Genomic DNA, 144179 nt, shown 5'->3' on the forward strand with positions numbered 1-144179 from the left:
TAACTTGATTTAGTTTATACTAATTTGTTTTAGCTCGATTGTGATAAAAGCTCCAAGCTTATTTTAACCGTACTCGAGTCCGATTTCTGTACTGGTGTCAATATTGCTATTTCTTTAAAATTCGTTTTTAGAATTGCTTATCGTCATCCCAAGTGTGTTTTATAAACAATTGTTATTCTTATTTTTTACTGCTTTTTTTAGTTTAACCGCGATTATTTAAAAACTGAAATTGTAACTTTCACAAAAACACAAATAAAATATCTATCAAATCCTGACATGTATTCTAAGTATTTTTCAATTTTACCAAGGACGTTATTTACCTCTTCAATCTTAGTTTTGTATGGCGTTATAGTTCAAGGTTAAATTATGCCAAATGTTAATCTAAAATGCCACATTGTTTTTCCTTTTTCCTTTCACGCCGTGAGTTTCACGCCTCTTTGTCGAACATTCATCATATCCAGTCAGACTATCTGTTTGCGTAGGGTCTACAACAAAAACACCAGCATCGTTATATCATCTCCTATTCTATCAGTACTACATACACTGCTTTGTTCGGCGCGAAGTTTCCTTTGGCTGCATCTTGCAGCAACTTCCTTTTAATGTCATATTAGAATATTACTACTATTTTGCAGTTATACAAGGCGATAATTTAATCTGACAAACCTCCATAAGTAGCCAACAATTTCCCCTCATGGAACAGAAGTGAAGCAAGAAATCTTGTAAGTTTTACAATTTTGATTTAATTTATGAAACAAGTACTTCCTCGTTAAAGGGAAAACAGTAAACTGAACCCGGAACAAAAATGCTATAGGTTTATCGTAACCAACATAGGCAGGTTGTTTAATCAGTGGACTGTCATATTTGTTTTCAAATGTGCGAATCAGGAAGCAACAGAACATGACAGGATTTATTAAGTATTTTGGCCTGGGTGCCATACTTTCTGCAGTACAAGGTACATATTTTGCATCCTTGTTTTTGATACATAGCTTGAACGACATTATAAATCATCTATAATGTGTACATGCATGGGCGTCTTTGTGTGTGTGGTATTTATCGTCGATATTTGTTTTCCGACTCGGAGCTATTAAGGTCATGTTTAGGTACAACTCTAAAATATTTTAGCAGTTACGTAATAATTTTCCCAAGGGTTAGCAACAATCAAAGGAAATATTTCACTTGTCTGCCTTTGAAACGGTTCAAACATTGTCTGATACATACAGATACAGATAGATTTAAAGTCCATGAAAGTCGGTAGTACATAAATAGATAACATTAGCTATCGACATAAATAACAAAAGTTCATGTATAACATAATAAAAGTGTGCCTGATATTAACTCCTTGTTCCTTTATTAACTTCTGATATGTGGCTATTAATCAGTCCATAACAAAGCTGATTTGATGTGGAAGATGTCTTAAACCATTTTCTAAAATGTATAAAACCACAACAAAAGTACAAAAACAATTATCTTTACTTTCAGTTTCTTTTGTTTCTCGATATCTGTTTTAGTCCACCCACCCTATCACTCTCAACTCCGAAATCAATTGCTGATAATTCCTGTTTAATACCCGTTTTTACTACCCTGGCACATTCTGTTTTAGATCGGGTTTGTTATTCCTTTTAGATGAAGTTCTTGTTTTCTTTTCTTTTAAGCATAAAACGTTATTTAACATAAATCAGTACAATACGAGATATTTTTGTAATCATATCCAGTTATATTCGACTAACGGGTCTATCGGCTCGTCAACTGATTTTTCAGTTGAACACTCGCCAAGACATATCTACGTTATTGAACGGAACAAGACTGAATAACCTTTTAACCTTCCCGCTCTGTTACACATGAAAGAATATTTCGAAATGTGTATGATAAGCCTTAAACGTTTAACTGTGTTATTTTAATGATAATATAATAAAGCTTTGATTTAAAATTTGTTATTATACTAGAAATGTCATGTAAGTAATTGCAATTTACAGAATTCTTTGTAAAATAATTATGTGATATATGAACGCTATCTTGAAATGTGTGCCTGGTTCGGAAGCACATTGCATATTAGCAGATTTAAGGTTATTGCTAACCAACAACTGTTGAAACTTGTTATGATTAAGGGATCAAATGTTTCGTCTTTCAATTAATGTGCCAGCAAATATGTCCATAATAATGTCAGAATTTTTAAAATGCATTGTCAGTGCTTGAGACATTAAAGAAACAATCACCTGGAATGAATTCAAGAATATGAGCCATTTACATGTACATATTTGGAATGTTCTGGCTACTCAAGAACAATAAACTGAACTGAAATGCAATCATAAAAACACATATAGCTCTACATATTCAAATAAAACTATCTAAATTGAAGATGACTAAAAAAAATTTCTGCTACTTACATTTTTAATACAAAATGTCAAATTTTAAGCTGACTGACGCTAGCATACAAGCAATGCTAGCTTTGCGCTCTAAAATAAAGCTTAACATAAATCCCTTGACTTCTATTCTTCTCATGAACCAGATTGTGACCAATCACCAGACGTTTTCTGTAGCATTCTTACACGGACCTCATTCAAGTTTTTTTTAAATGTGACACTGGAATTAAATTGGAGTCGTTCAGGAATTGGCGTTTTTACATAGCATGATATCAGGAAAACTTTAAACAATCATCTTCTCCACGCGTGTAAGAAATGATATAATTTTTAAAAATCGCAGACTAGTGACCCCTAATTTAGAGCGCCAACAGGGTCAGTGTTATACATAAAAACATTACACATGGACAACTTTAAAAAATCGTCTCCTCCAAAACTTCTAGGCTTAGTAGTAAGATATTTTACATGAAGTATTGACTAGTGACTCCTTTCTAGGGTTTTACATAATTATGTGATAGAATTACATGACTGAGAGGTAAGATTTGTACACAAAGAGGTTCTGAATATTGTATCCAAGATCAAATAAGGGACGCCTCAGCGGTGGTTTCTTTTGCATAAAATTACCTCTGAAAAACCTTTATGCTCAAGTGCAAGAGTTGGTACCTTACACTTTTATTAAGAATACATATACTGGAATAATGTGCGAGTGCCGATAAGTAATTTTTTTATATGAAACATATCAAATGCTAGGCAATAGATATTTCATCAAATGAGTCTGCTATATCCGGCTGTTTATTTGAATCTTGCTAGCTTCAGGGATGTGTTTGATAAAAATCAAAGTGATATCTAGATAACGGGGCATCATTTAGCTACCCACGTTCTTAACATTTAAAACATCATTGAAATATTGGAATATTGCGATTGTGTAGTGTGAACAATATAAAATTAGTATTTGTTACAATTTATCATTAGGTTTTTTTATCATATTGTCAGTTAATAGTAGTTTTAATACATCCAACAGGCATACTTTAATACCATTGTTTTGCTTATTTTCAGTTACGGGGATAGATTTCACTATTTCAAGGGATAAAGTTGTGGTTGGAAGTACTGGAACGTTAACAATGAGATGTGATGTCACTGAAAACGATGTTGGCACCATTTACATTATTCAGATACGACGAGAAATTACGCTGGGATCAAATAGTTTTGAACCATTAGTGCAAATGGAACTGGGAGATGCAACAACCGAAACTCCTACATTACAAGTAACAAACAACAAAGATTTCGTTGCTGGAGGCACTTTTGATGGCAGTAACACAGACCTGTCTGTGAGCATGAATATATCTAAGTTGCAGTGCAACGATTCCAGGGCTTACAAATGTGTTTTGTCATATAAAAGTTCCACAACAGATTCTATAGTGTCAGTGACAAAGAATGGTACTTTTTCAGCCTATGGTAAGTATATCATTCTCTTACGGCTATGTAGAAGTAAGCACTAAAGTGAAACATACAGCAATGAGAATTAAAATCTTTTGAGGCTATGAAGATGAAGTAAATCACAATCGCTACACGTTGGCATCATGTAGACCCCTTGTTCCTTCTCTCAGCAAATTATATCTTATTATCTTGTGATTATTCACGGTGTCAGTCCGTAAAGGATGCCTCGTAGCGCATTTTACCATGCCAAGTACATCGGAGCGCAGGTCACGGGAGTATCGCAACTGAAAACAAACTGGAATCATGTAGTCCACTTGAAACATGTTTTATAAAACAATGGTAAAAATTCGTGAGTATGACTTATTAAGACTTTCAAGGACATTCTGATACATTTATTCCCGTACATTTATACACAATTAAGGCAATGAAGTGTGAGGTAACGCTCGTATTGAAAATAAATCTCCCAGATCACGATGTATTATAAAACGTGACAAATATTTGGAGAAAAGAATACTAGTTGCAATATAGATAGCTCTTTATACCGTGCGAATGTTAAAAAACTAGTTCCACGCACAGTCTGTCCGTTTAAAACATTGTTCAATAAAACAAGATAACGGCGTATTTTAAAGGCACGTATACATATGTCATTAGCACGGGAGTTCTTTCGGCAAATGTAAATTAACCAAAATATTTGGCCCCGGACACCTTTGTGCTTTATTAGACCCTTTCAGCGTAAATGTACGTAAATGTAAACGTATTTCTATTTCAAGGAGTTTTCTCAAAACACTGGAGACAATATATTTTGAATAGCAATAATATTAAGGAATAACATACATACAAAGGCGAAACAGGAACGTGCGTTAAAAAGTCTAAGTTTTATTTGAATTGAATGAGAATTGTAAAAAGGAGCTGAAAAGAAAGTTATATTGAGGACGGACGGATGGACAGACGCCGGATATCACATTTCTACGAGTCATTGACACCCAGGGAATAAAAACACTGTTGGCAGTAGTTTTATTTAGATTCAACAATTAGGGGGCAGCCACGAGAAATTTAGAGGATCTTTTTGCTCAGTCTCATTTCTCATAGAAAACTTGGTTCGAATTATCCATTTACATAGATTATTACTGTGCAGACGGTCAGGCAAAAAAAGTAAAAAAATTGACATGCCATTTTAAATACATATATGTATAGATTTAATGGTCAACATAATTACTACACGGAAAGCAAGACATATGTGACTGAAGGTTCTAGGATATCCTTGCTTATATTAAAGCCAATTACATCAATACTGCCTGTCTTTCAAACTGATTAGCATATGGAACAGAACAGAAAACTAAGTTATTAAGAGCGAAGCGAACGTATACTTGTTGAATATTCTAGGATATCCTTTTAATAATTGAAGTCATGCCCCGTGTTCACAAAACATTTTTCGGACTCAGCTGAGTTTGAGTTTGAGTTTGAAATTTTAAAATCAGTTTTACTAAAACTTCAAGATAAAATTCCAACTAAGGCTGACCATCATTACTGAATATTCACTTGAAATTAGTTAACATTAGTTGAAACCTTTAGCAGCCAAACGTACGGAAACATTGTAACAGCTTCGCAAGGTTGATCTTCACGAAACTTGATAGATCTCTAGCATTATTGTAGAGTCTCCTCTCATTTTTTCTTCTTTTTTTTTCAAATTGGACATGTAGCCCCATTTTGAGCCATTAGAACTAAATATAGAAATACTCTAAAACAACTTATGAAGTGCTTGATCTTGGTCTGGAGCATCGGTTAGAATTCCTTGAATGGCGGCCCTTTCCCCTATTAGTGGATACCTTAGATAAAAGTAGAAGTATCTTACTTGTCTGTAGCATCCTAGTAAGGACCTCTCATAATTGTCCAAATGGGGATGCTAGACCTGTTTTATGTTTTTATTGTAAACAAAATTGTTACTATTCATGATTGATAGTGTCATACATTTATTCTAGGTTAGATAGTCAGTTTCAGTTGAGTGATGGGACTTTTCTTGTTAACATTTGAAAGCATTCTCCAATTACGTATAACTTTCCAAACAATTTCAAATTTCATATCATAATGTATAATTATGATTGATGGATTTTCTTTTATGTTTCACAACTTACTGAAAAAAAAAAGATGTTGTGTTCGCTCACAATTTTCTGTAAAAAAATTCCCTGGGTGGGGGATGTTGGGTTACGATTTCTTGTTTCAAAATCAGTCTCTAATTACAGAAAGTTCCTTTGGCAATCCTGTGCAGGAAATGTTCACGCCATGAATGAAAATGACTTTTTATTTAATTATAGATAGAGGAAACTGCAAACTCCCGAAACCAGTGACCTGATTTAAATACAATTCAACACAACTGAGTATCTGGCAATCATTTATCAAAATTATGCAGGCCTCATTGATTGATTTTGTTGGAAATATAACCACTAAATTGGTTTGAGGTTGGTTCCTCAAAGGTCAAAGTCACAGTGACCTAAAGCTGAAAATCAGTTTCCGATCAATAACTGACATATAGTCATCAAATTTTATTAGATAACTGATCGCCAGTAGATGATCCCAATTGTTGTATGGGTTAGCGGGTCAAATGTCATGTTCACGGTGACATTGTGATGAAAGGCTGTTTTCCATTAATTACTGAAGAATGCTTTGGCCTAAAGTCGCCAAATTTCATAGGATGATTGCCACTTATCAGTAGATGACCCTTGTTTTGGGGACCAGCAAGTCAAAGTCAAGGTCACATTGACATTGATACTGAAAACTTTTCCATTCAAACTAAAGAGCACTTTGGTCTACAGTCCGGAATCTTCAAATGATGATTGCCTTTGGGTGGGCAGTAAATGGCTTTTATTGTTTTGTCAGTAGGTAAAATAGCAAGGTCAAGTGACTCAGGACTTAAAATGGGACATACCATCAAGGGTGAAATTCATGTTTTACGAACAGCTTGGGTTTATTTTATTTTTATTTCGAATGATTTATTATCACATCTTTGCAATATAATATGTACTTGATTATTTCAGTGACTTAGATAATGAATGTTTTCGCCAATTTAGGAATCCTGGAACAATGTCGTTTCAGTCATACATCCTGCGAAATAGCCTGGAGAACCTATTAAAGGCAAAGGTTGCCCTGATAGTTTCGCGTCCCCAAAATCTCTTTTAGTTATTTTATTTACTATGAGACTTAGTTTTTATCCGTTTTTGGTCAACTTTTAATACTTCCACTGTTTTAGTTTACCCTCAAATGATGCAATTAGAAGGGAGGAAGAATGACGTTATAGTACACCAGAGATCGTCGTCTACAGATCAAGCACCATTTAATGTCGGTGATGTTTTGGAACTTTCTTGCACCGCTAATATTGGAAGTTTACCAGCAACTACAATCAGATGGCGAAAGACTTCTGAAATGGGAACAACGGATGAGTTTATAGGGTATCAACCACCAGCAGGATCATTTGATGAAGGCATTGCAATAAGTGACAATCAGTGTGGTTTTACCCGAGTAGCAACAATTACATATAACACTACAGCTTGTGATGCAATCAGGGATAACAACCTAGCATTTGAGTGCTATGTTTCTGTTAGTGGAATTCCTTATGGAACAACTTATACAACACAGGACAATTCTCGATTTTATGTGGATGTCAGTAAGTACATCTTACTTTAGTAGCGTGGCAAAATGTTCTTTGCTACATGTGCATATTTACTAGCTAAAACACTTTTTAGAGTCGCGCGAACTTTATTTTACGAATTTTCTCTTTTATTGAAACGTTGGATTTCGTTGTTCTGAAAAGTAAAAGTGGTTTGTTTTGTTCATTTTTGAGGGGTTTGGTGTGAGGTTTAATATCGAGACTTAATAATCAATCGTGCAAATTGTACTATATCATTCGATGTAATTCAACTTTCTGTAATCTTTCAATGACAATTTGAGCGGATAAAATAAACCAAGGACTTAAAATTATGGCGTATTCATTTGCGGATGCTAATTTAGTCCTAAGTGGACCTAGCTTTAAGTGAACATGTCATTTTCACAGGGAGGGAAATAATGGTAGCGGTATAAAACTACCAACGATACAGATGGCACTCATCTTCTAGCTATAGTAAGAAAAAGCGCAGTCGACGCTATCATTTGTAGGAACTTTATATATAGCGATTCAAGAATTAGCAAATATGTTTTCAATACCAGATTTCACGACCCGAAGAGGCTAAATTTCAGGGCAGACAAATTCAAATCAGATCTTGGATTAGAATTTACTGTAGTCGTGTTAAAATAGCAGTATGTTTATTTCTGGCGGCGGTGATCAGGCAAACGGAGGTAAATATCAGTACAGAACTTTGAACTCCAAATTAAACCGTTTGACTTTACTGGACTGAACTGTTTTGATAGCTGTCTTCTGGCCTGTTTCGTCGGGCCCTTAAGGGTGTTTCTTTTGTTGCTCTGTCTTCTGCAAACAGTACAAACGTCTACGGTTCTTGGGGTTTGCTTTTTATTTTTTTGAACAGGAGCAATTTTTGTGTTTTACATGCAATGCCTTTTTGATTCCATCACGTGTTATATTACTGCCGGTGATTACTTTTATTTACACTGGCCTGTGTCTAATTGGAACATGGTGGAGGTAAAAGTCAGGTTGAGTGCGCACCATAAACCGATTTAAGCTCCCCAGTGGTGTTTTTGCCACTTACCATTCCTAGGTGGTGCCCCACTGTGTTCCTTTATTGTGTGTGTGTGTGTGTGCGCGCGCGCGCGCGCGTGTGTGTGTGTGTGTGTGTGTGTGTGCGTGTGTGAGTGTGTGTGTGTGTGCACGTGCGTGTGTGCGTGTGTGTGTGTGTCGTTTTAGGGAGGCTACGTTTTTGGAACATGGCAGTCCCTGTTTGACATTTGTCCTTGTATTTTAACAGAAGAAATAACGTTTACCCTCCGCAAAATTCTGTAGTCACAAATGTTCCATAAGAATACAGAACGAAAATGCCAATACTAACTAACTCCATCTTAAACAATGTTGCGAAAACGGTCAAAACAGCAACTTACCCAAATACAAATTGTAATGTAAACACAATATTTGTTGGCTCAGATTAATACATTTCTCCTCATTTTGAAAATATTGAAAGAAAAGAACTATTTTGCACAGAATTCGACTCGAACATAATTATCAAGCCAAGGTCATTTGCATTAATTTGTACAAACAAAAATCATGACCCTTAGATAAAAAGAAATGGCGCCATCGTTACTAAAGATAGAAAAATTGTTCACTTAAATGTAGTTTGGATTGTTTTGTGAAAATGAAACTTGGCCTATATCTTGACTATATATAATTCAAGGTTGGATACTTTATTGGATCAAGATCAAGGTCACCCTTTACTAAATAATGCGATTTATTTACTCATTTATGTCAAACTTTTGACATCTTTTTGAAAATGTGGGCGCGTGTGCCAGGTGTTTTACATGAGGAAATATACACATCTTCTCTAAAACCACAATTACTTAAGCTTAGGTAATCAGTATTTAATCATCATTGAATAGACATTATCAAACCTATGAAAATGAGTAACTTGTTAAATATAGACTTTATAGGTAACATTTTAAACAGATCTTTTTTTCTGAAACCACAATAATTGCAGTTTAGATATTTGGTATGTAACATCATATTATATGGACTTGTATTAAACTGATCGCGACCCTACGTTGATATGACAAAATGCATTTTAACAATACTTTTTTGTATAAATGTAGGGGATGAGTTTTAACATAACTTCAAATTAGTCTTCTTCTATGTACCATCGTTGTTATAAACTAGGTAGGATCTTTGAGACTGTTTACTGTATGCAACAACCCCTAGTCAGTGTTTTAATAGAAAATACTACAGAATTAATTTATGCATTCGATTAAAAAATATAAAATTAAAGAATTTTCATAAAACTTGCCTTTTTATCTAGTTAATAATAGTGCTAGATATGTTGTGCATTGTGTAATTATTTTGCAGGGGACGAGGGAATATCTGACGACAAGGGAATATCTGAAAACAAAGTGACTAAACGGGATTTAACAGCAGGAGCAATTAGTGGTGTGATTGTTGCTGTGGTCATTCTAGGAGTCGGCATTATTGTTGTCATTGTACGAAGACAGTTAACCACAAACGGTAATTGTTAGTAAAACTTGAATCATATGTACAGCGGCTGTACGAGTGTAAACAAATGAAAGGCATCTTTAGCGAGCCTTCTTATTTTTTTTCGTCACGCCTTAATATTTTATAATACATTACGCTTACTTTTCTGCCAATAAAATCAAACTTAAACAATCCGCGAACAATAACGTCCAGTCCTACTTTTTAGCATCACCTTAATATGTCTGTTGGTCGTTACCCTTACCAAAATGAAAAGTTTGCGGTAAATTTGCCGCAAACATTTTAGTTCACCAGAACAGAGTAATAAATGTTTGCAGGAGTTCGCCGGTAGCGGCGACCTTTCGGCAAACGTTTCGGTGACTTTGCTGCAAACTCACCACAGACTTTACTGAATTAAGAGTTTGCCACAACATCGCCAGAAACTTTATCACATGATTTTGTTCACCAAAACGTCACCAGAACCTTTTATCTATATTTTCTTCTCCAAAATATTCGCCGTATGATCTTTTAATTATCTGACCAGATGTGAAAGTTCGCAAGAGGTTTGCCAGAACAGTATCACGTGACTTCTTCTTTGTTTTTATTGGCTGCATAGAGTTTGGCTCCATTTTCAAACTGCCAAACAGTAGTTGAACATCGATGTATTAACATGAATTATTTATGTTTCTTTACTAAACAAAAACTTCCACAAATTGATGGATAAATCACCGAAGTATAGTGTGTTTAATTCCTAGGATAAATGTTGCGATGTAAGGTTAGTTTTCACATTATTACGCATGCAAAAGCAGAATGATTTTTATACGGTTAGCCTTTGTTTATTTCAGACACGTGTCACCTAAAGACCATCAGATACAATAGATTGCAATAAATAATTTAGTGAATCTGCAAATTTATCAAGACATTTGCACACAGAGGATTTTTTTGCATATCAGTTATCAGCTTTCATAACGGTTCCTTTCAAATATTTAAAGAGTTTCAAACCCATGTAAGCATAATAATATATTTACTAACGACATACTTTATCATAATGATCTCGTGCATTTGTATTTTTTCTTTATAATTATTTAGAAAAGATAAATCATTATTAACAAATGATATTTTGCTAATTATATTAATAGACCTTTCTTACTTTTCTTGAAAATATAGCTTTCGTTCTTCAAAAACAAAAGGTCTGTTACTTTAGCGCCAAAAGTTTGCAGCAAATTTGCGGCAAACAAATTTGCATAATTGTTTGCTGCAAAGTCGCCGCAAACTAATTTGCATAAATAGTTTGCCAAAAGTTCGCCAGAACATTGCCAGAAGTTCGCCAGAAAGGTTTTGGCGAATTTGCGGCAAATTTTTACCATGCAAATTAGGTTTGCCGCAAATTTGCTGCAAACTTCATTTGCATATTCATTTGCATAAATTTGCCGCAAACTTAATTTGCATGGTAAAAGTTTACCAAAAGAATGTTTGCGGCAAATTCACCGAAACGTTTGCGGCAAATTTGCCGCAACGTTCGCCGGAAGCCTGATATTTTGGTAAGGGTAACCATTTATAAGATTTATATATAACGTTATATCTCTTACGCGATAATTCACACATTAGCAAATGTTTCGTGTAAAAGAAGGCCAAAAATGTTAACAAGAACTATATATTGTGCTTAGTATATCTTCAAGAAGTATAGTTTCATATTTAGTGTTCTTCATCGCGCTTGTTTTTTTATTATTATACAAACGTTTCAGGATTATGTACTAAAGGGAGATAATTAAAAAAAACTTACAAGATAGCGTTATGCTTCTTCTACGCTGCACTTCTTCTCAATATCCTTGTATGACGTTTTAAAACAGTTCCTTTATTATCTTGTCGTTATACTCTAGACAAAGTGATATGAGTAACTTTAATTAAGAGGGAAATAATTTTAACAAAAGTACCCAGCGTGTCCTCAAGTGGTATCTAATTTGCCCATTGATCAGTTTATCATTAAATATATTTACAACCTTATCAAATAATTAAAATGTATGTCTAAGTCAAAATAAAGTAATTGTTCTGTTCTATTTAATCACCTGTGTCTTATCTTTGATTTCAGAAGCACCCAGAACTAGATTTCAAGCGGAAAATAGGTAACATATATTACATTTTACATACCAAAAACAGTAGGAGTATAACCGTATTAAATGTATTTTATAAAATGCCCGCCAATAGTTCACTGGCTACTTGATATATTTGATTGAAAGCGTTAGAGGTAAGTTTTAAAAGAATCTATTTAAAATTATCTCTGGAAAATACAACAGTGTGTTCAGTCACTATAAGTTGTCGATGTTTATTTTTCAAAATACAGTTCCAATGGGAACAACCAAATCCAGTCACGAACTCAACCAGAAATGGGAATGAGTGGTCAGTCTTCCATGCCGTAAGTTATCAAAATGTAATCGAATAATTTACTATAAATATATTTTGATGTTAGATAATTCTAAGCATAATTATCTGTACGAAAATCTATCGTAATATTTTGAATAGAAGACATACATTTTATTTCGTATCTATTGATTATTAATGAACTTGTGTTTCATTCTGTTATCCAACCCATCGGACAATACTAGGAAAATCCGTTTTTATTGGGTTTTATTGGGAAATACTTGGCAACAAATATTTTTATATGTTTAAACAATTTTACTACTCTCAGCGACCACAGCTGGCAAATTTCACATTTACCAGTTGATTGTTAAGTAATTAACCGTGGAAATAGCACTGCATTATTGCGCAAGGCTAACGACATTTTTAATCGGTCAACGTGGCCCAGTGGTTAAGGCGTCCGCCTCGGGATCGGGAGGTCGAAAGTTCGAGCCCCATGGGGAGCGATCGTCCGGGGGATGTTTGTCATGGGACTCGTTCCGAAAAGGCCGGTTCGTGAGCCGCGAGCTAGTTAAATGAATGGTTACCGACTTCTATCCGCCTGGCGCCTGGCATAGTGGTAGGAGTTGGGAGGTAATTGGTACGCACAATAAAGGTGTCTCATAAGCCAAATTGGCTGGCCCTTTCAATAGAGGTGACACTATAATAAACAAGACCTTTACCTTTTTAACATTTAAAAGTGAAAATTATTTCCCGTCAGTGTTTTTTACACCCGTTAATCTTCAACAACAATTTTGGTCATTTTTGTTTGCAATAATCGTATACTGAAAATATTAATATTTACCCGATCTATCCAGGTGGCCAACCTGTGTCATGTTACCTGGATCGGTGATTTTTCCATGTGTATGATATCGAAATGCAACGTGGGTTATCTACCCTGATTATATAGTCAAACGATGACATGGCGTAGTCGTAAGATATGTGTTTTCTACGCAGGTTACTGTATGTTCTAATTCAGTTAAGAACAATTTGTTTCTCGACTTTTCGAAGAAAAAGGAAAGCTGCTGCACTCGCCCTGGCGTCGGTGTCGGCGTTGGCACCAGCATCTGCACTGGCTAAAGTTTGTTTTTATAAAGTTTAATAGTTTCATCATTATTCAATATATTCAGCTGAAACTCGCTGTACATAATCATAGTGACAAAGTGTGGACAAGTTATGTAACTCTTCCAGCAATTACCTAAAGCTATGCTCCTTTTTAACTTAAAAATGTTGTTTATATACTTTTAGCATGTGTAAATGTTGAGTTCTGCTCAACCCGGGGCTAGAGGGCGTGGACGGTAGCATGCATTTCCACTACCGTCCATGAACAAGCTCAATCAAACCGAGCCTGCAACATTTTCGTTTTTGTCGTGTTGAGCGACCTGTGAAGTTTCCACTTTTCTCTATTTTATTATCACAGCAGCGTTGTTTGTGCCGTGTGGCGGCCGTAAAAAGTCTCCCCGTACATTCAATCAGGGCTGTTATATTTCGATCTTCTCAGATCGTTCAGTCGTGTTATTGGTACTGTTTAGTTTCTCAACATGACCATTTCGGCCTGGGTGGTCCAATACTCCCGCTTTCATAGCCTTGGGTATTGTATAATCACCCCTTGGATATGGTGTCTGCTTTTTAATTTTGTCTTTTGACAGTTCCTGTGATACGCAGGCTCCATAACCTCAGATCCCCTTCCTAAATTCCAGTTTGTTTAGTTCTGCCCATTGTTTTCTCGTTTGGGGCAAACCCATTACTTTATCTGGGGACCAAACGCCGCTCTTCATGGAATTACACGCCTCAACACGTGTATCATTGAAGGTTCCATGTTCACCGCCGTTTGAATACATCTGCGGATGTCTCTAAATTGCTTTTTGTACTTTTAGCATGTGTAAATGTTGAGTTCTGCTCAACCCGGGGCTAGAGGGCGTGGACGGTAGAATGCATTTCCACTACCGTCCATGAACAGGCTCAATCAAATCGAGCCTGCACCATTTTCGTTTTTGTCGTGTTGAGCGACCTGTGAAGTTTCCACTTTTCTCTATTTTATTATCACAGCAGCGTTGTTTGTGCCGTGTGGCGGCCGTAAAACGTCTCCCCGTACATTCAATCAGGGCTGTTATATTTCGATCTTCTCAGATCGTTCAGCACGACTTTTATGTCGTGTTATTGGTACTGTTTAGTTTCTCAACATGACCATTTCGGCCTGGGTGGTTCCAATACTCCCGCTTTCATAGCCTTGGGTATTGTATAATCACCCCTTGGATATGGTGTTTGCTTTTTAATTTTGTCTTTTGACAGTTCCTGTGATACGCAGGCTCCATAACCTCAGATCCCCTTCCTAAATTCCAGTTTGTTTAGTTCTGCCCATTGTTTTCTCGTTTGGGGCAAACCCATTATTTTATCTGGGGACCAAACGCCGCTCATCATGGAATTACACGCCTCAACACGTGTATCATTGAAGGTTCCATGTTTACCGCCGTTTGAATACATCTGCGGATGTCTCTAAATTGCTTTTTGTACATTTAGCTTTTGTAAATGTTGAGTTCTGCTCAACCCGGGGCTAGAGGGCGTGGACGGTAGCATGCATTTCCACTAACGTCCATGAACAGGCTCAATCAAACCGAGCCTGCACCATTTTCGTTTTTGTCGTGTTGAGCGACCTGTGAAGTTTCCACTATTCTCTATATTGTTTATTATAGTGTCAACCCTATTGAAAGGGCCAGCCAATTTGGCTTATGAGACACCTTTATTGGGCGTACCAATTACCTTCAAACTCCGACCACTATGCCAGGTGCCAGGTGGATAGAAGTCGGTAACCATTCATTTAACTAGCTTGCTGCTCACGAACCGGCCTTTTCGGAACGAGTCCCATGACAAACGACCCCCGGAGGAACGCTCCCCATGGGGCTCGAACCTTCGACCTTCCGATATCGAGGCGGACGCCTTAACCACTGGGCCACGGTGACAAAGTGCAATATCTTCAGTACATCATATGTTCAATTAAAACTTGCTGCAGACGTCTACCTGCAGTATTTCCAGAGTTATACTCCTTTTAAACTATTTCGGTGAAAGTCTTCAAAGAATACAATACTGTGTTTTATTTTATGCTTATTGGTAAAATACAGGAAAATATCAGTGAGATATAAATCGATATCACTCACAGTGCCGAACTTCTTTTTTTCCAGATAAATTATCTCCCCCTTGAAATATATTCTTTAATTACCTCCCTTTGCTGCCTTTAAAATTACTGGATTATACTAATACTCAAGCCATACACGAGTCATGAACTGCTAGACAATCCTATATAGAACAAGCTAGCTATATAATTAAATTTGCAAAAGAAATAATGTTACCTTTGTCAACTTGGTTGCTATGCCTTGCCATTCATGTAGCTACAGATATGGTATATGTGTGTTTCCTCTACTTTTTCCATTGGTTCACTATCGTGTGGTAGATTTTACTGGCGACAGCACATTTAGTTGGTTGTTGTCTTAGTTAATTATCACAAGACATCAACTCAACCTTACGTAATATGCCAGCATTTTCGTCGAAGTATTCCCACTCCAGGACCCAACTACAACTGGCTGGGCTTGGAGTCCAAGCCCAGCCAGTTGTGTTCCAACTTCCATCCATTTTGTTATGCTATGCAGCTCCTAGATCAATACTTCCTAGCTATTTCTATTGCATCCATGATGATATTTAATTCTTCAGCTTGATTTTCCAAGGACTTACGCATATTCTACAGTCGTTTAGATTTTTTCATGTTTTTTCTTTCAATGTGTTTTGGTAAACAAAGCAAGCTTCCGGTTATTCAACGAACTGACGGATTGACCCGAAAAGTTTTAAATATGCTTCTACTTAACTACCGGCATTTGTCAATGTCTCTGTTAGCCGCAGACTGTGTATTTTTACACAAAATATTTAAATGCAGTTTTTGTTTTTAAAAACAAAATGGCGTCGTGTTGATTTAATGAACCTAATCACCAATATTCGTTATTAATGTGCCTAAGTGTCCATGGTAATATAGCGGATGTATCATATGTAACACGGTAGCTTAAATAAATCCGAATTTCGTCATGAAATATTGGATTTATATGAACATTTATGCACGTAGTAAACAGAAAATTCGTTGATCTTCACAAAAAAATGGCATGAAAATATTCAATTGTCTCCCTTATCGGTGATGATATATTTCGATATCTCACTGCAAACAAACAAATATCCTCTATTTAACCATTAAAGTTAATATGCTAAATCTACTGATATTTACATGTCATTCCTAGTTACGCTTCACTTTGTTGTTTTTCATTGATGACCCATTGTTAACTGTAAAACCTGTGTTAGTTTTGAGACAGCATGTATGTCAACAAGTTATTTATATTCTATAGTATTCCAGAAGGTCCCATCACAGATGCTGATAAACAGGGTGATAGTATTATTTTAAATTCTAAGTTCTCTGCGTTTTCCCAGAATATTCATTGTTATTCTTGGTGTTACATAAATTTGCGAGAATTTCCAATGATGGTTTAAATAGGAAGCGGTCTGAGGAAAAAAGGAAAAAAGGAACTTAAGCAAGATCTTATTGAACAACTTCCCTGTATTGTTTAACAACAAAATGTTACTAGTTTGGACAATTAAACATTTATCTTTAAAGAGAGGGTCTATATTCTTTGGATACACGAAATTGTGTTGGATTATGTGTGCAATTGAAAATGTATACTGATAGGATTTAGATTTGACTAGGTCAAGATTTGGACTATTCTTGCATATTATGATTGGACATTACAGCTTGTTAATATTTTCAAGGTATTTGAATTGCTACTTTTCAAAACGAACTTTGTTAATGTTAAAAGTTCCTGCTTTGTTTTTCTTTTACCTTTAGTATTTTAAGTAACAAGCAATTATAGAAATCTCTAAAACTAATGCAAATCTTAGTTGAAGCATCCTACGGCTGTTGGGTAAAATTGAAAAGGATTACAGCATCAAGTTCCCTAACTTTTACATGAATTTCAACAATAAACCTATAATTAAACAGAAAATCTCTTTGTGGTTTTCCGCAGATCCTCAATGCCTCCGTACGGTTTCTGGCGGATTGAGGTATCTGTCGGCCAAGTTGCAGCTCGCTCCTGGTCATGCCTTTTACACCTCTGAAGTATATGCTCCGTAGTCTGATCTTTCTCATCACACGGACAAGTTGGTGATGGTGCCAGTCTGTATTTCTTGTACATGTGAGCATTGAGCTTTTCTGCCCTGAGCGAAGCCTGACCAGAATCACTTGTTCAGACCGATCAAGGAGATGAAAAGCATCTTCCTCAATCCTTGGTCTCGTTAGTACCTTGATGATGGTGACTTTCTCTTTGTAGCTCACAGGAATTGTTGGTTGTTCTGACTGAGCTCCTCTCAGACGAGATGTCATTAGACATCTTTTGTTAGTCCCCTACCGGTTCACCGGAGGGGACTAGGAATGCCGTGTGTCCGTCCGCAAATTTGGATCCTGTAATTACTCGAAAAGTAATCAAGCGAGGTTCATTACACTTGGTACGTGTATAGAGGGCAATATATAGATATGCACACACATGTCTTATACTTGTAGGCCAAGGTCACAATTGAAGGTCAAGTATTTTTTTTTCGCTCCATAGCTTTTGTATGCATTAATGGATTATCTTAGCGATACACGCAAACGTTCCCCATTTTCTGACAATGCTTCAACACATGATCTAAGCTTGTCAGTTAAAGGTCACTGTTTAAAGTGAAGTGAAAATTTGCTTCTGCCTCATACCATTTAATTACAATGAATGGTTTGCATTACTATGCAGAAAATGTTCACCACTTTTTGTCTTGGACATGAGCAATGGTTGTCGGTCAAAAGTCAAGGTCACTATTGAAGATCAAGAAAAATTTGTTTCCGCTCCGTAACTTTTATGAGCATTGATGGATTATCTTTGTACAATGGTTCCCCATGATGAAACAATTTGTCGTGTACATGATCTATATTTGTAGGTCAAGGTCACTATTGAACTTTCAGTACAATTAGTTTTAGTTTCTTAGCTCCTAAATGCCTTGAAACATTTTAGTCTTGCATTTTCCATTACTGCTCATGAACAGACTCAATCAAACCGAGTCTGCAATTTTCACTGTTTGCCTTGTTCTCGGTGCTTCTGAGGGATCTACTTTCCAGGTTTTATTAACACTTTTGCCAGCCACCACAATGAATGAACACTATCAACGTTTTATACTTGTATGGGATTTTTGTATTGTCATTGCAATACTCGGTCATTTGTTTAATTTGTAAGCGTAACTTTAACGATATTGATTCTGTTTTATTTCATGTAACATAGGACACACTTTTATTAATTTTTAATTGTTTTGTTATAATATTTATCTTAATAACTCTGACCATTTTTATAACATCCTGCTTATGTATTTTAAACAATCCAAAATTATTTAACTTTTTCAACACCGGATGTTGAATGCAAGCATGTTCTCCAATAAATTGACCGTCAAAAATCATTATAAGCTTGGCATTTGTTTACCTATAAATTTTGCACATGAAAGTCATAGATATGATAGGGTCAGACACAGGATTTGAACCCATTACACTAAGACTGACAGTTGCTCGCCATGCCCATATATCGCACTATTCAGCCAAAACCAAAATTTTGACCCACTTACAATTAGAAAAATCTTAAACATGTGAATGTTAAATAACAGTTCTTAACTTGTATTATTCAAAAGTCCAACATCTTCTTGTTGTCTCTGAAAAATTTCTACCACAACATTGATAGCGTTAAAACAACATCGAATATTGATACATATGTGTATTTACTCATGTTACGGAGGGTAGATTTTAGTGACCATCTATATTTTTGGACATTAAGAAATTAAACATTAACGCAGTTACTTATTCAAAAGAAACTCTTTAATGCAACATAACTGAAAAACACGCCCGATACACAATCCAATCAATATGACATTTTCTACCATCAATACCGAGAGAGAATTAAGGTATATGACTGACAATTTTAAGCTGCATTTTTAAAACAAAAAAATTGAATATTTACACTTGTTATAATTATTAAATTGAACATTGTATAGAAGAAAAATGGCATCCCTCTTTCAATTTAAAATGTACTTAACACCACACAAAAAGTTGCGGATGTGCTACATATAGCACAGTGCTGGAATGGTGATTCTAAAAACATACAACTCCGTTACGGAAGTAATAAAATTTACAACGAAATGAAAACATAAGCCTAAAGAATATATTGTTGTTGTTTTTTCTACCATGGGAACATGGTTTTGGAACTTTATCAAATGTTTTAAAACATTGATTAAAAAAAACAACACAATTAGTTAATATATTACAGTACTGGAAGTGCTAAATTATTGTGTGTGTGTGTGTTCGGGTTTAACGTCTTTTTCAACAATTTTTCAGTCATATAAACGACGGTCCTACTTGTAGCAGTGAGCACAATGCCCAACTTTATAGTGCTGCCTCACTGGAATATCACGCCGTAGACACGTGGCATGATACCCCACCCAGTCACATTATACTGACACCGGGCTGACCAGTCCTAGCACTATCCCCTTAATGCTGAGCGCCAAGCGAGGAAGGCTAAAGTATTAGAAACCTGTCACCTGACATAAATTCAAAAACAATACATTTCTTTAAAGAGACAGCCCTTGAAACAGTACATTTTCAAACAATTACCTGCATAAGACTAAACAGCAAGTAAACTAAACTACCATGTGTGGCATTTATACAAAATCAGTATATACAGCAAATATTGGAGCATCTAGTAACGGAAATGATAATGCGTTACGGAAATTGTGTTACATATATAGTTAAGTCTATATTCAAACTGCTGTGTGTAATAGATTAATGAGAATAATATAAAATGTCAGGGCTCTTTAGAAACAGTTCAAATGATAAAGCCTCTCATGATGCAGGCTTTCTATCCATCTACGATCTCCGTCAAAGAACATCGAACATTTCTTGATTTTCCTGTCTTTTCTAATAATCAACTATTTTGTATACATCTGATTTCTTTTATTCTTTTTACATCTTGGACGAATGGTACTTTGCATTTTTTGCTATATTTCCAAGATTCAGTAAGAAAATTAATCAAACTTTATCATGAGCCATGTCTTAAATTACGCAGCCATCCAGATGACTCTCCTTGCACACAAATTTCTGTGATTTGTCAGCAACAGTTGAATTTGCATTTTTCGGTTACTTTTCTGATATTAGTGTATTTGTCAACCATTCTCTGAACAATTCCAACTCAATTAATAATGTTAATAAACGTTTCCTTACTAACATTTTTATTCTGTCACATCGATGTTTCGGACGTTCAACGTACTAATAATATCTGTCATGTGTTTACGAATCGGATAGAATATCCGTCCCGAGGGCACCTGCGCACTAAATGCGTGTGGACATGCAAAAAAGTGAGTAATTTTGCCATGCGCTCCGATGGATAATAATTCCGTGCATGCGCAGAACGGCTGCACCAACTCTGCAATGAGAAACATTCTTTCCGGCATGGGTAAAATCACCGGAAACGCCAGTCCGGTGTGCAAGAAAACAGTTTCTATTGGATAATTAATTCTGTAAAGATCCTTTGAAAGCAAAGAATGCAGTCAACTAAAATAATAGCAGACTCGGTTTGATTAAGTCCGTTCAAATCATTGTAAGTCATATGTGCCACTTTATCTTTTTTATACTTGGAAGAAAAAATGTCAAATTTGTCAAAAAAGGAAATTTAGGGAAACCTAATTACAATAAAACAAGTCTAAGAATACCTTATTTCAACTACATAAATAACAAAATTTCTGTATAACCTCGTAACATAATATCTTCTCGGTAACAGAATAAAACATGTGGTCGCCGAAGGCACATTTCTTTTTTTAAAAAATTAGTAAGGTTTTAAATATTACATAATGACGAGAACATTACTGAAACCAGATCATATTGGGTGCGGTGACTACACAAGGACAAGTTCAATGCAGTAAGACAAACTATCTCACTCCATAACGGTAATGTGTATAATAATTGGAAGAGCTATAGGACACCAGTTATGCAAGAAGAAACCACAGAAATATGTTGAATATGGCCAATAATATCACTAACATCACATCATTTTTTTTCGCTTACTTAATGAACATTGATCTTTCTGTTTTCAAATTTGTGTAGAAACAAGCAATTGTTTAGTAATACAGCTAGATCTTCTAATTTACAGAGGCATGTATGAACATCTGCAAAATACCGTAGAAATGAAAAATAAGTATGTGTATGATTCCCTGAAAGGTAAGTTAGTTTCTATTGTTAAATTATTAGAATTTGTAGTAGGCGCTAAATCACTATACAGTTTCTGTGCAATAAATTAAAATCAAAGTTGGTATACATCATAACATAAAGACTTTCACATATTGTCAAAACCCTTTTCTCAAATTTAATTTTCATGTGTCAACATGACTTAATAACTTTACACCTGCATATGGTCCTTGTGTTTTCAACTCCTCCTAGATATTTTCTTTTCTTCTATCAGTTTAAATGTTTAACCAATCTATTTTTAGCAAATTAGCCCAATATTCCGCTATTATTGCAAGATATTTAGCCAAGGTAAATGCACCTCTCAATACTTTCTGTTAAAGGATGTTAAACAAGGTAAACGTTTTCTCGGAACCATAGAAATGGTATATAGCAATGAAGTAACAGCTACTACTCTTAACAGGCAACTTTTCCGGGATAATCAAAACCTTTAATGGGCTTTTTACAGTGCACGTGCATTTTACTTTTGGTGTTTAAATCTTAAAGTCATGGTATCTGGTTAGCATCGCACCAATATAGCCGTTCAGACAGTACTGAAGCTTCAAAGAAGTAGTTTGCAAGAAGAGTAGTAGAGCATGTCATTGTCAAGTTTTGTTGTTGTTGTTGTTGTTGTTGTTGTTGTTGTTGTGTGTGTGTGTGTGTGTGTGTGTGTGTGTGTGTGTGTGTGTGTGTGTGTGTGCACGCGTGTACGTGTGAGTGTGCGTTTTACCCCTCTGAAGATTTATTAAATCAGGAAACATTGTGTGCGCTGCATCTTGGAATGATTGATTTAATGTCTATTTTAGTATATCACCTCCTTGTTCCTTTGGAATGACTACTCGTGCGTTATTTACCTTCAATTAAGAAAATTGCAAACGCATCTCACCATAGTATGATGAAACCACACAACCATGACGAATATAAAGTTTATTTTTGAGAATATTTTTATAAAGTCTTTTGACAGCGCTTTTCCCTCTGAACGTTTGGTTTCATTTTGATAAAACTTTACTACAATGATTATAGGTATAAGGCGAAAAAAAACAAGGAAGAATATCCAACAGGGAAAGCCACGTTCTTAAAACGCAGCCTCTCATAACGCAAACCCAGCACGCGGACGCGCACACGATCAACACACACGCACACACCACACACAAAAAGCAGACACGCAAGGACAAAACAAACAAATAAAGGAACACAGTGGGACACCGCCTTGGAACGGTCAGTGGAAAATCCACCATTGGGTAGCTAAAACCGGATTATGGTGCACCTAACCTCACTCCTATCCCCACCATGTTCCAAAGTCACTGGACAGTGCAAAAAAATTATCCCCGTGAAGTTGTGCATAGAATCCAAACGATCCTGTCCAATTTAAATTTCATGAAACCTTATTTTATTCTTCAAATCTTTCGAAATTTGAAAGGCTTGCGAACTCATCCATCTCATAAACGAGTATCTGAATTTGATGAAACTTTACCGCTAGCAACTGTTGATATAATAATGTACGAGCTGTTGTGAATATTGCCTTCATGTTCTACCGAGAAGTATTGGCTTTTGATGTTTTTTAATTAGGAGGCCTTATCAGTGCATTTTGTCATTAAAAGCTTATCTGATTTTGACGAGTTTTACCGTAATTATAAGTATAAAGAGTAGTTTGCCATATACAGTACACCTGGTTAGTGCAAATATTACCTTGAATAAATATCCTGAAACTCTTGAAATAACAAATATACATCTAAATGGATTATAGTATATACTATGCCAAGGATTTACAGACCTCATTACAAATACTATTCAAATGTTTTCGCATCACCTCCCCACTCAACCACTTCAGCCTCCAACTCAAAGTTGCTTCGAACGACATACGACAGGTCCAAACCACAATGCCAATTTCAACTAAACTTTACGGATTACTAGTTGGGTAGTCCCTTTTTAAAGTTGTTTAAAGACTTCTATTCTATACGGGACTGTAAATTTTATGACACCGGAAAAAAGATCCAAGTGGTTCTTGGACTACCATCTACAACAAATTATTTTGCCGTATGTACGCATTAAAAATTTAAAAACCTAATTTAAGAGAAAAGTTCCCTGGTTATTACGCAAAAACTCTTATTTTACATATTTAACATGTTTAACACAGACGAGATTAAAACGTCTAGATGCTGTATTGGCTTACTTAGGGTTCATATAGGCTATAAATGTATGCTTTTAATATTACTTTAGAAAGATGTTTGTAAACGTCAAATGATGTTCTTATTTGAAGTTTTATTGATTTTGATCAAACAATTCGGTAAAATAAGTCAAACATAGAATTAAAGGATATGTGTGTTTTATCACATCTGATAATATTAGTTTCGATTGTTTTCTTTCATCAAATCACATTGCAATTGTATCTAAAATCATTTATTTTTTCCATGTATGATTAATGATAAAAAGAAACCAGTCATAAAACATATAGTGTGTATTGTCAATAATTTTCAAAATTTACCGAACTTGAGAACCATTTGTTGAAACTTCTTGGGATGTTTGGATGCTCCTATTGCATTTCAGTCACTAAGCTGACCATCAGAGTCTCTTTGATTTTTGCTCTTGTCCCCTATTGACTTCTTTGCATATTAAAATTATTCTTTTGGAGAGACATGTGCTTTTTTTTAAAAGCATTCTCAAGTTAGAAATTAATGTGACTGTACGTACGCTTTTCAGAGAGATAGATTTGTTGTTTATATATCGGTTATGTTAGATATGCTACCTTAAATTCACGAGACCACAACCGGTGTTCATGAACACAAAACTTAAATAAATTGACATCGTACTAAAAAGACCCTTGTACAATCTGATTTTAATTATAAATCCAGTTAAATAAAGTGGTTATAAATAAATATTTCGTTGTATGTTTCAGCTAACTCCGAAGGCTCAACCGACAGGTTTGTAGTGTTATATTATTACAAGTACATCAAAATGAGGCCTACCTTTTTTGTAAACATAATCAAATTTATACGCTAGCAGCTAAATTGTACCATATCACGTGTACATTAAAATATTGATTAAACAGATTCTGCCAGCCATTTCCTAAGACAAGCAAAAGCCTGTCTTATCAAAGCCTTATCAAAGTAACCGAAGGAGTATTCATTCAGTTCTGTGGTATATAGCATAATAAATACCTACTCACTTACTTCTTGCTTAAAAGTCATTTATTAATTCTATGCCGTGTGGTGCTATATATAAAACAATGTGACATAATAAAATGCACCTTGATTTACATTTATTTTGACAAATTGACCGACATTGACTTAACTTAAAATATCCTAACAATAACTAAGTTTAAATGCATTTCTTTAAATAAACATATCCTTGCAACATTGCTTACATGACAATCTCCGCTTGCTTTTTCACTAAAATTTGAGTGCATAATTTTGTTAGTATAAATTGATGTACATGGAAGCCCTGGGGGGCCATTTAAAATTAATACTTAAAATTTACAACTTCAAAGTAAATTATTAATATTAAATAATTAAAACTTAATTTTAATATTGAATACTAAGTAGAATAAACACAAGAAGCGGGCACATGCATCTGGTGACAGTTTTTAAATGGTACGTTCATGGCTAAAAGAATAATACTGACCAGGTAAATTGATTTTGTAATATTGTTCAACGCTACGATTGGTTGTATAGATGAGAATTAAATAATATTACCAAAATATCCCAAGTGTGTAGCACTTACTTCTCGGTATATAGTTTCAAAAACTGCTATTACCATTGACGTAAGAGTGGTCCGTTAAACTGTATATGTTGTTTGAAAACCTTATAATTACAAACATTTAAATGCGCACGAATTTCTTTGATCTATATGTGGTTTCATACGCTACAAATCGCCACCTTTGTAAATACCAGTAGATCATGCCTGAATAATATCTATAACTGTGTAATATGCATAATTCATTATTACAGAAGAACATTAATTTTGAAGACCGAGAGGAGTTTTGTGAAGGCATACAGACAGAACAGAAGGCAAAAATGAGTAGGAAAAACAATGGTAACTTTATGATGACAATTGATAATATCTGCTCTGTTGACTCTAACTGCCAAACCCCTCTGACAAAATTGAAGAGATATAGTAATCGTGTAGTCCGTCCGTTTGTGCATCCGTCCGGAGTTTATACAGTTCACTGTCCAACACAAAATCGCTCAAAGTTTTATGATAAACAGTTTAAACACTGATCGAGTTGCTCGTAAGCTAGGGTCTTGCACTTTTACTTAAGGACACTTTTCCACAGTTAACAAAAATAAAAATGACAAGAGACGAGAACCAATATAACCAATTTTGAGATACCATATTCTTAACTTTTAACGCACTTTATCCAAATAATTTTATAAGCACATTTTCAACATCACTATCCCCCCCCTCCCCCCACCACACACAGTTTTATACGATCATAAACAATGACAGCTAATATTTTGTGTATAAGATTCGGGTCAACAAGAGCTATCTGTAGCTGAAATTGCATAACACCAATACTTCATCAGTTGACAATTGTATGCTTTGTCACATTGATGAAACGTAAATAAATAAATAAATATTCTAATATTTAAGAATAAAATTTTAATATTTAAGAATTAAATTTAAGTTTTTAACATTTTGGTATTAAATCTTAATATTTAAGATTAAAATTTTAAGATTTTAATTTTAATATTTAATATCTAAATTTTAAGAGTTCATTATTAAATTTTGATATTTAAGATTTAAATTTGACGATCTAAAAGACTTTACAATAAAGTTAATATATTCATTACGGGGCAATCCTGCAGATGGTAAATGCAGAAAAAACACACAAGGAAACATGGTTTAAAACCGTTGTATAGCGTTATAGCTCAACTGAGCACCTCAAGTCCTCCGGTTGTGCTTTTAGGTAATTACTTATTGTCGTTATTCAAAGTCAGTCAGTTGGTTCGTGAACTTTTTCTTCGAACATTTTTTTCTCCTCAATGCTTTGTCAGGTTTAAATATTATGTATTAACACATATTGATCAATATACAAGTACAGGTTTTAAAAGCAGAGGATTACTTGTCTGATCTTCGTGAATTGGAGATAAATGATTTATATTTGACTTTGCAAATATATTACAGGCAAATGCAGTGCAACAAGAAAGGGGCCAGAAAAAGAAGTATAAGACACAAATTGAATGATTGAATTACAGAGATGGAAAGTAAAATACCGTGTAGGTACAAAGGCAATGGAGGAGGAAGTGGGGTGATTCCGTAATTAGAATGTAGAGAGTAAAAAGACTCAAACTATTGCTTACTGTTTCCAGAAGACAAACATTATCAGTGGATGTAAAGATGACATATGCTTGACTTTAGACTGAAACATGTTTTAATATCTATAACGTGCCAAGGGAACCATCTGAACATGGGCTCTATTGATTCTTCGTCTTCTTTTTCAATTCTTCCAAATACATGTATTCAGTTTAGTTCAGTATGCCTTTACGTTCATTCGTAATTTAGGGTGAAAATCGAAATGATTTGTCTTTTCATGATTCTTTATTGTTATGATATTGATTTGTTTCCACTTTTGAGAAGTTATTTCCTCAGCTTTTATGTTGGACGCTGCTACAACATTATATTTCAACTGACCGTGTTAACGTAGTTTGACTGTATAAACATTTTTTGAAATAACATTACACAGATGAGCAAAAGGCCTTTTTGGCCCACATTTTGTTTCTTATCAAAACTTGATTGTTGATATACTTTTTCAAATAAATATAATAGCTGATATACTTGTGCTAGTCCTTGGTCCATTTTATATTGCATTAATATAAGTATGTGACGCGGCGGGTAAAAAGGACAATAGGGGCATAATTACAAAATAGATATTTCTATTTATGTATTAAGACAAAGTTCTATTTGAAATGTATACATTGTTATGCTTACGTCTTCAATGATTTAGTCATTCAACCTGACCATTAAAAAATGCAACGTTGTTAACTCATTAAAGTTATTGCCCTTTAGTACCATTTTTATACACGTCGCGTCAGGTATATTTAATTATGATCCTTTCCGCTGTCCATCCCTCACCACACATCCATCCGATTGAAGATTGGGTATTAAACAACGAAGCGCAAAAGAAACAGTGGTGGGTTTCCTTTATACATTGGAGTGGGTTATTTGGTTGTCAGAAGACAAAAAAGTATCCGAAAAATTACTGGAGAATGATTGAGCCTCAGGTCCTTTAAGCTAGTAGGGAGTTGGTCATGACTAATAGATGACGCGTATTAATAACGACATTAAAACGTCAAGGTCACTGTCAAAACTGACTGATCAGCAAAACTTTCTCTTACTAGTTAGAGTATCATGACTTAGTCTAGAGTCCTTAGACTTGGGAGGTGGTTGGCCGTGACCAGTAGATGGTACATACTAATTTTTGGTATAGAAGGTCAAAGACCAAAGTCTCCTAGACCATGAACAACATTTTCTTGTCCGAACATTTACAAGAGAACGAGTAAGCCTTAAGCCCATAGTCCTCAAATTTGGTATGGATGTGCTTCATGACTAGTAAATCGTTCATCTTTAGTTTTGGGTTAGGAGATAAATAGTCATTATGAAGAAAATCCTTGCCTATCCAATTACCAGACCAGTGCTTAAAACTAGAGTCCTCGAACTTGGTACGGATGTAGGTGAATAGCAATACAGGATCTCTATCTATTTTGGTAGAGAAAGGTCACTGGAAACATCAAATTGTCTGACAAAATACTAGACATGGTTAGCCCTAAAACATTCAAACTTTTAGAGACATTCGTCATAATCATATGCTGTATATGATTGGGTATAAGATTAATAGTCAAGGTCACTGTGGATCTTGTCCGACAAATTTCTTGAGACCGGTTAGCTTTAAGCCATTATACTTCGTGAATAAGCTCCTCATGGGTTCATTACAAGCTAACCCCTAAATATTTCTTGTTTGAAAGATCATAGGTCAACGTCAAGTTGATCTTGAACAGCAAAACCTCATTCCAGCAATCACAGTGACTGTAGAACTATTAATCCCAGAGTCTTTTGAGATGTTTGAAGATTTTTTTATTTATTTTGTTGGGTTTAACGTCGCACTGACACAATTATAGGTCATATGGCGACTTTTCAGCTTTGATGGTGGAGGAAGACCCAGGTGTCCCTCCGTGCATTATATCGTCACTAGCGGGCACCTGGGTAGAACCACCGACCTTCCTTAAGCCAGCTGGATGGCTTCCTCACATGAAGAATTCAACGCCCCGAGTGAGGCTTGAACCCACATCGATGAAAAACCACTCGGCCAGGGAGGCCCCCAGATATTTGAAAGGGTTCGCCATGACCATTAAATGATCCTTATTAATTATGGGGTTTAAGGAGGGAGAATATTCAGTTCAAAAATAAATTTCACTTAAAATAAGACCATTTGATCTATTTCCAGTTGACCTAATATCACCAAAAAGCCATACGTCTGAACAAAGTTATTTCAGCACTGAAAACGGTAAAATGTAATCAAACACGTTTGGTGTTACCAATAATTGTGTCATTACTGTTAAAATGTGCATGTTTGGAAAACATGTTCTCTAAGACAACTTAAATATGTGTATAGGTGATTTTCGTTTTAAATAACACTATTAACTTTGCATATTTTTTGTATAAGTATAATGCAGAAACACAGAACATAATACCGTAAAACTTGTACTTTCCAAACATTCTTGCTCACAATATTTTTGGTATTTTTCCAAATTTTCTATCCCCACATCATAAAACAAAAACTTTTAAGTCTATCAGATTACACACTATATTAATATTGGCTATATTATGTTATTGCATATATCATACGAATACTATTTATTGTTTGATTTTGTGTAAATTTAGGCGCCTGAAAAATCATACGAATCGTACCTAACTTTAGCTACTAAATATTTAATTTTCGGCAATTGATAACAAAACTGATCGTCTAGATTATCAATTGAGCAAGTTATAGATTATTGCAAATCAAACATACAGATCTTATTCATAGACTGTCATTAATATTTCATCTAATTCTAATGGTTTAGCAGTACGAGGCATTTGGAATGTTAGCCAAATCGTGTCTGCATATTAGTTGTGGTATGGTGTAAACGTCTTTGCAAGTTTTAACATCTTGCAAATTGGCCTTTATTTTCGTTTATCACCAGTACCTAATTGTTCTGTGACATAGGCATTTCTGTTTAAAGTACAAGCTTCTATATATTTCTGTGGTCGTACATTGTGTGAGTTCTAGTGAAAATCAATGCGGTAAAGTTCTGATTGAATCATATCTGTTACACAAAACCGCATGCATTTCACATGGAGCGGATTTAAAATATTAAGTTGTCCTCGAGCACACAAATACTTCAATGTGTTTATCAACCAACTCATCCCAGTTGCTTCCAGTCCAGTATCCTCACCAACGTTATATCCGCTGGTTTTATGGTACTTTTTCCATACACGAAACTGTCCAAACCAACCATGATTATGCCTGAAAATTGTTCAAGAATGTATGTGTTTACATTTTCTCTTCCGCGGTCTGTGCGCCATACTCGGGTGACAAACAGGTGACTTGAAATCCTGTCAAAGTATTACTTAGTATCGTCTTCGGATTATTTTAGTAGAACCAACAACATTTTAATATTAAGATGATAAGAAAATATATTTTCTTCTTGTAAGCTTATACGCTTTTCTAAATACTTTCTGGGTCAAGCTTTTTCAGCTACTTCATACTTCAAGCTATCTTTCTGTTCACTTTGAAATAATAATGTGATAGACGCTGCCACATGCGTTGGTATCCTAAGACTTCTATGATTAACTGTTATTCTTTCTCTGTGGTGTTTTCCGCATGTTCTAATGTAGTATATGTGACTAAGCTTTGACTGAAGTTGTTATCTCTCGGTATATGCTTAACTAACCTCTTTCTGTATATTTCAAACCTTCATGAAAGTAACCTATGATCAGTTCCAGTCTTGTGTTTCCGTTCTCTTGCTGAACTGGCGATAGCACAACTCCTAACAAGAGAGTCACTTTTACTGGATGACCCATGTCGATGGTAGTCAACTTCTAGATAAACTAGTTCGTTAATATCCCTTACAGTTGTCCCTAAAGCGCCAATTCATGCAATTGCCTTTTGAAAACCGTCGCCGAATGCATGTGTCGTGTTCTCTTTTGAATTTTAAGTATTAATTTCAAATGGCCCTCCGGGGCTTCCATATTATGTATGTACATCTTGCTTTTTTTATTAATTATTAATCAATGAGAAACTACTCATTGTAAAATTTTGATTGTAAAACAAGTTCCTATGCATCTTAGCAGGTGTTAGCATCCATATACTGCTATCTGTTCTATTCAGGAATTGGACTTTTTCTTAAGTTAAAGTAATTGTAACTACAGATTCCCTCTAAAGCCATTTTCCTGATATAGTACTAAAATTGCATATATTCAAACCGTTCTGTCAATAATAGGCTTCCAAAGAATTTCGGCATAAAATGATTTAATACATTTAGTTTTTTTTTTGGATTGTCAGTATGAAAAATCATAAATCAAAAATTTAAATTAAGGCGCAAATTCAGGAAGACAAATATTTAAAGGACTGCGTAATGGTAAGTAATCAGAAATATCGTATTCATGATAATTTCGTAATTGAATTACAGCGATAATTATGTTATCATACGCAATTCTAAAATTCTAAATTTAATTGAATTTGTAAATGGACAAAACTACCAATCCAGGTTAGATTTTTGAATTAATACACTTCCGATGGAAATACAATACCTGAATTGAATTTAAAATATTACAGCTGGAAATACATCTAAGAAGTTGAGAAGTCGGGTAGTGATTGGGCTATTTTTGTACGTTCTTTTTGCGATTGTCGCAATTATGGGGGAATTGACGCCTTTTATATTATTAAACAGTTTTCCCCTATTTCTCTCTGCAATATATAAGTAAATATCTAAGAATTAAATGTCATCTCATGCTTTTGGACGGGTATAAACCTAATAGGGACTTCTCGCAAATCCATGAATCGCATCATATGAAATAATATAATGTTATTAGTAAGGTGATTTGTGACATAGTTTCGCTGAAGACTGCTGTATTAGCAGAGTAGCATCGTATTTCAAAAAATATTATTAAATATTTGTTTCTATAAGAAAATACCCTACGTATAATTTCTAATTTATTGTATATCACCAAAACAGTTTTCAAAATGTTTGAAGTGTGTTTTATTTTTTTCGGCAGGGCCCAGTACGAAAAGCTCCAACAGGCAGTTTGTACACCTCCTACTTACACTTCACTTCTATCAGGTATCTACAGTACTGTTTCAATTTAGTATGTAATAAAAAAACGGAATATTGAAAATGAATCATAAATTCAGATACTATATAGTTCGTCTAATGTAAACGAAAGATTTAATTTCCATGGAGTATAATTTATTATATAAAATAGAAATTAATGTCTTTGTTTTTATACAAGAAATGATTTCCTCACAGCTAGTGCAAAAATGAACGGTATCCCATTATAAGTTTGTCGACCATATACTGTCGTTCATTACGCATGAACTCCGAAAAAAATAAATCGGTCAAATTAAACCAATTTCTTAAATGAATCCTGTGACCCTACTTACACTTCGCTTACAACAGGTATTTAAAGTAGTCTTTAATAAAAAGTCGGAATATCAAAAATGAATCATAGATTTAGATACTAAGTAGTTTAACGTTAACGAAAGATTTCATTCACATTGTATATATATTATTGAACCCTTACCCTGCTAAATTTCTAAAATGGACTGGTTCATCATTCATTTTGGGAAGCTTAACTTATTATTTAAAGGGATGTTTACGGAACATTTACTAACTGAATAGCGAACAGTGTAAACCATGATCAGCCTGCAGGAACGTTTAAGCGGATATTGGTCTGCACTGGTCGCAAAGGCAAAATAACTTGCCGCTAGTAGGCTAAGGGTTAAAATTTATTTTTTACCATTGTTTAACTTAAAGTTGCTGCGTTGAAGACGGGTTGACAGGCGTTTGGATGTCAGCTCCTTTGCAGGCATGCTCAGAAAATTACGTACATTTTTGTATTTGCACTTAAAATCAACAGAGAGTTCGTTACATTATGGTTAATGCTTAGTTCACGATATGTCTTATACTAGCTTTATTTTTAATTTTTAGCAGCAACACTGAATAACAACAGTGATCGGGCTTACGCAAATTTTCGAGTGGAAAAGAGTACTGACGAAGAACAAGTCTTTCAGGAGAACGAAACTGGATAGATTTTGTTATATCATTGAAACTTTTCACTCGTGTTTTCGTTTCTTCGAATTTATATCTACTATTTATATCTACAAAATGTTTGTAATTACTGAACATATTCACTACGGCAAATGTTTAGGGAAATCCTAAGTTTAAATGATTTTTCTCTACATTTCTTAAGTGTAACCATGCTATGCTGAATACCAAAATTAAGAAAAACAATTGAGAATTGTCATAATACTATTATCATACGATTATATTTTTCATGTTTTTAGATGATATTATATGTAAGACTCTGTTGTTGTCTTCAGATACAATATAGATTCAACTAATTCGCCAATACTTTAAGGAACCATCTGTGTGTACAATATGGAGTTCAATGAAGTTAATAATTGCTTGAAATTGCAGAAAAAGTCAATTTCAATTCAGGGTAGCATTTATTTCCCTGCTGAATTGAAATCTTTATAATTCAAGAATAGGTCTATTTATTAGGAAGAGTTGATGTACAGACCACTCTTAAAAAATCGGTAATCATGAATAAAGGAATTAAATCACATCAAATAAGTCATCAAGTTGCAAATCTTCACGTATTATAAGAACTGTATACTTTGCTCCCTCCATTAAAGGCTAGATTGCCTCAAGTTTTCAACTAACAAACCAGATAACTTCATACTACCAATTCATGTATAAATTGGTTGACAGTTTATTATCTATTCACACACATATACAGAGAAATACGCCTAAATGTATGCTACGAACTATATCCGATGCTCCCTACATTAAAGGTTGGACTACTTCAAGTTTTCTACTAACAAACCAGAGATGTTCATTTTACAAATTCATTTATTAAGTGGTAGAGTACCAATTGTTCGTTGACACTAACTCAAGAAGATTTGTTTCATGGAAAACATCCATGTGACTAATGTTACAATTTTCATTACAGATTCCTCTCGAACCTTGAATAATCGAATTATCATCACACACTCAAAATTAATGTATAAATCATTTTGTCTCATATTTCTGTAAAGAAAGGCATACATAATTTATATTATCTAAATGGTATACTGTCCATTGATGTTGTACATATGAAGAGATATAAATAAAACTATTTAACCTGACCTGACTTGATTTGATTTGACTCATTATATGGTCAGAGAAATCCCCTGAATTTATAACAAGAATGTTGTCGTCAAATCGGTGTTGTGGAAAACGCAAGTCAACTGTTTACTATTTATCCTGAAAATCTGAAACTTCATCAAATACGAGATTAATGTGCAATTTGATGACGTCTGCTAAATTTATTTAATATAAAAATAGAAAATGTCCTAAAATGCCGATATCCTTAAGTCATCCGGCAGACACTTAAATAAACAAACTACCTTTAATAAAACTATCGAAGAATTTCATTTTTGTTCATTGCAAATAACAGATACATGGAAAAGGAAAATTGATAATAGGTATTTCGTAGGCGCTATATAGATCTCTGGGTCTACGTAAAGCCTTTGATGTAACGGAACACAACGTATAAATATGTAATGTGAAATTGTATCACTTTTCTTAAAATGCTGCTAAATCATCTGAGGAATATTTTTCAAACATCCGACTTCGTGACTGACAAAACGACCACGCGACAGAACAACAACGCTTTTGTCGTGTCCATGTGCTGTTGCGGAGCGCCCGCCAGCACGAGCACAAGAATTTTTTTCAGTATCATTTTAACAGAAGGCATAAATTAACTTTTCTATAATGTCTACATGTCAACCTTTGAGTACTTCTGAATGATGTATTGGGCATGTACACAAAAACTGATATTTCTAAAAATTTATATATAACTACCAGAAGGCAAAGAAACACCTTATTGGTAAACTTGTTCGAGCTCCCAAAGACTTACCTTTAAAATACATTGCTGATATGAATATGCTGCGTTTGTAAACCTTCAGTAAAATGTCAGATTTCAGCTTCAATGAACATATTCAAATTAAACACATCTATTCATCACGCTTCAGAAATTATTTTATGCAAAAAGAATAGCATGACAATTCATCTGCTGTTGTTTTTGTTTCCAACATAAGAAAAAACTGAGGCACTAAATATTGAAAATAACGAGCTGAGATCTTATTTCTGTAAATAACGTAGTTTCTACAGTTTATTACGCTACAGTATATTTATCGCACAGGCTACGCAACCGTTTGCTTTATGTCGGTTGGTAGAAAATGCAGAATCGATGTCACCCTGCCCGATTGATTTTAATGGAGTCAAAGTAGATTTCGCGTAAGGGGACGACCTGATTCTCGAGGAGGCAGAAACAGTAAATAAATATCATGGCCCGCCGTTTCAGTAATGTATAGAGGGTGTAATACAGAAATACAAACTACGAACCCGTTAGCTTTACCATTTTTGTCTTCGGAGAAAGTCGATTGATTGAGGGTGTAGAATCGGCAGATTCCTCCCTGTCCGATTGATTTTGATGCAGTCACAGTAGATTTTGCATAAGGGGACGACCTGATTTTCGAGGAGGCAGAGAAAGTAATAAATATTGTGGCTTCGCCGTTAAAGTAATATGTAGATAGTCTAGCCTCAGTAAAAGTAAAAGTTTCGAGAAATGATCCCATAGAACGTTCCAAAATTATTTAGCTGTTTCAATAATTCTCATATCGTACAGATTCCTAACCAAAGTCAGTTTGAATGATGAAAGTATAATCTGGTTTCAGTTCAAAGACATCATAGACTATTCAATTTATTGCTCACTACGCTCGAAGTACCTATTTAATTCTCCTCTATATTTTACAAATTTTAATCAGAACAGAAAAAAATAATTTTAATGACTTTGATTCCAGCAAGGATACTCAATCTCCACCCTAATAAGTTCTTGTGTACACAGGTGCTTGAAATATTTTTATTTGTATAATGTGATAATTTGAAAGTGGTCTCAAAATTGCTGCTTTTGGGAGTGTAAACTGTTCATATACATGTAGATTATCTATCATTATTTAATAATCTGGCTCTACTTCAAATTAAACAATTCAATTCCAATCCAAGTTGCTTTGTAAATAAATAATAGAACTTGCTAAAAAACTGCAAGACCATCCAAGCTCTGATTTTCTAATCAGTGTCCCATATTCATAATTCTCGTTCACCAACTTGTTGCCACTTTATTATGACAAATTAATTCTGTTTTTTTTTTTAATTGTGAAGGCCTTTACTCTGCTCTGTGTTATGTGTATAATTGCCATCTTGCAAGAATCAAAGATAAATTATCATTCTCAAGATCGCTGGAAAATTGTGGTAAATGTATGAATTTATTAGTGTTTAAAAATATGTTTAACCATTTGTTTTTGCTACGAAAAAGGGAAAACCTCTTCTTGAGAACAGAACGTTTTACAGTAATACCTACTTAGAAGTTCTTTAAGATAAATAAAATATGTCTTTGCTTACCTTTATGCTAACTGTAGATCATTCTTACTACAGTACACATACTCCTTAAATGTTAGCATATATATGTTATGATTTTAATCAGATTTACTATAGATAATTAGATAATTTGAGAGTTTCTTTTTTTGTTCATCCAACCTCATTTTTGCGGAGGTGTGGGCACTCAGAGTTGCCCTTGCCGTCCGTCTTACATGTGCGTACCTAGGTGTCTATAGGAACAATAGGTAACTGTATTATTTCTTTGGTGTCATTCATTCCGTAAGCTTTTATGTGGCTATTTTCATTTTACGTGGCTAAAGGAACAATTGAAAGAACAGAGTAGTCATATAAATACCCATATATAGGAACGTCCGTAGTTGTGCACCTGGGTTTTTCTTAAATATCACTCAGCCAGACCAGAAGTATTGCCCTTTGATTAAGAATATGCATAAAAAGGCATAAATGTTGTAACGCACATATCTAAAATAGCAATTGACATACGGTCATGAAACATCATAGAATATCATTAAACATGTGTAGTTGTGCATCTGGGACTTTTTTCCGGATGTCTGTCTGTCGGACCAAAGTAATGGCCATTGTTTGTCAAAAATGCATAGACAGGTTAAAGTTTGTTTCGTATGTATCTTAAAAAGTATTTCACTTGGCTTCTTATAACTTTAGGTGAGTGTTATATAGCATATGAAGTTGAGCACCTTATGTTCTGAGTGGGATTTAACTCCAGCAGACTTGAGTTATGGCCTTTGACTAAGTGAAAAATACACAAAGTGCTTAAAAATTTGTGTTCCATATATGTTAAACTCCGAGTCATGAAACCATGTAGGAATATTATCCAGCATGTGAATTTATGCACCTGAATTTTGATATCTCATTTTGCAAGACCAGAGTTATAGCCCTTGATTTAGTCGAAACATAAAAGTTTGTGCCTCATGTTTCTCAATGTACTTTGCCATTTGCATGTGGTGGTGTGGAGTAATGTCATCCGAGATGACGGATCTTAATGCTGACGAAATGTAGGTGTGTCCCGGTTTTTATACTTATTCTTCACAATCTTAATTTTGAAAAGACTGAAACAATGATGATTTCGAACATAATAATTCATAGGGACAGCTTTCTATTCTGCCTTTGTAACATCTTGCATTCTAAAGCGTTTTCAGTGGCTTCTGCATGACAACACCTTCAAAGCTTTATCACTTTCGCAGATTTGATAACGTGACGTCAGAGATTTCTGATATATATTTGGTGCAGGATTTTGATTGCTTGACTTTTGTCACAGTGAAAGAAACATCTTAAACGATGTTTAATATTGCACAGTGCATTCAGAAAATCAAGAACAAATATTTGACAATAACTTGAATAACTTGAATAATTTGTTGCTATTACAAGACACCCTTCTTCCAGTTCAATGGACCATGCATTTGATTAGAGATAAAAGACGAAAAGGCAGAGGAAGCGTAGAAAACCTGTCAGACGTTTCACTTCCTTGAGCATCAGACTCAAAGATATTACCTCATGTTAGAAAATGCTGAATTGTAAAGACCTTTTCACAACATGTTATTTAATATCTACGGTTAATATCTACGATGTGCTGACAAAACAATATCTGCAAAAATATATCATAATTTTGTCTCTCTTCATGTGACAATTTAGCGCTGATATCACCGCATACCTGGCTACGTAGATTCTGCGGTTTTCAATGACAGTTAGCTTTTTATTCGAATTGTTTAGTTCTTCTAACAGTGTGACTCTGCTGTCAGATGAGGTCAATTTATAATTCAAACTTTTAACTGGCTTTTGGGGAAATTGATACTGCTGCCCCAAGTTACCTACTTTCTTCATTTACATCACAGGTGTATAAAACAACGGATCGACGTTTCTTGATGTTTCTGTGGGTTTGAATTTTTTACAATTTGTCCATGTTCGTAAAAGATAATTATTCCAGCTCATCTCGAAGGGTCGGTATTACAAAATGATTTTTGTTTGAAAAAAAAAAAAGATTCAAAAAAGACTGAAGCCATCGAATCCAATTGAGACTTTTTTACCTTTTTGTCTGTACGAGCAATTGTAATTGCATTGGTAAGCCGAGAACCTGTGTCATTGAGCTGCCGGAAGGCAATTTCATCTTTAGGACGTCCTTCGTTTATTGACTTGTAAATAATATTATGTTTTATAGTTTGTCGACTTGATTTTCATTTTCATCACAAATGTCGTACATTTTAACAATTAGGAAACTGAAAACGTCCAACATGTTTCCGAAAATCCACTCAAATTTCTACATGATTTCAGTGAACTATAAATACAAAATGTAACTTGACGGAAAAAGATTCTGTATTTAGAAGGCTTATATTTTGTCGTGATCTGACCAAAGAAAAATACAATATCAACGAATCTGTCTAGATTAAAACAGGAATTACAGAAATAAACCTATCAAAACCCAATACATAGTGACCAAAGATATAAACTAAATAAAACCTTTGCCAGTCTGTGGGGACGAAACAGGGCACGGGGAACATGTTTCCTTTTATGAAGAAATCATGAAACCTTGTATATAACTACTTTGAAGTATGCAGAATCCAAAAAGGAGGTGACACTCGTTGGCTGATTTTAATTAGCCTAAAACGAGGCACCAAAATGAAACCAATATTTTATTCATTGTAATGTTAGTGTTTCACTTGTAGCGGGGAAAACTTTTATTTACACTGTCCTGTGACTTTTGAACATGGTGGGGGTAAGAGTGAGGTTAGGTGCACAATAACATAAACCGGTTTAAGCTCCCCAGTGGTGGTTTCGCCATTGACCGCTCCAAAGCTGTGCCCCACTGTGTTTCTTTATTTGTTTGTTTTGTCCTTGTGTGTTTACTTGGTGTGCGCGTGTGTGTGTATTGGTCGTGTGCTCGTCCGCGTGCCGGGTTAACGTTTGGGGAGGCTGTGTTTTTAGATCGTGCCTTTCCCTGTCGGATATTCATCCTTGCTTTTAAATAGATATATAGAACATTTTGAAAACAATTTAGAAAAAGTTCATTTATGACCCTAATCAGTACTGATTTCGATATAATATTTATTCAGTTACATTGTATGCACATTTCATATAAAAGATTAAGAAAAATGACATAGATGAGGTCCAAAAATGGGAATTGTCAATAACTCTCATTAATAGGATCAATTTATTTCAATTTTGAGTATCATATCACTTTGGTATATAAAAAAAAACTAATTTTAATGTGTTCTAACATTTAATGATATCAGAACATTAATTAGTTACTCTTTATACTTTGAGCCTCATTAAGTGTAATTTATGAGGCAAGTTGACATTATTATCAGTCTTAAGTGTTTTCAAATAATAAGATGGATTCCTGTGTCATACTATTTTCAGTCTGACATAAACTTTTTTGCAGTAATAATACTTACTTGGGTGTACTTATAGCTACATTTTAACTACGAATATATTAAATTCAAAAGAGAGGCTCCATAAGGGTTATATTTGTGTGTTTACATCTAATCATAATCCCTGCAAAAAAAACAACTAATTAGTAAATCTTCGGAACGACCTCATCAGAAAGTTCATTTTCGAGAAAAAAGAGAAAAATTACAGAAAAAATTACAGAAAGAAAGTTTGTTTTCAACTAGACGGCCGAGCACAAACTGCAAAATGTTCAGTAAACAAGTTTTAAACACTAATTTTACTTAAAATCTGTCCATGATCTCTTAAAAAACGGACTCTTCTGTGGTCAGAGCTATTTCTGTTCTTTGGAAAGTGAACGGAATATTAGATTTCAAAGTAATTCACCTATAGAATTTGAAATTAATAAGGACCAGTAGTTTGATGTTATCATAATTTTACTGAAATGAACTTTATTTCTGAGCTTGCCACTTGAAAAAGGGGTATTTAATACAGACTGCAACTGTAACACTGGACAATGCCAAGACTTTGCACGGTCAAGTGATTAGAGTAGTTGACTTTAAGTCACTCTTCCATTCACTTGTGGATTCTTAATATGATTGCTCTGTTGATATAACTGCAAGTGTTTTGAAAAATGTATCATAAAAGGTATCAGCAGAACTTAATGAAAATATGTGTAAGGGAAAAAAATAAGTGCACCTGGATATTCAGCCAAAGATTCCATCTGTTGATGAAACTATAATCTACAGATTGTTTCTCTATAATAAGGAATACTGAAGAAATGTGACCGGTACACAATGGAAGATAAATTACCATTTGTTCAATATCCATAGTACACATTTACCGAACTGCACGTTTTAGGTGAGAAATACGCGATTGAAATGGGTTAGTGTATTTTCCCGTTCATGACCATGGTTCTTATAGTATACCTGGGGGTGGGGTATAACATATACAGAGGCATTTTCTTTCTGTTCTGGTGCCAGTGGTTGGAACACTATGTTGTGATTTAATTATAATCAAATAAACTGTACAGTCAAAACACATGGAGTTGTATAGTAGTTTATATAATATAAGTTGTGCGCCAGCAGATTTGGCATCGGATTTAAGCAGTAAATGCAGAATCATTGATCCTGCATTTGACAAAATGTCCTTTTTGATTGCAACATGTTTGTAATAAAACATAATACAGTGGAACCTGTCTAATCCGAACATACTCGGACCAGAAAAAAGTTCGGATTAGAGGGGTTTTCGGATTAGAAAGGTTTTTATTTTAGAATGAAACATTATGCTGCTTGTCACACATGAAGTGTAAATTTATCTTTTTTTGCACATACTAATAAAAATTATCAAATTAATAAGGATCTATACGTTGGCAGTACTTATTGCACGTATGTCTATTCCTACAAATTTCTATTCAAACAAACTATCTGAACTTGCTTCTTTCACATTTGTGCTTATTGCATGGATCCACAAAACAAAACTCTGACAATGATATGACTTTTGATTACCAGTGTTGGGGCGTATGACCCTTGACTCAACCGCCCCTCCAAGGGAGTAAAGTTTTTTTGTATCTTGTTTTTCTTAATATTATCCCAAACCCTCCCTAAGTACGCACACACGCACGCACGCACGCACATTCCGAGGTCTTACAATTTTACTATTTAGTTTCTTACTTCACCACCCTAGTAACGTCTGACCATAAGATAAGTTGCCATGAGGTTGTCCGGTTAATTACCCGTTCCACGCATACGTTCGCATAACTTGATGGTGGAATTTGGTTTTTACGGGTCAGAATTAATTTTTCATTATTTTGAAGTTTTATACCACAGTTGTAACGTTGAATGAATATCATTAATAGTTGTAAAGGCCTCTTTTGATTAAATTCTACTTAAATATGTTAAAGATGAGTTTGTCTTGATCACGAGAATCAGAAAATCCATTTACGCGTTTTATATCTGGGGTAGGAGTAGAGAAATGTAATTCAGCGCAAAGGGTAACGGGGTGTTGATTTTGTCGCATTCTTATATAACAAATATAATATAAACATTAAAATCTGAGTTCTACACAGAAATAATTTCGCGAATGTACCAGAGTTTTAAAGGCTATTTTGATTTAATTTTACTAGGAAAAAATAAAAAAGTAGAGTTTATCCTAAAAGGAGGAGATACATGAAAAAATACTCAATTGCGCTATCTTGTGATTTGGGGGGTAGGGGTAGCGTAACGTAATTTTACGCGAAAATGAATTCGGTGACCCCATAATTTTATTCCTTCAATCGTCAGAAAATAAAGTTTTCATGATCATGTTAGTTCAATCGTTTGGGTTTTACATGAGACAAGATTAACGCAAACTTTTTATTCAAAACTAAACGTCATATTTGTCGCTCTGACATCACTTGTAAATATCGACTTTAACGTTAAAATGATCTCCACAAATCATACACCATTTCAAAGACATTTTTAAATGAAAATATGATGAGAAACAAGCAAATCGATACTTGTTGACTGAACAGAACGATTTAAGAAAACAGTCTGACGGACGTGAAATCATGGTTCATCAAAAATGGACGTCAATGGTCGTGTTTGAAGGTTTGTAGGGAAAAAAGTTACAGAAATATCAAAAAAAGTAAAATACGCATTCTATGAGAAATATGCTGAATTTTATATTAAACAAAATTTCGAAACGGAACCGAAGAACTTCAAATTAGGCGCATTCCACCTTAATTGTTTAATGGCTTTTCATGATTTAAAATTTTAGGTATGTTCTCTACAAAACTACTGTTTGTGCTGTGGAACGGATAGGTGGCGGTTCAAATCCCACCGAGATCCTACTTTTTTATTTTGATGAAAAGTTCATTTCAAAGCCATTTGATCAAGCTCAACGTCATTGTTACTAAATATAGATTTTTTCTTAATGTGATCATAATAAAGGTGGTTTCCGGTTTATAATTTTAGTTTAGACTTACTTACTGCCACCAAACTTGTTGTACAGCAAGTAGCTTGGTCACTTTTACTAAAATATAAAAAAAATGGTTAATGCTTAGTATCTTTAGTTTGGGTCAGTGAATGGTGTGTAGATAGCTTTATCAAACACAAATGTTGGGAATGTATTTAGCGGGTTCACTTGGGTTAGGGTCAATGTTACTGTAACTAAAAATAGAAAAATGGTTCCTCTATCAGTGTGTCCAGAGTGTTGGGCTGAAGAGATCGTTTCTGCTGTGGACCAGTGGAACAGATGGGTCACGGTTAAAATCCCTCTGAGCGCCCAATTTTTTTTATATATATAAAAAGTCATTATAATGTCATTGTGTCAAGGTCAAGGTTATAGTTAGTTAGTCACTTTGATCACCAAAAGGGTGGTTTCCAGTTTATAACGTTATTAAGGCTTGACTGACTGTTTTCAAACATGTATAGTAAGCATATATTAAGAACTTACTTTTGATTGTATTTTGGTTCACTGTTACTAAACATAAAAATATGGTTTATGCTCCCTATCTTTAGTTTTTGGTACACCTATATCAGAAAACTTTGTGTTTAGGTAGTTTTTATCAAAGAATCATAAATTGTATGGCAATGACACATCAAAGTTTCCTATATCTATACATTTTCTTTTTTTAAACTAAGATTTACAAATTTGACGTCATTTTTCACTCCACGAGGTAAGCTCTTGCCTTGTCACGCTTAGTTACCGTATCCACAGATGAAAGTATTTGTAATGCTATGGCATATCCATACATTTAAGTCTGTAAACGTGCTTTATGTATATACTGTACATAAATAATACGACGCTTATCAAATGATCATGAATAAATTTTAATAACAGGCAAGTGATAAAGTACTTGAGAGAATGTCTAGACCAGTTTAAATGTAAAATGCTAAGTTGCAATATTATTTTCTGGTAAAGATCTCTTGTTCTGTGGCCTTGAGAATTACAGTTAAGGTAGTTCGACGCGTTTTATAACTGGAGGTAATGGCGTTATGTCATTTACCCGGATAACGTAGAATAAAGCCTGGGCTCTGTATACGGAAACAAAAATCGTTTAATGAATAAATGGCAACCTGTGAGTTTTTATATAAAGAGGTGCTTATTGATGTCAGAATGTATTTATATAAATTATTTTATTCGATCTTCTGATAAAAAATGATTATACGATCTCTTCAATAAGTTTTGAGCAGTTTTATTTGTTCATTTAGTGTAATGTTGTAATATTACTACTGTTATGCAGTTATACAACGGCGATCATTTAACCTGACAAATCTCCATAAGCAGCCAACAATTTCTCCACATGAAACAGAAAGTAAGCAAGAAAAAGTTTATAAGCACTCTTATAAATCTTGATTTTATTGTTGAAACAAGTACTTTGTCGTGAGATGGGAAAATTGTAAACACTACTCCAACATGAACCCGGAACAAAAAGAGCTTTAGTTTTTCCCCTCAACATAGTAAGGTCGGTTTACTAAATCAGTGTACCGCCATAACTGTTTTCACATGTGCAAATCAGGAAGCAACAGAAAATGACAGGATTTTTTAAACATTTTGGCCTGTGTGCCATACTTTCTTCAGTACAAGGTACATATTTTACTTCTTTGTTTGCTACACAGCTTTAACGGCATTAATTTGTAGCTTGGTATGCATGGAATCCCATTGCGACATGCTTTTTGCTTTTTGCGTTTTGCTATTTGCGTTTTGCTTTTTGCACCGGGATACACATTATGCAGTTATGTACATGTTAGAAAATACTACACCCAAAACACAAAAAAGCAACACGCAAAAAGCAAAAACCATGAAGCAAAAAACAAATCACAAACAGCAAAAAGCAAGAATCAAGAGGCAAAAATACCAATAATCAAAACGCTAAAAGAATAAAACATATTGTATAGGGATTTTGTATAATGCAGCCGATCTCACTGCTATAGAAATTCAAATTACTACCAATTATATATTTTTAAAGATGCTTTACGTTGATGTCTTGTGTTGTTATAGTTTCTGGTCCTTTTTGATCATGGAGTCCATTCAATATATGTGTAATAGATCTAGAGGTCCTCTTAACCCGGTGCTAGGGGGCGTGGGAGGTGTTGCATGTTTCATTACATCTCATGAACAGACTCAATCAAATCGAGTCTGCTATTATCATTCTTGGTTGCATTCTTTGCTTACAAATTATCTTTTAAGATTTTATTATCTATAGCTATAGGCATATATTAAAAAAAGCAAACTAGCAAAAGACAAATAGCAAAACGCAAGAGGTAAAACATAAATGCAAAAAGCAAAACGAAGAAAGCAAAAAGCAAACAGCAAAAAGCATGTCGCACCGAGATTCCATAGGGCATGTATTAAATTTTGTATGTGGTTTATATTTATTCGCTGTTTGTTTTCCGACTCTGACCATTTTAACTCGCGTTTCAGTCCTTGCACGCGAAATGTAGGAACTGGGTAAAACTCTCTAATATTTTAGCTGTTATGTGATAATTTTCCCAAGGGTCAACAATGATAACTTAGCAGTAATCACATGAAATACTACACTTGCATGTACTTGAAATAATTTGAAATTCTCAAACATAGACTTTTTGCGGAACAGGGTGTGTATGACGAAGTGGTGACTTTGTGCTGACTTATGTCATCCTTACATTTATTAGTAACCACTAATAAATAATTTGACGGAGACCCCGTAGCCGTGAGCAGTACGTATTACTTAAATTATTTATTAGTGGGTTCTTGTATTTTGGATTGAACTAATTTAAGTGAAGTCAAGACAGCTGCAACAAAGTGTTATCAAAGATAATTTATTTTGCGTATCAATATACGTCCTTATGGAAAGATAACTATATGGCAAGTGCCATGATACATCAAATAACAAAACAAATAGAATGATAATATACAATGGAATAATGATTACTTAAAATATACAGCTGTTAAAATATCAATTACAATAACATCTAACTGAGGAAGACCCAAGTTGAGAATAATATACAATTACTAACCTGCAAAAAAAGTATGTTCAAAGATAATTTATTTTGCGTATACATATATGTCCTTATTATTATTATTATTATTATACCAGATTTATATAGCGCCCTTTTCATGATAAACACGTTCAAAGGCGCTTTACATATAGCAAACGAAGCCACACAGGGCGCGAAATTCATCCTCTACTAGTACAGACACAGAGCGATCTGACCAGAGGGACAGAGTGAGATAAAGCCCAAAGAACAAATAGATAAAAATCATTTAGATACAGACCTGTCCAACTAACTTAGCCTAGCTCTTTGCGAATAGACAGTCTGGTTCTTTAACGTGTCCGGTGTATAGCACCGGTACAAGCCTCTTAGTTAGGTGAGAGACACTCAAGAGCATCTCAGAAATTTCAAGTTCCTGGACCGGGAATGATAATCATATGGCAAGTGCAATGATGCATTGCACTTGTCTAGATCATCGATTCTTAAGGGCATAGATGCACGGTTAGCATGGATAAGTAAAGGGGAATAAAATAGAAATAACGGGACTATTGTAAGGGTGATATAAAGGCTAAATGAAGTAATAAAAGTGCTGTATGAAGGACTATATAATATAGAGACTTACCCTAAGCCCTCTTTAAACAAGGGAAACAATCTGTTTGTAGAGTGAAATTGTTGAGTGAACACCGTTTGACAAGCATAATCCTGTGCATGTTATACCAGTGCAATAGAAAAGTAAGCTATCTGTGTTACCTGCTATATATAGTCATGCATCTAGCAGTCCTGAAATTGTTTTATTTGATTTTCTCATATTTCTAGATATTTTACCCATACTTTGACGCATATATATGGGTAGCAGAGATCATTCTCTTTCCAGCAATAGATTTCTCAACAAACTTTACCTTGCGAAATTCTGTAGGTTTTAAAATTAAAAACAAAAATCTTCTGTTTGTTGACAAATTTCACCATAAAAATTCCACACTTTCCCCCAGGGCATTAAATGATTTGATTTGTACATATTTTTTTTTCAAAGTGCTGGGGCCGTATTCATAAAACATCTCAAGTATAAGTATAAGAAATGGATTATTTACTTAAGTATTACTTAGGTAAGAAATTTATTTTACTTAAGTGTATTTGTTATTCATAAAACAACTTAATAAGTAATTCTTGGCTTTTATTGTGGACGAAAACATTAAAAAAAACACATTAATTTCAGACCGATACAACATGCACAATTATGTTTAAAGTGCTTTTATCTGAAAAACAACACTTTAATCGTACTCACGACGCTATTTTGTTTTCTGACTTAAGTTTATGCTGTTTTATGAATAGGACTTAAGTTTTTACTTAGACTTAAGCTGAAATCACCACAAACTTAAGTAAAATCTTCAACTTAAGTCAAAACTTATACTTAAGATGCTTTATGAATACGGCCACTGATCTTTACAGTAACTGCTACTAATTATGTGCATGATTTTTTCGTGTCTAGAGGTAAAAAGTGCATGCTTTACATGAAATACTATGTACATAGCCACCTAAGCCTACAATAAAGTTTTAGCGGAGTTGTCTCCATTTTTTCCAGATATTTTACCCAGGATCATTTTTTTCAGCTCAAATAACTCTTTTTCAGAAAATGATACATGTATCTTAAATATTTTTTTCAGACTGCGTAATTTGATGAAGCTAGCTACATATAAAAATAGAAAGTGCCTACTTGAAGTTTGTAATTTTAGTTACAATGCCTACTTAATATCTTAAAGCTACCATTTCACGACATAAAAATAATCGGCGTAGAGGTAATGAATGATGTGATGATTGCCGTATGTAAAATCAGAATTAAACAGAAAGTAAAGACAAAAACAAGACTAAATATCCAGCAGAGAAAGCTACGTTCCAAGAATGCAGCCTCCCCAAAACCAGTTATTTCACTTACGTTTACTTACAGACAGAAAAGATGTGGATATACATTATGAAGCATCTCCTCTGAAATGACGGTAACCATAATTTGGAAATATTTCACTATTTCATTCTAAACTATTTGATTTAAACTGTGGTTTCAAGAAGATTGGTGAAAACTCTGAACTAACAATACTGTTATAAAACATGGCAACTTATACTTAGAGATACTACCAAGTATTAATGTAATATTTTGGCATTATGGAACCTCATCTTCTTGTAAGGTAATAAAAAACATAAATTGTGATATTATATATTTTATTTATAACTAGGCATGGTACTAGAAAATAACTAATGACGCAATGATAATCATAACCGGTATCAATCTATGCACCTGTATGACACCAGTTAAAAGCAGCAATGAACTTTTTATGGTGATAAGTCTATTTTCTCAGTAAATATTGATAACCGAAGAGTGTTTTTTTTTTTTTTTTTTTTTTTTCATCGAATGCCGTCTAAGAACGAATTCGCAACCTAGACTGGCCCATACCACGTAAATGATGTTTGCAAGTCAGACTACGTGATAATGCATTATAGATTATTTATCAAAATGAAAGATTTATACAACACTCTGTCTAATTGGACGAGGGTGTCTTTTCTTTTTCACTCTGCTGATTGTGCAACGCTGAGTGAAATGTCAGACGAAGCGTTTGTCCTTAATGACACTGTTTATAGTTTTAAAGCTACGTTTCGCTCAGTATATTTAGAAGAATATTGATATATCTAAAAATGATTAGTAAGTTTAATAAATATAATGAAAACCTGTCCAAATACCAACATTTATCAATTTACAGAAAATGCTAAATACGATCTGCGTATCACATTAAAAAGGATGTGATTAGCCAATCGATTAAGGTCTTCTAGGTGGAGAAGTATTTTCCAGAACACTGCTGTAATTATTCGTCGTAGGATAAACGAAACAAAATTGCACCCCTACAAAACCTTTGTGAAAAATTAAAAGAGAACCTTTAAATTGTTAGAGTGTGATGTTTAGTTTTGCTATTTGAAAAATGTTAGATACTAGTAGATGTTAGAATAACACATATGATAAGAAAACCTCACAAACTTCTTGTGTTATTACAACTCGCCGACCATCGTTTTCAAAGATATTTCTTGCTATATATGACGAGTACTATATTCCACATAACATTATATCAAAATGTCAGCTTTAATTGTAGATCTGAATACATCTTATTAGACTTTAAAACCTTGTCCGATGTCGTACAATATGCATGTATTTGACAACTACTTCAGTCAGACAAGTTTCTCTTTTATAACTGAAAGTAGCAAAAAGGAAATTAATACACTAACATTTTGATTGACATAAAGCTCCAACAAACGTATTGAAGTTGTAATCTTAACCTTGGGTCAGCACAGTTTAAACATGGTTTTAAGTGTGATTTTAATATTACGTGAATGTTAACCGATTTTTTTATAATAACATTCAAGAAACTGACAATAACTGCAATATTCTCCTGTAACTCGTATATATATAGAAATATGTTATACATGATATCTACATGATCTATTTACTGTTAAAATCTAGAACAGTATAAAAGCAACAAAACTTAATATGAAAAAAGAGTAGGTAAGAATCAAAGAAAATAAATGTATAAGTAGATATTTTGCATGCTGAAATATTTGTGAAAGTATGATTTTCAGAAGTACTGTAAGCACTCTGTGATAAAGCAAATAACTAAATGAATTAGACATTACTCTTGAAACTAAATGTGTCTCTATAGGACACAGGTGCCCCCCCCCCCCACCCTCCACCACACACACACGCGCACACGCACACGCACACGAACACACACACCTATCACTGGTTTCATGACTCAAGGTTAAACATTTTTTAAAGACGTTTGCAACTCTTAAGATTTTTATGTGTACATATAATCCCAAAGAGAACACCTGGCGCAGAACTTCATAGGCTATAAATCTATCCTCTTATGTTTTATGACTCTAGGTCAAGCAAATCTTGACATACATGTAGTAAAAGCTTTTATTTTTTTGACTAGATCAAGGGCCATAACTTTGTCTTGCAAAGTGAAAAAAAAACCCAAAAAACTCAGGTGCATATATTCACATGCTGGATAATATTCCTACATGATTTTATGACTCTATGTGAATTTTTTAAAGATATATGCAACAAAAGCACTTTATGTGTATCTTTCACTAAGTCAAGGACCATATTTCCAATATGGCCGAGTGAAATCTCAAACAGAACACCAGGTGTGCAACTTCACATACTATATAACAATCCGCTAACGTTTTATGACTCAAATCAAATACTTCTTGAGATACATGTGACACAAATTTGTATCCCATTTATGCATATTTATTTGATAATCAAGGGCCATAACTCTGGTCTGACTGATCAAAATCCAGAATAAAATCCCATGTGCACAACTTCACATGCTGAATAATATTCCTATGATGTTTCATGACCGTATGTCATATACATTTTGAAATATGTGTGACACAACTTTTATGCCTTTTTATGCCTACTTTTTTTTACTAAGTCAAGGGTCATAACTCTGGTCTGACTAAGTGATACTTATGTATCTCTAACAAAAACTCAGATGCACAACTTCACATGCTGAACACGATTCCTGTAATGTTCAATAATACTGGGTCAAATACTTTTTGAGATATATGCGACACAAACTTATGCCCTTTTTATGCCTATTTTGACTAAGTCAAGGGCCATAATTCTGGTCTGACCGTGTGAGATCCAAATTAAAATCCCTGGTGTACTGCTTCCCGTGCTGAATAACAATCCTGTGAGGTTTGATAACTGGGTCAAATACTTTTTGAGATATGAACAACACAAATTCAGACGGACGGACAAGGGCAACTCTGAACACGATTCCTGTAATGTTTCATAATACTGGGTCAAATACTTTTTGAGATATATGCGACACAAACTTATGCCCTTTTTATGCCTATTTTGAGTAAGTCAAGGGCCATAATTCTGGTCTGACCTAGTGATACCCAAATTAAAATCCCTGGGGGGGGGGGGGGGGGGTGGAGAGAGAGAAGGCAAAAGAAGTGAACGTCGCCTCATTCCGCTTCATTTAAATGACAGGATAAATTGTTTTGCATTATCTGGACATAACACAAAGACATGTTTTGAAAGAATGACAAGCATATATGTCAAGCAGTATAATGTTTTAGATACAAGTTAATTCTTCGGGAAAATAGACAAGGAAAATCGTTAAAACTAAATAGGATATTGTTTGCAACCATAACTAATCAACAAAAGCAAAACAAGAGGGCCAAGATGGAGCTCTATCCCTTGCCTGAGTTTCACAGCTTGCTTGAACAATTTTAGTAGAGGGTCACAAAAGGAAAATATCTGTGATATTATTTGAAAATGGGCCAACGTTTTCTGACAAGAATTTGTTTTCATTTTCACTACATACATTTCACAACGCTTACGTCTAAAAATTCACTACCTATACAGTATTAATCAGCATACTTCTAATGACCAGATTTACCTGAACATTTTAGCTCTACAAGAGGAAGACCACAATGGTCCTATATAAAAAAGTAATGTTAACTGTCTGGTGTATTTAAAGAAAAATATTTTACAATGGAGGTAAAAATTTACTTAAATTCAATTGTTAAAAAATCATTATAAAAAGAAACATGGCACTGATGCACATGAAGATTTTTGACACACATATTATACAAAGAAATATTAAAGGAATTTGTACAACATGTGTATGAGGTTTAAAAGCATGCAACCAAGCTGATGCTTAGAAGCCTGCTTACATGCAAACTATCACTAAAATTTCAAAGCTAAGGGGCATAATTTTGACAAAATGTAAATTAGTTATATTAGCTTACCTGTGAGGTCATTTCACGACGCCAGATACTAATATAACAAGTGCTCGTAGAACACGAAATGCCCCCTTGATGCACAATGAACTTATTATTATTATTAGAAATTATTTGGTGACTGTGCACTGGGCGTTTGACGTACTGACCTCAAATCAATAAGTATGGGTCATTTACCAGTCATAAGTGACCTCCGTATCAAATGTGATCTTAGACCAAAGCATTCTCTAGTTATTTGGAAAAAAAAAGTTCTTCTGTTCTGGATCAATGTAACCTTGACCTTTAACCTACTGACCTCAAAATCAGTAGGGTTATCTGCTGGTCATGATCAACCTCCCTATTAAGTTTTGTGATCCTAGGCTCAAGTTTCGCAAGTTATTATTCGGAAACTGTTTAATTGTTGCGGGGCACTGTGACCTTGACTTTTGACCTTCTGATCTCAAAATCAAAAGTGGTCATCTGCTGGTTATGACCAACCACCCTATCAACGTTAATGATCCTAGACGCAAGTGTTTTTAAGTTATCATCCGGAAACCGATAGGTTTACGTACCGACCGGCCGACAGACCGAACGACTGACCGACAGACATCTGCAAAACAATATACCCCTCCTTCTTCGAAGAGGGGCAGCATTTGGTCCAGTAGTGACTGAGAAATACTACCTACATGCAAAACTTTCATCCAAATTTTAAGCAAAAAGGGGCACAATTTTAACAAGATGCAAGTCAAGAGATATGTGACTTGGCATCTGATGTAAAACACATGTATGAAGTTTGAAAGCATTCCGTATAGTAGTTATTGAGAAACCTACTTAAATGCAAAACTTTTACTAAAGTTTCTAAGCACCAATTTGATGAAGCCAAACATATTTCTGAAGTTTGAATGCATTCCAAAATGTAGTTACTGAAAAAGCTGCTTACATATAAAACTAATGACAAAATGTATTATTAAAGGAATATGTACAACTTACAGAAATTATAACAAAACAATATTTCCAACAGCATTCAGCATTATTGCAAGTAAACCATGCAGGTACAAATAATCTGTCAAATAATTAGTGTATATGAACACAATACTAAAACTGTGTGCCTCTGTATTGTTTTCTTACTTTACAGTGAAATCAGGCAAATATATCCAGACAAATTAGGTAGAGTGTAACCAAACTGAAAATTGTAAATTTCATAAAAATACATAAATATAACATGGTCATCTTACAAACAACAGCATCATAAGTTGGGCAATATACATTATGTCGGAAGGTTGTTTTATATATGAAGCATTCATGCCACTGTGGTCAACATTTACAAAGATGCCTTAAAAGAATGAACAAGTTATTAGTAGAAATAAAGGCAAACAGTAACATTGGATTTGCGTGTGTAACCTTGACCATAGAGGCACGGACGGACGTGTTGCACCAGACACATCATGTGTGTGTGATGTTAACATTTATGCAAAGTTATTACAGAATTTCTGTAGTGGAGTGGAAACAAAATGATTAATGGTGACATTGGAATTTTCAATTTGACTAGGGACCTGTGTCTTGGTTGTGACATACTGTGTAAATGTGGTTAATATTTGTCCCAAGTTATTTGAAAAATCTTACTCCGGATGTGAAAGACTATTTGATGGATAACCTACACCACATAGTTGAACAATATTTACATTGGTATTCAACATCATGCAAGAGAAATACAAAACGTACATATACACTATCAGAATACAACAAATCTTAACTACCATTTAAAGCCGTGACTTCTATTCCCGTTTTCGCAGGGTCTAAGCTTTGTGTATCTGATTTTAATATGTCCGCTACTATGTTAATGACATTTTTGTGTAACAGAAAAAAAAACAGATATAAAACGATCAGCAAAACTTTCTCTAAAATTTACGAAACAGTGAAACCAGAACATTTCATAAGAAAATGGCAGAAAAGAATCTCCTACAAAATGTATATCTAATGTTAAGGCACATTAATACAACTGCAGAAATTCAAGTAAATATATCTGCATGGCAAATACATACAAGTACAAACAAGCTTAGTTCTTAATATCAACACTTCAATTCAATTATGTTTATGCTAGAAGTATTCATTTCTAAAAACAGCAAATGTATTTCAACAACATATCATACTGACATTTTTTTTGTTACTGTGTGCAACTAAATATGAAGACTTGTGGAGATATTTAAGGAAAATGTATCAACATACACATTATTAATGTACATTTACTGTATATATATATGGCTTGTAAGCAATTTATACTGTGGCCAAGCTTTCAACATCTCACTTGAAACTGCATCAGTGCTAGAATTTAACTTTTTTTGCACTTGAACGCAAAATATCAACTTTACTACCAATTTTGATCAACAATTACTTTAAGAAATTTTAAATACATGCATATTACCTTGTTATTTTTTTCGCCGGTAATTTCCCAAGTCACGGTAAATATTGGACTGTGTATCAAAATATGAAGATAAGGTATTTCCATTTGATAAAAATTGGCAAATCAGTCTACCGAGTATGCGCACTGTGCAAAAAACGTCACATTAAACTGTGTGTCCTTTGTAAATACATCATCGACTGATGTATGTTTACGGCAGATCGAAACTGAAAGTTGAAGAAATGAAACCACTGTCATTTCCATTTCATTTTTTAATTTGCCCAAAGTGTGGAAAAACTACTCTCATTTTTAGCTCTACTGTTCGAAGAACATGGGCAGCCGGCGACGGCGTTTTTTTTTTAAGTTTTTATGAAATGGTAATATCTTGTATACCATCAAAGATATTTACTTCAAACTTGGAACACTTGTTTATTATATTAGTCTCTACCTGTAGGCAAGAATAAATAACTCTGTCAATTATTTTGGCTGAACTATGGCTTCATTTGGACTTGGAAAATTGGTTCAAATTTCGTACAAGTTCATGTTTTGTAATAACTATTTGACATATAACTTTGAAACTTTGAACACTAGCTTGTTTCTCATCATGATGTCCAGGGAGGGTGTGGGGGGGGGGGGGGGGGGGCTTGGGTCCATCTGTAGGCAATAATACATAACTCTTTTAACTATTTTGTCTGAATTAATGCCCTTTTATGACTTGGAAATTGGTTCAGTTTTCGTACAAGTCAACGTGTTGTCAAAACTATTTGACATGTTGCTTTGAAACTTTGAACACTTGTTTATCGTCATGATCTCCATATGAAGGCAAGAGTACAAAAGTTTTGCCTAACCTGTTTGTCATATTTCTTTGAAACTTTGACCACTAGTTTACCATCATAGTCTACATATGTAGGCAAGACTATATAACCAAGACAAGGACTTTAGCTCAGTTATGGCTCTTTATGATATAGAAATTAGTTAAGTTTTGAATACTATTCCGTATTTTGTCTACACTGTCTGATCTATGGCTATGAAACTTTAAACACTTGCTTTCCATCATGATCACACATTGCCATATAATGCAAGATGTCACAAATTGACATACGGGCCTTATTTTATCTGTAGTGTAAATGCAGGTATTGCATCATCTTTTTGTAAATTTTTGAGTTATTGAGGTAAATGTTAGATTTCACGCATAAAATACCTCTAATGTTTTTCTGTATTTCATAACTTAAATGTCCATGTAAATTTCATTAAATTCGGTTCAGTAATAAGAAAGTTGATATTTTATAAACTTCAGTAATTCATGTTTTTATCCCTAAAACCACTATAACGGGCCTCAAATTGTCAATTTCAATCCGCGCCAAAGTAGTTAGATTTCCCGGCTATATCGTGAATCCCGTGGAAATACAAATAGTCATAGCACACGAATAAGCCGTGAGTCCCATGAAATTTAGTATTTGACGGGACATTACCCTTTATATAGACTGGACTCGATATGCCTTGCGCACACCACCTACCGACATTATAGACGAATCTATGTCTGACTAATTTTTCTTGCTAGAAATTTATGCTCGATCGAGGTAAGAAATTTATTTGTTAGATTTTTGTATGATTTTTGAATTACGATTTTTATTTGGTAAATTTTTGTGCATTCTACAGAATTCTGTAACATTTACTTTTCGGCATGTGATTTTAGCTAGTTTCGGTATGTCAGGATAATTTATTAAATTTTTCAGACTTTTGTAAATTATTTGGAAAGAGGAGTCTAAAATGTTTCGTATATATAAGATGTAAATTGAAATTTGTAACATGATATTTATAAAGTACTCTGTTTCAAAAACATATGTCAAACATTTCGTTGTTATGGAACGCCATTACTGCATTGTATTTTTATGTATAAATCTATGTGGCAAGTCTAGTACCATGTATGTAATATATTATTGTAATTTGTAATTGTGTGCCAGTCTATTGCATATACATACAATGTCCGTTTTGTTGTATGACATTAGACATTATATTGATACAAATTATTGTATAACGTTTGATTTACATTGAATTTTGTTAATTTGTAGTTATAAATAATAGCTGCAGTTTATCATTTCCATTACTATATTTTTCATCATAAACTTTTCATATCTTTGTCATACTTTAACTTTAGTCTTTTAAGTAAGTAAGTTTTGTAATAATGGAAGTAATAAGTGACGTATTTTAATCCCGTGACGTCTGAACTTAGTAGCACATATATTTTGTATAAGTAGAACGTATTATTTATGGGAGCCTACGGAGGTATGGTGTACCCAAAGGAGCAGTTTTATGCCCTGACTTATTTGTTTTACTATTGTGCTTACCATATGTTATATATTTTAGCTTCTTCCGCCAGACGATTTTACCTGGTGACGTCATAACCCGGAAGTACAATGCCCGAGGTTCACTTGTCTTCACTCGCCTGGATGTGATATTCCCAGCGCAGAGCTTTCGTCCCATGGTGTGCCGTAGACCGCAAAGACGCTGATTTTTGTTATCCTCTGAAGTCAGCTCAGGGATGCAATCACCTACCACCACAGGGAGCCAAAACGGAATCAACGTATTCACGGTTTAAAGGGACTTGATCTGAAGATATGTTACTTTTTTTTTTGGTGCTACTTAAAGTTCGCAATGAAATGAAAGAACTGTGCCACGTCACATTACAATGGAAGTGTCGGACTTTGTATCTAGAGATACTGAACTTTGATTTTTTTCTTCTTTCTTTCTTATAATCAGTTTGTTTTTTGGGTTTTTTTTTTTTTTTTTTTTTTTTTTTTTTTTTTTCATATCATCTATTCATTGTTAATAATCATCTTATGTAAATAAATTTGTAAATATTGTAAAGGGTGTTGATTTGTTCTGATGGTTACTGTCGCCGGTACGGCCTTTCCTGTCACACAAGAATCATCCAAGTTCACAAATGCAGGTACATTGTTTGTCTTATCTATTTTTTTCTTTTGTCTAAGAAATCTCTTGTAATAGTTTGACCCCATACTTTCATCAATTTTTCGAACAGGCGAGCGCGCTGTCATCAGACAGCTCTTGTTCACTTTTATCTTGCTTTTTGAAGGTTTATGAGTGTTAAATTTTAGCCCTGTGCATTACAATAAGGATTACAATAAGGGTCTAAAGTTTCTCAACACTGATGCAATGACGTTAAACACTGATGCAGTAATTAACGTAATGTTTTATTCTTGAAGTGAATAATGCAATGTTAGATCTTGTTAAAATGGCCTGCTTACATGACATACCTGCATAAAGTAAATCACCGTTCAAACTTTAAAGGTATTTGATTATAATTGATTTTACATAAAACAATAAAACTACCGCACGAATCTATTAGAAAGATATAGTTCGTTATACGTCATTTACAGTACGAGAGTCATATTACACCCGGGGGTTAAGATGGAGATTTGCAGCACCAGTGAAAACATCGGAATCTCCCGTACGTTATGCTAGAAATACATATAGTTAACATTCTTTAAAAAAATTCAAATTAGTTGTTTTATAGCAATAAAATATCTCTTGTGAATGATGTAGGCAGTAAGAATAGACATATTTGTGGTGTACCTAGTCACTTCTAGTTTTGTCTGATTACGGAAACCTGGGCATCCTTGCAGGCATATTATACAGCTTGAGTATGTACTTGAGCTGAACCATAATTCTGTCTCTGTTTAAAGTCTCTTTTTTTTAAATAAATCATGAAATAAAAAGAAATTGGAACGTTTATTTCTGCTTCAGGAAAACTGAAAAGGAAAAACAATATAATAATTTACGTACTTACCTACCTACCTACCTGCCTACCTATCCCATGCTACAAAGAGGTGTAGGTAAAGGGCAAACACAATTTTAATACCATTCTGACATTGCATTGTTGCATAATTGTTTTTATGTTGATTACAGCCAGAAAATTTTAAGTCATCTGAATGTTTTTGATGTTAGGACATTTACCAGAGGTTTAACCGACAAAATATCTCTATAAGCAGGACGTTAAGCTATGACAGGAAAGAAAAATTAAATCTTTCCAGGGCCAATGGGTGTAGTGGTTGCAAAAGTTTAGTGCATCATTTGAAAGTTTTGAAGGTTTAACAGTAAATAAATGTTACCTAACCTGAATGGTTGTCTTTTGGTTACCCCTAAGTTGTTCATCAGTTGTTTTTCAACACAACAGCATTGTTTATTTTTATGCATTCCTCAACTGAGATGGGTTCATGTGCCATTTTTCTCCAAAAAGAAAATGATATGCAGGCTGTTTCATCTCCACACACATCATTGTGTACATCAGTCTCTCCACCATATGATGTTGGCACTGTCTAGACATCTTCAACCTATAGTATAGGTTATTACATGTTATAGAATTAGTCTTGCATAGGATTTAGTTGGCACAGAATAATCGTAAAAAGTGTTATAGTGTGCATAATTAATTGTAAATTAACAATAACACACTATCACAGTCACAAATACTTAGACGGACATTACAATTCGGAACAATGCTGTGATTAAAACATTTTTGTTTTACAGGTACATTTTTCAACTAGAATGTGTCTGTAGGACACAGGGTGTGCCCACACTGGTACATTTGTCACAAATAAGGGGCAATAATTCAAATGTTTGCAATTTTAAGGGCGTATAGCCTCAACAAACATCATATATAAAGGACTCATTATTCTAGGCCAATGGCATACACTTTTTAAGCTATGAGCAACATAGACAAAAAATCCACTATTTTGGCTATTTCAAGGGCCATAACTCTGTATTTAGAGCTAAAATCTCAAGAAGAATGCCAAGTGTGCAAGGTCACATCATGGTAAAGGCTCATGCAAGGTTTCATGAATTTACATCAAATACATTTTGATCTAGGCGCGTCACAAGGTGAAAATGTGCATTATTGACTATTTCAGGGGCAATAACTTTGGAAATAGGGAGTGGAACCAGACGAAAAATAGGAGGTGCGCAAGTTCATATCATGATAAAGACTCATGCAAGGTTTCATCAACTGATTTCAAATACTTTTTGGCCAAAATGCTTGTCATCAAAACTCTCTAAAATATAGACAAATGTAAAGTCTCTTATTTAATATATTTTTTGTAGGTATACAATACTTTTCGTTTTCGATTTTTAGTTCTCTGTTTTCCCTTTCAAAAAGACAAACACAGGTATTTATCTATAGCACACAATCACGCCCGGTAATCTCCAGAATCATAACCTTTCGGTTATGTATGGAAATGCTTCTGTTGTGATTTCCGGTTATGTGGTTTTCACGTAAACAGTGGCACAGGTAAGGAATTCTTACATTTTCTTTCAACATTTCCGTCGTAAACAACGCTCTCACACGTTTTTGTGGGGATAAATTGAAACGTTTGTGTATCATTGACCGATTGATGCCGACTATTTGCCGCAAGAAAACGTATGTGTTCGAAAACAATAGCAGAAAGCTTTATGGGTGGCACAGAAACGCTGAAATGTCATCATGTGTACAACTTCTAAAGTTGACAGGAAGCAAATAGTTGGTCCCTGCACGGAAAATTTTGTATGTATGTAATCACTGTTCAATCGTCCATCAAATAGCATTCGCTGATTATTCATTTATAGAAGTATTAGAAATAAAACGTAAGAATTCCTTACCTATGCCACTATTTGTACGTGAAAACCATCATAACCGGAAATCACAACATAAGCATTTCCATACATAACCGAAAGGTTATGATTCTGGAAATTACCGGGTGTGCAATACTGATACTTTGTGATGACGTCTTTAGTATGTAATTTTTTTCGGAAAGACAAGGATATCTATTATTATTTGACATATTAGGACTTTTATCCTAAATTGAACCTACCTTTTTCGTTCCTACTTTTCTGGTAAGGAATAAAAATAAGGATAGAAGAGAAAAGAAAAAGAACGTTACAGTAGCGGTTTATTTTGAAACATGAAAATACTGCAATATTACAAAATATTGTAAAACACTGAAAAGTAAAGTCATGTAATAAAATAACCAAGAACAAACAAAAATATATTGATTAAATACCGAAACGAACATAAGCCTTGGTACATATCGGTCAAACATGAATAATTTTAGCTTACAACATACTTTTGATCATATTTAGCATTACGTTTTCTGTAACAAAAGTAAAAGTCACGAACGCACATGTGTGTATATGTATGTATGTATATATATATATATATGTATATGTATGTGTATGTATGTACTTGCTGCATGTCTATTGCAACAAGATACAAATGAACAAAAATGAATAAGTTAATGTGTTTACTTTTTTTTTTACGTTTTGTATCCATCTGTCGTATTTCTAAATAGAGACTTGTATTATAATACATTAGTATTAAGTTGTGTAGTCTAAATAAGGGATAGGAAACAATACTAAAGGTAAACAGTTATTCCAGTGGCTAAAGCAGCAAACGTCTGATATATATCTTTTGCAAGAAACTTACTTAAATAGAGATAAACGTAGTACTTGGCAATCAGACTGCGGAAAGGGTTCATATTTTAGTGGGGAAAAAGTAACAGTGCAGGTACATGTATTTTGTTAAACAACCATTTTGCATACGAAAACATTAGATTTACAGAAAACGTCAGAGGTCATTTAATAGCGACTGAACTAGACCTTGAGAAATCTTTAGTGATGGACCGAATAATGATGACATTTCAGTTTTCAGTAAATTAAAGGAATTTCTTACAGAGTATGAAGGCAAAAACGTACTATTAGGAGGCGATGTAAATACAGTTTAGATCCAGAATTAGACAAAAAGAACGGGAATTCAAATACACATAAAAATGCAGAAAATTATTAAAAGAAATAATGAAAATATTTGGTATGTATTTGCGACATATGGAGAATAAAAAATCCCCAAAAAATCACAATTTACTTAGCACTCTAGCGATAAACCGCCTTTTTCTGTAGACTAAAATATTTTCTGGTATTTCAAAGTCTTGTCAATAATACAAATTCATGCCAAATAGATGCAGGATATAAGTCAGATCATTCAAGAATAGGTTTAGCACTGAATATACAAAATCAACCGAATGGAAAAGGATATTTTAAACTGAATAACAGTCTCTTATTAAAAGAAATAAAGGAAATGATCAAGAAAAACAGCTAGCTTTAAAGAACATGCAAATCCAAATACTCTTTGGGAAGTTATCAAGGGAAATATAAGGAATGAAACGATAAAATATGCCACAAAAGTAAAAAAAGGAAGAGGAAAATAAGGAAAAAATACAGTTAATAATAAAAGACATAGAAAAACAAATTTCACATGTCGGTGATGAGGTTAAATGTGTGAAGAAAAGCGTGTTGATTTTTTCTTCGCTAAAAAATTTACGAAGAAAGACAAACAGAATTTGGAAAAAAAGCACGCTTTTTTTTAAGGTTTTGGCTGAAAAAGAGGAATCTCGATATAAAATCCTCTTTTAAAATACAACAAGTTAATTGACAAGAACAAAAACAACATTGAAAACCTAACCGAGGAATATGATAAGTATATAACAGAATTAAATGAGTTAAACGAGAAAAAGTTACCAGGAATAATTATGAGGTCAAAAGCTCAGAAAGTCGAATATAATGACAAAAATAGTAAGATCTTCTCAAACTTAGAAATACAGAACTATGAGAAAAAATATATGAAACAGATTCGTTTAAACGGAATAATTATAACCGACCAAAAACAAATTATAAAAGAGCATATACGTTCTTATCAAAGTCTAAGTGAAATAGAAAATAAAACAATAAGTGAAGAATTAACACAACATGAATTCAGCATTGCCTTGAAAAGTATGAAAGACAATAAAAGTCCAGGATCTGATGGTTTAACAACAGAGTTTTACAAAATATTTTGGAAATGATTTAAAACAACACTATATAAAATTATAAGTATTCCTTTGAAACTAACTCTTTAACAGAGCTGCAAAGACAAAGTATAATAACACTTTTACCGAAACCAAACAAGGATACAACATATATCGAGAACTGGCGACCCATTAGCCTGCTGAATACGGATTATAAAATAATGGCTAAAGTAATAGATAAAATAATAAAGAATGTTTTACCATCGATTATAAACAACGGTCAATCAGGCTTTATGAAAGGACGGCATAAATGAGACAACATTCGAATCATTTTTGAAGTTCTTGAACAAATGGAAAACTCAGAACAGGAAGCAGTTTTATTTTTCTCTGATTTCAAGAAGGCATTTGACAGCCTTAATCACAACTTTATGTTTCAAACAAAATGCAATTGACTTTTTTATTTTGGTAATTATATATTAAAATGGATTAAACTGTTTTACAGAGAAGCAGACAATTGCACTATAAATAACGGTCATATGAAAGTTGTTGGAGTCGAAAGAGGTGTACGACAAGGATGCCGCCTTTCCCCTTACCTGTTTATTATTTGTATAGAGTTATTATCAAATTGTATTTTAAAAAACAATGATGTAAAAAGAATATATATCAATAATATTGAAGTTAAAACTGTATTATTTGCTGATGATGCCACTTTTATAACTGATGGATCAAGAAAGTCTTTTTAAAAGTTAATAAGTATATTAGACAATTTTAGAAATATTTCCAGTCTAAAACTAAACGAAAAAAGTGTCAAGTATTAAAAGCTGGTTCAATACGCAATACAAATTTTAGATACTGTACAAACAAGAAATTTAGATGGACATCAGATTCTGCGCAATCTCTTGGAATTACCTTTTATACAAATACACATAAGTCACAATAAAAAAATTTAGGAACAAAAATTGAATCCTTTAAGAATTGCCTTAAACAGTGGCAGCATAGGAAACTGACGACTGGGAAAAGTCACAAGTATAAAAAGTTTTGCTCTACCAAAATTGATTTACTATTTATCTGTATTACAAACCCCACCAAAACAAACAATAAACCAATTAGAAAAAAAATTGTTCGAATTCTTATGGGATAACTAACCGGGCAAATAAAAAGAGAAACAATAAAGAAAAACTATTTAAATGGAGGTACAAAAATGATAGACCTTTTTAAGTTTAAAATAGCATTAAATGCCTGCTGGGTTAAAAAGTTATTGGATAATAATAACAAATCAATTTTAAAGGCGCTTGCGATAGTTAGTCCGGACGGGTCGATATTTACCCCAACTCCGTGCCAATTTTGTTGTTTTTAATCGATGTAGCTCATTACAGAGTTGGAGCGGTCTTCTGTGCATGCTCGTAGGTGATTATCTAATGTCGCGTACGGCAAAAATGCGCAAATTAATGCATGTTCGCACACATTTAGTGTATAATATGTATGATATACTGACTAGAGGTTAGGGTTAGTATCACCATGGTTACAAAATATATACATTTAAAGTACTTTTAGTTCAAATTGCTTCAATCCGGCATATACCCGAATCTGTAATTTATACCGGCGCTCTAACTCTGTATTGAGTCACAGCCGTTTCTAATCCCGTACCGTACCTATACCTTACATCCGTATTCGTAAACTATAGGTTTTGTTCGGAGAAAGGCGGAAGCTTACATCGTTCTATGACATCAAAATACTTCAGAAACACGTTAAAATCCGCTTATTAAGAAATATGCCGTTTGATAATTTGATATATCTCTGAGTCATTTGCTCAAACACTGAAAGAGTTTCCGTGGCATTTGTCGAGAAGCCTTTAACCTGTACTCTTTAAACTAAGTGGGATGATTGGCTAAATGGATTATTGCTTTTAAGATCAATATGTTAAAGGTAAAGGATGCGGCAGCCGAAATGATGAAATGATTTCTTCCTACAGAAATCCAGGAAAAAAAGTTTCTACAATCACACTTTCAGCGAGTTTATTCCAAATGTTCCTAAGGTGAGCGACCGTGGACCCTCTTGTTAAATATCTCTGCCTTAAGCTGTGGGCAAATACAGAATACTGTCAAGAGTTTGGAACAAAGCCGGTGACCTAGTACTTTTATTTCATTTTTCAATACATCATAACATGATCTTTTTTACAGATTTTGTTTTTTACTTACAACAAGGAAATAAAAGTAAACGATAAAACATTTTTCTATAGAACATGGTTTGATAAAGGTGTGTTATTTCTCGAACACTTGTATGATATGGGAGAATATTACTAATTTAGTATGGAAATCAATATATAGGAATATCTTTACAGCAACGATAGATAGTACATTTAGAAACTTCTAGTATAAATTTATACACAGAATAATAGCGACAAATAAACTTCTATTAAAGCAAGGCCTTATCGAATCGAACCTTTGAGATTTCTGTCAGATGCATGTTAAATCCATTGAAGATCATTTTTGGGACTGTCCACATTTTGCAGAGATTTTGATAAAATTTCTTGAACAAAATAACGTACATTTAGAACTCACATTCGAGATAATGCCTTTTTAAATTACGGAACCAGTTCTACAAAGTGAAACTAAAATGGTATCATATTTTTTTTACAAAAAATAAAAAAATAAATAAAACTGTCCCAAATTTAGAACATTTTTTAAATTACTTGAAGATAAGATTACAAACGGAAAAGTTAATAGCGTTACAACATGACAAATTAAATGAATATTGCAATAAATGGAATGCATTCTCTCTACAAATAACTACGTAATATAAAACTCCTCCTAAAACCTTTACAGATAGATACAAAAAGTAGATATAAATCACTATGTCTCATGATATCACATATGTATACGTGGGTATGTGTGAATGCGTGTTTGATTGTGTGGGAAGTTGTCTGTATGAGTATGTGTATTTGAGAGGTTAGTGTGAGATTGATGTGAGATTTCAAAAGAGATTTCTAGATGTACATTAAACAAATGATAGTATATGAGCATCAACTTATAAAAATAAAATAATAGCAATAAACACATACTTGATATTTAAAACATGCTGGTAATATTGTATATGTTTTATGTATACGTCATTATTATTGTCTATATGGTGTACATGAAGGGAAAAAAATAAATAATAATAATGAAAAATGCATGTCAGAGCTATGGGATTTGATGCCATCACCTAGTTTTATAACCCTAAAAACACACGTGAAGTTTATATTCAATTTCTGCCTTAGATTTAGAGATTTGCATGCAAAAACTTAATTCGGATTTTGTACGTCCAAAAAGGGACATAATTTGGCCAAAATACGTCAGAGTTATGGGACTTGATCCAGTGAGTTTGGTTATTGACATAGAAAAAGAAAAAATAAGTTTCAAAGCTATATGCCTTTAAATGAAAGCTAGTCATATTTGCATGCAAAACTTTAACCAAGGTGTGACGCCGGGTGAGTAGAAAAGCTCGGACTATTCTTCTAATAGTCGAGCTAAAAACTGATGACAGAATGCAGTGATTGTTTTCTTCTGAATTTTTCAAAACAACCTGCCTCTTTTTGAAGAGTGAAAATATAGCGCGATAAACCCCATAAAGCGGATAATCCAAATTATTACATTTTCATGATAACAGACGCCAGAATTGATGCCAATGACCATATGAATTTGGCATCAAATGAGAAGTAAGCACAGTTAGTGTGACATAATTATCAGTCCAGATGTGCGAGTCTTATATTTGAAGATTTGGGGTAATTGGAGTTAAAAATATATTTACGCCGAATTTCACAAAGGGGAAAATATTACCTATATTAAGTGAAAATAGAACGATTTTCGGGGAAAATATAGCTATTTTTGGCTAGGGGAAACAGCCTGTTTTCAGCTGTAAAAAGTGGCAAAAAATCACCGGAATGAAATTCTCTCATATATGTTAATTTTACCTGTTAACACTGGAGTATTTGAATATATTTTAACTGCACAATTAATTACTGGCAAACTGATTTAAGTAAAATACAAAATTTACTGGAAAATGATTTTTAATAGAAAATACTCAAATACCTGTAGTTCATGTATTCCACTCATCAATAGCTCCACGTATAAATTTGACAATTTCTGTGAGTGTGAATAATAACTGTCTATTTTCTGAGGGACATAACGTGGCTGACGTCTTATTAGTATTTTGAAGGAAAGTGACCTTTACCAAATTTTCACGAACTATTAAGGATGGAATACCTTAAACACAGGTAAATGTCCATACAGATTTAAAATAACAAATGTCTGATTAAGTAAGTTAAATACGCATACCTCTACAAGTTTAACACGAACATTAACAAAATTGCCAGATGGAAGGTTCGATGTTTCCAGGATGGTTCGTGTCTCTTCGGGTGGAGGGTTGGTCATTTTGGTTATTAAAGTGTCCGCAGCAGCAATGATATCTGAGCTGCCTCTATGTGCTTATTTTGTGCATCATCATATTCCCGGACAGGTAATGCATGAAGAACCTTTACTCGATGTGGCGTTGTTAATCGTTTTACTGTGTTTGGACGTTCGCCCAATAACTAATGAAAAATACAAAAACAAACAATTTATAGAAATACTAAAGGAAGTATGTTTGCTGTTTTAATAAACTGGTTAATTAAAACTTTATTACTAGTATTTTAATAATGGAAAATGCATTTTCATTGTTACACATTTGAACAGTATAATCATTTTTAGGAAAAATACAGAATACATGTTTATCTTAGCAGCACCTTAATATTTGTAGGACAATGTATATTTCTATGACATCATTAAAAAATATTGGTAAAATACTAGTATTATTGAATTTCGTTATAAGTTTCAGCTGGGTATTGGAACTTCAAATAATTGAAAGTGAATATAATTACCTCACATTTTATAGCGTGTACAGAGTTTGTAATTAATTATGACAATGTTTACAATTTAAAAACAATTGGTTCTAAAGTAGAATAATGTCTTTATTTGCTTTTATTTTGGTAGGATCTAATGCTAATATGCCCAAGCCTTGTAATGTACGAACTCATGAAAGAGCTGCATAAAACTCAATGATACCACTATTTTGTCAGTAGAAATTCTTTTCACTTTATGTATTGTGCATGAGAAGAGAAAACTGGGTCCTATATAAAGATCTGCCTCGAAAATTAAAAAAATTGACTTTTTTTTCTATAGCGATAGCATTGTGTTCAGAATTATAAACAACTCGACCTATCGATTCGTCATCAAACTGTATGAAAACGCGTATCTGTCGATCATTTTCAAATGACAATCCTTTCACTAATCCTAATGCACCATTTATCAGTCCTTGCTCAGTAGCTATATTTCTTCCTAACATTACACGTGTTCCAACTGATCGGCAACCCACCAGCATCCCTATCAGTGTCCGATGAATAGAACTCGTGTAAAGCATGGTGTTGTATACAGTGTTCATCCAGGTGTCCTTGCTTTATGTGTATTGTATTCTGTAACTTCTTTTACAGTTGGAAACACTCTCAAGGAACCTACAAAGTCTTTGTTATCAGCAGTAATTAGTCTTGTCATTCGGATTTCAAGGTCAGGTCTAGAAATTTCACCACATCTTATTCTGCTTAAAAGAAGACTGTTTTCCAGATCATTTGACTGCCTCATGTTCGCGCTGAGAATATAACTGTCAATTACATTACATACATTCAGGAAAGAGGTTTTAATACAAGCTTTTAGCTTACCTCTCAATCCTATCACATTAATATATGTTTGTATGAAATGCATATTTGGAAATAAATATTGTTTAAACCAAATACATTCCATAACAATGTATTAGTAAATGCAAATTGGCCACGTATAGGTTTCAACCGAAAGAAATCTCCTAACAAAATAATATTCATTCCACCGAAATATCCATTGTTTTCTTTAATGGCGGCGCATAGCCTTTTGTGAATATATGTAAGCATTGAGCTTGACACCATTGATATTTCATCAATTACAAGGGTATGCATATTACGGAACTGATTGGAAGCTGTTGCAACACTGCACTTGACAACTCCATGTACTCTGGCTCCTGTCCATGCTGAAATGGAAGTTTGAGGGTAGAATGCAAGGTTTTACCATTAATATTGTTAGCACTCATTCCTGTTGGACCACAGACCAGTACCGGATTTGATCCTACAAAAGTTGCTGTATAACATCGCAGCCATTCCACTATAGTTTTAATCAAGAACGATTTTCCAGTACCACCTTCTCCACTGATGAATATTTGCGAAGGGCAAAGGCAATGACAACTAACATGTTTCTGGACAACATTGAAAACTGCCTGCTGAGCATCATAGATCAATTTGCTGTGCAATTTCCTCTCTACAAAGAACATTTACTTGAAGATTATAAATGTTATCCTCTGTGGTGGAATTAAGAAAGGAACCTTACGTTGTATTTTCACTGTTTGAAGGTGTATTACCATTACTAAATGAATCAAACTCTGTAGCAATATTTTTTCAAACATATTAGTTCCTTCATCAGTATTCGGAGCAACCATAGCACCCAAGTCTTTATTGGTAATCCTTCATACTCTAATATGTTTTTCAATAGCATGTACATATGAACTGTATTGTATTTCAGCTAAATTAAAAATATGGTGTTTGTTGATGAATGCTTCCTTGGCTGCAAAGCGAACCTAATATTGATGTTTCATTTCGGTATGGCAAATGAAGCAAAAGAACCGAATAGAAATATTAATCACTGTCAGCTCTAAAATTTTGTGTTCTGATCACAGCTGGACGTTACCGCTGTTGCATTATTCTTCCCAATCAAAGTAACTTAAAACGTGGTATAGCTAGCAATGTTCCATTGACAGTCCTTGTAATTGGAAGCAAACTTGAACAGTTTCACATTTTCCATATCTAATGGTCTGTCTGCATAATAGTCCAAGATATTTGTAGAAAATATTTCAGTACTATTTTCAGGTAACATGTCTCTATTGATTTTAGGTTTCACTATTCTGAAACGCTGACTGGGTATTCAGGTGTTCAAATATACAACTTCTCTAGACTTCTAAATTAAATGAAGACCTCCGAGTCTGGCCGCAGCTTCTTGAGCACTTAAGCGTCTCGACTTTAACACGCAACTTCCTATGAGATACAACTGTTTCTTAAATGAATATGCTTGTGACTATGATATAGTCTCAATTACTCTGCCTCAAGCTTATTTAAGGTCATCTGGCTCTGCGTTTGCAATGTTGGTACAAACAAAGTGAGCTAATCCATGGCTGCCACCAACCACTTGTATATCCATATTTGCTCTCCACCTTTTAAGTATAATGTCATAACATATCTATCATTTTCGATACGAATTGTTTCATAAACTCTTCCTCTATTACTTGGATTTGTAACAGCAACATTTTGTAGCAGATGAGTTTCAGGGGTAACTGACCCAGGAAAGCCAAAACGACAAGCACAACTCCGCCTCCTATTACATGTATATGTGTGATGATGAATTTGTAATCTCAAAACTACATGATGGAGTTCTTCATCCTCTTCTCGAGAAATTGTAGTTTTTATTATAGAGTCTTTCATTTGAACTTGAACAAAGTAAATTTGGAGCTTTATCCACCAATAAAAACATGTAATTGAGGACTTCATCGGTTCTGGTATTCAACACGTGCAAAATGGTCAGTAACACAACCAAATGGTAAGCTTGGGCTTTTAATAGTTTCACGAAATAAGCAATTCCGTCTCTTTTCAAAATGTTTAGAAGCAAACCAAGGATTTTTCACCATGCTTGCACTTCCAGATGGAGAATTAACACATTCATTATACTCGTATGTCCTCTCTGTCAACAGCATATCTAGTTCAGGCATATTGCAGTCATCTGCTGACGATGTCAAAATAGCGTTGGCGGTGCAATACATTTTACCATAGCCAATAAATCTTGTAAAACATTAATCCAATCGAATGTTTTACATGAACATAAATGAGTTTGCATTAATGTCCGAAGCACGTTGTGCACTTGACAGACTTCATGCTGTTACAGACGTACCTTTTTCACTATCATTTGTATTTAAATATCATTAGCCAACTTATTCTGTTCCATATGATTCACTGTTAAGTTTTACAGCAAACAGTAAGTATGGAATGTCTTTGCAACATCTATCATCTCTGTTGTAAAGTCGTGGCTGAAAATATTTCCGAATAGACATGGGTAGAATGTGTTTACCATTTAAACTACCTTTTCCTCAATGAAATAAAGCTGGATTAGCTAATTCTTTAAAATTGGGAACATCTGATTAAACTGGGGAACATCTGATATCCATATAGGCTGGTTGAAGTTGGAAGAGAAATGATGTTACCATTACGGATAAGAGACTGAATATCAACTTCTGATAGTACAACGTCATTAGAAATAACCGAACACTGGGTTACATTATTCAAAACATCCTTTATGTAATGATTAGACATTAGCTTAGAATCACGATCTTGATTTTCACAACATCTTTCAAAAGTAATATTAATGTTGCAAGGTGTTAAATAAGGGAAATTTTTCTCCAACCACTGTAACGCATTCCTAACAAGTCTGTAATTTGCAATTTTTCTGAAAGACATCATATTCAATTGTTGTTCTTGTGACTGTCCATTACCAACAAAATATTCATCTTTCATGTCTAAAAGTTGATCACAATATTGATTCAAGTCCAGAGAGAAATTAATTGCCAAACCTTTCTCTGCAACTTGATGCTAGAATAGTATCTGTTCACAACATGCACAGTAACTGTCAATGGTTTGTCTAATAGCTTGTTCATAACTTTGTGTATGCTTTGAGCATTATTTTCATGTTTTGAAACGTTTTCACATTTTCTAGCCCTTTTGACATTTTCATTGAAAATCTTTTTTGTTTTAAGTCTTTACACATTTATCAGTAGTCAAATACTGCTCAGTGTGCGGCCCCTCAGTTTTAGCCTATCATTACTAATATCATTGTTCATGACATCTAGAAATTGTGTCTCACTTATTAACTGCAGGTGTTAAATTAAACTCTGAAGAACCAAAGTTGCTACTAATGAAAGTAGCCAGTTCATCAAAATTACTAAATATTATGAGTGATGCAACATCAGTACTTGAAGAAATACCATAAATCTCTGGCATGGGAATCAAACAGGTACCATTCATCTTCAAATCGTAAAATCGAGATGGTGTTTGACCCTATGGTTAACAATAAGAAATCAGATAATGCAACACCTCCTTGAATGGCTTCACGAATAGTGACACTTCCATTACCCCTTAGGGTAAATGAATTTCGCAGATTATTCGACTGTAAATCTAGTGGCGAATTCATGCCATGGAAAATATCAGTATAATACACCAGATTAAATGCTTCATCAAGTAACTCAACAGCAGATGGTAGTTTCCCAATGACCTAGATAACGGGATCTGTGACCTGGAGATGCTGCAATTATTTGCTCGTAAAAACAATGACCATTTCCCACTACTTCGTCAACTGCAGACCAGTTCTGCGGACTGGGAACACGATTAACTACAATGAGAATGGCAGCTAAAGCAATTGCCGTACATCAAAACCAGCAGCATTGGACATAACTTAACCTTAGAGAAATGTTCTATTAATACACATATTGATTTACTCCTGTGTGTGTGTTTGTGTGTGTGTGTTTGTGCGCGCGCGCGTGCGTGCGTGCGCGCGCGTGTGTCTGTCTGTCTGTCACACAACTTGTCCGCGCTCTAAGTAGAACGAACGTTTCTCATCCGATCTTCACCAAACTTGAATAAAATGTGTTTGAACATACGTCCTCGGCCAAGTTCGATAAGTAACCAAATCGGCCCAGGCACTTCAGAATTATGGCCCTTGAATTACCGGTAGGCCGCTTACTCCATCACGCTTACTCCATCATACCAATACGCCGCTTTGTCAAACACTTACTACAAAACTATCAAAGGTATATTTTCTGTGAGTTGACAGTATATAAAGACAGATTAACTATTCAGATGATTAGGCAGTTGTGGGAGACATGCGCTTTTCTCAAAAGCAGCTCTAGTTATCTTTACCATTATTTTTCTCCCTCTCTGTTCCTTCAGCAACTCGAAATTTATTACTGGGCAAAATGTTTTGCGCGAGAAACAGACCTCTACTAAACATGTGCACATCTTTCATCTACATTTACATGTACGCTTTTATGTTTCCCTATCTCAATAGAACTGAAAGGAAATGCAATCATTAAAATATGCTTTGACTTTATCTAATACCGTGGTAATATTCAAATAAAATAATGTTAATTGGAGATGAACTACCTTCATTCGAAATTGTAATTTGACCCTTGCATACAAGCACTACACACTTTGTGCTATAAAATAAAGCTCCACACAAATCCCTTGAAATCTTCTTCTCATGAACCGCATCATGGATCGACAAAATTTCGTCACCAAACTTTGTCTGCAGTATTCTTCATGGACCCCGTTCAAGTTTGTTTTTTTCAAATTATGGGACACTAGAATTAAAATTGGAGCCGCTCATGAATCAGGGTTTTGACATAAAATTATATAAGGAGAACTTTAAACAATCTTCTTCTCCACACGTGAAAAAAACAATTAAGAATCACAGATTAGTGACCCCTAATTTAGGGCACCAACAGGGTCAGTGTTATACATAAAGTTACATATGGAAAACTTAAAAACAAAATCGTCTCCTCCAAGGCTTAGCGGTAAGACATTTTACATTATGAAAAGTATTGGTTAGTGACTCCTTTCTAGGGTTTTACATAGTGATAACAGTACATGACTGAGAGAAAAGATTTTAACATGTAGCGTTCCTGAAAATTTTATCCAAGATCAGATAAGGGACGTTACAGGGGTCTGTGTTTTTATATAAAATTACACCTGGAAACCTTTTGAAAACATTCTTATCCACAAGTGCAATAATTGGCACCTTACACTTATATTAACAATACATATACTAGAATAACGTGCGAGTGCCGATAAGTTATTTTTTATATGAAACATATCAAATGATAGGCAATGGGTATTTCATCAAATGAGCCTGAGCAATATTCGGTTGTTTATTTGAATCTTGCTGGCTTTAGGGTTGTGTTTGATAAAAATCAAAATAATATTACATTAGTGTTCATGAGATAACGGGACATCAATTAGCTACCCAAAGGCAAATTGGAACATTTTTAACATTTAAAACATCATTGAAAGTACTGGAATATAGTCATTGCTGTTGTGTAGTGTAAAGTTAATATTTGTTACAATTTATCATTAATTTTTTATTATATTTTCAGTTAACCGTAATTTTTATACATTCAACAGGCAGACTTTTAATACTATTAATATGTTAATTTTCAGTTTCGGGGACAGATTTCACTATTTCAAAGGATAAAGTTGTGATTGGAAATACTGGAACATTAACACTGAGATGTGATGTCACTGAAAACAAGGTTAAGACCATTTACCTTATTCAGATACAGCGAGAAACTGTGCCAGGATCAGGTATTTTCGAATCAGTTGTGCAAATGGAAAACGTTGGTGCAACGTCTGAAACTCCTACATTAAAAGTTACAAACAACAAAGACTTCGTTGCTGGAGGCAGTCTTGATAAGACTACACCTGGAAACACATACCTGACGGTGAGCATGAATATAAGTAAGTTGGTGTGCAACGATGCCAGGTCTTACAAATGTGAACTGTCATATAAAGATACTGCCAATAGTATACAATCAGTGGAAAAGAATGGTACTTTTTCAGCCTATGGTAAGTGTATCCTTCTCTTAAGAGTATGTAGAAGTAAGCACTAAAGTTAAAGATATCAACATCTTTTTTCGAAACATATAGTAATGAGAGTTAGAATCTTTGGAGGCTGGGAAGATGAAATGAGTTATATTTGCTACACGTTGGCATCATGTAGACCACTTGGTACCAGCTCTCAGCAAGTTATAACTCTTTTCAGCCAGTACATCTCTAAATCAACTACCAAGTTTCAACCTCGCGTCGTTTGAGTTTTCCTAGCCTGGGAAGCCATTGATAATATGTGTGCTTTGTCAGAAGAAATCATACCTAATATCTATGCATTAAAGATCCCACTTAATTTGCGCTAATTAGTGTTAATTGGCATTCATGGATTTTCTGATATTATCAACGCCTGGGGAAATCTGAAGGACTTTCCATGTCACTACTGATTATCGATTTTCTATAATTAGACTAATTAACATGTGATCATATTTGCGCTTGTATGAAACGAAAACGAGGCAATGCTGCCGAATATTCGGCAATTTTCGTAGATCACTAGGTCTGCATTAATATAACATCTTAATAGCTATGACACAAGTTTAAGTTTGTTGACATATTTAAAAGTTGTTACAACTTGCTGGAAAAGCTATAGGATGTACAAACTGGTATTTGTCTCTGGCCCGGAAATGTTCGGACACCTTCGGAAGTACACGATTCCGATCTATCTTTTCCGTGAGAATTCCGTTTCTATTTTTAGCCGTGGATTATTGCTTTCAGAAGTTATCGTTCTTTATCAAACACCAGCATATTTCGGGTGTAATATAGGTGGCGCTGCGGTCGGGAAATATTTTACCCCAGGCTGTCAATTTTCAGGTGGAAAAAAGTTAGAAATTGTCAGACTGGATTCCCAGGCTAGAGTTTTCCTACTATTTCTTTGTAACCGCATCACACAAATTTTCTGGACGTGTAAAGAAATAGTCTTATATTTATATTTTTATATTGGTATTGTGTGAGTGTGTGAGCAACTGAGGACTACTGTTTTAAATAACAAAAACAAAAACCAAGCAGCAACGGATTCTAGAATAATTATGAACTTTATATTCACATTTGAAATATTCGGAATCACTCCGCTTTAGGGTTAGGGTTTAGAGTTAGGGTTGAAACTGGTGCCACCCTAGGGCAAACTTAGTTTACATAGAGTTGTATAGGGAAAACCTTTAAAAATATTCTTGTCTTGAAGCAAAATGCACAGAACTTAGATATTTGACATGTATCATTATCTAGTGGACCTCTACCAACATTGTTCAAATCATGACTGGTCGATGCACAATGAAATGTTGATTCTTCAGGTGTATCGGTTGAAATATCATTCAATAAACACTGGCTATCAGTCCTATCGGGGCTTTGACTATTATTCACGGGATCATTCGCACGGGGTCCTTTCGGCAAATTGTCCAAAATATTTGGCACCGGACACCTTTATGCTGTATGACAAAGGATTCCTTTAAGCTGTAAATCGCACATATAAGTAAAATGCTGTGAATTGTCCGACTTAATACGGTATGGAGAGTCTATGGCACACGATGTAGATCACAGTTCAAAGTTTTTATTAGACCTATTCAACATAAATGGAAATGTACACGACAACGTAAATGGCTGTAAATTTCGAGGAGTTTTCACTGGAGAGAACATATTTTGAATAGCAATAATTTTATGGAATAATTCAGCCAGTTTATATACGAAGTCGAAACAGGAACGTACGTAATAAAAAGTCTGGCAAAAACGAACCGTGCGATAAGCAAGATTATAGTTCTGTTCAGATTCAACAATTAAGGGGCGACCATTAGAAAATTAGAGGATCTTTTTGCTCAAACTTATTTCTCCTTTATTTATGTATATAGAGCATTTGGTCCGAATGATCAATTTACATAGATCATTACTATGCAGACGGTTAGGCAAAAAGATAAAATTTTGACATGCCATTTTAAATACATAAATACATACTAGAGGTGTACTGGTCAGGAACCCAGGTAATCCTTGCGTGTATCAGTGCTATACACTGGGCACGTTAAAGAACCAGGCTGTCTATTCGCAACGAGCTAGGCTAAGTTAGCCGAACAAGCCTGTATCTGATTTCTGATCTCTCTGTCTTGGGGGCTTTGTCTCACTCTGTCCCTCTGGTCAGATCGCTCTGTGTCTGTTATAGTATAGGATGAATTATGCGCCCTGTGTGGCTGCATTTGAACTATGTAAAGCGCCTTTGAACGTGAAATTGATCATGAAAAGGGCGCTATATAAATCTGGTGTAATAATAATATAATAATAATATGTGTATAGTTTTAATGGTCAACATAATTACTTCTCGAGAAGCAAGACATATGTGACTGAAGGTTCTAGGATGTCCTTGCTGGTATTAAAACCAATTACAACAATACTGTCTGTCTTTTATACTGAATGATTAGCATATGGAAAGAATATAATACTCGTAGTTATTACGAACGAAGCGAACGTATTTTTGTCGAATATTCTAAGATATTCTTTAATTGTAGCCTGATTATAACATTTATATTGCAGACTGACCTTGACGGAGAGGCAGTAGGATATGTTAAATGCTGCAATATTTATAGAGAGCGAAGCGAGCAAAATGTCCTATAAGATTTAAGAATATACTTCATGAAATTTATTTTACTTTAAAACTGAGATGAGACTGGTAGTATATATGAACTTTTATGTTGGAACCGGAAAACATAAGTATTTATTTACTTTTCTGACATCTTCGTCTCTGATTTTCTAATGGTCATCGCTTTTTGGTAAAGATATAATGAATATTTTGATTGCTCCAAGTCACCTGTGAAATAAATTACGACAGAATTACGGAGCGACAATCAGAGAGAGGCAAATATATCCGATCATTGTGGAACAAACTGGCACAAATGTTCTGGATGAAAACATACCTCATACTGAAAGAATGAGGAAAAATATGTATGTATACGACCATATCAGCTTACCCTTGTCTATTGGTTTTTTTATTATTTTATACGTCAGGTTAAAATTTCGTTTCTTGACATTATTTCATAAGAAATATATCTAACAAATTCCGTGAAGCATCAGTCTCAAGCAATTATTAATTGCGAAGCTCCGGTGCCTACGCTTCGATAAATTGCGCTATGAGGTATCTTTTATAAATTGACATCTTGTTACTGATCAAATCTGAATGAAACTGCACACATCAATACTTAATGAATGTCTAGGTTTCAATAACTCATGCTATCATTTTGATTATATTAAGACCCTTTTTATACTTGGATATTTTCGTGTGGCAGGTTTGCTCTTAACTGTGCGTCTGTTTGTTTGTCCGTCAGATTTCGTGCTTGGTTCATAATTCTGCCATTCATCAAGGGATTTTGAAATTGCTTGGCACAAATGCTTCTCATAATGAGATATGTCGTGCGCAAGAACCAGACCGCTAGCGTAGATGTCAAAGTCACACTTGGAGGTCAGGCTAAGAGCTTTGTCTCATGATTAGTCCACAACTCTTATCATTCATGAAGGGGTTTCGAAATCCCCAGGCTCATCTATTCTCCGTAATGAGACAAAATATCATGTACAGTTTTGTCTGGTATATGTTGTTTTTTTATGGATGTATATTCAAATAACTTGGCATAAATATTCACCATAAGAAGACAGTGTGCCATCTGCAATACCCAGACCATCTCTCAAGGGTCAGGGACACAGACACCCAAGTAAACTTTATTCTTTTGTTGTTTTTAACAGTTTGATTTTTTTTTTGTTTTGGGTTTAGCACCATTTTTCGACAGTATTTCAGTTATGTATCAGCGGGCGGTAAATCTATCCAGTGTTCCTGGATTCTGCACCAGCACTTACCTATTCTCCGCAAGTAACTGACAACTTTTCAACATGAAACAGAGTAGGAGTCCGAAATTTCTTTTGACATAATGTCTTTATCAAATTGACTTAAAAACATGAGCCTCGCCCGGGGATTGAACTCACGACCCTGCAATCCGAAGATCTATGTACTCCCTATTGATCTAAGCGGGCAGTCTGGTACGTGAAATTCTTTCCTTATATGTGATAAAAGAAAATACTTGAGATTTTATCAATTATCCGACCAATTAAAAATATATTTAAAGTAAGATGATTGTCAGTGACATATATTACAAACGCTGTTAAACGTAAACCGCGCGCAAACGACTAACACACACACTCACACGAAGCAAACACAAAGGCACAAAACAAACAAATAAAAGAACACAGTGGACAAACCAAGGCTTAAGTTAGAACTTTATTGTATATGTAGGTAAATATACCAATATTATGATTGAAATGCATTTTGTTGATACGTATTGAAGCTCTAGGCATTGACCAACATTGGTATCAATTTTCACAGGTTTGTTGTTTAAAACAATTTTCATTAGTCCCATATAAATATTATCTCCAAAAGTCATGCATTTTCATTTGGTAAGCTCTAAGTATAGCTGGATGGTATGATGTCCATCGTCCGTCGTCCACAATTTACATTATTGTCTTCTTCTCTGAAACTACAGCTCAGAATTACACTAAAACTGGTCTGAAGCATTTTAGCAAGATCCTTTTACAAGTTTTTTTCTAAGTGGGCACTTGGTCCTTTTCAGGGGTCGGTAAAGCTTAGAAAGAAAAATCTTAAAAAGACTTAGCATGAAATGGCAACTTTAGTTAAATACATATTGTCTATTTGGAGCTCCCTACTTCACTCAAATTATCCAAGTGGCAAGTCGCCCCGTTTTACCGACTATCAGATGACTTAAATACATGCTGATGGCATAATTTAAGATCCGCCTACAACATGATCTTGTGAAATGTTTGCTAGAAGTGTGAAAGCGGATCAACTTATCCATTATATCAGAGGCGACCGAATTCAGCCCATAGTGACTGTTATGTCTTTGACACACGATGTTTAATTATTTTTGTCTAAATTTATAAACAAATTGCTGACAAGGCGGTAAGGCTTTATATTTTCTTAACTCAATATCTTATCGCATTTTCTTTTGGTAATTTAACTGGTACAGTTTCATTTAATGCACAGTATTTTACTTGTATTTTTCAAAGCTTAATTAGACATTACAAAAGTTGACTTGTTACTGACACATTCGATTACGAAGATAATTTAACTGAAATTCAGGCATTTTTGACACCTGCATCTGGTATATGACTGTGTAGTTGGCTGTGCCTGTCCGACCACTTTAACACGTTTGTTCTTTTTGACGGCACGTACTGCTATTTCAACGCCAGAGTCAATCCCATTTGATAGAAAAAAAAGGACTGTCAAACGTGTTTATGCGCTTCCGTGAAAAACTTTTAGTGCAATTAGCACTGGGAGCTTCCTTTCTTTTCTTATCCTTTGCCTATTTGGGAATTTTGAAATCTTAGCTGAGAGAGAAGTGACTCTCCCTAAAATTTAAGCCTTACTCAAGCCCTGCTAAACCGTTTGATTGATCTTCCTCAAACTTGATCTGAAGCATCACTGTAATGTCCTCTCCAAAATTTGTTTAAATGGTGAATCCTGGCCCCTCTTAGGGGCCACTAGAGCTTAAAAAATAGGAAAACCATTAAATAACATCAAACGCTTTGCTCTTCCAGTTTGTTTAAATTGGGGCGCTTGGCCTCTTTTAAGGACCACTAGAGCTAACAATAGAAAACACATTTAAACAACTTCTTCTCATAAACCGCTTGATGGATCTTCATCAAACATAGTTTGAGGCATCACAGTAAGGACTCCCTCAGACTTTTTCAAATTGGGGCTCGTAACATCTTTTACAGCCGAAACTAGGGAAACATTAAAACAGATTCTGCTAATGAAACGCGAGATATATCTTCATACTGTAGCATCATTGTAGGGTCTCCTTTTTATTTTATTATCAAATTGGGCATGCAGCCCTATTTAGAGCCGCTGGAACTAAAAATAGAAATACTTTTAAACGACTCATGAAGTGCTTGATCTTGGTCCATAGTATTCTTATATAGTCCATTATTAAATGTCTTTTAATGGCGGCACTTTTCCCTTTAAGAGGATGCTTTAGCAAAAAATAGAAATATCTTTAAATTACTTTTTTCGACGTTAAATTAAATCTGGTCTGTAGAATCCTAGTTAGGACCTCTCATATGTGTTCAAATGGGGATACTAGTCCTGTTTTATGGTTTTATAGTAAGCGGAATTGTTACCATACATGATTGAGTGTGTCATACATTTATTCAAGGTTAGATAGTCAGCTTCAGTTGAGCGATTTGGAGCCACGGTGGTACTGTTGTTACTAACATTAGAAAGCATTCTCCAATTATGCATAAATTTCCAGACAGTTTCAAATTTCATACCATGATATATGATTATGATTGATGGACATTTTTGGTATGTTTCACAACTTAATCCAAAGAAGATGTTGTTTGAGCTTACATTGTCTGTGAAAAATGTCCCTGGGAGGGGGATGTTGGGAACTCTGTTACAATGTCTTGTTTCAAAAGAAATCTCTAGTTCCTTACAGACGTTCCTTTCGTAACCCTCTCCAGTAAATGTTCACGCCATGTTGATTAAAAATATGGCCGCTTTTTAATTAATTATAGATAGAGGAAACTTTGGAAACTTCGTCTGAAACCACTTGCCTGATTTAAATATAATTAATTTTGTTGAAAAATATAACCACTAAATTGATTTTGAGGTTAGTTGCTCAAAGGTCAAAGTTACAGTGATCTAAAGCTGAAAATCAGTTTCCGATCAATAACTGAAGAACGTTTGGCATATAGTCAACGAACTTCATTTGATAAGTGATTGTGGCCATTAGATAACCCCCTATTGTTTTAGGTGTTAGTGGGTCAAATGTCAATTTCACGGAGACATTGTGATGAAAGGTTGTTTTCGATTGATTACTGACGAATGCTTTGGCCTAAAGTCGCCAAACTTCTTAGGAGGATTGCCTCTTGTCAGTAGATGACCAAATTGTTTTGGAATCAGCAAGTCAAAGTCAAGGTCACATTGACATTGATACTGAAAACTTCCATTCAATAACCAAAAAGCACTTTGCTCTACAATCCGGAAGCTTCAAAGGATGATTGCCTTTGGCCAGTAAATGACCCTTATTGTTTTTGAGGTCAGTAGGTCAAACGGCAAGGTCAAGTGATATCTGGACATAAATTGGGGCGGGCCATCAAGGGTGAAATTTATGTTTTACGAACAGTTTGTGTTTATTTTATTTTTGTTTTGAATGATCTATTATCACATCTTTGCAATAAAACATGTTCTTGATTATTTCACTGACTAAGCTAACGAATGTTTTCGCAACTTTTGGCCATTTTAGCAATCTTAAAGCTACAATTACAGTGTCTGTATAGGAATCCTGGAACAATATTGTTTCAGTTATGCATCCTACCAATTAGCCTGGAGAGCCTATTAAAGGCCAAGGTTGCCATGATCTTGTTTCACCTTCTCAACACCTCTTTTATTTATTTTATTAAGAATTAGACTGAGTTGCTTCTCTTTTTTGGTCAACTCTTAAAACTTCACTGTTTTAATAGTGTACCCTGAAATAAGGCAATTAGAAGGGAAGAGGAATGATATTATAGTACAGGGATCGTCATCTACAGATCAAGCAGCATTTAATGTCGGTGATGAATTGGAACTCACTTGCACAGCTACTATTGGAAGCTTACCAGCAACTACAGTCAGATGGCGAAAGACTTCTGAAATGGGACAAACAGACGAATTTACAGGGTATCAGCCACAAACAGGGTCATTTGATGAGGGCACTGCAATAAGTGACAATCAGTGTGGTTATACCCGAGTAGCAACTATTAGATACAACACTACAAAGGCTGATGCAAACAGGGCTAACAACCTAGCATTTGAGTGCTATGTTGCTGTTAGTGGCAATCCATACGGAACAACTTATACAACAAAAAAGAATCCTCGGTTTTATGCTGATGTCAGTAAGTACTTTATATTTCTTACACTACCCAAGCACTGAGAAAAGTTGAGCGTCCTGTCTTACGGACAGCTCTTGGTCGACATAGAAATTAGTCAAAGGCACTGGCCTCCAGATCGTACGACAACAAAAAAAGATTTTTTGTTAGATATCTGGAAATTAATGCTATAGTTCTTAAGAATGCTTTGAAACTGAATTACTGACACACTATATGTTACGGAAACACATGAGAATTAGTTGTTTTTACTAATTTTTACGAAGAAAATCGAAAAGCGTTTGTAACGCTCCACTCGCGGTAAACTGCCTCGATTATAAATATGTATATTTAACGCGCATTTAACACTAAATCCTCCATAGCGCTATTGGTAACGACAGTGGAAAACTTCTTTATTGCCGCAGCGGTCCGGGTTCGATTCCCGACGCGGTCATAGTTTTTTTCTTGATTTGGCATTTTTAAAATAGTTTAGAAACATAAGCTAATATTCTGATGTTCATAATATTACCAAACTTCAATATGAAAGAAAAATATTTTTAGCCAAAATCTGGAGGTCGGTGCCTTTAAGTTTCGCATACCATTCCATATTTTGTCTGATCTGTTTGATTTATGGCTTTAAAACTTTCAACACTTGCTTACCAGCATGATCACACATTACCATGTAGTGCAATATTTATCAAAATCCACAAATACAGGTACATTATTTATCATTTTTACTTCTTTTGTCTGAAAATCTCTGGTACTATTTTGACCTCATACTTCCATCAATTCTTCGAATAGTCAAGCATGCTGTCAACAGACAACTCTTGTTATATACATAATGTATTGGAAACTTTAAAAATGTTCTTGTTAGAAACAGCAGGTGCTATTTTAAAATAATCTTACACAAAATGTTTCTTAGATATTTCATATTATTTGGCATATGATATCAGGGTTTGACTCTACCGTAATTGTTCAAAGTATTGCCCTAGGTTGAAAAATGGCCATGCCCATGTTTGTGACATGTATAAAATATATAGGCTAATATGAATGAAACTTTGAATATCTTCTTCTCTGAATCCATAACAGCTAGAACCTTGATATTTACATAAACCTAACTCTCTAATTGCACCATTACATTATACAACCAAGATTGAAGCCTTTTACACGGGTGAGCATTTAGGATAAATTATATATCAGATCATCATGTTCTAGTGCTGTAGAGAAAATTAGTTGCTTTCGAGTAGGGGACTTTGTATAATGCATGGCAGTACTGCATTCACTTATATTTAGCTCACCTTAGCACAAAGTGCTCATGGTGAGCTATTGTGATCGCGCTGTGTCCGTCGTCCGTCCGTTCGTCCGTCAAGTCGTCCGTTCGTCGTCAACAAATGTGTTTAAACGACATCTCCTGCAAAACCACTGAATGGATTTTGATGAAACTTGGCCATAATGTTCCTTGGGTAATTCTCTACCAAAGTTGTTCAAACAGTTTCGCTTGGTTGCACATATAGGGACTGCCAGAGCTAAAAATAGAAAAAAGGTTCAAACGATATCTCCTCCTAAACCGATGGTCTGATTTTTTTTTGTTTGTTTTTTTTTCGAAATATATAGACCCTAGGCAAACCGGCTTTAATATTCCTTAATCAATACTCCTTAAATGCACAGGATATACTTGACGATAAAATTCTACAAATGACATCTACGGAGTAAAATATTGAAAGGAGGTTCGATTAAAAAGCAGAATTATCAGTTCATCAAGGATACCCTTTAAGCTGTAGTTGTCACATTGTGTTAAATGCGCGTTAAATAGACAGATTTTATCGTAAAAATTAGTTAAAACATCTAATTCTCACGTGTTTCCGTGACATTATAGTCTGTCAGTATACGTAGCATATACACCATTAATTTCCATATATCTAAAAAAAAATATAATGCCGTGCCATGAGAAAACCAACATAGTGGGTTTGCGACCAGCATGGATCGAGACCAGCCTGCTCATCCGTGCAGTCTGGTCAGGATCCATGCTGTTCGCTTCAAAGCCTATTGAAATTAGAGAAACTGTTAGCGAACAGCATGGATCCTAAGCAGACTGCACGGATGCGCAGGCTGGTCTCGATTCATGCTGGTCGAAAACCCACACTATGTTGGTTTTCTCATGGCACGGCTCAATTATATATTTTTTTTTGTTCTTGTCGGACGATCTGGAGGCTAGTGCCTTTTTTAAGTATTCGTTTAAAAATTGCGTTATTTCTTAAATTTATTTTAGCCCCAAGATTGCATATAGTTACATTAAAAATAAAATAATTTAATTGTGTCAAATGTTTAGTCACTCATTAAATTTCATTGTGTATTACAATATTGCCTGGGGATAAGAAATATCCGGTCAGTGTTTTTTCAAGCTGGGTCATAAAAATATGTTAACCCACTTACTACAAGTGACAGGTACTTTTTATGGTTTTATGCTTTTTGCATTGTAATATACATATCACTTTCCTTCTTCTGTCCAAAGAGCTATAAAAATATATTTTATACTTCTTTGTTCTGTCTTTATATCGTCTTTTTTCTTTCTCTCGGGGATTTAGCTTTCATGATTTTTGCACTCATGTCATAAATCTTATGACAGACGGAGGAATCAGTACAAACTATTACCCAGCCTTAGAATTAACAGTAATAAGTTATCGTAATGGACATGTTAATAGAGTTGCATATACTGAGTGAATATCGAACAGTAAAGATCCTGGCCCAAATTTCACGAAAATACTTAGACGTAACGTCAAAACTTGCGACCCATGCTAAAATTCTTTGAAGTGATATAAATAAATGTAAAGTTTTTAATGACTATTCATCCTATTTTCTTGAAAAAAGTTTCAAAATATACAGCAATAATTAGGCTGTAGTAAAGTATTAACAAAGTTATCGTTTAATCACAGTTATTAAAAAAAAAAACACCAATTGCGTGAAATAATTTACAAAAAAGTGTATGTAATTTGTAACAAATTTTTTAAACAAACAGTACCTTTAGGGAAATTATTCTTTTTTTACGTGACTGAAATTGCGGGAAATTTTGCATGCTTTGTCATTGAACGTGATAACGTTTGTGAGTAATTTTTATGGTTGTGAATACGTTAAAAAACAAGATGGATATGTTTTCCGCGGCCGTTGATGAGTTATGTAATTTTCACTTAAAATAATACAAAATTTAGACATGTTGAGCTATAAAATGCTGAGAAAAATTCATTATCTGATAAAATCTAACCATTGTCAGATTATTTTACTTCGCTGTTTTCACAGTATCTGTATAAGCAAAGCTAAGTTAAAAATTAGCCTTTTCTTTGTTTGTAGTTACAGGAATACAAGTTCTTAAAATTGTCACGTTTTCAATTATTAAACATATAAAAAATTAACCATGTTTTGTAAACTGCGATAACAAAAAAAACTTTTTTTTTTTTTTTTTTTTTGATTTTAATAAGTTTGATCAATTTCGCTTACTTTTCTCTGTAAAATGACAGTCTAATTCTGAAAATGCTTTTAAAGATGATACTTTTATTTACAGATGAATGAGTTCTTAAAATTGTCACACTTTGAAAAAAAACTAACGTCAAAAGAAAATAACGTCAAGATGCGTTTTATTCTGTCTTCTTTTTTATTCAATAACGGCAAAATACAATGAATATACCTATAATGATAGATAGGTCTGTCATTTGTTTAAAAAGTGGATTTTCAAAGAGAACCATAAAAATTGATATGTATATTTCAGCTATCCGAAAACAGGATCTCTGTCATACAATATGATAATGAAAAAAAATCAAAAACAAAAAAACGCGCACTAATTCATGATAGTTTAATAATGTGTGTTGTTAAAGAAATTGATTGCAAACACTCTAATTCGTTACCGGTTTATTTACACGAAACCATTGTTGACATTGTGGGTGACATCTCACAGTTATAAAGAAACACAAACTTACGAGACAGAAAAATGTTCTTTTAACATTCAGATGTTATAAAAGGTAATATATGTACTGTTAAAATGTTTTTATTACATTTAAATGTACGGTTTAATATAAGTATGCATTGTTTTTATAATATAACATGAAACAAAAATATGCCTGAAATGAAATAATAGCATTTAGACGTCCCGTTCTTATCATATGTAAGCTACTGATTTTTCATGATTTTGACGTCGTTTTTATGTTACGCTAATGAGTTGCAACTTTTGACGTTACGTCTTAAGGTATCATTATTTTTACTGGGGTAGGGGAAGCGCAATGGTAAATAGATCGAATTCTTAAATGGTGACCCCCACCCCTCTACATTTTTCTCCTTTTTTATTTGTGGAATCGATAGTGAATGAAATCATGTACGCTTTTTCAAAATTGTTAAAAAACAATCGGGCAGTTTCAATAACTATAAGCGTCTTTACGCAAAATTTTGGGTGAAACTCGACGTCAGTGTTTTGCGTTCAAAATCGTTTGCCTCCAATATGACGTCTAATTAAACTTGACAAATTATATATCATCGGAGAGATAATTTTAACAACCAATTTTTGCCGTATTTTTGTTGTATATAGAAACGCTACTTAGAAAAACATTGTTATATCTTTATTGCTGGATTTTATTATACATAAAAGAAACGCTATTTAGACAACACAAGGGGAATTATGCATTTTTAATAAATAAAATCCTTCTGTCCATATTCCTTTTTTATCTATTAAAAATGCAACTGAACGCTTCTTTAATTTCTAACAAAATCCAGCAATTATCACTTTTTCTGGTTTTATTTTGTTACTTTTGATAAAAAATCATAATCATTGAATAAACAAACTTGTGATTTCTCTTATTAAGTTTTAAATAATTATTTTATTGTTAAGGAGTGAGAATTGCTTTGCTATAAGAGTTATAATATAATTGGCCAGGGCATTACTCAACATGACTGAACAATCAAAATTAGTATATTATCAATTCAAATAATTTTGTGTACATTCTGAAAAAAAAGAACCCAAAAAACAGCATTTCAATCAATAAAATGCAAACACAGGAAATAACCAATTTATCTGTAGGCAATAAAATTTATGATTCTCTGACAATAATTAGGCTACATGTCAAGTCTACAGGGGTTTTATGGACCCTTATCAGACTGGACCAGACAGGATCTTGTATATTGGGGATTAAAAAGTCTGGTATTTAGGGGGGGGGGGGGGGTCACTTATATAGGAGATTTTCTTTGCCTTTAAGTACATCATTTTGCGCCCTGCTGAAAAAAAGACGTTTGTGGTCATATTTGAAGATTTTACAGCTGCAAAATGGAGTAAAACAGAGAACTGAAAAAATACCAGTCAATCGGAAATATCGTCAACTTTAGTTTGTGAAAATGTCATAATGGTCCGTTGAAAATCGATTTAAAATAACAGACTAAGCTGAGCAATTACTTATTGTTTGTACATGTATGGTCCTGAAAGTAAATGTTTGTTTTAGATGTATAATATGTAACGCTTTTTAAATATGTTAGATACCATATTCATATTACTAAATATTACTTTTATTTGACAATAAATAAAGTATTATATACATATTCGACTTGTTCCGCATTTCACTTTAATATTAATTTAAACTTCATTCAAGTACATCGTTTAGTAAACCGTTCGCCTGTAAATGCATAAGATAAAAAATTATATGACCAAAGCTAGTAGTTATCGATTCACCCCACCCCCGTGTTACTACAACAACAACACTTAGTACGGAAATCGACAAATTGGATTATTTGTTCTTAGGTAAAGCTCTCCCGCTTTATCGGTTTTAAAGATGTTACTAAAAGTTGGTAATGCAAAAGATCTGTAGTATGTATGCATTTTTAGGTCACTATAAAATTCTTAAAACTTTCAGATTAATAATCAAATTCTACATAATATGAATTTTTATTATTACCAACCTTGTTTTGATATAATACTTTGAAAAAATAATATGCATCACAACCGCTTACATAGACTTACAAAGTCTGTAGAGATCAAATAATCTGTAATAGTATTAATTTCTTCATACTGACACTGATATTTTCGCAGAAAAACATTTTCTCTCTAGACAGAGGCAAGAGATGTTGTAATTTTTTTCAAAAGTGCCATCTAGAAAAAAGCGTTATTTTGTCAGATTACCGGTACCCATTTTCTAAATATAAAAGATTGTAATTATTAACTTCATTAATGCTTTTCCGAGATTCCAGTTTTGATCGAATGAATGAATGTGCGTGCCGCCTTATTCATTCTTAAAGAAGCTAGCCTCGGCTACCTAGCTTCTACGAAATAAAACTTCTATCAGGAGTTGTTTTTGTCCTTGCAACTTTAATCTCGTTTAACCCCAATGGTATTTATCAAATGATTTTTGCACGATATTTTTTTTTTATTTCAAACACTTGCAACATGAACTTTTGGTGACTGACATCCTTGTAGACTATATAAAGAATGAATGAAATAATAGTTAAATGATGAGTTGTGAAAAAAATGATCAATGGAATGAATGAATGAATGAATGAATGAATTATTTAACGGCTATTCTGAATTTCCTTTTTTTTTATATTAAGATTACAAAATTAAACTGACCTTTTTGACGCTTCTGAATTTGTTAAAGCAATAAAAAGCAACCCGTGTTTCCGATTAATTTAAATATAATTCATGGTCTGGTTTGCCACAAAAAAAATCAGTTTATTAAAATTAAAACATATTAAATCAAATAAGTACTTACTCGTGACTTCCTTTCCCTCTGAAATATGCAATATACAGATTATCGCGTGCGGTCACTTGAGCCAGATGTTATCGCCTCGGGGCATGAACACGCGAAGCGTGTTCTCCACTGATTGGACGGAAGAAATCATACCTAATATCTATGCATTAAAGATCCCACTTAATTTGCGCTAATTTGTGTTAATTGGCATTCATCGAGTTTCTGATATTGTCAATTTGCAGGTAGAAAAATGTTAGAAATTGTCAGACTGGATTACCAGGCTTAGGGTACATGGGCTATCTATCTGATTTAGTTAATATGCATACAATTATTATCAATTAATTGCAGTAAAACTGTACGGCAGAAATTATATGTACAGTTTATTTTCGTGGAGATGGGTAAATCAGTGTAAATGCTTATATCATTTGATTTAATGAAAGGCACTCATTAATCTTTGCCAATATTTTTCGAGCGTTTTCGTTAATTTTAAGCAATATTTGTATTTTTTACAGTTAATCAGTGTCACGCCATCCACGTTACCACGGTTATCATTTCTTTAAAGTAAAGTAATGTGATGTTATCGCTACCTGTTTTATCTTTATGAATTTTAATTATTTTCTCTTAAAGTATTTATTTTCTAGTACGCTTGTGACAGGTAATGTGTCTTTTTGTCTAGAATATTTTAAATAATCGACTTTTTTTTTTACAACGGGTGAATATGATAACTTTTAATAAATGGACCATAAATATCACGGTGCGTTTGACAAATAAGCGGAAAGTTTGCAAATAAAATTTAGGGGAAAAGGTATGGCCAAAACTCGAACCCACTACCCTGATATTGGCAGCTAAACGCTTTGCCGCTCAGCTACCTGCACATGCGACAGTATAATATCAACTAAGAATTATATATGTAATATTTTTATCGCTATTTATGTTTGGACATTGAAAATGAATTTACGGAAATATACGAAGTATTCACATGTGCTAGGTCAATACTAAAGGACACTACATCCACGAGAAATAAAATAGTCTTGGAACAGTGTATACTACGGTGGAATAGAAGGGGCAGAGGAAACATTTTATTTATCACGTGCGCACGTGTTAGCACCACATTCGCACATGTTAGATACTACGTGCGAATGTGTTGATTAACACATGCGCATGTAATAACTATCTTAGCTAACACGTTCGCAAGTGATAACTATCACGTTCGCAGTTGTAAGCTGACACATGCGAACGTGAAAAATTACCAACGAAACTAATCGAGATATCAGCCTTTTTTCAAAAACAAGAAACACTTACTTCGTAAATTACAGCTAACTATAAATAACACTTCCTTATGAAAGACATCCATTTAGAAAAATTGCAGATCTTTCACGCTTTTTCATTGATCAGCTAACACGTGCGCACGTGTTAGTTATCACATGCGCACATGGTAGTATAACGTGCGAACGTGATAGCTGTCACTTGCGCACGTGATAGTTATCACCCGCGCACGTGTGAATTACCACATACGCACGTGGTAGCTAACACGTGCGCACAGAAAAAATAAAATATTTCCTATGTCCTCGCTATGCCACCATACTATATATAGAACATCTGCAGAATTACTTCGAAACAAAAGTCAACGGATATGAAAATATTTTTCGCTTAATAATTTATAATTAAGTAACAGCTGAAAGTGAACATTGAACAAAAAGGTATAAAATACATATTTTATAGCTCTTTGAATTATATTAAACTGAATGGCTTCGGTTAATTGTGTGCTTTCTTTATTACCAAAATGCTATGTTATCTACATGTTGGTTCGACCTACTCGGAGTGGGTCTCCGTGGCCGAGTGGTTTAGATCGATGACTTCAAACCAGTTGCCCATCACCGATGCGGGTTCAAGCCTCACTCAGAGTGTTGAATTCTCCATGTGAGGAAGACATTAAGCAGGTGCTCGCTCGTGATGAAATAATGCACGTTAGGGCACCTGGGGTATTCCTCCACCAAGAAAACTGGAAAGTCGCTAAAGGACCTATAAGTGTGTCAGCGCAACGTTAATCCCAACAAAAAAACACACAAAAAATCCCCGACTTACTCGGTCGGTAGCAGACGATACTGTATTAAATCGAATGAAAGGCGTTTGTTCGAATCTTTGGACGCAGACACATTATATCGGTTATTTTGCGTCTGTAAAAATATTCGATTTCATAAGTAAAGTATCAATACATGTCTTATATACATTTTCAGTACAAAATATAAATGGATTAGTTCCTCTTTTTTTCTATAAATATTTGCATTGTATGCACAAGCGTTGGAAATGTGCAGAAAAAGAGTTGATTTATGCTTGCATTTGATTTTTACAATGGCGATATCGCGATCCACGGATGTATTTATCACTACAAATAAATAGGGATGAATTGATTAATCTTTTTCTTTTCTCAATCGGCTATTTAGATTAAATGTTAAAATAAATCGGGAACGCGCTAGATGAAATGATGGATTCATTCATGTTTGATTTTATACCTGTTTTGGTCCGTGAATGCTTTTTTTCAGTTCATGTCATATTAGTATTAAACATTTCTTTCTTTCAATATTGGCATTCATTCTATATACACGTACAAATTCGAAAACATGCAAAAAGTTTGACCTTTGAAATGGCCGGAGAATATAATTTTCACTACACATATTGATTGCATCCCGTACTTTTGAAATATATAAATTATTTAAATCCCGTATTTCCGGCATATACGGGAAATATACGGAGTTGTATACCAAGCATATACGGACATATACGTCCGTATTTTCGAAATATACAAATTATTTAAATCCCGTATTTCCTACATATACGGGAAATATACGGAGTTGTATACGAAGAATATACGGGAAATTTAATCTCTGTATTTTCGAAATATACAAACTATACATATCCCGTATATCCAGAATATACGGGAAATATACGGAGTTGTATTCACAAAGAATATACGGGAAATATAAGTCCTGTATTTCCAAAATATACAAATTATTTAAATCCCGTATTTCTGGCATATACGGGAATAATACGGAGTTGTATACCAAGCATATACTGGACATATACGTCCCGTATTTTCGAAATATACAAATTATTTAAATCCCGTATTTCCGGCATATACGGGAAATATACGGAGTTGTATACGAAGAATATACGGGAAATTTAATCCCTGTATTTTCGAAATATACAAACTATACATATTCCGTATATCCAGAATATACGGGAAATATACGGGGTTGTATATGAAACATATACGGGAAATATACGTCCCGTATTTTCGTAATATACGGATTTATGTATTCCCGTACACCAGACATATACGGGAATATACGGTGTTGTATACGATCAGAATAACCCTTTTTAGAATTTCCCGTATTTCAATAATATACGGGGTATCGTATACTAAGAATTCCGTATTTCATAGTATACGGAACTCTGTATTTTATAAGTATACGGACTTTTAAATATACAAGCCCCGTACACGCCCGTATTTTAGTTTTCCCGTATTTCTTCCCGTATACGGGTAATATACGGGATCCCGTACACTCCCGTATATTAACTCTTTTTTCGCAGTGTGGCTGTCAGAGGGCGTGGTTACTCTTCCGAATATGTATATAGTGGAAACATTAAAAATCTTCTTGTGTGAAACCGCTGGCCCGATTTAAAATAATTTTACACAAATGGTCCTTGTGTGACCCTTTATCAAAATTGTTCAAATTATTCCGATTCGTCAAAAACATGGCTGCCAGGGGGCGTTGTCATTGTTCCCTATATATATATAGTAGAAACTTAGAACATCTTGTTATATAAAACTGTTCGCACAATTTTAAATAATTTCACACAAATGTTCCTAGTGTGACCTTCTACAAATACCGTTCAATTTTTTTTTGATTCGTTAAAAAACATGGCCGCCGGAGGGTGTGTTCACTTTTCATCAACAATTTCTTTAAACAAAATCTACTGAGATTCTCCTCCAAAACCACTGAATGGATTTTGATGAAACTTTACATAAATGATCTCAGGGTAGCCCTCTTTCAAAGTTGTTCAAATGGTTCCAGTTCATTGAACACATGGGTATTTTTGGTTAGAAATATGTTTTCAGCTATCAGACATAAAAAATCTTTTTCTCTAGAGATTTGATATTTGGCATGTGATATAAGGATGTGCTCTCTACCATAATTGTCCAAATTATTGCACTAAGGTCAAAAATGGCCATGCCCCTGTGTGTGACATGAACTTACTTTAGGCTTATATATAAGAAACTTTGAAAATCTTCTTCTCTGAACCAATAATATCTAGAGCCTTGATATTTGGCATGTAATATCAGAGTTGTTCTGTCTACCACAATTATTCAAATTATTGCCCTAAGTTCAAAAATGTGTGTGACATGTATATAACATAGGCTGACATAGAAGAAACCTAACTTTGTACTATTACGTTACACAAACACACTTGAAGCCTTGTACACAGGTGAGCGCTTTAAGGTCAATGACATTCTTGTTCACAAGTTGACGTGGTTTCATTTATTAAGACATTTGAAACTTTTTTATGAAAAGATTGATTGCAATTGTTGAATTATGATAGTATGTCTATAGGCTGATTTTTATACCATTATTTTATTAATTTTCAGTTAGTGGCATAGATTTTTCCTTCCGTAACAAAGAAGTTTTGTTAGGGAGTACAGGAAATCAAACATTGACATGTCAAGTTAATGAAGATGGTGTTAACCTCATCTATAACATTATGATGTTTAGAGAAACAAATTCAGGATCAGGTATGATGGAACGTTTTGCAGAGATTAATGCAATTAGATCAAAAAACCCTATATTGACTCAGCAAATACCAGGTTTTGTTGTTGGAGGGGAATTGGATCAGGATAACCCTAGAAATACCAAACTTGAAGTGTACATGGATGTTGAAAAGTTGACTTGCAGTGATGCAAGGGAATACCAATGTCAGTTGACATATTCACAAAGAAGTACTAGGTTTTCAATAACAGTAGAAAGCAATGCCACTTTTTCAGGTTATGGTAAGTTATCAAACAGCATTGTAGTTTGATTAATTTTTAATAATATATATGTTTGCGTATGTGATTGTATATAAAATAAAATGAAAACTACATGATAACGGTTCAACACTAACTGTTTTGCGGCATGCTCAAATATCTCAAATCTTTAGCTTGTCTGATTTTTGAAAAAAAGTCTACGAGGTTGCCATTTGATCGTCACTTTAATAGATATTTTATTCAGGTCCACTTTTTCTGAGAAACTATAAGAGCTATGGTTTTTAAAAATTGCACACTTGTTTATCACAGGCTTGGCTTTGTAAAAAAGCTATTATGTGGCCCGTTGTCAATTTAATTTTGTGAAAATAGTTACTTTAACATGTTTTAAACTTTTACAAAGTTCGTTCAGATGTAATTTAATTGTTTTAGGATTTGCTTGATTTTACCAGAAATTTTTATCAACGTTCATCGATAATGGCTATATACCATTAAAAGAAATTGTTCTTTGTTTCATATAAAATTCAGCTACTTCAGATCAATTTTGATACAGTTTCTAGATTTTCACTCCGTCGTAGACCTAATTTCTACAAGATATTTATACATTTGCTTCAAGAAAACGAAAAAAAAAACGAAAAAGAAAAAGGGGCGTTGAATTGTATGCAGTGAAATGCATGTCAGCTGAAGTCAGATTCCCTCATATTGCCGCATTTCAGATATCGGTCCGCAGAATAAACAGCCTACTTTCCTACTTTCGTTTTCAAGTAAACAACTCGAAAATGTGCGAATATAAGCATGAAATTTAAGTTATATTTCCGGATCATAAATATCCGCGAATATAGCGAAAATAAAAACCATGAATATATTTACCCCTATACAGTATAAGCGAATATCAAAAGTAGGTGCATAAAAGTGCCACTTAAATTACTATAAGCGTATGTATAAGCTTCTTTTCCAGATTTTGTAGTATTTCCATTAGTTTTTGAGATAGTTACTTGCATGCAAAACTTTAAACTACCTTTACTTTGTCATTGATAATTCATCCGCATTACTCATGAATGGAATGTAGCCTGAAATTTAGATGTTGTTTGGAATCAAATAAACACTTCCTGATTTCAGAAAGTTAGTATTAACTTTGGAAGCGGGTAAAACCCGTCCAATTCCATTCATGTTATTCTCGCCATTTTTTTTTCAACCAGCAAAGTGGATTGAGTCTGGCTTGATAGTGAAAACACTTGCGCATGCCGGGAATCTCGCTCTTTTAACCTGTCCTTGCAGATTTTGTCTTTTCATTGCCAAGCCGGATTCAGTCCACTTCCGTTGGTTGAAAAAGTGGCGTGAGAGCTACCTCGTCCTTTTTTTAATATCATCGGCAAATTCTGGAGATTTTAAAAAAGCATTTAAATATAAAGCTGTGGGTTATTTGGTAACTATAAATGTAAAGAATTTTAAATATGAGAAATAACGGTCAAATCACGACACGGCGGCAATATGTCCCGCCACAGGGTACCTGTGGCAACAAAGTGAATTTTGCAGCAGTTCAATTATACTTCTGTTTGTTTTCATTTCACTACTGTTCAAAGCTAGAAATATTTAACTTAGAAGAAAAAAATCTTTTACTGGATCTTGCAATAAAATATTTTTGGTTGCGGCGTTGTTTTTCTTTTTTTTTTTTGGTCGGACGTAGGAGTTGAAACAAACAGTATTTTATTTTAGGCCCTAGGTAGTGTGTTCTGACAAGGAAATATGTTATTCTATATATATGATAGGTGTAGGTGTATGGTTTGAAGCGTTATAACTAATTTAATGTTTATAGATACTGCTTTTTAAAAACACGCAATCTGCACAAATTTGAAATAAAAATAAAATATTACCAAAAAAGTTATTGCTTAATGAACAATTATAACAAATTATCATTAAGCCTACTTTTCCGTCAGCTGTCCATCCACAATTCTGGATTCTGCAGTTACTCGAAAAGTATTCAAGCTAAATTCATAAATCTTAGTATGTGTATAGAAGGCAGTATGTAGATCATGCATGTATATAACTTATGCTTGTAGGTCAAAGGTCAAGGTCACTATTGAAGGTCAAGTAAATATTGTTTCTGCATCGTAACTTTTATATGCATTGATGGATTATTTGAGTGGTACAGACAAACTTTCCCCATGATGAGACAATATGTCAACACAAGATCAATGCTTGTCTCGGTTAAAAAGGCCAAGGTCACTTTTAAAGCCAAGTGAAGTTTTTAAAAATTTGCTTCTGCCCCATAACATTTAATTGCACTGAAGGATTCTTATTACTACACAGAAAATGTTTCCCATGATAAGACTATTTGTCGTGGACATGACCCATGGTTGTCGGTCAAAGGTCAAGGTCACTATTGAAGGTCAAGTAAAAATGTGTTTCTGTTCCGTAACTTATGTGCATAGATGGATTATCTTAATACTGCACACACATGTTCCTAATGATGTGACAATATGTTGTGTACATGATTGTAGGCCAAGGTCACTATTGAATTTTAATTTAAAATAGTTTTTGTCTCTTAGCTCCTAAATGCCTTGAAGCATCTTTAGTCTTAATACTGTTGCCAACAACCACAAGGGACGAACACTATGAATTTTTATACTGGTAGGGGACTTCTGTATTGCAACTGCAATACGCTGTCACTTGTTTTAATTGTCAACAGTGTTACATTCATTCATTATTAGTTTCCTGTTCCTCAAAAGATTTTTGGTGATCAACTTTAGATATATTCTATCTAGCAATTAGGGTATTCCTGAAAATGGCTGCAAAATTGAAAACTGTCTCAACAAAAACAAAACTCAACAGCATCAGCAAATGAGGCTTTAAATGAAAAGTAAGTGTTTTAAAGCATAATTAATTAACCTTTAGCCTGCTGGCGGCAAATGATTTTGCCTTTGCGACCAGTGCAGATCATGATTCAGTCAGTAAATTTTCACAGAACACCCCTTTGAATAAAAAGTGGTACTGCCCAAATTGAATGATGGACCAGACAATTTTAGAAATACAGCAGGGTAAAGGTTAACTAACACATTGTAATCACGTATATTGCATGCATTGCTTCATACAAAGAATAAAAATGACAAAGTCTCATCAGTGGTACAAAGAGAATATAAAATGATACACACTTACAGTGATTTTTCTGAAAAGGTGCATAGGGCACAAAAGTTGCAGCAAAAATATATTTCTAGAATATGTTCATAATTAAATAAGCGAAATTCTTTCAACTGCATGACATTTACTAACGAACATTAACACAAGAAGGTAAACTAGCAATAAAATTGATGTTTAACTTGTGGAAAAATGCAGACATTTAATTTTACATTGTCCTGTGCTTCCAAAATAATGCTAAGTTCGCAAGTAATGCCTAAATTTTGTGTACACATTGCTTAAGAATATAGAACCACCACATATAACAGTAATGTTAAGGTAATTGATGAATGTCAAAAAAGGATAACTTTTCAGTCCTGTATATATGAGTTGAACGCTGCATTTGTATCCATTGTAACTCCCTTTTCAGAAAAATAAAGTAAAAATCAGTTATGTCTCCCCCATACGTTTTTTAGCCCACCTGAGCACAGAAGTTGAGCTGTTGTGATCGCTCACCGTCCGGCGTCCGTCTGGCGTCCGTCCACACTTTCCTTTAAACAACATCTCCTCCTAAACCACTAGGCCGATCTGATGAAACTTCACAGAAATGTTCCTTGGATAGTCTTGTTTAAAATTTATTCACAGAATTGAAATTCATACAGAACTCTTGTTGCCAAGGCAACCGAAAGGAAAATTTTTAAAAATCTTCTTGTCCAAATGCACAGGGTTTTGGGTTTAGATATTTGGTGTGTAGGATCATCTAGTGGTCCTCTACCAAGATTGTTTAAATTATTTCCCTAGGGTCAAATATGGCCCCGGCCTGGGCGGTCACATGTTTTACGTAGACCTATATAGGGAAAACTTTGAAAATCTTCTTGTCCAAAACCACAGGTCCTAGGGCTTTGATATTTAGTATGTAGCATCATCTAGTGGTCCTCTACCAAGATTATTCAAATTATCCCCCAAGGGGCAAATATGGTCCCACCCTGGGGGTCACATGGTTTATATAGACTTATATAGGGAAAATCTTCTTGTCGAAAACCACATGACCTAGGGCTTTGATATTTGGTATGTAGCATCATCTAGTGGTCCTCTACCAAGATTGTTCAAATTATCTCCCTAGGGTTAAATATGGCTCTGCCCCTGGGGTCACTAGGTTCATATAGACTAGTATAGGGGAAAAAATTGAAAATCTTCTTGTAAAAAAAAAAGGTGGCTTAGGGCTTTGATATTTGATATGTAGCATCATCTAGTGGTCCTCTACCAAGATTGTTCAAATTATCCCCCCCTAGGGTCAAATATGGCCCCCGCCCTGGAGGTCACATGGTTTATATAGACTTATATAGGGAAAACCATTGCCGATCAATAACTTGTCTAGAACCACTTGACTCAGAATGTTGAAACTTCATAGGATGATTGGACATACAGAGTAAATGATCGCTGTTGATTTTGGGGTCACTCCATCAAAGGTCATGGTCACAGGGACCAGAACATGAAAACTCATTTTCAATCAGTAACTTGAGAACCATTTGGCCTAGAACGTTCAAACTTCATAGGGTGATAGGATTTACAGAATAGATGACTCCTATTGTTTTTGGAATCACTCGTTCAAAGGTCAAGGTCACAGGGGCCATCTGTCCGTCACACTTCAAACCTTCAAACTTCATAGGGCTTACAGAGTAGATGACCCCGATTATTTTTATGGTTACTAGATCAAAAGTAAAGGTCACAGGGGCCTGAACACGGAAAACCGTTTCTGATTAATAACTTGAGAACCACTTGGCTCAAAATGTTGAAACCTCATAGGATGGTTGGACATGTAGAGAAGATGGATTTTTTGGGTCACTTGATCAAAGTTCGAGGTCACAGGGAGCAGAACATAGCAAATGTTTTCCGATCAATAACTTGAGAATCATTTAACCCAGAACCTTCAAACTTCATAAGATGATAGGACTTACAGAGTAGATGACAATTGTCATTTTTGGGGTCACTTGAGCAAGGATCAAGGTCACAGGGGCCTGAACATGGAAAACCCTTTCCCATCAATAACTGGAGAACCACTTGACCCAGAATTTTGAAACTTCACAGAATAATTTCAGATGCAAAGTAGGTGACCCCTGATCAAAGGTTAAGGTTACAGTGGCCATAACACGGAAAACCATTTCCATTCCATTACCTGGGAACAAATAGGCCCAGAATGTTGAAACTTCATGGGATGATTGCACATGCCGAGTAGATGATCCCTATTGCAGCCAACCATCAGTGTCTCTTTGACTTTCGCTCTTGTCACCTACTGACGTCTTGCCTATTACTACTAAGCATTGGGGGAAACATGCGCTTTTCTACAAAAGTGTCTTCTAGTTAGTATGTAGCATCGTGTAGTAGTCCTTCACCAAGATTGTTCAAATTACATCCCCGGGGTTAAAACTGGCCCCGCTTGGGGGCACATGGTTTAAGCAAGCAACTAAATTCAGGTGAGCGATGTAGGGCATTCATGGCCCTCTTGTTGCCTTCGCCGTCTGTCCGTCCGTCCGCCTTGTCCGGCTTTCACAGGTAAAACTGCTGGCTGGATTTCGACGAAACTACACAGGAGTGATCAGTACCAACTTCGCTGCACAAAATGGCCACCAGAGCTTAAAATAGAAAAATCTTGTTCGGCTTTTACAGGTCAAACTGCTGGCTGGATTTTGACGAACCTTCACAGGAGTGATCAGTACCTACCCTAGTTATGCATATCGCTGGCACGTTCCGCTTTGCTGCACAAAATGACCACCAGAGCTAAAAATAGAAAAATCTTGTCAGGCTTTCACAGGTCAAACTGCTGGACAGATTTCGACGAAACTTCACAGCCTTATAGGAGTGATCAGTACCAAGTCTAGCTGTGCATATCGCCGACATGTTCCACTTCGCTGCACAAAATGGCCGGCAGAGCTAAAAATCTTGTCCGGCTTTCACAGGTCAAACTGCTGGCTGGAAACTTCACAAGAGTAATCAGTACCAACCGCAGTTGTGCATATCGCTGGCACGTTCCGCTTCGCTGCACAAAATGGTCCCCACAGCTAAAAATACAAAAATCTTGTCTGGCTTTCATAGGCCAAACTGCTGGACAGATTTCGACGAAACTTCATAGGAGTGTCTGTACCAAGTCTTGTTGTGCTTATCGCCAACACGTTTCGCTTCGCTGCACAGAATGGCCGGCAGAGCTAAAGATGGAAAAGACATTTTTGGACTTCACAGTTCAAACATACAAACAAACATGCCTCCTCTTCCATCCTCAGAATACATAGAGGGGAGGCATGTGTTATTTTTTGGTGACAAAAACACCTTCTTGTTTTATTTAAAGAATAAAATGTCACACTTAGCAACTGTAAAGGTACACAGGGGATACTTTTGGTCTTTAGACATGCATCAGGATTCTGAGAAAGTATATTAAACAAAAATATTACATCATGTCTTCAAAGCAGAAAAAGTTTAAGGTATTAAAAAAACATAAGGACCATTGGAAGATAATGCAGGTATGAAATTGTAACGTAGTGTTCAGCATTTTAATTAAGTACTGTTTTCAGTATTTTTCGTGAAGAGTGTACCATCACAAGATGTGAAATATTAGTTAGAATAAAATGTAAATTATGAAAAAAAAGTAGTTTAAGTAACATCAAAAATAAAAGCTATAACCATAAAACTTACATGTACATGTAGTTTGAAAAAATAAAGCACTACTGAAAATCTCACACTTTCTTGGATGCAAAGAGGACAAATTCAGTTGTATTCTTAAAAAGAACTGACCTCCAGATTTCGGCTTAAAATGATCTTTCTGTAGAATTGAAGATTGGTCATATTATGAACATTAGAATATGAGTTTTTGTTTCTAAACTCAAACAAGAGCTCGTAGAATACGAAACGCCCTCCCCCACTCCTTGATGCATTCAGTAACTCAGAAGGAACAGAAATTATTTGGTCACTGTGCACTGGACCTCCATGTCAGTAGGGGTCATCCACTTGTCACATGCAACAATCATGTGTAATTTAAAACAGGATGGCAACCAGTTCTTAAGTTAACATCTGGAAACTGTTTGGCCTATGGGCAGGCAGACCTAACAACATCAGCACAACAGTGACCCCCAAAATCAAAAGAGGTCATCTACTAGTTATGATCGACCTTCATATGATGTGTGACCTACTGACCTCTAAACTAATAGCGGTCATCTACTGGTCATGCCCAAACTCCATGTAAAGTTTTGGCCAAAGCATTTTTAAGTTATTATCTGGAGTCTGTTCTATTTTTCAAGTTATCATCCGGAAATGGTTTAACTGTTCCAGGTTACTGTGACCTTGCCCTTGGTCTACGGATCGACCGACCGTGACCTTGACCTTTGACCTACTGATCTCAAAAGCAATAGCGGTCATCTGTTGGTCATGACTAACCTCCCTATCAAGTTTCATAATCCTTGGCCCCAGCGTTCTCATGTTATCGTCCGGAAACTGTTAAACTGTTCCGGGTTTTTGTGACCTTGACCTTTGACCTACTGATCTCAAATCAATAGGGGTCATCTGCTGGTCATGACCAACCTCCCTATTAAGTTTTGTGATCCTAGGCCCAAGTGTTCTCAAGTAATCGTCTGGAAACGGTTGAGGGTCACTGTGACCTTGACCTTTTACCTACTGACCTCAAAGTCAATAGGGGTCTGCTGATCTTGATCAACCTCCTTATCAACTTTCATGATCCTAGGCCCATTGGCGTTCTCAAGCTATCCGGAAACATTTTAACTGTTCCGGGTCACTGTGACCTTGACCTTTGACCTACTAATCTCAAAATCGATAGGCATCATCTGCTGGTCATGACCAATGTCCCTATTAACTTTCATAATCCTAGACCTAAGCGTTTTTGAGTTATCATCCGGACACCGATTGGTCTACGACCCGACCGATCAACAGACTGACCGACGACATCTGCAAAACAATATACCCCTCCTTCCTCGAAGAGGGAGGGGGCATAAAAATGCCATTTCAAGCAAAAAACAGATGCCCGCGTCGTGAATCTAACTTGGACCGCCGCAGCAATATGGAACATTTCTGCTGTCATTACCAACACCGCTACATAGGATTTAGTGGTTAATAAGCATTAACTATCGATTATAATCAAGGCAGTTTACATTGAATAAAGCGTTAAAACACTTTTCGATTTTCATTGTAAAATTTAGTAAAAACAACTAATTTTCATTTGTTTCCATAACATATAGTATGTCAGTAATTTAATTTCAAGCCTTCTTACAAAATATAGCATTAATTTCCAGATATTTTTTAACAAAAATATTTTTTGTCTTACGATCTGGAGGCCAGTGTCTAACATAACTTTAAAACTTTTGGAACCATTTAGTTGACAGTTCACACACTAATTGTCTATAATGATTTGAGTATGAATTGCCCAAAACATTTTCTAAAACTGAACTGAATTAAGGAGGTAGGTTACCTTAATATTTGTACGCATGCCCAACCGGAAGCTAACGTGACGATTTACGACGACGTTTACGACAAACTAAATTAGTGAGTAGTTATAGGAAAAAGATGTTTCCTTTTGTGAAGAAAGCACCAAACTTTGTATGTAACTATTTTGAAGTATGCTGAATCCACAAAAAGGAGGAGACATGCAGTTCGCTAATCCCAATTAGCTTAAAATGGGGCCCCAAAAAGGGACCTATATTTTATTTATTTTAATCATATATTTTTGAAAGCAATGTCCAAAAGGTTAATTAATAACCTAAATAAGTAACGATTATTGACATATTATTTATTTAGTTACATTTTATTCACATTTAATATACAGGACACTGACAAATGACATAGATGAGGCCCTAAAAGGGGGGAAATTGTTTAAAAAATTCATTTACAGGATGACTTTATTTTTAAGTGTGAATATTAGGCCCATATCACTCAGGTAAATTTTAACAAAACTAATTTTAGTATTCAATTATATCAATCTATTATTTAAACATTCTTTACATTCTGAGGTTCATTAAGGGTACTTTATAAAACAAGTTCACATATGGCCTAAAAAAATTCTTTGTTTCCGGTAACATGCTCAAAAAAATTAGGGTAGGTAGGTCTGAAAAAAGATTTTTTTTTGGATTTATTTTTTATTAAAGGAGACTTTTTAGAAATTATTTTTGTGTCAAAAAATGAATGTAAATAAGGGGGTAATGACTTCAGAGCATCAGTAAGTGGATTTCTAATATCACTGGACATGTTTAAAGCATAAAAAGAGCAGTCTTGCAACTTCTTGTTAAAAAGTTGAAAAAAATATTCTCCAAGGCCATAAAAACATTTAGGGTCGGGCCAAAAATTTAGGGTAGGTCGGGATACCGGAAACAACAATTTTTTTACGCCTATACATTTGTACGTCCAAATTTAGTTGACTTTGATTAAGATTTCAAGTTTTAGAATCAGTCTAAATTCCACCAAATAGATTTGGATATAAATTTTTAAGGTAAAGATTAATCGATTAGTTTATAAACAATGTCTCCTTATAATATACTGAGCTACAGTTATCTTGCATGTTAAGCCTTTTGACAAATAATGAAATAGTGTATTTTCTGTCTTAGGTTTCATATCGGCCTAAATAATGATATCATGTATCTGATAAAGAAACGATCATTCAGAACATTGTACATGTGGGTCAGAGTTGAGTATACTCTGCATCTCGATATAGCCGATGGAGCTCATTCAGCATGGGTAAAATGACTATTGCAGGCCGTCCTAGTTATAATCATACCTGATATGTGCTCTTTATCCAATACAGTGTAAGGAATACCTCTCAGTAGCGCAGTTATAAGTCCTAGAATAATTGCATGTTTAGGGTAATGTCCCAAGCATTTTTCGTGAACTTACAGAAGTTGAAAGAAAAGTTACGATCAGGTTACTCTAAACAAACAACTTTTAATTTTAGGCATGACAACCCTTTCAATATTTAACTCAAACTGTAATAGGTTTGCCTATTTCACTCTCTAGTACACATGTCTTCAGAATGTCTAAGAATACAGGATCGGCTTGATACATTTATTTCTGCCTTTGTATGTATTCTTGTAGTTACACTGATGAGTTTCCTCCAACTTAAAGCAGCTAATTATGAAGCGTATTACATAATCAAAACAAAGTACTAGTTCTTTTGATCATTTCCAGTTGACAGGATTAGCAATGTCAATGTAACTATGCTATAAATGCCTGTTTACAACCTGCTTGATACAATGTTATTTGCAACATACGTGAACATCTCTTACGGGGTTGCTTTTAATACGTCTAATTGTTTAAGAAAATATAGTCTCTGGCCTCATTTTGATATTTCTTTGCATGATAGAACAACCTATTCTTCCAGTTGTCATGTCTTGCAAACGTATTGAGACAGTATCACAACCAGATAATGCATTATGAAGAATGTTAGCTTTAAGTCTACGTTCTTTGATGTATCTTTTCCTGTTGGATTTTTGTCCTTGTTTTTATTCCAAAAAGACGGCTTACCACAGAATTAGTCAGCATGTACCAGAACTGTTCTGAACGGCCAAATTAAGCTACAGTTAACAACTAGCAAACTCTTTTACTATAGAAAATAACAGTGTGTATAAGTGTTGGTTGCTCGTAAGATTATCCCTTTGTGGTTTTGTTTTATGCATCTGCAGCAAACAAATGTGTACCATGTCGCATACAAGTTAGCGCACCACATGTTGTGACTTCAAACTTTTGGAACAATACATAGTCATGTTATAAACAAAGGTATCAAGCTGTAAGTCAGTAAATTGTGCCAGATAAAATTCTAGTTTCTAAAGGAAATAGACAGCATGAAAACATCTAAATTACCTCATGTTGGCATTTCTAATATTTATTTAATTATGAAGCCATGTATGGGGAGAGTCATTAAGGTATGAACATACTAAATAGCTGGCATATTCTAGATAAAATTGACAAATTTCAAATGGCTACAGCACAGAGCAGGACCCGTTTTAAATGTCTGTAGCTTACATTTTTACATTTTATTAAAGAATATTGTCGGTGCTGAATAAGAACGTCAAAATAAAATTGCGGGTAATGTTCTTCAGTCAAACAAACCAACTACAGTATCAAGTAAAAATGATATCCCAAATTGTATGACCTACAGAATATTTCAATTAATAAATCTGTCATGCTATCATATTATTGCGAAAATGCTTCCTATATGCCAAGGATAGATCTGTTATGTGATTTCAGCAAAACAAAATGCAAAAAGGGAAGGAAAAAAAACCTTTACAGAGCAAAGAAGGAGGACACTTTAAATGCGCCATTTTGCGACTACCATGATTTTTTTCCGCGCCAGTTTTCAATTTAGTGTCTGTATACCTTAATAGTGACCCTTGCATTGCTTGATTCTGTTGTTAAATCTGGATTGACCAGTAATGACACTTCATAGAACCAATTAAATGCCAGCGCAATAACACATTCATGTATAAGAAATATAAATTTGTCAAACAAATGTATAGGAGAAGTGCTTGGAAACCTATTACAATTCCTGGATATATATCAAAAGGGTGTAAATATCAGTTTCGTTTATTTTATGGGTCTTTGGATAAGTCATTTGATTTGAAAACATGATCACGTCATATACATATAACATACAAAAATAATCTATTGAAGGGTCTCTCTTTTTGATATAAAGATATTGCCCTAATAATTACAGATATAAAGGTAACCTCGTGGACCTAAACAGGAGAATATGTTTTACCTTTTTGATATGTTATACATAAGATCCATGAATTTTGTTTCTTTATTTATGTTAAGTTCAGTAATATGTTATTTTTTTTTTAAATTTAACGATTGAAATAAATTAATTTGCCCTTAAATTGTGATTTTTAACAATTTCCCCTTTAAGGACCTCATATTTTTCCTGAGTCTTGTATATTGAATGTGTATAAAATGTAATTGAATAAATTTTGTGTCAAGGGTTATAATTGGTAAAGGTAATGAATTAACATTTTTAAAATTGTTCTAGATATATTCAGTTGAAATAAATAGAAGATAGTTCCCCTTTGGGGCCTCATTTTTTGATCTATCTAAGCCTACAAATCGTATATGTAGTCCATTTCCGAACCAGTATACCTTATAAATCTTAAATTCAAACTCTCATGCTTTCTTCATAAGAAATATCTTTTTACATGCAGTTGTGGAATTAAACATACAGTAAAATAAGATTACCTCCCTTTTTAGTATGTATCTTGAGAAATAAGAGTATTTTGCAGTAAACTTTGTATATCTGTCGATACCAAATGGTTGTTTGTCTATGCTAATGACATGTTATCCATGTTTAGATCATATGAAACATTACTTTATAGATAAATTTCAATTTAAAGGAAAATTATTTTTTTCCAAGACATTTTTACTTTCCTTTTTTAAATTGATTTAAAAGGAGGTTCCAGGGCAGATATAGCGTGTCTCCTCCTTTTTGTAGGATTTGGGATACCTTAAAGTAATTTCATGCAAAATTTGGTGCTTTCTTCACAAACGGGAACATCTTTGCCATTTTTTGTTCCATATCTTACTCGCTAAAATGTGTTTGTATATCCATTCTTCTAAGAATAAATCATGAACATGTCTCCGATCTGATGCTTCGTAGTTAAATAATCCAGAAATAATGAATAAATTGCCGCAGAAACGCTTCAAAACATTGTTACCTTAAAATGACGTCATTGGCTTCATGACGTTACGTGTCAGTTACCGCGCAAAATTAATAGCTTTTATTTTTGAAAGTATGTAATTCTGTGCATTTTCTTTATTTGACTATTTTTAAATAGCCATTATTTGCTAAATTATTTTTATGAGTCTTTCGCTCTGAATAATGATCAATATTTTGCTTCTTTTATGTAGTTATATTGAAATGTTATGCGGAATGTAAGAAAATGGATGATGGTAACTGATGTTATTGGGAATATAGCTGGGTGAAAGGTTACTTATTACGGCCATTTTCAAATAGAAATTGGGCAGTTTGATTTGTAATACCTATTTTTCAGTTTCTTTTAATAATTTGTTACTTATATACTAAAACTACGCTCTAAAATGGTTCAAATTTCAGTAAAAAATTGTGGTTTCTTGAATTAAATTGATGTTACCATGGAAACGAAGCCCGTGACCTATATATCTAAATATAAAAAACAATTCTATTTAAGGAACACAGCTTCGGCTTTTTATTTGCATGTCAACAATATCCATGAGAATAATAGCAGCATGCAGAACGATTTTTTCCATAAAAAATGTCAGACGAGGGGTACTGGTGTACGTATTTTAAGCTGTAAAATTTGTTTAAATAAATGCAAATAACAGGAAAATATTACTTACGTTAGAAATAAGGTGTTTTAAAGCTACATTAACAAGAAAGATAATCTTATTTAATATTTTTATAAGAAATTACGATAAAAAGCAAGATATAAGCTATTTTAAACATCTCGGCTGCCAGGGTTACTTTAAACGTTCAGAAAGATAAGGTACCATGTAAAGTGCGTGGTATTTTGCTTATAATGTTACCCAAATGATCCATGTTGGTCATTAACAGAATGGCACTGAAGCCGTCGAAAAACCAGTTTTCATACATAGTTGTTTAAAAATGAGAGAAAATGCGTTACCATGGAAACACGAGCCCCGTGACATATACATTTTAAGCTTATATTAGAAAGCTAACGCGCATACTAGTAAAATAATCAATTATACAGACTTCTACGGATAGCAATGAAACCAAAATACACTGAAAAGTGTTAAATATCCGTATTTTCCTTCTTCTTTCAATATAAAATACCTTTGGAGGGACATGTACTTCAAACCTGGATAAAAATTGTACTTGAAGGGCCAGAGATAAACGAAATTGAGATTGTAGTAGTTAAAACATTAAATTATACGAAATTCAAAAAAAATGCTGCGGTTCAACTAATTTGAATGTACCCTGGTAACAAGGTAACCTACCTCCTTAAAGCAAGGTGAGAGTAAAGAAAAAACCTCATTATTTCTAAAACCACCTATTAAATTTATTAACTTGACTCTAAAAATTTCACTGTTTTTAGTGTTCCCTGCAGTAAAGACATTAGAAGGGAAGAAGAATGGTTTTATAGAACAGGGACCGTCATCCGATTATCGAGCAGCATTTAATGTTGGTGATGTATTGGAACTTACATGCACAGCTAATATTGGAAGTAAACCAGCAACTACAATCAGTTGGCTAAAGACTTCTAAAATGTCAACAAGTGGTGAATTTATTGAGTTTCAACCACAAACAGGATCATTTGATGAGGGCACTGCAATAAGTGACAATCAGTGTGGTTATACCCGAGTAGCAACTATAAGATACAACACTACAAAGGCTGATGCAAACAGGGCTAACAACCTAGCATTTGAGTGCTATGTTTCTGTTAGTGGAAATCCATACGGAACAACTTATACAACACAAAACAATCCTCGGTTTTATGTGGATGTCAGTAAGTACTTCGTAACTTTAATAACGTGGCAAAAGTTCTTTGCTACATGTGCAATATATATTTACTAGCTAAAGCACTTTTAACAGTCTCGCGAACTTTATTTACGAATTTGCTCTTTTATTGAAATGTTGGATTTTGAAGTTCTGAAAAGTAAAACTGGATTTTTTGTTCATTTTTGAGGGGTTTGGTGTGAGGTACAATACGAAACTTAATAATCATTTGTGCATTTAAGTTCATTTTGTACTATATCATTCGATGTAATTCAACCTTCCGTAATCTTTCAATACAAATGACTTCAAATTATGGCGTATTCATTTGCGGATGCTAATTTAGTCCTTAGTGGACTTAGTTTAAAGTGAAATAGTGAGGGAAATAATAGTAGCATTATAAAACTATCAACTTATTTTTTTAGCTTAGACTGTATTATTGGAGGAATTTAGGCATTTGTCACTAAAAGTGACAGCTCTTGTTGAATATATGAATTTTCTAAGGATATCAGTTCCATTTTCGGTGAGGATTTTAGGTTTGTGTAATGCAAAATAGCGATTGAAAAGTCATTCATGACCTTACGGTCAAAAGTGGCCCGCCGCGTGCGCCAGGTGTTTTACATGAGGAACTTAATACATCTTCTCGGAAACAACAATAGCTTTAGCCTAGATATTCAGAGACCTGAATCAAAACTATACAAATCATGACCTTTAGGCCAAACGTTGTCCCAGCAGGGAATTAACTTGTCTATATAGACTTTATAGAAAACACTTTAAACAAATCTTTTTCTATGAAACCACAATAACTGGAGTTGAGATATTTGGTATGCAGCATCATATATGGACATGTATTAAACTGATTCAAACAATGACCCTGCGTTGATACAGAAATGAATCAATTCAAAATAGCGAAATGCAGTTTAACAATACTTTTCGTATGCATTTAAGTGGTGGGTTTGAACTAGTCTTCTTTTATGTACCGCCGTTATTATAAGCTAGGCAGAATCTTTAAAACTGTTTATTGTAAGCGACAATCCCTAGTCAATGTTCTAAATAGGAAATACTATAGAATTTATTTATGCATCCGATTACAAAAAAAAATAAGATTTCTTTTATGTTAATAATAGTGCTAGATATATTGCGCATTATGTTAATATTTTGCAGGGGACGAGGGAATATCTGACGACAAGGGCATATCTGACAATAAAGTGACTAAACGGGATTTAACAGCAGGAGCAATAGGTGGTGTGATTGTTGCTGTGGTCATTCTAGGAGTCGGCATTATTATTGTCATTGTACGAAGAAAATTAACCACAAACGGTAATTGTTAGTAAAACTTGAATTATATGTACAGTGGCTGTATAAAATTACTATAACGAGTGTAAAAAATGAAAGACATCTTTAGCGAGCTTTCTGATTTGTTTTGTCACGAGCCTACTAACTTAATATTGCCAACTAATGTACATGTAATTATTTTATAATGCATTACACTTACTTTTCGGCCAGTTAGATCAAACTTTAACAACCGACTTCCAGTTCTACATTTTTGTTGGTCGTTACCATTCATACGATAAGATATATTAAATGTATTATCTGTAACACGATAATTCTTACATTAGCAAATGTTTCGTGTAAAAGAAGGCTAAAAATGTTATCAAGAACTACTGTGCTCAATATATATTCAAGAGTTATGGTTTAATAGTTTGTGTTCTTTTCCACGCTTGTTATTTATTATTATTCAAACGTTGCATGTATATTTACTAAAGGGAGATAATTCAAAAAGCATACAAGATAGTGTTATGTTTCTTGTACGCTGCACTTCCTCTCAATGTCCTTGTATGACGTTTAACACAGTTCCTTTATGAATTTTGTAGTCATTCTCTGGACAAAGTGATATGAGTAACTTTTATTAAGAGGGAAATAATTTAAACAAATGTACCCACCGTGACCTCAAGTTGTATCCAATTTGCCAATTGATCAGTTTATTATTAAAGATATTTACAACGTATCAAATAATAAAATGTATGCTTAAGTCAAAATAAAGCTATTGTTCTGTTCTATTTAATCAACTGTATCTTATCTTTGATTTCAGAAGCACCCAGAACTGGAGTACAAACGGAAAATAGGTAACATATATTACCTTTTATATACCAAAAACAAAAGGAGTTTAACCATATTAATTGTATTTCATAAAATGCCCGCCAATAGTTCACTGCCTACTTGATACATTATCTCTTTAACTGAGCGTTTGAGGTAAGTGCCAAAAGTATATATTGAAAATGTATATCAGAAAAATACAGCAGTGTGTTCAGTTACTATAAGTTGTTGATGTTTACTTTTCATAACACAGTTCTAGTGGGAACTACCAAATACAGTCAAGAACTCAACCAGAAATGGGACAGAATGATCAGTCTTCTATAATGTAAGTTATCAAAAAGTTATCGAATAATTTACTATAAATATGTTATGAAGTTTGCTAATGTCAAGCTCAATTATTTGTTCGAAAACCTATTACGATATTTTGAATAGAAGACAGTTTTTAATTCGAATTTCTTAATTATTTAAAAGAATCAAGGTTGGTATGAACTTGTGTTTTATCCTATTGTCCAACCCATCGGACAATACTAGGAAAATCTGGTTTTTATTGTGTTTTAACCTTTACCCTCTAAAATTCTAAAATGGACTGCCCATCATTCAATTTGGGCAATACCATCTATAATTTGAAGGGGTGTTTACTGAAAATTTACTGACTGAATAGCGACCAGTGCTGGCAAATTTCACACTCACCTGAGGGTTTTGATTGTTAAGTAATTAACCGTGGAAATAGCTAGATAGATAGATAGATTCTTTATTACCTCCACAGATAGGAGAGCATCATGGCAAAAGTATTCAAACAACAATCAATACAAATAAGTAAACTAAATAAAAATATATACACAAAGAGCATTAACATGACAAGATACAAACAAGTACACTTAGTTTCAAAGATAAGAAAAGCGAGAATATCACCAGCCGATATTAAAATGACCAGGAATTGTTTCTGTGCATACAATATCAATTACAAGTACTATGTGCACATATACTTAACTATATGTAAACTATATGACGCAATCTTGTTAAAATTTGGCATTAACAACATATGGATGGATATCACCCTTCTATTCATGCCTTGTCGAAACGAAATACAAGGCAAAAGAAAAGGGTAATCAATAGACAGCTTTCAATTGATTCACAATCGCATTCTTACATACATATGTATATACTTACATATATATACACATACACACTGGATTATCTGGTAATGCTAATGACATTTTTTTACATTTAAAAATGAAAATTATTTCCCGACAGTGTTTGGTTTTTTTTGCACCCATTAATCTTTAACAATAATTTTGGGCATTTTCGTTATTTTACGTAATAATTGTATACTGAAAATATTTAAATTATCTAAATTTATCAGGATGGCCAACCCATGTAATGTTACCTGAATCGAGCGATTTACCCATGTGTATGGTACCGAAATGTCACCCTGGCTACCCTGATTATATAGTCAAACGATGACACGGCGTAGTCGTAAGATATGTGGCTTCTACGCAGGTTACCGTATGTTCTAATTCAGTTAAGAACAGTTTGTTTCTCGACTTTTCGAAGAATAAGGAAAGCTGCTGCACCCGCCCTGGCGTCGATGTCGGCGTCGGCATCGCGGTCGACACCGGCGTCTGCATTGGTTAAAGGTTCTTTTTTATAAAGTCCAATAGTTTCACCATTATTCAATATATTTAGCTGAAAATGATGTATTTAATCATAGTGACATTGTGTGACAAGTTAACTCTTCCAGCAATAATCTAGAAGAGAAGAGACCACGGAAATATGTTGAATATGGCCAATAATATCACTAACATCACATTAATTTTTACGCTTACTTAATGAACACTTTGATTTACTCTCATTTATCTTTCTGTTTATAAACTTGTGTAAAAAATAGGCAATTGTTTAGTAATACAGTAAGATCTCCTGATTTACAGAGGCATGTATGAACATCTACAAAATACTGTAGAAATGGAAAATAAGTATGTGTATGATTCCCTGAAAGGTAAGTTAGTTTCTACTGTTAAATTATTAGAATTTGTAGTAGGTGCTAAATCCCTATACAGTTTCTGTGCAGTATATAAAATCGAAGCTGGTATACATCATAAACATAAAGACTTGCACATATTGTCAAAACTCTTTTGTCAAATTTTATTTTCTTGTGTCAATATGACTTAATAACTTTACACCTGTATATGGTCCTTGTGTTTTCAACTCCTCCTATATATTTTCTTTTCTTCTATCAGTTTAAATGTTTAACCAATCTATTTTTAGCAAATGTAGCCCAATATTCCGCTATTATTGCAAGATATTTAGCCAAGGTAAATGCACCTTTCCATACTTTCTGCTAAATGATATTAAACAAGGTAAACGTTTTCCCGAAACCATAGAAATGATACATAGCAACGAAGTAACAGCTACTATTCTTAACAGGCAACTTTTTCGGGATTATAAAAACCTTCAGTGGGCTTTTTACAGAGTACATGAATTTTACTTTTGCTGTTTAAATTATAAAGTCATGGTATCTCTGGTTAGCATCGCCCCAATAGAGCCGTTCGGGCAGTACTGAAGCTTCAAAGAAGTAGTTTGCAAGAAGAGTAGTAGTGCATGTCATTGTCTTTTTGTTTTTTTTTTTGTTGTTTGATGGGTTTTTTGTGTTATACCCCTCTGAATATTTATCAAATCAGGAAACATTGTCTGCGCTGCTTCTTGGAATGATTGATTTAATGTCTATTTGAGTACATCACCTCATATGTTACTTTGGGATGATTACTCGTGCGTTATTTACATTCAATTAAGAAAATTGCAAACGCATCTCACCACAGTATGAAACCACACAACCATGACGAATATAAAATTGTTATTTTTGAGAATATTTTTATAAAGTGTTTTTTTGACAGCGCTTTTTCCCCTGAACTTTTGGTTTGATTTTGATAAAACTTTACAATGATTATTGGTATAAGGTGAAGTTGTGCATATAACCCAAACGATCATGTCCAATTAAATTTCATGAAACCTTATTTTATTCTTCAAATCTTTCAAATTTTGAAAAGCTTGCCCACTCATCCATTTCATAAACGAGTATTTGGAGTTTGATGAAACTTTACAGCAACTGTTGATATAATGATGTGTTATGAATATTGCCTCCATGTTCTACTAGGAACTATTGGCTTTTGATGATTTTTAATTAGGAGGCCTTAACAATGCATTTTGTCATTAAAAGCTTATCAGATTTTGACGAATTTTACCGTAATTATGTAAGTATGAAGAATAGTTTGCCATATACAGTACACCTGGTTAGTGCAAATATTACCTTAAATAAATATCGTGAAACACTTGAAATAACAAATACATCTGAATGCATTATAGTATATACTGTGACAAGGATTTACAGACCTCATTTCAAATACTATTCAAATGTTTTCGCATCACCTCCCCACTCAACCACTTCAATCTCCAACTCAAAGTTGCTTCGCACGGCATACGACATGCCCTAACAACAATGCCAATTTCAACTAAACTTCACGGAATATTAGTTTGGCTGTCCCTTTTTAAAGTTGTTTAAAGACTTCTATTCTATATTGAACTGTAAAAGTCATGGCACCGGAAAAAAACATCTGCCATAATTTTAGATTAATTTTACACAAGACCATCTACAACAAGTTATGTTGCCGTATGTATGCATTAAAAGTTCCCTCGTTGTTGCGCAAAAAGTCTTATTTTAGATATTTAACATGTTTAACACAAACGAGATTAAAACTCCAATTTTAAATTCGATTCTTCTCAGGTCTAGACGCTGTATTAATTTACTTACTTAGAGTTCATATAGGCTATATATGTATGGTTTTAATATAACTTAAGTAAGATGCTTACGTAAAATGGTGTTCTTATTTGAAGTTTTGTTGATTTTGATCAAACATTTCGGTAAAATAAGTCCAACATAGAAAATAAAGAATTTGTGTGTGGCGGCTGAAAAAAGTCTCCCTGTACTTGGATTCATTGTTGTTATATTTTCTGGTCCTTTGGGATCATGGAGTCCATTCAACATATGTGTAATAGAGTTACGCTTAAGCCGGTGCTAGGGGGCGTGAGAGGTGTTGCACATTTCATTACATCTCATGAATAGACTCAGTCAAACCGAGTCTGCTGTCATTCTTCTTGATTGTACTCTTTGCTTCCAAAGAATCTTTTTACAGATTTTATTATCACATCTGAAAATGTTAGTTTCGATTGTTTTTATCAAATCACATTGCAATTGTATCTATACACATTTATTTCGTTCATGTATGATTGATATTAAAAGGAAACCAGTCATAAAACATAAAGTGTGTATTGTAACTAATTTTCAAAATTTGATGGGATGTTTGGATGATCCGTATTGCATTTCAGTCACTAAGCCAACCATCAGTGTCTCCTTGACATTCGATCCTGTCCCCAATTGACTTCTTGCCTATTAATACTATGCTTTGGGGGAGGCATGTGCTTTTCTACAAAAGCATCTTCTAGTTGGGAATTAATTTTAATGTGCGTACGCTTTTCATAGAGATTGATTTGTATATTTTTTATATTGCTAATATTAGATATGCTACCTTAAATTCACGAAACCACAACCGATGTTCATGAACACAAAACTTAAATAGATTGACATCGCACTAAAATAGTCCTCTGTACTCTCCGATTTTAAATATAAATCCAGTTATATGAGATGGTTATAAACAAATATTTCTTTGTATGTTTCAGCTGACTCCGAAGGCTCAACCGACAGGTTTGTAGTGTTATATTATTACATGTACATCACAATGAGGCCTTCCTATTATGTAAACATAATCAAATTTATACGTTAGCGGCTAAATTGTACCATATCCTTTCCACAGCCTTAACGTACTAAAACGTATTAGCGTCTGATGGCCCTTTCACGCTTCCGTAGAAACAACATTTATTACACGAAACTTATTTTGAAAATATTTCTGAAATGTCTAGGTCTGCAGATCTCAAACACGGTTATATCTTACATATGAGGCATATACTGACACTCTCAGACAACATCAAAAATGACATTTTGAGCGATTTGATCAAGTTCCAAAATTATCAATGTACGCTTGGTCCGTTACGGACCCCTGTGGGATTTGTGTTTATCAAGAGCTCAAATATTTGTTCATAGATTAAAAGCTGACATGCTGTACTAAAGCCCAGGTAATTTCAATTCGTAATAAAGTGCTGAAAATTGACTCCCCAATAGCAAAAAACAAAAACAAAAAACAAACAACAAAAAATGAAATCCACGCGCATACATTTAGACGGGGTGACCCCGGCGCGTGACCCCTGACTATCTACGAATCAAAATGCAGCTTTCGTTTTCAAGTTTAACATTTCTACTTTCATTTTATCTACTTCCGGAAATAGCTGAAGGTCGAGTGATGTCATTTACTGTGTTGTCAAAAACATACATATGCCTGGCGAGTTTGCATAAATATGTGCTGGCCGTCCTAAGGATATCACGTGTACATTAAAATATTGGCCAGCCATTTCGAATCAGTGTTTAAAGATGGCCAAAGACAAGCAAAAGCCTGTCATTAATATCAAAGTAAACAAAGGAGTATTCATTCAGTTCTGTGGTATAACGCTAAATAAATACATACTTACTTACTTCTTGCTTAAAATTCTTTTATTAATTCTATGCCATGTGTTGCTATATATAAGACAATGTGACATTTATTTCGACGAATTGACCGACATTGACTGGATTTAAAATATCCTCACAATAACTACGGTTAAATGCATGTTTTGAAATAAACATACCTGCGCAACATTGCTTACATGATAAATCTCCACTTGCTGTTTTCCCTTTCATATAAGTGCATAGTGTTTTTAGTATGATGTGATGCACTTCTTGTTTCTTATTAATTTTTAGTCAGTGAGAAACTACTCATTCTAAGATTTTGATTGTAAACAAAATGTTTTTGTGCATGCAAGCAGGTGTTAGCATCCATATACTGCTAACGTCTGTTCTTTTCAAGAATTGGACTTTTTCTTCAGTTAAAGGAATTGTAAATAAAGATCCCATCTAAAGCCATTGTTGTGATATAGTACTAAAATTGCATTATTGAGTGATTTTTAAACCGTTCTATCACCAACATTCTTCCAAAGATTGTTTGTTGACTAAGCTGGATGTTTTGTTGGACTTAACGTCGCACCGACACAATTATAGGTCATACGGCGATCCCATCCCTGCATTATTTCATCACAGGCAGGCACCTGGGTAGAGCAATCGGCCTTCCGTAAGCCAGCTGGATGGCTTTCTCAAATGGAGAATTCAACGCCCCGAGTAAGGCTCGAACCCACATCGGTGAGGGACAAATGATTTGAAGTCAGTGATAAGATGTTTCAATATCTTATAATACAAATTATCATCGAAACAGTATTCAAAACGTGTGGAGTGTGCTTTATTTTACAGCAAGGCCCAGTATAAAAAGCTCCAACAGGCAGTTTGTACACCTCCTACTTACACTTCACTTAGATCAGGTATCTAAAGTACTGTTAAAATTTAGTATGTAATAAAAAGACGGAATATTGAAAATGAATCATAAATTCAGATATTATGTAATTATGTAGTTCGTCTAACGTTGTCGAAAGATTTCATTCACATTGTATATTTGCCATTGTTTTACTTAAAATTGTTAGTCTATTCTTTCTATTTAAATGGGACATAGGGTTGAAGACGGGTTGATGGGAGTCTAGAACTCAGGTCATTGGATGCATGCTCAGAAAATTACGTATTTTGCACTTAAAATCAATATAAAATATTCTTCAGACAACTCTTTACATTATGGTTTCTGATAAGATGTGATTTGTCTTAGACTAGCTTTTTGTTATTTATTGCAGCAACACTGAATAAAGACAGTGAGCGGGCATACGAAAATTTATGAAAGGAAAGATGTACTGGCGTAGGCCATGTGTTACCGGAGAACGACACCGATAGATTTCCACTGCATCATTTCCTCGAATTTATATATACTATTTATATCTACAAAAAATTGTGTACAGTACGGAATATATTCACTTTGGCAAGTGTTTAAAGACTCTAAGCTTTAACATGATTTTTCTCTACATCTCCTAAGTGTAGCCATACCACACCAAACTAAAGAAAAAACAATGGAAAAATTAGCATAGTACTATTGTGATGCGAATCTATTTTTCAAGTTTGTTTTAAAAAATAATATATGTAAGACTCAGTTGTTGTCTTCAGACACAATATAGGTTCAGCTGTTTTGCTAGTAATTCAAATGAACCATCTTTATGTCCAATGTAGAGTTCTATGAACTACAAAAGTGCCTAAAAAGCAGAACAAATGCAGACAAATCAGTTATTTCAGAGTATCCATTTCCATTCTTATTAAATTGAAAGCTTTATAATTCAATAATGGATCTATTTGTTAGAAAGTTGTGATGTGCTCTTACAGAACACAATTCACAAGAAACAGTAATTCCTTCATAAATACAGGATCACATCAAATAATTCATAAAGTTGCAATTCTGCATTCTGTGAAAAGAAAATGTATGCTAAGAGTTGTATCCTTTGTTCCCCACATTAAAGGCTGAACAGCCCAAAGTTTTCTACTAACAAACCAGAGAACTTCATTTTACAAATTCATTTATTAATTGGTAGTGTCCATTATTTATTGACACTTGTCTGCATATGAATACTCCTAACTCAAGAAGATATTATTCATGGAAACCATCCATATGACTTAGGTTACAACATGGCAATAAAACTTCCATTACAGATTCCTCACGGGCCTTGAATAATCACGCACCCAAAATTATTGTATAAATCATGTTTTCTCATATATTTCTGTATAGAAAGGCATACATAATGTATATGTTTTATATCTTAATAGTATACTGTCCTATCATATTGTACATAATGAAGAGACATAAATAAACTATTTGATTTGAGTTGACTTGACTTATTAAATCCAGTCAGTAGCTGATGGCCGAAGAAATCACGTGACATATTTCATAACATGGCTATTATCCTCGAGCAGATATTGTGGTATGCGCAAGTCAAATGTTTTACGTTTATCCTGAAAATTCATTATGGCAAATATGGGTTTAATAAAATGTTTGACAAGCCACCTAATGTACAGCAAGACAGTTTCTGATTGTAAATGACTCTAGGTCTGTAGCTACACTGAGGCACAGTCGAGGGCCCGTCCTCCCTGTTTTCTTTTCAAAGAAATGAAAAAACGAGGCACTAATTATTGAAAATAATTAGCTGAAGTCTTATTTCTGTGAATTAAGTAGTTTCTACAGTCTATTAAGGTACAGCATATTTATCGTACAAGCTACACACCCGTTAGCTTTACCTTTTTTGTCTACGGAGAAAGTTGATTGATAGAAAGTGCAGAATCGGCAGATTCCACAGTGTCCGATTGATTTTGTTGCAGTCACTGTAGATTTCGCATAAGAGGACGACCTGATTTTCGAGGAGGCAGATAAAGTAAATCGCCGTTAAAGTAATATATAGAGGGTGTGATTGGAAAAGTAAATCCGCATAGCAAAAACATGGAAAGTAACACAGAATTATTGCCCTTGTTACTGCCGTTGATTGTTAAAAATATGCATAAATAGGATACAAGTTTGTGTCGTATGTATCACATTAAGTAACTTCACTTAGTCATTAAACATCAGGAGATTGTTATATAGCACGTGATGTTGCGCACCTGCAGTTCTGTTTGGGATTTCACTCAATCAGACTGAGTTATGATCCTGGACTTTGTGCAAAATACACATAAAGTGCTTAAAAGTTTGTGTTGCCTATATCTTAAAAATATTTCACGTAGAGTCATGAAACCATATAATAATATTATCCAGTTTGTGAATTTGTACACTTGATTTTTTATTTTACTTTGCAAGACCAGAGTTATGGCCTTGTCATAGTAAAAAAAAAAAAAGTTTGTGCCTCGTGTATCTCAAAATGTACTTGACCTAGAATCATAAAACATTAGTGGATTTTTTTATAGCATGTGAAGTTGTGCATCTGGAGTTCTCTTTGGGATTTCACTGATCTAGGCGAGTTATGGTCCTTCATTTAGTAAGGAATACACATAAAGTTCTTATAAGTTTGTGTTGCAAACATCTTAAAGATATTTCACCCAGTGAATGCATAGTGATAGGAGTAGGTGGAGGAGCACCTGTGTCCTATGGACACACATCTGGTTTTATTCCAGAATACTACAACAAATGGAGCAATTTAAAAAAGTGGTGTTCCAAATGTCCGGAATTTACAATGCATTGTTAAATGCACTATAAAAAGTTGAATTTAAACACCGTTTATCTTTTCTTCAGAATGATGTTGGAAATTATCTAATATTAACTTACATTATTATTACAGAACTCAGGGTCATAAAACCCTATTAAGGAACCGTTGAATAAAGCAACGATCAATTTATTGTCCCTTTTCAAGCTCGAAATTAAACCCTAAGATTATTACACTGAATTTTTACATTTGTTATTTCAAGATGATTAATCCAGTAAGTAATTAAAGCAGAATTGTTTCTTAAAAGTTGCAAAAATGTCTCTGAAATGCAGGAAAATGCTTAGAATGGAGGAACATGCCACAAAAACCAATAAGAATGTCTCCCTTTTTCAAGGTCTGGCTACGGGCCTGAAGATTATAACTGTTCTGTTTTGTACATCGACATGACGTCAAAGATATTTGTTTGGGAAGTCATAATGAAAAGCCCCTGAATAAAAGACAAACGTAAAAAAGATGATATGAAATCAAAAACATACAAGGACATTTTTATGCTTAACATTAGGCCGATTTTGACTACTTCTAAATTTACCCCTTTAAATACATCCCAGCCATGACTTAAACATGCAGCTATATAATCATCATTCATGCAAAGACTCCATGGATCTACCAATTTTGCCGCGCTTCTTATAAATAAGTTTATACATTATATTCAAGTAAATCGTCTGCAAATTTTTTGATGATAAACTGAAACTGAAACTGTTTTATTTGATTAAACGCCTATTTTTACGTAAAACATATTCAATGGCGTTTTACAAATACATAAAAAAATACGTCTAAAAATTAAGACATTCTAAATGACATATATATGAAATAAATGAGCATAAATATCATTGTGAATAAACTATTTAGTAAGCGTTAAACAAAAGATCGGGCATCAGATAAGATTAATAAAAATATTAGACTATTAAGATACAGTTAGATAGCTGTTTGTTATTAAGTAAGTAGAAGCGGGTTATTGCCACATGACCATAAGTTATTACAAACAACTGTTTTTTTGTATTTGCGATAAAATAGTTCAGATTCGAATGTATTTACACAATAAAATCATCCAGTTCATTTTACTTCAATATCTTAAAAATCACAGTCACAGTTAGTTTCTAAAAGAGTGCAAAGTAATTTCCAAAATAATGAGTTTTCAACTTCTTTTTGAAAACATCTATTGTGTCTGAGTTCCTTACATGCTTGTTGTTTTTATGCATACTTATTTCTGATAAGTAGTAGATACTAGTTCATACTTACCTTAAGTAAAGTGTAATACTTACCGTATATACTTACCTGGAATAGTTGTATGTTCCTGTAAAGAGTTAGTACGATAGAAGTAATACTTACCTCGTTATATGCATACTTACAGGTAGTTAGAGCTTATTACTTAGTAAAATAGGTCTTAGACCGTATCACTCGCGCTCAACGGTACACATCGCGAATACTTCGACGTGATATTTATTAATCGTTGATATTTATCTTAATTGCTTTTACTTTTGGCATGATATTTAAATATTTTTCTTGGTAGACCTAAGGAAAATGTCGGGACGACATTTCCTCAAGTAGGGGGAGTATGTCATAGGGTGACATCATAATCTAAATAAATAAAAATGAATGAAGTGGTTGTTGTTTTTCATTGTACATTCCTTTACATCGTGAAATGGTAGCTTTAAGATATTTATTTCATCATACGGTATTTTCTTTACTTCTTATTTGGCCTATATATTACCCTTACAATAGTCCCGTTTCCCTCTGCTTATACATACTAACCGTGCCCCTATGCCTTTATGAATCGATGAGCTAGACAAGGATTATCATTCTACAAGGAGATGTATTATATATAAAATAAATTATCTTTGATAATCTTTCTTGCAGGTTAGTTAGTGTTTATTATTTTAAACTTAGGTCTTCCTCAATTAGATGTTATTGTAAGTTAACATTTTAATAGTTGTATACTTTTAGTAATCATAATAGCATTGTATATTATCATTCTATTGTTTTGTTATTGAATGCATCATGGCACTTGCCATATGGTTATCCATAAGGACATATATTTGTACACAATAAATAATCTTTGACAATCTTACTTGCGGCTGCAGTCATTTACTGGTTCAACCCAAATTACAAGAACCTACAAATATTTGACCCCTTAGCCGTGAGCATATAGTGAGGATGGCATGATAAATACAAAGTCACCACTTCGTCACAGTTGTTCATTTTGCATTCTCCGCCAAAGAAAAAAAACAAAAACAAAACCCTAGAATTGTGTCCATTGGACACGGATGCCCCAAGATACTGTGCCATCCTTCAAATAGCAAGTTTTTAGTACATGTACATGAAGGATGTTCAATTAAAAGTTTGAAGTAATTTCAATATAAATATGTGGGGGGCATAAAAATCGCTTATTATAAACACAAATAAAGCAAACACACGTGGAATAAATATTTTCGTAAATGTGGTCGTTAAGAAATTTTGTCAAGTGTATGTCCAGTATCCAAACGTATAGATAGTGATATATATGTTTACAAATCAAGACGATTTCGACATGCCATTCACCGACAGTGTAGATAAAGTGTTTTGTGGTTTTAGGTTAGAATATTCCGTTTGTCCATGCCGTAGTGTTTAATAATCTTAGGTTTGAAACGGAGCCATCTAGGGTCAAAATATTATGTCATGTCCAATCATTAATAATTCTTGTTAATACTTCAGATGCCACATTTTCTACCTGATCATTATGAAATATGGTCAGAATGTGTGTTTTTATGAAACTTTGGTAAAGTTCGAAACTGGATCATCTTGGAACAAAATCTAGCTCACGAGGTCAAGTCATAGAAAAACCTTGTAAATTCTCCAGAGACTATATTTTCCTCCTGATCTACATGAAATCTGCCCAGAATGGCCAATGGAAGTACTGGACAAATTGGAAACTGTGTCATCTAGGGTAAAAAATAGGTCAGATGAGTGATACATGACCTTCATGATCCTCTTAATTTTGACCTAACTGACAGGAAATATTACCACGTTCAGGGTACAGTATATTAGCATCTAGCATTCATATATGTACATAAATCAATCATCGTAGGAAACGCTGACCAAGACATCTTTGAACTATGTCAAATCTAAGGATAAATTATTTATCTATACTATAAAAGTAACAAAAAGTTACATAAAATAATATTAACAATATAATGAAAAACGAGGAAACTCGTAATTTGAGTCATTGCATAAAGATATATAGACCAAAACTGAATTCGAAATAAATGGTGTTTGTCAAATGAGTCAGAGATCGTACCACTTAGTTATTTGATTGCCAGTTGCGTAAGGTGGTATAGAGTTTTTGTAACAGAGTAATATCATCCAAGATGACTGATCCTAATGCTGGCGAAATGTAGGTGTTGTTTACACACCCGGTTTTTAGACTTCTACTTCACAACCTAAATTTTAATGCGGCTGAAACAATTATGATTTCGAACATTATAGTTCACAGAGACAAATTTCTATTCTGCCTTTTTAACATCTGGCATTCTAACGCTTTTTCAGAGGATTCTGCATAACATCTACAAAGCTTTACCCCTTTTGCACAGTTGATTACGTAGAAGTCAGAGATTTCTCCGTGATATATATTTGGTACAAGTTTTTAATAGCTTGACTTTTGTCACAGTGATAGAAACATCTTAAAACGAAAGACATGTAACATACGGCGTTTAATATTGCATAGTACATTCTGAAAATAAAGAACAATAACTTGATACGTCAAATCTTATTTATGACTTGTTTCATCTATCTCTTGATGACTTTATTAAAAGTTAGTTGTCATTTTCAACTGTATTTCAGTTGACACTTTCAGCCAATTAAGCTGTCAAATGTTCTTGATTTCCGGAACTAAATGTAATTAAGTTGCAACTTTCCCAGAAAGCTGACTTGGGAACGTACGTCTCGCTTCGAAATTGCGACCTTTAGAATTGTATCTGGTGTTGTTCCTATCAGGTTCCATGACTAATGTTGTAAACAAAACATATCGAAATAAGTGACCACATTTATGTGACGGTAAATTTGAATAATTCATTGCTATAACTAGACACATTTCTACCAGTTCAAGGGCCCACACATTTGATAGAGACGAGAGAAGCAAGGGGAATTGAGGCGTAGAAAAGCCTGCCAGACAATCTACTACCGTCAGAGAATATCATTGAGCGGCTGAGTCAAAGATATTGCCTCATGTTAGAAAATCCTGAATTGTAAAGAACTTTTAGCAACATGTTATTTAGTATCTACGGTAAATATCCACAATGTGCTGACAGATAATATCTGCAAAAATATATCATAATTTTGTCTTTAACTATATGTTTTCACACTCCTACACAATTGTTTAAGTAGTGCTTGTATTTTAAAATACCATGGGCATTTTATGTACATTGTAAATATGTTATTCATTGATATATAATATAATAAACTTAACTACGTTAATATAACATGATTTATATTTTAGTTGTAAAAGTAAAGGTATAGAGGTAAGCTATATAAGATTCACATACTGACGTTATCAACACTAGTATAGGGTGCCGTTTATTCAGCTCAACTCAACTCAACTCGATTTAAATATTTGGTTTTTGGCATCTTAGCTCATTAGGGAGGGCGCAGATCTACGGATCTCGGGGTCGTAAGTTCGAGCCCTGGGCGAGGCGTATGTTCTCCGTGACGATTTGATAAAATACATTGTGTCTGAAATCATTCGTCCTCCACCTCTGATTCATGTTGGGAAGCGGAGAACAGGTTTGTACTGGTACAGAATGTAGGGACACTTGTTAGGTTAACTGCCCGCCGTTACATTACTGAAATACTGTTGAAAAACGGCGTTAAACCCCAAACAAACAAACAAGCATATATATATAAATACAATGCAATTTGTTATTTAAATCTAATGCAAAAGTGAAATATGGTCAAAACAATATCAGTATATCAAACATTTCACAAGTCTAACATTACCTTAAATGGCATATACTACATTTCAAATTTAGCCTGTAGTTACATAACATTCAACGGTAAATAGTTGTCAATAGATACTACAGCTTACATATTATTAAGAACATTTTGTCTTAATTCGGATGCATTTTTATGTACTTAGAAATATTTTTTGCATACAGTTCCATTTACTAATATAAAAATCATTCTTGGCTTCACGACAATTATCGTCAAAACATACATGCTTCTTAAAATGACCCCTCCTACACTTTTAACAGCAAATTCCTTACAAAATGTTCAGTCGCAACCACTGGCACCAGACCGAAAGAAAATTCACTCTACATGTTATACCCTATCCCTAGGTATACTATAAGAACCATGGCCATGAACGGGAAAATGCACTAACCCATTTCAATCGTACATTTCTCAGCTAAAACGCGCAGTTCGGTAAATGTGAAGTATTTAGTATGTCTATAACATCAAATTTTTGTAACTTACTTCCAATAAGATCAATTGTACTCACTGGCATTGTTTGTGTAGACTGCATTTGCGTCAAAAATCCAGTATTTGAAGTACTGTAGCTATTTTGGCATTAAGGGAAATTGCTGCTGTTGCCCCGGGTTAGCTACTTGCTGCACTTGCTGCACAAGTGTATAAAACCTCGGGCGAACGTTTCCATGTGATCTTGATATAACGGGGTTGAAACATTTGAAAACTGGTCCATGCATGTAAGAGATAATTATTGAACATACACGGGGGATGTCATCGGATTGCAGTGGGTAGAATTTTGCTGGCCACCATATGAGTTTTACAATGTCTAATGAAAAAAAAGTATAAAACCTTATTTTATTATTTTCAGTATATTATATGTATTATTTGTTTTGGTCTTGAAGTAATTTTTCTGTTTGTAGATTACAGTTCTTGAAGACATGTGCTTTTCATGTTTTTTTTACAATGCTGTATTGTGTGGTATTGAAAGTATTGATTATCTCTGTTCATTATTAATAATTTTTGAAAAAAATAGTATTCCGTTCGTGTGACATTATGCATGTTTTCTGTATTGCTTCTTAGGTGAGATATAAGTCTATTGGACCGCGTATAATTGTTTTGTATTGTATGTAATTATGTTTATATAATCAGACACGTTAATAAGTTTATATGTTTTATTGTATTTATGTTTCATCATGTTGTCAATTATATCAACTGAGTTAAATAAATAAATTTTGAAAGTTATTACACACTTATTCCTGTCTAATCTTATCTTTTTACAACTGATTTATGATTGAAATAAATTATATCTGATATCATGTGCCAAGGTTTGTTGTCCCTACCAGCGTACCGCCATATTGGTTTTCAAATGTGAGAATTAGGAAGGAAGAGACAATGACTGGATTTTATAAGCATTTCGGACTCTGTGTCGTACTTTTTGCAACACAAGGTACATTTTCTACTTCCATTTTCTGACACGTAACTTATTATTCGTCTGTAACTGTATGTGTCTAGCGTGTATTTGTATGTGGTATTTATGACAGCTATTTTCGCTGGTTTTTTTTCGACTCTGAGCAGTTAATATCAAGCGTCTTTAATTGCACTCGAATAGAAGGGACTGTGTAGAACTCTCAAATTATTTAGCTGTTGGGTGTCAATTTTCTAAGGGTTCTGGAATGTTAACTGAGGCAAAGAATAAAATATGTCCGCTAACCCCTAAAGTTTTATTGAAAAACAAAGCAAAATTTAACTTTTAAGAAGATTGTTAATGCACTTCGAAAAATGGAAAGATGTTGCACTCTCAAGAAGTCATATGTCGACATCCGCAGAATCGTAAACTATTTCTCGAGCTTCTGTCATATTTGGTGCAGAGCGGTCATAGAAAAATAAATCTTTACATTGTTAATATATGATCTGTGTAAACTGGCGTATTTCACGATTTTATGAAATCAAATTTCTGTACTAACAACCTCTTTTCAATAAGGCATCCGTGACTTATCTTAAGGCATTATAAACATCATTTCCATCCGATAATTCGTAATGTACATACACAGGTGTGTTGTTAATCCAGATATATACAATTTTAAACAGTTTTATAATAAAATAATACAATATTTGCTAATAATGTGTGTGTGAGCGCGCGTGACTGTGTGTGTGTCTATGTGTGCGAGTGTGTGTGTGTGTGTGTGTGTGTCTGTTTTTAAAGTACAATGATATTACAGAACTGAACCAAGCAGAACTGAATTTTTGTGCCCCTCCCCCCCCCCCCCCCCCGCCCCCCTTTCATTTTTTTTTTTGCTTGAGAGGGGACGCATGTGTGTTAAAACGTATTTGACATAGGACCATGAAACGTAATAAGGATACTAGTCAGCATGTGAGCATCTGGGTTTTGTTTTGGATTCCTGTCGGTCAGATCAGAGTTATGACCATTGATAAGGCAAAAATATACATAAAGGGCAAGTTTATGTCGCATGTATCTCATTTTTTTTACTTAGAGTTATAAAACAGTTTGGTATTGTTATATAGCAATCACAGTTGTGCACCTGGTGTTCTGTTTGGGATTTCACCCAGCCAGACCAGAGTTTTGGTCCTTGATTCAGTGAAAAATAGACATGAAGTGCTTAAAAATTTGTATTGTATGTATCATATAAGTACTTCACACAGAGTCATTATAAGAGGCCTCCGTGGTCGAGTGGTTAAGGTCGCTGACTTCACTTGCCCCTCACCGATGTGGGTTCGAACCTCATTCGGGGTGTTGAATTCTTCATATGAAGAAGCCACCCAGCTGGTTTACGGAAGGACGGTGGTATTCTTAACATTGATGTTTACTTTTTTTCCATGACAACAGTCGTCATATGTCATTTATAAACTTCTCTAAGACTAAGAGTAATACTATCACTTTGTAATAATATGGATCAATATCTTATATTTTTTACAAACCTTGTTATACATAGAGGGCACGAGAAAGCTCCCCATAGACAGCTGCATTACAGATAAATGTATTTACGTGCTCTTTTCAAAATTTTAAGTGGACTGCGACTTCTTTTGATTTACTGCTGCCCCAAACGTATAGTTCTGACTTATAACTTAATATAGAGCCAAAAAAGAAATCAAATATCTGACACAATAATTAAGGTTTTAACGTTTAATATCAATACATTTAACCTTAAAAGCTTTACCGACTAACTCTAAATTACCTGTATAATTAAACACAGCACCCAAATAGTTGAAATCACGACGACCAGTTTTTTTTCTTCTTTCTTTGCATATTTAACATAAACTCTTCATGTGAAAATAACCCGCCACGTTTTCTTAAAGCAACTACCTTAGTTTTGTCTATATTGACATCAAGGCATCCACATGTTTTTAAGTTTTTAATTTTGCTCTTGGGGTGAATTTCCAACATAAACATGTTATCAGCAAATGACAACGCACTATCGAAACTACATTTATTTGCAAAGCACTCTAATATCCTGCTGTAAAACAATTCTACATCAACACTAAACAGGGAAAAATAACATCGGCGAAATTTCCTCTCTTTGATGTAATCCAACTGCATTTTCGAAAAACATGAGAGTAATTATTACAATGTTTTAAACAAGATTTGACTCTTTTACAATACGGTGCACTTTACCTATATAATTATAGCCATTCGTATGTACACAGTCGCATGCTCTATAAAACAAAATAAAAAGATTGTTGTCATTCAAGTATTTTTGAACGAATGACATTAAAATAAACAAAACATCAACAGTAGATTTTCGTTTTGTAAAACCAAATTGTGTGGGTCAGACAATAAACTATTTTGTTCCTCGTTTATGGTAGTAAAGAGTTTAGAAAAGCAGTTGATTAGTGTTATTCCTGAATAGTTATTCATATTGTTATTTTTATGGAGTGACATCGCCAGCCTATGATTTAGGAAATATGACCACTATCAGTAAATATGCACAAATGTGCAAAGATAAAATATCATAGATTCAATAAAATATTAATTAATCAAATCATTTCCAGGGTATGCTTTGTTTTACGCTCACCTGAGCAAAAGGTTACCCTGGACTATGTTTCTGTCTTTTATATATTTACTGATTCCTAGGAATCAGTGAGCATTTGTAGGTTATGCATTGACCGGTTATTGATTTTAATTTTCAGAGGGTTCTGCCTCTGATTTCATCTTCTATTGGTAGGGGTTGAGATTTTGGCAGTAGTTTTCTGAACCGACCGCGGGTTTGTAATGATTCCCCTGGAAATATTCCACAATAATTTTGATTGATACACATTCCTTTTATCAGTTTTTTCTGGTAGTGGTTATAATTTATTTAACCTTAAATCTCCCGTCACACTTTTTCAATAACCGTTGTAAGGCGTTGTTCAAGGGTACAATAAATCTGTATAAAGATTCTTTGGAAGCATGGAACGCAGACAAGCAACATAAAAGCAGACTCGGTTTGATTGAGTCTGTTCATGAGAGGTAATAATATGTACAACATCTCTCAACCGGCTTTAGCGGAATTCTATAATAGTGAAAATGAATGTACTACATTATCCCAAAAGGACGTGATCCACAATTCAACTTAAATACGTCATCCAGTTAATATTTAGCTCTTCATTTTTCCTATAAAACAGAATGGGAGACAAATTGAAATTTGATTTTTAATACAGGTTTTTTTACCAACTGGTTTTTGATTCCGCTTATTTAGTAGAATAATGCACACAAAAGCTACGTAATTGTGTGATATCTAATGTGTCAGGTAAAAAGTACTTAACTTCCGTGGCAACCGGTGGTCATTTGCCTTTACATTCAGATAATTAGAAACACTGCACCGTACAACAATGATTTAAAAGCATTAATTTCAACAATTAAATCACCTATTTTTAGGAAATAAAGCATCAAAACATCTGTTATTAAACACGTTAAATTTCATTCCGTCTCTAAGGGCCATTTTAATAGGCCAATGTGCAGTCCTTATTTTAATTGTAACTCGACAATACGCTTCACTATAAATAATAGAACATTCAATAGACATTTCTTGAAATTCCTGTCATGTTATCGTGTAGATATACTTACATGTAATTCCCATAATTGCGATATACAGTATGTTGGACAAACGAAAACGACCTCTTAACACTAGATTTCGGGAGCACTGTTATAATATTTGTAATAATAATAAATTTCGAAATTTCTTGTACCATCATTTTCGTAAAACCGGACATTCAGTTAAAGTTGAAGATGTTTCTGTTTAACCTGTCGAACAATTGAAATATGAAGTTTATCAAAAGCGGATGCAAGGAGAAAATCATTAAGCACAGTGCATGTTTGGTGACTGACCTCTCTACAGTAGGTCGCTTCGCTTTCCTATTTGATAGTGCAATGAGTAACAAGACGAATGTTTGATGCATGGCATCAAAGAAGCCGCAATTTCTTTGTTCCTTAGAATGTTTTAGACATAGAAATACAGACGGTCTCTATGAAGTATAATGCTAAGTAGAATAAATGATTATAAAATTGGACCATGTAAAATCATGATTGGTGCACGGTGGTAATAAGATTCCATATCTTCAATATTTCAGATTTATACTTCATTTATTCATGACGGGTGAAAATATCAGCCCATTATCCTTCTGCATGTCATAAGTATGACTTTGACCTTTGAGGTAGGGGTCTGGGAGTTGCAAGCGACACTGTCTCAAAAAAAGACTGCATTATGCATCTTGACAAGATCTGACATGACATATGACCTCCAACTGTGACCTTAACCTTTGAGATAGGAATCTGGGGTTTGCGTAGGACACTTCGTCTCACTGAGATTAACATTCAAAGTTGGAATAGCAAATGACAATATCATAATGCTGACAAAAATGTAGAAAGCACCTTGAACCAAAAGGTTAACATTCCTGAATATACCTTTTATCATATGATTTAAAATATTCAAGGAAGCTAGGAAACTGCGAGCTGGCTGCCCCAACCCTAACTTTACCCTCATTTTTTCATTTATTTTTATGTTTGTATTTTTGGAGAGCAAGGGTGGAGGTAGTGGATTCCAAATGCTGCCAACAGAAGGGTATCCCCACCCCTTAACTTTCTTGATTTACAAATTACTAACTTTACTCTGATCACAATTCTAAATTGATATGCATTAATGATAAATTACTGTATATACCAGTGAAATGTTGTACAATTTAAAGCATACACCTCTTATATTAGAAAGCAAAACAATTCTATATAATCCAGGCAACAATATTAACAAACATATTTCTGTCTTAGATTTAATAATAGGGAAAAGTTTTGTCACTATGAAAGAAAGTATAATATTAAAGTAACACGTCTTGTGGGTGATGGGGCGGTAAGGGAGAAAGAAAATATTGAACAATTAAAATGATACAAAATACAAATCCAAATAAACAAAATTTTCCAATTATTTGTTTCCGCCAGCGCTCCGGCCTTCGACGGTATACTTTCACGCGCGAATGCTAAATAAATCTAAAAATAGCCAGGATTTCCCTAAATTTCTCATATATAAACCTTGGTATTAAATGCTCACCCTCAAAGGCAAAGACGTCATCCTAAAGATTTACTGGTAACTTACTAAATAAATCATTCTCTATCATTCTGTATCTACTCAGGTAAAACCATCTGTATAGACTTGCATTCCTACATGTAGATCGCTAATTTTTCGCGAAGAAGATAATTTCAAATACTCTATTACGTTTTAAATATATTTACATTTTTCACTTAAGTCAATTTATGATATAAAACATGCGAAATTCACAGAAATAACTATCAAATAAATGGAATAAAGTGTTTAAGTAGAGGACCCTTGACCAGTCTACAAAAATGGGGAAAAGTTCTTTTACAATTGTTGCTGACAAAGTTTTGTTATAATAATGATTATATACCTGCATTAAAAGGAAATTGAATGGTAAAAAAATCAGTTTCATTTTTTACTTTGAAATTTTATTAAGTCAGTTCGTTTTATATACAATGTTTGTAATCTAAACACAACAGTAATACAACAGCCGATCCTAAATTAATGAAGTCATCTATATATGAGAAAATTTCAAGCGTACCTACTGGAAGCGGCTTCCAATAAAGCGTAAGACTCCATGATGCAAAAACAGACGGAGGGAGTGGAATTTTGTCTTGCAGCTTTTGATTCTCTGACCTCAGGATTCGATGAATATTTGACATATTGAAATTGGAACATCATAAAATCATAGAAAGAAAACGTTGTTTTACATGAAAATTACACAGCTTATTAAATAAGAATTTTGTCTTGCAGCTTTTGATTCCCTGACCTCAGGATTCGATGAATATTTGACATATTGAAATTGGAACATCATAAAATCATAGAAAGAAAACGTTGTTTTACATGAAAATTACACAGCTTATTAAATAAGTACATAAATTCCAGGGTCCATTTGATGATAGAAGCTAGAATTCCCGAAAAGGGAGCAAGATAAGGGGCCTCATTTCTGGACAGTTCAGTGCCTTTAAAATCTAACCATTTTCAAAGAAATGTGGCACATCTTCGTTTTGTTGCATTTGCAACAATGTACGAGTACTGAAATTTCGAATAATAAGATTGGTCATCTTTTCTAGAAATTTTGAAAATTGAATGTTTTTATTTCTTTACAGATGGAATTCTATTTTAAAGGGGAATAACTTCTTGTGAATATTTGATGTTTGGAGCAGTACAGGACAATGCGTTTAAACATGTATTGGGCCGAGTGTTGTCCACTTAAAGACAAAGTTCTGTGAGACGTTCCATTTACGGTTCATAATATCTTTTTTATGTGATAATCATGTCTTTTTCATGAAAGTCATTATATGTTCAAAGTTTGTAAATGTCAAACTGTGAAGTATTGAATATTACGCCCAAATAGAAAAATGAGTCCTAAAACTAAAAAATATGTAGGTTTGTCATTGATTTACTTATTTTTTTCTATTTGTCCACCATACACATTTTTGACAGATTGCCATTTGCAATCAAATCAAAGGGAAACAACTATTGTAAGCAAATGTGCATAATCACTTTCATGAAACGGAAATGATTAATCAGTTAAAAGAGAATTATAAACCGTGAAAATAAGTTCTTACAATGTTTTGCAAACGAACAACGTCTTTACCGACATTCTAGAAATGAAAATAAACAATTTTCAAAATTCTTGAAAATGATGTTATAACCTTGTCATTCGAAATTTCAGCATCCGTACAGTGCTGTAAATGCATCAAAACGAAGATGTGCAACATTTCTTTGACCATGGTGTAATTTTAAAGGCGCTACACTGTCCAGAAGTGTGGCCCCTTAATTTGGACCCTATTCGGGAGTTCAAGCATCTATCAATAAATTGACAATCGGTTTTTAGAATAATATACCTTTTTTATAAGCTGTTCAATTTTCGTGCCATACAACGTTTTCTTTCTATGATTTGATGATGTTCAAGTTTCAAGTCATCAAATATCCATCGAACCCTTCAGACAAGTTGTTGGGTATATTGGTGTAACTATACCATAGACTGAGACTATTTATGTGTTTTACTTTATATAAGCTGATATTTTGTCACTAGTGTTACAACCTTTCTCAATGGGGACACTGTCTTGTCTAACTTAAACGCGTTTAAACCCCTTTTCCTTAACAAAGGTTATTGACTGTTCCAAGTCGGTGCCTATATTTTCAACTTGTTTTTTGTCCATTTCGTATTTCATGTTACGTATATTGTTTAGTTTTTGTCGGTCGAGCCCTTGCATTTACACCCCCTCTTCTTTTACTATTAATGAGGCTAGGTGCCCATCATATTTTTTGCCACCGGCCGTCTCTGGGCGGTGCCCAAATGTGTGACTGATTTTTACTGCTTGTCTGTTTGTTTGCTCTGTGTGTGTGTGTGTGTGCATGTGTGTACGTGTGTGTTTGCGCTGCTGTAGTTTGTTGTGCGTTTTTGGAACGGATGCGTACGTGTGTGCGTGTGTACGCGCGTGTTGCTGTGGTTTGTGGAGTAGGGAGACTGCGTTTCGAGAGCGTGGCTTTCCCTGTTGAATATTCACCCTTGTCTTTTCCCACTTTCTCTAACAAACACCAAACAGAAACGAAAAGAAAGTCCTTATTGTGAAAAAAAAAATATCATGTTATTCTTGTGATCAATGTATTAAAGGACAGTATGAATCTTGTATTTCACAACAATCAGGAATCTTTTCAGTAGTCAATATTGCACATGAATGTAAATCCGCGACACAAAATGATCATGATTCTTTCAATGAACGTGATGAAGAATCACTACTATCGGACATGGTAAAAATGCTGTATAATTATGTTGCCCATTCAGATCAATACTTCCTTTCAAAAGCGCTAAAGGTATCTAAAATATTTAACAAACTAGGGTACAATTTTTTAAAGGGTCTACAGTAATTCGCCGTCTTTACTATCAGTAAACAGGATCTCTGTTATACAAGATTATAATGGGGAAAACGCCCAATAATTTATGTAAATTCATTTATGTATGTTGTTAAAGAAATTGATTGCAAACAACCTATTTCAATACTGGTGTATTTACATGACACCCTTCTTGACATTGTGGGTGAAATCTCACAGTTATAAAAATTCACAAATTACAAACAAAACCCAGCATATAACGCTGAAAGAAATGGCAGTAGTTGTTCTTTAAAGAAACATTTTTCTTCTTTTCGAGTTATAAAAATTGTTGAAAGGAATTTTAAGAACATTTTTATTTGGTGTTGAGAAATGTGAACGTTGGACCATTTCTGCAAGGCCTCTCAAGAATTTTTGTAGACTTAATTTTGAAAAAGTGAACTCTTTAAATTTTACTTCCGAAACTTTTAATTTGTTGTTTTTTCCTTCACATTTATTGTTTTGTATTTGTATTTGGGATATACTTATAAGCACCATATTTATCCTACGTTTGTACTGAAACAAAGAGTAACTATTGCCCAAGGTCTATATTTAATTTCAAAATTTTCTGTGAAAGAAAAACGGTTTATCATTAATCTTTGTTTTTTAATTTCAGCATTACAAAATTGATTTAAGAACAGTTACTCTTGTCATTAAAGTACTACTATTATTGTTCTGGATACCTTTTTAGTTCCCCTCTACCACAAAAACACCAAAGTTAATTGCCAACAACTCGTGTTTATAATGGCCATTTGACTGCCCTGGCACATTCTGCTTGCAACAGGCATGCTATTACTCGCTAGGCGGAGCTTTCGGTTTCTTTTTTCTTCAAAAATCAATAAGCACAAAAACATATTTAAAATACGCCAGTATATTAAAGAATATTTACATTCACTTTACATTTTGGATATAAAGAGAAGAAAAGCGTTTACTTTCGTATAAAACAACATTAGTGTAATTATATCAAGGACGGCATTGCACGCATAACCTGACCTTATTCATAAAAATTGAACACAAAAAATTTTTTGGCGAAAACATGACAATTAGCGCTGCGTCAACGTCGAGTTTTTCCACCGCGCCCCCGACATTCTAACTACTAAATCTCGACTTTTCGCCCCACTACCTCGCTAGTTATCGTGTTTTCGCTCCGCGCTCCCGCTAAATAGCGAGTTTTTGCCCCGCGCCCCCATCATTTTAACCATCTAATTCCTCGTGTTTACGCTCGGCGAGGTGAAAAGTTCGAAATGGCACAAATCAGCCACATAGATAATTGCAACATTTAACACTTACAAAACGAAAATGCAAAAAGTCGCGGGGCGAAAAGGCTAAATTTAAGCATTACAATGGCGGGGTCGCGGGGCGAAAACGCGAAATGGCAGAAATCAGCCACCATAGTTACATATGAAAGAATATGTCGAAATGTTTATGTTGTAATTAATTTATGATTCAAAGTTGGTATTTATACACTATAACAACTGTCAGGTAAATAATTTCGATATACATAATTTGTAAACAATTTGATACCAAACGTGCCTGGTGTGAAAGCACTTTGTTTAATAAGAAATAAGATCATTGCATACAGAACTATCAAACACACTCAGTTGAGTTTATATATTACAATCATTTATTCACAAACTTCATTTTGTAGCAAATATTTCTATATCAAGGTCAAAATCTTAAACAATGCATATATAATTTGGGCTTCAGATATAAGGAATCAGCCATATGAAATGAATTCAAGAATATGAGCTATAAAGTTCATTTATTTACATGTTATGTATAATTTTCTAATATTCTTCCTTCCCCAAGAACAATAGAACTGAAATGAAATTTGACTTTATCTGATACCATGGCAATATTCAACTTAAATTAATTTGATTGATTGGTTTGTTTTTGGTTTAAATAGCACCACTTTTCAGCCGTGTAACTATCCTGTTCTCCGCAAGTAACTATCAACATCTTAATATGAATCAGGGGTTGAGGACAATTGATTTCATCAAAAAGTTGGCCCTAGTTAAATTGAAAATTGCTAGACCTTTACTGGTAACTGTTTTCATTTTTAAAACAAAATATCAAACTGCAATCTGACTGACACTTGCATAGAAGCAATGAATATGCTGTGTTTTAAATCCCCGCATTAAGACCTTTTAAATCACTTCTTCCCAAGTTACCTCTTCCTAGATCTTCGTCAAACTGTGTAGCATCCTTATACGGATCCTCACGTTTGTTGATACCAATAAGAACCAAATGGGGGTCGTGTCTTTACATTGAATTAGATATGGAAACTTCGGAACAATTTTCTTCTCCGAACTTGGTAAAGTTAAGATTTTTTTCAAGAATAATTGGCTAGATAATCCAAATTGGGTCATTGTTATTTACCTTTAGTTACATATAGAAAACTTTTTTTAAAAAATCGTCACCTTCCAAACCTTCAAGGCTTAAGGTAGAATCCAAAACATTGTATATAAAGCACTGGTACGGAGAATCGAAAAAGCTCTGTCTCCAATAGCGCATGGCTTAGAGGAAAGACTTTTACATCAAGTATTTCTGCCAAGATTTAGGAGCCATCACATGGGTCTGCGTTTTCTCACATAAAGCTACATCAGGAAAACCTTTTTCTTCTCTTGGCTAATGCACACTTATATTTGCCTAAAAATACATATACTGGAATGATGTGAGAAAAATCATATGATATTCAACAGATAGTTCATCAAATCTGAGCGATATTCGTAGCTTCAGAGCTGTGTTTTAAAGAAAGGAAAATGGTTTTACATTGGTTACCAAGAGATAAAAGTACATCTTTTTTTTTAAACGGCAGATTTTCAAATGTGTGTGTGTGTGTGTGTGTGTGTGTGTGTGCGTGTGTGTGTGTGTGTGTGTGTGTGTGTGTTCGGGTTTAACGTCTTTTTCAACAATTTTTCAGTCATAAGATTTTCAAATGTGGTCAATCATATTTGAGCAACATTTTATGACATTTTTTTAGTTTTCATATATTCTGATATTTAATTAAGCAACATAAAGACCCAATACATAATGTTAGATCCCTACTCGAAATGTATATTACATTACTTTTCATAAAAGTTTGCAATTACCTCCCTTTAATATAAAAGTATTCAAAAGTGGACTATTTCTTTAGATTTTAATATAATTTGTGCATTTGTATTTTAACAAATTGAGATATTTCAACTACCCGAAACAAAAGGCAAGTTTTAAAACAGCATGTAGCTGTGGAATTCATCCATCTTTAATCTTTCTTGCTTGCGCAACCGAGATAGGCAAATGGAGGTAATAACATCTTTTTTAAGTTTTGCATTTCTTATGCATTTTAGCAAAATATATACTTGTTAATGCAAGTCTTTAACGAATCTAATACAATGGCGGTTATATTCATACTATTCCTTAGGCAAAATAGGTTTATTAAACTTATTCTTAAGCTGAAACAACGCTGTCTTGGTTGGGCAACCAGGATAGGAATATCAAATTTTATAAAAACAAAGAAAAATATCAAACAGGGAGTGCCACGCACCAAAAGCGCAGCCTCCTCAAAACGAACCCCCCCCCCCCCCCCCCGGGTTAGGGTTATACTTCAACTGAAAATCTAACATGTATTAAGAATTCAGTGAACACAACTAAGTGTAAATAAATGATTAGTTGTTGAAGCTTTGAACAAATCCATTAGTTGTCCAAACTTTGATTAACCACTTTTAGTACCATTGTTTTGCTTATTTTCAGTTTCAGGGATAGATTTCACTATTTCAAGGGATAACGTTGTGGTTGGAAGTACCGGAACATTAACAATGAGATGTGACGTCACTGAAAACGATGTTGTCACAATTTACCTTATTCAGATAAGGCGAGAAACTGTCCAAGGATCAGATATTTTTGAATCAATTGTGGAAATGGAAACAGGAGATGCAACGTCTGAAACTCCTACTTTAAAAGTAACAAACAACAAAGATTTCGTTGCTGGAGGCACATTTGATAAGACTACACCCGGTAACACATACCTGTCAGTGAGCATGAATATAAGTAAGCTGGTGTGCAGCGATGTCAAAGCTTACATATGTGAACTGTCATATAAAACTACTGCCGATTTAATAAAATCGGTGGAAAAAAATGGTACCTTTTCTGCCTATGGTAAGTATATCCTTTACTTGAGATTTTATAGAAGCAAACACACTGTTACTCTAAATTGACAGTTTCATGAACAATGCATTGTTATCACCTACATTATTTGATTCATGTAGTAATCAAAATCGGATATGTTTAAAATATGTGAAAAACAAAACGCTCAAAAATAAGTACTTCAATGAAAACTTTCGAAATCTTACCAACAAAGAATATTACCTGTTTGCGTCTTAATATTCTCTAATGTAAGCTAAATGTAGATCATAATCTATCAAGGAGACCCCCATGAAAAAGTCGAGGCTTTTAATTTCTAACTAGACAGCTTGTATTTTCTAGCTAGTCGTTGCTAGTGTTACTTCTTCAGTAAATATTTGGTATTTGTGACTTATGAAGTGACTGTTCGAGGATTTATCTATTACTAAGACAGTTACCAGTTTATGATGTGGGACAAAGTATTGCAATGCTTTTGGCTGGGCAGATTCCACGTTACGTTGCACGTCGTTTAAACGTTAGTCGTACCATGGCCTGATCGTGGTTGGAAAAGGTACCTGTTACAGAGTCCTATAGAGGCCGTCCGTGGAATATAACGGCCAACTGTGGAATATGTAAAATGTAGAAAGTTTCAAACTGCTAAACAATTTGATTTCAATTTCGGAATGTCATCTTGGGGAACATCTGTGAATAAACACTTTTTTAAAATAGATCCTATTCTGATGTCCTTACACCGTCAATTGACCTTAGAACACATAACATTTGGATTGTAGTCCTCTCTTTCACATTGAAACGTTCCGTAATTTTCATATATTTCTTTAAGAATACCCTGAAAATAAAACAATAATGTATACAATCAATTTATTCAATGTCTTAATAACAATATGGCCAGTTTCATTTCATTAGAACATTTGAGATTTGGTAACAACAACAGTTTGAATAACAACCCCACACTTTTCAAAGTATATGAAAATTATAGGTGACCGATTATAAATGTCTATGAGTGTATGTCAAAGAATGTTGGTTATAACAATGCATAGCTCTTGAAACTGTCAACAAAAATATACTCTTACAGATGACCGTACAGTGGTTGTAAGTTGTGACATGTACTTTATACAGGATACAATCAACTAAAACTGCACCGTCATTGGTAAAAATGATATACTGTCTGGATGTAAGATCTATTATTTTATATATAGCAAAAAGAGCTTAAAATATTTAGGAAATTAAAAGATTCAACAACATGCATGTATAATTATATCAATGCATTGTGAGATTTAATATAAGTTTTGACCTCAGGTCTCACTTGTTTCAAAAACAATAAATAAAGTAAGTTCACATTTGCCCCATATTTTCCAAACTCCGGATGAAAAATCTGGCCTAAGAAGTATATATATATTTAATGACCATTCTCAAATGGCGAAAACTACATAGAAATTGGGACAGCAGATGAGTTTCTTGAGTTTAAATCACAAGATAAGGGGTTGCACTAAGTGAGAGATAAGTCGATTATACCATAATACAACACTACGGTCGACGAGCAACCTAGCGTTTGAAAGAACTAGAGATCAATCGATTATACCAATAATAATCATCTTCAGTTATAAACCTTGCATTGCTAAAATATTCGAAAACTGACAGTATCTGTCTAATAATTTAATCAGTTCTTATCCAATATTCTCTAAACTTAGTCAGCATGTTAATGGGTATATGGCTTGGTCAAGTTCGAATATCAGTCGGACAGTGATTGTCGATCTGGAGTTATGGCCCTTGATTAGCCGAAATTGAGAAATTGTCTGCTCAGTAAGTAGTTCTTGTTGTGGCGGGCGTATATGGTAAAATTCCAGCACTGATCTTATAATTTAAAATTGTATCTGCTGTACTTACGTTTAAGTTGTACATTTTTCTGGAAAAGCCAATGTATACTTGAGGCTGAAAATTACGTATCCACTTTTGCTCTGGTGGCATTGGTGTTTTACTAACAGCTCTCGTTATTTGTTTATTTCTTTATTATTAATGATCTGTAATCGTATATTTACAATAAAACATATACATACGACAGAATGTTTTCACAACAATATGGCCATTTTAAGGACCATGATGGCAGTGTAGAAAATCCAGAACAATATCGTTTTATTTACACGTTTTGCCAACAGGCATGTGAGCATATCACGGGTTATTAATATTGGCCTCTTTTAGCATCAATAATGGGACTGAGTGACTTGTCTTATGTAATACTAATATACCAACTCTTAATATATTATTGTTTAGTTTACCCTGAAGTAAAGACATTAGAAGGGAAGAGGAACGGTTATATAGTACAGGGATCATCATCTTCAGATCAAGCAGCATTTGATGTCGGTGATGAATTGGAACTTACATGCACCGCTAATATTGGAAGTTTACCAGCAACCACAATCAGATGGCGAAAGACTTCTGAAATGGGACAAACGGAAGAGTTTATAAGGTATCTACCACCAGCAGGATCATTTGAAGAAGGGACTGCAATAAGTGACAATCAGTGTGGTTATACCAGAGTAGCAACTATTAGATACAACACTACAGTCGCAGATGCAAACAGGGATAACAACCTAGCATTTGAGTGCTCTGTTTCTGTTAGTGGAAATCCATATGGAACAGATTATACAACACAAAACAATCCTCGGTTTTATGTGGAGGTCAGTAAATACTTCATCATTTTAGAATTGTTGCAAGTGTTGCCTGCTGCATGTGCGTATTTACTTTGTAAATTTCTTTGAAGAAATACTTTAATTTTGTTCCCAGTCTTTATTCTTTTTAATTCATTCGTAAAACGTAGGATTCGCGACATTCTGAAAAGTCAACCCGAATTCTTTTCTTTATTTTGTAGGTTGGGTTCGGACGCGACATCGATACATAGAAGTAACGGATGCATTTTTGTGTCTTTTTTACTATATCATTTGATTTCATTCAGGCTTTAATAAACTTTCAGTGAAAATTTGATTTAAAAGACAACTTAATTATGACATGTTCTCTTACCGATGCTGATATAGTCCTATGTGGACCTAGCATAAAGTGTAGATGTCAGTTTGGAAAAAAAATAAATAGAGAGGGAAATACATGTAATGGTAACAGTATAAAACTACTAACGGTAATTTCTTTAGCTTTGACAGTGTTACAGGAGTACGAAACAGTGTCACGGTCGTCGTTATTATTTGTAGGGACACTTTAAAGCTAACTTAAAATTGGCATTTCGTGACCGGGAGAGGCTAAATTTCAGGGCAGACAAAAAGCAAATGCTGGATAAGTATTTTTATGGCTTGCAATTAGACACATGTAGTCATGAAGCAGTATATGTATTATATATATGCAAACGAAGATAAGTATCAGTACAGAACTTTACAAAGTTTACGTTCCGCAAAAACTCTGTATTCACCGTTTTTCTATGGAAATTAAAAGCGAACAAAACTACTTAAATATATTTCAAGCATTGATAGATAAATCAAAGACTGAATCAGCCTGGACAGTGTAGCGTAGATGCCCAAACTGGCACATTTTAAAACACATTTTTACGTATAGGGTTTCAGATATCATAAAGCCTTATGTACTTCTTAAAATGCAACAACTAATACAGTTGAATGTTAGGAAAATTTATGATTATACATGTATTTTCAAGTAAATAATGCAAATGACCATGGCTCAAAGAAGTTAGCTGGAAGTAACATGCACTTTATTTAATGTAAGCACATGTAAGGTAAAATAAGATAATATTTTATTATAAGTCCGCCGTTATTATAAACTAGGTAAGATATAAATGCATAAAAACAGGTTGAGAATTCTTACTATAAGCGACAAGCCTTAGTCAATGATTTGAATGGAAAATGCTATTGAATTTATCTGCAAAACTTTCCTCGTTTCTGAAAATATTTAAATTTTAATAACACTTGTCATCTTATCTAGCTAAAAATAGAGCTAGATATAAATCCCGCACGATAACTCAAACGATAACATGTTTGATAATTATGATTTATCTTCATTTAAACGTTTCAATACAGAAAATATTTTTGTATAACATTACAGTATGAACTTAACTTCTTTTTGCGTTCAACGATGCATGCAAACGATAATATAAACATGCTGTCGTTTAAATTTTAGAATGTTGAGCAGTTTGCAAATATTTTGCAGGTGGAGAGTGAATATCTGACAACACCGGAATATCTGACGACAACGGAACATCTGACAACCATTAACAATGGAATATCTGACAACAAGGGAATATCTATTTGCCACTTCTCCTTAGTTATGGAAGTGTTTATCAAATTATGTGAAATTTTTAAGGTGTTTAATTGAAGGATTTATTTGCTGTGATGGAAGCCTTATCCCACGACCAAACTAAGAATGAGTACTAATGTAGGAAAATCTCGGGTGAAGACCAGGACCCCACCCCAACCATGCATATTTTAAGTGAGTGGAATCGCCAGATCAGAATAGCTTACTTTTATTTCATAGACCGCAACCATTTACATCATTTTATAACCTGTATAGAAATGTTTATTTTTCAAGATACATTGTATGTGTAAATTCATTGCATTGCATAATTTAGATTAAACAGGAGCATTCTAGATAGTTTAGCAGTTCTTTTTTCCTTATATTAAAAGTGGTCGGTCATATTTAAGCAACATATTACGACATTTTTCAGTTTCTATACACCCGAAGGGGCGTATTATGTTATGACGCCAGTGTCCGTCTGTCCTTCCGTCTGTCTGTCTTTCTGTCTGTCTATCCGTCCGTTAGCAATTTCGTGTTCGCTCTGTAACTCTTAAACTCTGATTTCGAAGAAACTTGACACAAATGTTCACCACATTGAGACTACGTGCAGAGTGCATGTTTTGGATGGCTCGTTTCAAGGTCAATGTCACACTTCGGGGTCAAAGTTCATATGAGTTTGTTTCATGTAAGCTCTGTAACTCTTGAACTGCTTGAAGGATTTTAAAGACACTTGGCACAAATGTTCACCATATCGAGACGACGTACATGTTTCGGATGGCTCGCTTCAAGTTAAAGGTCACACTTAGGGATTAAAGAGCATACCTTCGGGCGTATATTGCTTTTTGTTTTCTACATAGGAAACATATGGGGCGCTACTTTTTCTCTCTTTTTTTAAGGCCGAACACCAATCAGTCCGGCTGTTCTTTATTTCATATTAAATCCAATTACATAAGACATACCTTCAAGACAAGGGTAGTCTCGCAGGAAGTGAAAAGCTAGAAATGCTGATAAAAATATGTTTATTATTTTTACAGAGAAAATAGTAGCGGTGGCATTTGACCCCTTCTAACCATAATCAGGACGCTTTACTCATGCGTAAACTGCAAGCGTTTATTGACTCCGTAAGTACTGCGCATAGTCTACCGGAAGAAACCCGAACAACACCGATTACATCAAATTATATCGACTTTCAACTCGGTAGTATATATGATATCTGTTTGGTTCTCTTCTTTTTTCTTTTTGTTTTTGTTGTTTTTTTTTATTGCGGGGGATATGTTCACGCTTCTAACCTTAATGCGACGCTGTCTGTGCTTCGTGTCGCCGGTAGCTCTGCTATTACAGTTAAATGAAAAAACTTATTGGGTGATCTGAAAATTCCGTCCAATCATGTACCCATACATTTTCAAGCATTTTCAAGTTGCGTGAGATAATCTACCATACTGGCATCAGTAAGGTAAACTAGTGACGTGTAAAATTCCCATATTCCAATCTACCATTCACTATCAATAACTCATTTCCCTTTAATAAAGTTAACATTTGTCCATAAAGCATTCACGGTTTTAGCTCTAGATTTTCTATTTTGAATGAATTCTGTGCTACCTTCCGGCATAATTACATATCATTGCAAGTTAACATATTCAACAGTCACTTTCTGCTCTGCTATTCAAACCTCAAGTTATATAAACTTTGCCTAAAACTTTATAAATTAAACATTATTAAAGATATCAAACAGATTAGATAAGATAAGATATTTTATTAGTGTCTTACTTTTAATGATACATATACTATACATTATAAAATCATCAAGGAAACCTACACGAGAGACTATATTATTTATTTATTTTATTTTTCTATGATGATCTTTAAAACGCCGTAAAACATATAGCAAGCATTGCATATCAAAATAGTAAAGTGTATTACATATTTATTTTTTCACAAACTGTTATCAATAACATTCCCTGTTTAAAACTTTGTAAACCCTAAAGCACGTTTTGTATGTTAAAATAGTAAGATGTATTAGATATCTTCATATTCAGGGTTACCATGTTTACTTTGAAATTTAAGTTTATAAAAATCTTCTTCTATCAAGAATTTCATGGCAGATTCTGGCACAGAATCTTGTCACCTTAAAATTGTTGGACCCTAAGGTTACACAGTTTTTCAATATCAATATATAATGCAAATTGTTCATTGTGTTTTAGAATATGCTGAAACATTTTATATCGTAAATCAATATGAATCGAACAGTGCATTAAGTAATAGAAAGAGTAGGGGTTCACGAGAATAATCTCATTATTCGAGTGGCCCCTACGCTTTCCGTTTTGTATCATGGTCCGCCAATATGAACAACGCATCGGCTACTAATTTTGATTGACAAGTTAACATTCCATTTTAAGCCTTGGTACTATCGCGTGACAAGCGTACTCTAA

General features: G+C 34.1%; 3 protein-coding genes across 3 annotated transcripts; all 3 read left to right on the forward strand.

Moving 5' to 3' along the window:
* The first annotated feature begins 822 nt into the window (after positions 1-822).
* On the forward strand, positions 823-33992 carry LOC123545206 (uncharacterized). Its single transcript, XM_053553314.1, has 10 exons — positions 823-952; positions 3414-3812; positions 7039-7452; positions 9787-9942; positions 11996-12029; positions 12248-12319; positions 21537-21604; positions 24504-24528; positions 31862-31926; positions 32794-33992. The coding sequence occupies exons 1-10, from the start codon at positions 898-900 to the stop codon at positions 32892-32894; spliced, it is 1389 nt and encodes a 462-aa protein (XP_053409289.1). The 5' UTR covers positions 823-897; the 3' UTR covers positions 32895-33992.
* A 10110-nt stretch (positions 33993-44102) lies between these two features.
* Positions 44103-117687, forward strand: LOC123561326 (uncharacterized). Its single transcript, XM_053553310.1, has 12 exons — positions 44103-44271; positions 73006-73410; positions 80950-81360; positions 92692-93090; positions 107247-107657; positions 108809-108964; positions 109737-109770; positions 109995-110066; positions 111670-111737; positions 114473-114497; positions 116187-116254; positions 116615-117687. Exons 1-12 carry the CDS (start codon positions 44217-44219, stop codon positions 116656-116658), a joined length of 2148 nt encoding a protein of 715 aa, XP_053409285.1. The 5' UTR covers positions 44103-44216; the 3' UTR covers positions 116659-117687.
* Positions 117688-125312: 7625 nt separating this feature from the next.
* Positions 125313-142090, forward strand: LOC123559743 (uncharacterized). The gene is made up of 4 exons (XM_053553317.1): positions 125313-125432; positions 137116-137520; positions 139774-140180; positions 141667-142090. Exons 1-4 carry the CDS (start codon positions 125378-125380, stop codon positions 141829-141831), a joined length of 1032 nt encoding a protein of 343 aa, XP_053409292.1. The 5' UTR covers positions 125313-125377; the 3' UTR covers positions 141832-142090.
* The last annotated feature ends 2089 nt before the right edge of the window (positions 142091-144179 follow it).

Source organism: Mercenaria mercenaria, chromosome 10, assembly GCF_021730395.1.
Source record: "Mercenaria mercenaria strain notata chromosome 10, MADL_Memer_1, whole genome shotgun sequence".
Lineage (NCBI taxonomy): Eukaryota > Metazoa > Mollusca > Bivalvia > Venerida > Veneridae > Mercenaria > Mercenaria mercenaria.

Bases quoted from the DNA above. Each gene is read 5' to 3' on its own strand.
- LOC123545206 (XM_053553314.1), top strand. From the start codon at position 898: ATGACAGGATTTATTAAGTATTTTGGCCTGGGTGCCATACTTTCTGCA. The intron at 953-3,413 runs GTACATATTTTG...GCTTATTTTCAG, and splicing joins CATACTTTCTGCAGTACAAG to TTACGGGGATAGATTTCACT. The intron at 21,605-24,503 runs GTAAGTTAGTTT...TGTATGTTTCAG, and splicing joins TGTGTATGATTCCCTGAAAG to CTAACTCCGAAGGCTCAACC.
- LOC123561326 (XM_053553310.1), top strand. From the start codon at position 44,217: ATGACAGGATTTTTTAAACATTTTGGCCTGTGTGCCATACTTTCTTCA. The intron at 93,091-107,246 runs GTAAGTTATCAA...CACTGTTTTTAG, and splicing joins TGCCACTTTTTCAGGTTATG to TGTTCCCTGCAGTAAAGACA. The intron at 111,738-114,472 runs GTAAGTTAGTTT...TGTATGTTTCAG, and splicing joins TGTGTATGATTCCCTGAAAG to CTGACTCCGAAGGCTCAACC.
- LOC123559743 (XM_053553317.1), top strand. From the start codon at position 125,378: ATGACTGGATTTTATAAGCATTTCGGACTCTGTGTCGTACTTTTTGCA. The intron at 125,433-137,115 runs GTACATTTTCTA...GCTTATTTTCAG, and splicing joins CGTACTTTTTGCAACACAAG to TTTCAGGGATAGATTTCACT. The intron at 140,181-141,666 runs GTCAGTAAATAC...AATATTTTGCAG, and splicing joins ATCCTCGGTTTTATGTGGAG to GTGGAGAGTGAATATCTGAC.